The 137,917-nt window shown below is 62.6% G+C and overlaps 1 protein-coding gene and 3 long non-coding RNA genes across 5 annotated transcripts; 2 read left to right on the top strand and 2 right to left on the bottom strand.

Annotated features, from left to right (window-relative positions):
* Nucleotides 1–21,941: 21,941 nt before the first annotated feature.
* Nucleotides 21,942–31,170, bottom strand: LOC116571992. Its single transcript, XR_004278073.1, has 4 exons — nucleotides 31,136–31,170; nucleotides 26,769–26,959; nucleotides 23,217–25,916; nucleotides 21,942–23,090 (listed from the first exon to the last, which is right to left on the bottom strand). It is a non-coding gene; the product is annotated as an uncharacterized LOC116571992 (long non-coding RNA).
* A 20,134-nt stretch (nucleotides 31,171–51,304) lies between these two features.
* Nucleotides 51,305–58,012, bottom strand: LOC116571979. Its single transcript, XR_004278069.1, has 2 exons — nucleotides 56,777–58,012; nucleotides 51,305–52,096 (listed from the first exon to the last, which is right to left on the bottom strand). It is a non-coding gene; the product is annotated as an uncharacterized LOC116571979 (long non-coding RNA).
* A 6,029-nt stretch (nucleotides 58,013–64,041) lies between these two features.
* Nucleotides 64,042–116,833, top strand: CTDP1 (CTD phosphatase subunit 1). Of its 2 annotated transcripts, XM_032309414.1 has the most exons (13): nucleotides 64,057–64,361; nucleotides 75,426–75,509; nucleotides 76,077–76,170; nucleotides 77,728–77,856; nucleotides 79,980–80,130; nucleotides 82,368–82,458; nucleotides 84,269–84,435; nucleotides 85,274–86,245; nucleotides 87,798–87,939; nucleotides 88,493–88,696; nucleotides 97,692–97,851; nucleotides 108,111–108,268; nucleotides 116,265–116,418. In XM_032309414.1, the coding sequence occupies exons 1-13, from the start codon at nucleotides 64,057–64,059 to the stop codon at nucleotides 116,416–116,418; spliced, it is 2,811 nt and encodes a 936-aa protein (XP_032165305.1). The 2 variants fall into 2 exon arrangements, with proteins under 2 accessions (XP_032165304.1, XP_032165305.1); XM_032309413.1 differs by lacking the exon at nucleotides 97,692–97,851 and having other exon boundaries at nucleotides 64,042–64,361; nucleotides 116,265–116,833.
* Nucleotides 116,834–116,907: 74 nt separating this feature from the next.
* LOC116571454 lies at nucleotides 116,908–119,042 on the top strand. The gene is made up of 2 exons (XR_004277895.1): nucleotides 116,908–118,079; nucleotides 118,232–119,042. It is a non-coding gene; the product is annotated as an uncharacterized LOC116571454 (long non-coding RNA).
* Nucleotides 119,043–137,917: the final 18,875 nt, after the last annotated feature.

Below are 137,917 nucleotides of genomic sequence, written 5' to 3'. Positions count from 1 at the left end.
GGTTGTCTCTGGGGGCCGCCCTCTCTCCACGCCCTCCACCAGCCTGGCCCGCACCTGTCAGCTCCAGACCGGCCCGAGCCCCGCGACGTGCGTGGCGTGGAAAGGAGACGTTTTGACCCTAAACCGACGCGGTTTGAAAGGTGGGACCTGAGCTGCAGACTTGATCGCTGCCATTGGAAAGCGTCTGAGAGTGAACGTGATACTTTGTTTCCCTTGGAGGAGCCTTTGGCAGCAGAGCCCCCGTCTGATTCGTCACCACGGAGGACTCCTGCCTCCAGACCAACGGCAGAAACCTTGTGAAATGAAGTCCGTGGTGCCTGTTCCATTCAAGAAGTCGTTTGTAAGGAGCACATGGTCACGTTGGAGAACTGATCACCCCTATTTCTGCCTGCATCCCCGAAAGCAGCACCCCACTGGGGGGGCCAGAGCCTTTCTCCTGCTGTGGCCGGATGCTGCGTGGGCCGTGGAGGCCGGGCCCCTGCAGGACTCCCAGGCCTGACGCAGCCACGGCCCGGAGGCCAGGGTGCGAAGCTCTGGAAACCATGACTCAGAGGGGCCTCTAACCCACGGGCTCCGTTCCAGGTGCCGGCGTGAGGCAGCCGCTGCCAGGCCCGACACGTCTGCACAGGCCTGCGCCGGGCCGGGAGTGCGCCATGGGCCGCGCGGGGGCAGCGGGCACAGGGTGGGGGGCCCAGCAGCGTCCTGGAGCTGGGGGCGGAGACGGGCCCAGAGGTGGAGAAGGAGCAGCCTGTGGGAAGAGTGCAAATAGCCAGCAGGCCTCCGGAGGGGCCAGGGGCTGGCCTAAAAGGAGGCGGTGACCCCTCCCCTCCGCGCACACACTTCGCATTTCGGGGTTCGCCCCCAAACCCGTTTGCACTTAGAGTTGTCAGAACTGCTGTCTGCACGCGAGGGAGGGGCTCTGGGACCCGAACCCCTCCTGGCGCCCACCCACGGCGAGGCCAGCGGCCTCGGGGCGCCACTGGGGCCCAGGGAGCAGGGGGCTCGGCACCAGGGCTCCCCTCACCGTGCATAGGACAGCTTTCCCCATGCCCCAGTTCAGAGAAATTCGGGGGGGTTGTGGAACGCGGTCCCCAGTGTGGGCTCTGTTTCTACGGTGGTTTCGACCTCAGAATTTCAGTTTAGACAGTACATGTTTGGGCATCCCCCAGGGGTGACGGAGACGTGATGACGATGCAGAAAGTTCCCCCCAAAAGAGAGGAAAGTCCTTTTCAGGGCCCAGAGAACAAATCCTAGTGGAGGACAACTTGTCTCAAGGTCTTTGTCACACTTAAACGAAGTTCTGAGTCTGACTTCAGTCCATGGAATCAGTGCCTCCTGCCCCGGGGCAAGTGTGCAGGGAGCCCTCCACTGCGGCCCCACGCAGAGGGACTTGGGGAGTGGGTCCCGGGGCGTAGGAGTGAGACGCCCGGGGCTGGGAGCCTGCCGCTGGCCTGGCCGCCGGAGGAGCGGAGTGCTGCGGCCGCGCAGGGCTGTCCTGGACTCCGGCGGGGGACACTGGGGGAACACAAAGCTCATTGTTTGTGGGTTAGATTCCGCACAGACCCCGGGCCCAACACGGGAGGCTTTTTACGCTCGGCTGTGGTTTCCTTCCTGCCTCGCCATGAAAAGACTGTTTCTGCCGGGCCGTGTGAGTCGGCCTCAATAGGTGGGTTTTAATTCATTCCAGCTGTGCCGGCCAGCCCCTCCTCTCCCCGCCGTGAGGTGCCAAGAAAGGAGCGGGGTACGGCCCTTGGAAGCAGCTGTAAGCTGTTCAGTCACATAAACTGAAAGAGAAGACGGCGAAAAACTGAAACCTGCAATTCTGCCTCGTTCCAGAGCTGTGCTCACAGCCCAGCGAGACAGCCGCCCAAACACAGCCACCTCCCTGGGCCTTGGCCCGCCGACAGGGGCGAGGGAGGAGGTGACTACAGGCCCCAGGTATTTTGGTGAGCTGGAGGCCGGCCGGGGTGGGTGCGGGCCCCAGCGACACCTCCAGCCGGCAGGCGCTCCTGGCAGCTGCGACCCCAGAATGGAGTCCTGGAGGGTGAGGCACGTGTCAGGCCCTCTAGACTCCTGCTGCCCGTGGAGGCCAGTGTAGCCGGGGAAGGGGCTAGCCATGGGGGAGCCCAGCCGCTCGCACCAGGCAGGATGGGCCCCCCACCCTGCAGGCACTCCTGCGCATCCCACCCACCCAGAATGACCCCCAGGGCAAGGCCTGCTGACACCCAAGACATAGCCCGAGAGCAGCCGACAGAGAGACCCAGGCTCCAGCCAGGCCCAGAATGTCTAGGGGAAGACCGCCAGGAGCTCCCCAGAGTGGGCTGCTGAGGAGGACGTGGCTCCCTGCGGAGCACGGGGCATCCCCTGCCCACCGGGCCTCTGGGATGAGCCTCTGCCTGCCCCTCAGCTTCCGCATCCCCAAGTCCGATGGAACCCGCACTCCTGTGGGACCACCGGGGAGGGCTCGTGCTCAGCGAGCTGGTCCACGCATCTGACCACGTGCCCCTGGCCAACCGTCTGCCCCGTGACAGTAAAGATTTGGAAGCAGCGCAGCATCAGGAAATGATTTTTCTGTCCAGATTCGGAACTGAATGCCCAGCGGCCTTCCGAGTCAGCGGCACAGACGCGCGGCACACACACACGTGCACGCATGTGCGGCGGCTGCCGACGGTCCAGGAGCAGCGGCCAGCCGGCCTGTGGTGGCCACCATGTGGCAATGGCCCACCAGTCACATCCGTGCGCCCTGTGTCGGGGGTGCGCGCAGAGGAGGCTGTCACGTTGATGGGCAGGGGGCACCGGAAGCCTGCAGGGTCAGGACGAGAGAGGAAAGGCCCCGGGCGGTCAGGATGGAGACTGGTCTCCAGCCTCTGCTCCCGCTGGAGCCGTCTGCGAACAGCCCTGCCAGAGGCTACTCGCTCAGCAGCCTCCTGCACCACGGGGTCCAGGGTGGGCTCTGAGACGGGCCGCGGCCGCCATGGTGCAGAGATGAGCCGTGGGAGCCGGTCGCACCAGGACTGAGGCCTCTGCTGCTGCACCCCCTCACCCTGTGGGCCAGAGCCCAGCGTGGCCAAGCCAGCCATCTGGCAGACGCGGCTCAGCGGCACCTTGCTCCAGCCCAGTCACAAACCAGCAACCGGCCCCTGGCGCTCCCCAAACAGCGTCTCGGGCAAACCCACAGCCCCGTTCTGCTTCCTCAGTGGCAGAGGGGGAGGAGCCCCTGTGTGCCCTCACGTTCACACTGGGCTCTGCCGTGGGGAGGGTTTCCCGTGAGCCAGGGCCATGGTACCTGGGGCGGGAGGTCGGTGGGCAGAAGGCGGGGAAGGGCAGTCCTGGAAGAAGCCTGCTGGCCCCTCGGCCCTTCTGGGTCGTGGGAGGCAACAGTACGTCGGTCTCACCGTGACCGCGCGAGCAGGCCCACCTGCACCGCGTCTCCACAGCAAGGGCGTGGCCGCCCCAGAGGCGTGAGGGTCACAGGGCGGTGGCCCCCAGCTGGTGCCACGCTGTCAGACCAGCTGGGGGGCGGTGGGGAGCAGGAGGAGGCCCCTTCCCGCAGCTCCCTACTCTCCTCTGTCTTTCAGTCCCCGAGCAGACGCCAGGACCCGGGCTGCCTGGGTCTCGGGACCGCATTCTCACACGCGACACCCAGCTCACTCTCCCCCCGGCTGCCGCACACCGGAGGGGGCAGGGTCTCGGGAATCCAGACCCTGGCCCACCCCAGCTGTGCTGTTCCGCCCAAGGGGTGCGGGACGGGGCGTGTTTGCGTATCAGGCAGCCCACCCCTGGCAACACATCAGGCAACCCACCAGGCCCCTGGAGAGCGGCCCTGCCTCGGAGGCCATCAGAGAAACAGTTCTGGCCCCTCCTCCAGCTCCAAACCCAGGGGCCATAGACTACAAACACCGGGCCCAGCCTCAGGGGCAGCCTGGCCCCCCTGCTACCCAGCGGTTCCAGGCAGCCGACAGGAAGGGGAACAGAGCCCATCTCTCGGCGCCCCCAACCCTGCCCGTGTTGCCAGAGGAACCAGGCAGCCCAGGCTAGAGTCCCCAGTGTGACAGGACGTGAGGAGAGGAGGGGACAAAACGCCCACACCTGTAGGACACACCCCCTTCCAGCAGAGGAACTCCTGCCGGGAGTCCCAGGACCGGTGTTTGGAAGGAGGCTAGGGAGGAGCAGGCCCTGAGCCTTCCGGCCACGCTGGACTCTGCATCCCATGCCTTCCAGCCTTCGGAAGCCCTGCTGCACGTCCGCCACCTTCCGCAGTGCAGGGCGCCGCGTCTCCAGATGTGGGGGGCAGCTGGAGGATCCTGGGGACTGATGGAGGCTGACTCTGCCCCTCCCCTCCGGCGTCTGCTCCCGGAGGCTTCCACTCAAACCCCCAGGGAATGCAGCCAATCAGAGGTCTGTTGGGGTTAACAGGATCTTATCCTAAAAATGCAAGTATCTGTGCACCATTAAAAGGCCATCAGTCATTCACACATTAGTGTGAACAAGTGCAAGCCTTGTTCTGTCCCAGCTTCAGGAAGGTAGCCAACGTGCGGGTCTGAGCTCTTGGATGGAGCGGCACCAAGGAGACCCCTTTCCCCTCTTCCTGCCTCCAGCCTCGAGAGACACCCCTGCTGCTGTGGGCAAGACAAAGCCCCCCCACCCCCGTTGCAGGCCGAGCCCTGAGCAGGAGGAGGCTTGGAACCAAATCGCTTGTAGCTGGACAACTTCCTGTTCATTCTGGAAACACGTCTTTCAAAATCCAAGCCCGCCCACGAAAACAGCAGCCACAGCACGTGGCCTATTCCCGAATCAGAAAGCGGTTTCGCGGGACGCCTAGGGGGCGCCATCAGTGAAGCATCTGACCCTTGGTTTTGGCCCAGGTCATGCTCTTGGGGTCGTGGGATCGAACCCCGCGAGGGCTCTGTGCTCGGTGGGGAGCCTGCCTGGGAGTCTCTCCCTCTCCGCTGCCCCTCCCCCACTCGCACTCTCTCGCTCTAAATAAGTAAATCTTCAGAAACAAAGAAAGGGAGGCAGGGACGGAGGACAGGCCGGAGAAGGGGAGCGTCCCCCGTAAGGGCCTGCGGTGATTCCCGAGACTCTCTCCCAGGGGAACCGTGCGGCAGACACCAGTCACAGAGGACACGCGCCGTCACACGCATGGACACACCTGCTGCTTGCAGCAGGCTCTGTGCCCTTGGAACCAAACGTGCCCTCGGGGACCCCCTCGTTCCCCGGGGAGCTGGGATGCGGACGTGCGTCGGCTCGACTCCTCCGTAGTCCGGACTCGAGCCCCCGTCCTCGGCAGTGAACATTCTCTAGTAAAGACCAAGGGAGAGCCGTGAGCGGCCACGGACAGACTGTCATGAACCTGCCGCCTCCGCTTCACGCCCCACTGGTCCTGAGTCATTGACACTCACGAAGTGTCAGCGGCGAGTCCGGTCGGCCGCTGCTGCTGGCGGACCTGCGACGTCCCGCCAGGAGCCTGGAGCAGCCGAGTGCGCAGAGAAGCAAATAAAACCTTTCCCTTGAGAAGGAGCACTGAGGCTGTGTCCAGCCTTTCCTTCCGGGGACGATGGTCACGGGGCCATGGGGCTGCTGCCATGTGGGGCTCAGAAGTGTCCTGGAGCCGTAAGAGACACGTTTTCCTGTTGAACTGTTGTGTTTGTGTCCTGGGCAGCAATGACACATTTTTGCAAACTGGGTGTCTCAACCCAAAAGAAATTCGTTCTGTCACCGCTCAGGAGGCCAGAAGTCTGACATCTGGGGAACCCAGGGCCACACTCCCCGCTTCTGGGGGTCCCACTGCCCTGGGCTTGTGGCCGCGGCTTGCAGGTGGCCTCCCCATGTGTCTGTTCCACGAAGTTCCCTCTTCTTAGAAGGACACAGTCGTATGGAATCAGCGCCCACCCTAATAGGAGCTCATCTTAACCTGATCGTCTGCAGAAACCCTATTTCCAAACAAGGTCTCATTCACAGGGCCGGGTGGGGTGAGGGAGGGTGGTTAGGACCTGAACGTATCCCTCTGGATGTATGCAGCCCGTGATGCTCAGCTTCCCTGTCCATCAGCCTTCCCGGTCCATTAGCCTTGCAGCATTTCCCCCGAGATCGTGACCCCGTCCGCGTGACCCGGCCCGCTAATCGGAGCCCCTAGGGGTGCTAGAGGCCTGGTGCCCACGGGCAGCCAGCCCAGGCTCTCCCGGACCTGAGGGCTCAGTGGCAGGGCTGCTCCTATTGGGACCCGTGTCCCCACCCCCGCAGGTGCCACGGAGGCCCACGCCCACAGACGAGGAAGCAGGTGTGGAGGGCCACGCCGGACCGGGGCTCGGACGAGGCCTGCCCAGTCCGCCACTCCACACGCACCCCGGGTCTTCCTTGGGAGCGGGGGACGCGTGAAGACCCGCAGGACCGAGCCCAGACTGGGGCTCCCCGCAGACACGGTCCCTCCCAGCAAAGCCTCCCTCCCAGGCACCCACCTTGTCTGGCCATGGGAGTCCACCTCCCGACTCTTCGGATAGTTAGATTCTGCCCCCCAGTTCCCTACAGAGGGTGCCTTGCTGTCCTGGAAGCCTGCAGGGGACCCATCCAGTTCCGTCAGCGAAGGCACAGCTGGCACCGAAGGCCCGTGCACAAACCCCATGCGCAGTTGGGATGGCAGTGTGTGGCCCAGGGGCCTCTGAGCAGCCCGGCAGGAGCACCAGCCCCCCTCCCCGAGCGTGAGAAGGTGGCCACTGCCGGGGGCTCCAGCCATAACGGAATGGACGAGGGGAACATTACCCCCGCCGGGAGCAGGCTCCCCTTTCCCGTCTCCTTCCCTTCAGAACTGGAAGACAGCTCCAGTGAGCCCCACAGCAAACCTTCCAGACATTTCTGTGGATTTGCCCTTTGTTCTCTTGAGCTCAGTCTGGCGTGGACACTTCATATGGCACAGGACTGTGTCCTGGGCGTGTGGTCTCACAGCACTGCTATCACAAGGGCGTGAGACAGGCCACCTATGTGCTGACTGTGGGCCCATGGAGCTTGGACACACAGCTTATTGGGAGATGATTTCAGGTGGAAAGAAAGGAAGCCGAGAGCGTCACTGGGGGTCCCCTCTGTGGGTGGCTCGCTCCTATTGACGACAGTCACCTGCCTGTCCTCTGAGGGGCAGGAAAGCTGTCCCCCCGGGGGCCTGCCAGGCAATTACACTCTGACCTGTCCATCAGGCCAGAGAAGACACGTGTCCCCAGAGCTCAGGCCCCCAGGACATGTCCCCAGAGCTCACAGCCCCCAGGAGATGTCCCCAGGAATGGGTGAGACCTGATCCATGGACTAACCTTGCCACAGAGACCCTCTAGGTTGGTGAGGAACCTACAGGAGGGTCAGGACACACCTCCTCAAGAAGGGGTATTCTAGCTGAAGCTATAGGAATGGCACGGTTCAGCTCAAGGGGAGAGGTCTGCACAGTGGGCGATGGATGTGGAAGGCTCTGGAAAATCGGACCCTGTGCAGGGATGGGGCAGCCTGGGAGGGACGGATGGCCCGTCGCCCTTCGTCCTGGGGCATGGGGATGGGCAGGGAGGCTGGAGACCGGGCAGTGCCGGTGTGGGATCAACAGAAGTCAGCCTCTGGTTTGGGAGCTATAGGGGAGCTCAGACCCAGCGGAGGCGTGGCGGGGCTGTTGTGGGCCCATGGGCATAGCAGGTGTTCGAGTCCCGAGGAAGCAGAGCTGAAGCAGGGGTGAGCGAGGCCTGCAGAGCCCGGGGACACAGGGACTGGGTGGGGCGTGGACAGGACGTGGCTGGGCAAAGCCACGAGGGCCCAGCCACAGGAAGAGGGAAATCACAGCTCCCACGGAGGGAGGACGGCTGCTCCCACGGGGGGTGCGGCATGCAAAACATGGACCGTTAGGACTGAGAGGACCTCAGAAACCAGAGGTCCAGAGTCAGAGGTCACTGAGAACCAGGCGGGACCTGAGGCTTCTGGCCGGAAGCTCCTCTCTCATCTCCCAGCAAGGATGTCAGTGCGCAGGGTCACCAGGCACCATGTGGGGCCAGAAGGTCCAGCGTATGAGGGCATATTCGCCCAAGGTCACTGGCCTGAAGGGGGGGTCACGCTGGCACCATTGCCAGTGGGCCTGCCGGGGTCCGCAGGACTTCCCGCCTGGAGCTCCAGAAGGCCTAGGGGCTGCCATGTGCTCTGTGGGGGCAAAGGCGTCAGGGCTACAGTCGGAGGCACGTAGAAGGGGAGGGCCTGGGAGGCATGAAGGGGACTGGGTCCTGCCATCGGAAGGACAAGTCCATAACCTCCCATCTGCGGTGTCTGGAAGCCAGTCTGGGCCGTCCCCCGAGGCAGGTGATTGGAGGTGTCCCATCGGGCGGGTGGGAAGTTCCAGTGGGAGCACGTGGTCTGTGGCCCCCGGGAACCCCCTGGGCTGCCCATTTTGTCTTCCACCTGCTGTCTGTCCCTGTCACTGTCCTAGAGGGTCTGCTGGGGGGGGGGGGCCATTGCCCGGGCCTCCGGGAGTCGGGGTCTCTGACGGAGGGCCTCCCTTGCACATCACATTTGACCAAAGCCCCGTTTCTAAGCAGCATCCCCAGCTGTGATGTTGTCTGCTTCGAACCATCAGACATGGGGCCGAGTGACTGGGTTCAAACCCAGGGCACGTCCACAGTGGGAGTGCCCGTCACATCCCAGGGCATGCTGTGCCTCAGAGCCAGGGGTCCCTCACTCGGAGATGGGGTTTCCTAACTTGGAGCCAGGGGTCTCTTATTTGGAGCTAGGGTCCCTCACTTGGAGCCAAGGTCCCTCACTCCGAGCCGGGGGTCCCTTACTCGGAGCCAGGGGGTCCCTTACTTGGAGCCGGTTGCTCTACTCCCAAGCAGGCTCCACGGGTGTCCCCCTGGGGGGATCCACTTGTACCCGGCAGCCCCAGCCCTGCCCCCCAGACCTCCCCCAATGCTCGCCCGGACCTCCCTGTCCAGGCGGCCAGAGGTGTCAGAGCAGGGACGAAAGACCTCACAAAAGATGAGCCTTTGCAGTCCGAGATCCTTTCTCAAATTTTTGCAGAAGAACTTCTACATTTTGGATAATGTCCGTTTCTTCCAAATGACGGAGCTCATCCACAGCACAGTTATATTAGGAGAAGGCACCCGGGGTCACAAAATGTTGAAGTTGCGGTGAGCACATCTGTGTCTTCCCAGGGCAGCAGGTGCGGCGACACGGAGTGCAGGTGACCAGCTGCTTCTTTGCACATGTCCTTTTTCTGCCACTTAAAAAACTGTCAGATACACAGACTATAAATTTCACCACCCCAAGCACTGAGATCAGGGGCGCTACATGCATTCACGTTGACCGGCTTGTATTCCTCGGCACAGTGTCCTCGGGGGCCGTCTGTGCTGCCGCACTTGTCGTGGGTCACTAAGACTCCATCAGATGCGTAGGCCACCGCTGCCCTCCTGTCATCCGTCCGTGGACACTGGGTCACCTCCATGCGGTGGCTGTGGGGAATCATTCTGCTGCAAACACGGATGTGCAGATATCTGTTCGAGACCCCTTTCCGTTTTGGGGGTCTGTACCCAGAAGTGGAATTTATGGATCAAATTGTAATTCCGTTTTCAATATCTTGAGGACCCGCCCTACCGTCTTCCACAGCGGCTGCACCATTTTACGTTCCCACCGGCAACGCGCAAGGGCCCCATTTCTCCGCATGCTCCGTGTCCCGTGTTCCTGACCGTTGCCGCCGTCCTGAGTGCGGTGGGTCCTCGTGGTTCTGGCTGGCAGCTCCCCGATGACGAGTGATACTGAGTATCTTTTCATGTCTTTTTTGGCATTTGTATGTCTTCGGAGAAATGTCTGTTCAAGTCTTTTTCCCACTTTTGAACATTTTTTGTGGTGGTGGTGACTTTCAGGAGTTCTCTTCATGTTCTGAATGTTAATCCTTGTCAGTTCTAATGCCCTCAGCTCAGCTCACAGGGGAGCCAGGGGCCAGGGCCCTCGCAGAGTGAGGTCGGGAACAGCGGCAGCCGCCCCAGCACCATCAGCACTCAGGACACAGGGGCGTAGATCTCCCGGGGGGGGTCTGTGCCCTGCAGGTGCTCAACACACCCGCCCCCCCCGGATGCCAGCCCTGCGCCCCCCAGTTGTGACACCCACAAGCGCTTCTGGATGGTGTCCAGAACAAGCTCTACACCCGAGCCCACAGCCTGGGGGCCTCATGGAGACAGCCAGGGCAGGAGGCTGGGTCGGTGGCCCCCTTACGGGATGGCCTGGGCCTTCCCTTAGCTCCCACAGGAGTTTCAGCAGCTGGCCCTGGATGCTTACGAGGGATGGGGTCCACCTTCCCGCAGCACAGCCACGGGGCACCAGCCCTGCCCAGAAGTTGGACATTCAAAGCCTTAAGTTTGGGGGAACAATCAGTCTCTCATTCTGTAAAGCTGAATGTTTGCACTCTGAGTTCTCTCAGAACAACGGGACCCGTGGACACCAAGCTGCTTCCCTGGGGCTCAGACTCGGCTCGGCAGGGACCCCGAGCCCAGCGTGACTGCATGCGTGAGGCTGGCTGTGCCTGGGCCCCTGCGGCCCTCCCTCGGTGCCAGCCGCCAAGGCTCCTCCCAGCCGGGGAGACCCAGTCCTGTCACGCTTTCCTCTCCGTGTTTTATGGAAACTCTGGGGGTCCTGCGGCTGAAAGTGAGTTCTGTGTTTCAGCAGCCTGGGGGCTTTTGGGCTTAGCACACTTGAAGTCAGTCCTGACGATGCAGACACACGTCGCAGCTCAGAAACCACACGGGAGCCCCGTAGGGAAAGCAGCCGCGCGTCGCCGGGGCGGCCAGTCTGAAATTTACAGCAGTGACCTGGGCCTCGTCAGGCCCGGTGACAGGGTGCCGAGTGAACCGCCGCTTACTCACCCGTCTGCTTGGCCAGATCGGGTGGATCACGAAATGCAGAAAAGGTCAGGCGGTGGGAGTCTGTCTAGACGTTCTATTTTGGATTCTACCCTTGGAGTGTCTCTGCAGCAGCCGTGCAAACGCTGGTGCCGCAGCAGCGCTATCGGAGGTGTCATTCTTTTCTCCACTCGGTGGGCGCACCCACTCCGACACGCCCACGGGCTGTGTTCAGAGCCGCAGGGAGACCCCTCGGGAGGCCCCTGGCCTCTGCGGGCCTCTTCCGGCCGCACCCAGCTCCTGGGAGGAGGCCAGGCCTGGGAGCGGTTGTCCAGGCTCCGAGGCAAACACTCCAAGACGGGGCCACACAGGCAGGCCGGATGCACGCTGCCCCGTCCTGGCCGTTCTCATGGGCTTGCAGCAGCACCCCGCAGGCTGAGGAGGGGACGTCGCCCAGCGCCTGCCCCGTCAGGAGCTGAAGGAGACGTGGGGCGGAGGGAACTGGGGGCGAGAGCAGAGAGCGCGGAGCCTCAGCAGCCGCTCCGCCCGCCGAGGCCCGGACCAGCCGCACGGAGCCCCAGGGAGCACCACAGCTTCTGCAGACGGTTCTGCGTGCCCAGACCGGGGGGCTACTGACATTGAGGGGGCAGAGGCCGGGGTATCCCACACCCCTCAGGGGCTCCCCGCGGCAGTCACCCGGGCCACAGGCCAATGGTGCCACGGCGGGAGGCCGAGCTCAAGAACCAGGCCCGGTGATAAAGGAGAAAAGCCACAAGCCCACACCACGGTCCTGGAGCTGACCTCGTTTCTGACGTGTTCGCGGCGGCTCTCGGGCCCGCACTCCCTTCCCTCGACCGCTGGCCTCACGATGGCCCTGGGCTGGCAGCCGGTGTTGCAGCCCGAGGAGCTGAGCTGGCACATGCTTCCGCACCGCTCCGACTCCAACGTCCGGGCCCCGGGAGCCTGGAACTCGAGCTCACGTGGTTTCTGAGCACCTGCTGAAGGAGAGATCCCCCAAGTCAGTGTGCCGTTAGGGGCACAGAGCTTCCCAGGGCTGCCGGGCCTGAGCACACGGCGCAGGCTCGGCGCCAGCGGAAGGAACACCCACGGTCTGGGGGGTGGGTGAGAGAGCGAGACGTGGGCCGGAGGAGGAAAGGCAGCGCCCCCCGTGGGGTCCCGGTGTGGGGAGTGGGTGGAGCCAGAGCGGAGCCCTGGGAGGCAACGCGAGCACAGTCCCCAGGGCAGAGCTAGGGCAGGGGCCGCGGGGCGCCCCCCACCCCTGTCCCCGGTGGTGCTGTTCGGCCTGCGGTGGGTGGCCTGCGGGCGTATCTGTTCCTTTGTCCCCGGAGCCCATGACGGCCCCTCGTGCGCCCCGGGGGCCCTGCTTCCTGCACATCAGGCCGCGGCCTGCACTGTTTGTGGGTCCACACTGGCAGGAAGCACTCCCAGGCCTGCAGCAAGAGCATGGAGGAAGGGCCAGGGCATGCGCCGCAGGAGCCCGGGCGACGAGGGCCGAGGACCCTGCAGCTCAGGGACGGCCCTGTCTCGGCGGGGTTCTGGCGCGCCCGTCCCTCCTCAGCGGCACCTGTGGCCACCGGCACCACGGCGGTGCGCGACGGCAGCCCCGGCCCCGAGCCCCTGCGGGTGTATCCCTTCCCCCGGCTGGCTTCCCAAAGCCCTGGACGCCAAAACCTCTTCAGGAAGAGGAGGACACGGGCCTGTTCCCGCAAGTTTCCGGCCCCACCTGCGGACGGGGTCCTCACCCTGGACCCTCCTGCTGTGCACAAGGGCGTCGGAGGGGTGAGGGCTCAGGGCGTGCGGAGCTCCCGAGATGCACCCGTGCCGGGGTTCCCGTGCCCCAGCGTCACCGGGCCTCTGCCGCAGCCGGGCGGGTCTTTGTCCCAAATGTTTCATTTCATCAGGACCTCGAGTGGCCCACGGAAGGGGTGCCCGCCCCACTGCACGAGTGCTCACCTGCCCCCACCCCGGCACCTCACCCTACCAGCAGCGGGCTTCCTGCCCCGGGCAAGCCGCCAGCAGCCCAGGAGCCTGCGTCCGCCTGCGGGTGGCTGTGTGCGCCCGGCTGGCTCTGGAAGGGCTGGCCCCACTTGGCTGGCAGCCAGGTCCCAGCGGCTGCCCCCTCCCTGGCAAGAGCCCTCGGAAGGGTCTGGAACAAAGCAGGCCTCTGGGAGGGGCTGGCCCAGCAACATGGAGGCCCCAGCAGGCCCAGCACCTGGCGGGAGGGGCACGGACAGGCGGACGTTCAGAGGCGCGGCAAGGCCCCAGTGGCGGCTCCGTCAAGGTGGGTGGGACCCCTGAGGGGCTGCCAGCGGGCCTCTGCGGTGACACACACCCTCCCCAGGGAGCCCCAAGGCCCTCAACTGTCCCCCAGGGGCTCCTCTGCTGGTACCCCGGGTGCTGCCCCTCCCCTCACATCCGAAGGGCAGAGGGTCCGCAGCGGGGGTGCTGGGGGAGGCCAGCCCCGTGAACACAGGCCCACTTGCTTCCTACAGGCCCACACGGCGCCAGGATCGCACCCGTCCTGGGTCTGTCGGGGACGGGCGCAAGCGACCGAGATGCAGTGGGTCTGTGAGGAGAGGAGGCCTGTGTGTGCCCCCTACCCCTGGGGGGATCGTGTCGTCACCGAACCACAGCCATCAGCAAGCAGCGACCTCGGGCCTCGGTTTCCCTCCCTGAAGGGAGGAGGCAGGTGACGCGACATCTTGCTTGGGGAGAGGCCGCTGCGCTGGGTGGACTGAGGGCTCGAGAGAGACAGCGACATGCTTGCCGGACACACGCAGCCTCCAGAGGGGCCTTAGGACCGCAGCGCGCAGCCCAGGCTGGACACCGGACTCGCTGAGACACCGGCCTCTCCTCGTCAGGGTGGGAGCCTGGTCTAGATGCACCCCGCCCGGCCCCAGCAGGCCGCCCGCCGCGGACCCCATGCACCTCTGCAGGCAGAGGGTCAGGCCCACAGCTGCCCCCAGCCGTGACCTCTAGGACACGGTCCTTCTGCCCACTCATTGCCCTGCACCGCAGGCTTGGGATGGGCCCCGGGACTCATTGTGGGTCCCTCACACGTGGGGGTCACCTCCAGACTCTCGACCCACACCCCCGCCACGTCCCCTCACGGGAGCTGAGCGTGTGCTCCTGGACGCACCCCTCCTCCTGTCTCGACACAGAAACCTCTCCAGAAGCGCGTTCCTGAAGTTGAGGGAAATTCGTGAGCTGTGTATCCGGCCGCCCAGGGCCGCTCGTGCCTCCCCAGCTTGACGGGTGTGGGCTTCGCCTGACTGTGCCCGGGGCTCAGGGAGGGTCCGCAAGCCCCCGCCTGCAGAGACCGAGGTTGCTCCGCAGACACGGGACAGCTCGCCAGCCGGACCCTGCGGAACACGGCTTTGCTGGACGGCACGAGACCACCGTCAAGCAGTATCATAACCCGGCACGCGCCATGTCACCGGCGGGAGTGCTGCCGGCCGGGCCCTGCCCCAGCACCGCGGCTCACCGACGGCCCCTCCTGTCCCTGCCTCCTGGTGAGACCCTGGAAGGTCAGCAGCCTGGAGCCACCCAGTGATTATCCAGATGTTCCCAGAACTGCCACCGTCCCTTGTCACAGACGGGGACACTGTGGTGCTGTGCTGCCTGTGGGAGAGTGGGGACGGTGGGAGGCCCTCTGTGGCCTTCAGCCCACGCTCTGCCCTGGTCTGTGGGGGCCGGCCAGGAGCGATGGGGGTGGACCACAGAGGGGTGCACGGGGGGCACAGACGGCTCTGGGGATGGAGGCCCGCGGCAGGCACCAGCGGCCCCCCGTCCGCCGTCCGCAGGAAAACCGTCAGGAAACCAGAGTGCCTTCCCAAGACCACACAGAAGCTCATGTCCCAACAGCACTCGGGCCCGGTCACGTCTGCTCCAAAACCCAACGGACGGGACGGGCCAGGACGGGAAGGTCCTCCCACCTCTCCGGGCAGGAGCCCCGCGTCCGCATCTCCCCTCAGGGCAGGTGGTTCAGAGTCTCCCTGCATCAGGGCCACGGCACAGGCCACGGCACAGGCCACGGCCCCCATCGCTGCTGTCTGGACGGCGGGAGTGGGGTGGCTAACCTGCCTGCGGGCTCCGGCCACGCCTGCCCCTCTCCTCCCCTCCCCTCCTCTTCCCGGCAGAAGGCAGCTGCCGGGGAGCTGAGCTCACCTGCTCTCACCCTGAGGCCACGGTCCCCTGAGGGTCTGGGCAGGGGTGGAGTTTCACAGGGGCTGGCGCAGGCCAGGGCTGAGGGAAGGTCCCCTGTGAAGCCTGAGGGCCGCGGCGGGACGAACACCCAGCGGCCACGCCCTCCACCACGGTGACTTCTCAGAGGCCTCCTAGCATGCTGGTCCCGGGGGGCCGGGAGCCCAGGGGGACTGAGCGGCCTGGGCTGGTGACCTCGCGAGGAGGGGCTCCAGCTGCACGGCCTCGCCCCAGCCCTGCTCAGGGCGCTCACCAGACTGCATCCCTGGGCCCCAGCGCCAGCCTCTCCCCCAGAGGGGGCTCTGGCCCTCAGAACCACGGGCCCGGCAGCCAGCTTCCCCTCCGAAAACAGGGCCTGGTGCTGACCCTTGCCGCGGTCGGACCACTGGCCTCAGAGGCGGCTCTGAGGAGCTGCCGTGACCACCACGGTCTAGCTTCTCACTAGTGGGGTGTGGGAGGGCAAAGGAAAATGTGTCGCGCCCTTGGTGCACTCCCTCTCCCGAGAGCCCACTCTGGCCTGTGCCCGGGCGAGAGCGGGGACGGCCCACGATCCACAGACGGGGCACGTGTCTGCAGTTCGGGCAACACAGCGATGGCCTGGGAGCCTGGTGCACCGCAGACACCGTCTGCCCTCGACAGACAGGGAAACTGAGTCCTACTGCAGCCGAGTGTCCGGCTTGAGGCGGAGAGGAAAAGGCCTTTCCCTGTTTAACAGCTTCCTGCCGTCCACCCACTTCTCATTTGTTGGTTGAGAAGCCTCCGGCGGCGAGAGGAGGCAGCAGCGTTCCGGGCTCCGGGCTCAAGGCGAACTCCAGGGCCGCGATGGCAGGGGTGGGGCGGGCGGGATCGTGGCTGGGAGATGGGGGCAGCCTCACCCTGCGGGGGACCCTCCGCAGCAGCCCTGAGGCCCCCTCCCGCCTCCAGGGGAGGCCAGAGGCCTGGGAGGCTTTGGGTCCTTGCGTTTCCAACGGCTGCGGAGTCGCAGAGGGGAGGCCCAGACAGCCGTGGGGAGCCGGGCCCCCCTGGAGGTTCCCGACACACCGGCCCGGAGAAGCCCATCGTGTGTCAGGCCGGAGAGTCGCAGTCATTTCTGTAACTGGCCAGGAAAGTCGATCCCCATGAAGGCAACGTTCTGTTTGAAATAGGCTTTACTCCATAGGTTTCCTGAACGCGATTCTACTTCATAAATGCGGCTGAGGTCATGGGTGACTGCATTCCGTCCCCCGACCCGTCTCCCCCAGAGATCAGCAGCACGTGTAATGTTTTCATTATCAGAGTTACAAATAATCTATTAATCTTGCCCTGAACACCCAGCAACACCTCAAAGTCGGGTCTGTGCAATTGCTTTAAGAAAGTCAGATGCCAGAAGGTAGGATTCGTGGGGTGAGCTGAATGTCTCTGTGTGATTCAACATGTAATTACCCCCAGGAGCAGCGTCACAACGTCAAACAGCTCCCCTCAAGACGGGCCCTTCAGAGCCCCCCGACATGCCTGTCCAGGACAGTCTGCGTGTCCAGGGACAGTCTGCGTGTCCAGGGGAAGGTCTCCGTGTTTGGGGATGGTCTGCGTGTCCGGGCATGATCTGTGTGTCCGGGACCCTCTTCCTTGGGGAGCTTTAGTCCTGGGCTTGCCCTGACCCTGAGGGAAGCCCCCTGGGCCAGCCCAGGGCCACCTCAGAGAATGGGAAGGGGTCCCCTGGGGCACACCCAGGAATAACTCCCAGTGCCTTTGCTTAAAACAAAAGCATTAAATGAGTTGATGTTTTTTAAATGCAGATAAGACAATAATTCAAATGACCTCTCACATGATGTGGTCGTTGTCTTCTCCAGCCGAAGGTAGAGACGGTCAGAAAGTGAATTCTGTGCACGCGGCAGCTGAGGGCCGCTGGCGGGGCCAGAGGTGCTGCCCCGGGGGAGCGGTTTCCCCAAAGACCCCCTGGAGACTCCTTCCCGTGGCGAGGCCCCTTTCAGGAGTCGGGCAGCTGCTGGGACCGGGCATCCAGCCTGGTGGACGGGTGCCCCCCTAGGTTTTGGAGGGCCCTGGGTCCGAGGGAAGATGGGGCCTCCCGAGGATGCACCTGCCGAAGCCGACTGCCCCCTGCTCCTTCCCCGGGTGAGGCTCAGACGAGTCGTGTCTGCTGGGAAGCGCAGGGACCCAGACGCAGTGGCTTCCCCCACACACCCCTCAGTTACCAGACACTCACTCTTTGCCAGTATTTTCTTTATTGTAAACAACCTGGCGTTTCTGTTGGAAGCAGGCGGGCAGCAACCGGATTCCCGGAGGGAGAAGCCGGCCTGGCTGACCCTGCGGCTCCCTGCCCCGCACACGTCCTCGCCCTGCCCCTGCAGAGAGCTGCTGGGCCCCGGTGCCCGTGGGGCCTTCTCAGAGCTGGGTTCTCAGTGCATCAAGGAGAACACTGGGGCCTGTGGCGGGGGGACCCCGAGATGCTCGTGCAAACATCTCTTCACAAACGTGCGGACAGGACGGTCGGTGTCTGTACATGTGGACACACCGAATACCCAGACCCGAGTCGAACCGGTTCCTCCGCGCTGAGGCTGTGATGCTGGCCACGTGTTCCAGGACGCAGCGTGCCAAGCCTGGACCCCCGGTCAGACAGCCTGGCTTCTCTCGTCTCTGAACCCGCTGCTTGGGGCTCACCCTGCCAGGCCTCCCGTAGGGCCCTGCTCCGGGCAGCACGGGGTGCTCGGGGAGCGACACTGCCTCCCGCCCAGGCCCAGCATCCTGACCACCGTCACGCCCGGCCAGCACCCCAGAGGAAGCCTGCAGGAGCCCTGTCTCCACCAGAAGACCCTGCCAGGGTGACGGGCCTCCCTGGGGCACCCAGGGCTGGGTGTGTGGGCTCGGGGACCCCACCCTGACGCTGCTCTTCAAGCAGAGTCTCAGCCAAAGGCAGCAGCACAAGGTGGGCTAGACCTCGTTCCCTGGAACACCCAGGATGGCGACGGACCAGCCAGGGTGCCCAGGACTCAGAGCCCCATGTCCCAGGCAGCCCCGGTGGTGGACACCCCAGAGAGCTGGCCACCTGCTTGTCAGACTCCTGAGTGCCCCAGCCTTGGAGGTGCTGTCCCGGCCTCCTGGCACCCCAGAGAGCCGAGGGCAGGAAGGGGAGCGAGCCCCCCAGGACAGGGACGCGGGCGATGTCCTGAGGTCCTCCTTCCTGCCGCCTGGCGTGGGAGCGTCCCCGACTGTCCTAAGCAAGCCCCACAGTGGAAATTCCTTCTCTGGATTCCAGCCCTCAGAGGTCAAGGTGTCTCCGTGCTGGGCTGCCCAGGGGACCCTCCCAGTCTCTGGTGGTGCCGGCAGCCCCGGCTTTGACCACGGGGCCCCATTTCTGTCTCCATCGCCTTGTGGCCTCTCCGTGTGGGGTCTGTGGCATCCGTCCTCCAGGAGGGTCCCAGTCCTGTCCTCTGGGCCCACTCTAACCCAGGAGGACGTCCTCTGAGCTCATACACCTGCAGAGACCTGAGGTTCCCGGTGGACATGAGTTGGGGCCACTGCTCCGCGCAGCGCACCATGTGTCTGCAGCGTGTGTCGGCCGGTCTCTCTCCAGGGGCTGAGGACCACCTGATCAACTATGGGGTTCGTCCAGGCACTGTCTGCAGAAAGGCCGCTCTGAACCCCAAACCCTGAGCAGCAAATGTCCCGAGATGTCCCGTCCGTGGCCTCCGGGAGTGTGGGCTGACCACAGGCCGCAGGTGGGGCTGCCGCTCCCCCGGTGCCCCGGGTACCAGGCAGGGTCTGTTCCCTGCTCGGCGCACTGAGGGCTCCACGGCCCCTCACACAGATCTTGCCCGGGATAGCCGGTAGCCGGCGCCGAGCAGCATGCCAGAGCTTGTAGCCTCTGTGTCCAGGGAGCCCCGACCCGACCCGCCGCCCCAGAGATCAGAAAGCTGCGCGCGGGCCGTCTGGCAGACGGTGTGGAGGACGCAGCGGCCAGTGCTCTGTCATCCAGCCATGAGTGCCCTTCGGTGAGGAGTGTCACCGCCTCTGAGGTAGTGACCAGAAGAGCCCTGTTTGGACCCGGGCCGGCCACCCCCACTGTTTCTGATGGCGCGGGCTCCTCTTCTGCAGGCTCCTGCCGATGCCAGACCCACGGCAGGCAGCAGGTGGGCTCTTGGGCTCTGGTGGGGACAGCAGGACGAGGTGACAACAAGACGGCGGTGAGGCCCCGCCCCCCAGCCAGTCGCAGCCCTAACCTGCTGGTCGACGTCAGCTAACCCCCCTCCCGAGGTCTAGGGCAGGGTCCTTCCGTCCTCAGTCTCCAATACCCACCTTACCCCCTGCACGGCTGGACCCCAAGGGCTTGGACACCACGTCCTGCAAGGTCCCAGCCATCCAGGGCGCTCAGAGAGGGCCACGCAGCCCCTTCCCCCTGCTCAGGGCCAGCCCACTCCCCACAGCCCTGCTCCAGGCCCTCTGCCTCCCGGAGAACCAGCCTCGGGGGTGCCAGGAAGGCTGCAGGCCGTCTGCGGGCAGGACAGAGCTGACCCCTGAGGCTCTGCAGACGTCCCTCTCTGTCCCCACCCCTGGTGCCCAGGGATGGCTGTTGCCCGGCAGAGATGCGAGGCGAGAGCCGGTGCGTCCCCCGCGGGGGCTGCTGGTCAGTGCATCCCGTTTGCCGCAGGTCCGCAGGGGACCTCTCAGCACCCCACGCTGTATCCCCTCCGGCCCCGCGGGAATCGCCCCCGTCACCCAGGTCAGGGCCTGAGGTAGGAAAGCTGGGACTTAGACCAAGCATCCCTCCTTGAAAGGCAGACCCTCCCCATGACCCCGCCTCGTCTGCACCGTTAGGGTCGGGGGTCAGGGCCGCGCCCGGAGCCTGCTGCCCGAAGTCACAGGACACAAGGGTGGGAACAATTCTCTTTCCTGCTCTAACTGAAGGAAGAGACTTTATTCTCTCTGGTTTACCTCTGTAATTTAAGTTCAGTTCTAAAACTGTTGGACGTACTTTTTATTTTACATAAAGCTCGCGGGAATAGTACAGAGAGTTCGCACAGTCCCCCACCCGGGACGACGCCTCGCGCCGCCATGGGAACAGCCCCCCAGACGCCAAGCCACAGGACGCAGGACGAAACGGGACCCGCACGCCGCCACCAGCGACGCCCGACACGTGACTCATGTTTCCTCAGCAGCCCTGAGGTCTTCCTTCTGTCCAGGGCCCCGTCCGGGCAGCGTGGCACCTCACGGGGCTGCGAGCGTGGGGCTGGGGTCCTGAGGGGTCTCTGCACAGAGCCGCCCTGAGAGCGGGGGTGCGTGCTCCCTCCTGGGGGCGGAGAGCCCCCTGAACGATTTCCAGGTCTTCTGCAGATGGTTCTCTCCCGACTCACTTCTCCCGCAACCACTGGGCCGCGCAGAAAGTCATTTCTGGACTTTGTTAGAGACCTTCTGACGTCTTCCCCCAGGAAACATAGGGCAGCCCCCCGCCCCCACGCTGGCCTTGTGCTGACTGGAGCCCCTTCCCTCCCCAGCGGCACTTTCTCCCCCCACCTGCTCCCCATACGCCCTGGGGTGCTGTGCCCCCTGACCCCACCCTCCTGGGCGCCCGTCCCACCCACCTCCCTCCCCTAACTCCAGTCCGCGCAGGCGCGTGAGAACATAGAGCCCTCGGCGGGTGCCTGATGACGGTCAGGGGAGTTTGCACCCGCCAGGTCGGACCACGCCGGCCGCCTCCAGCTCCCCACACTGTATCAAGACCCGTGAGGGGCCAAGGGCACCCACTGACCAGCCAAGGTGGTCCTCGCGGTGCGGCGGGCGGCAGCCAAGGCAGGGCCTGCAGATCACAGACGAAGGACGTCGTTCCCGGGCCGGTGGCACCCAGACACCCTTAGCCGGGGCTCAGCATGGGGTGCGCCGTCTGCCCTCGGCCACAGCGGTCACTGCGCTGCCCTCGGTGCGCCCACTGAGAAATGCGCGTCCTGAGCTCTCCGCTGCCCCGAGCTCTGCGTGAGACCGACGTCGCTCAGCACGTGTGTGCAGAGTGTCCCTGGGTAGCCGTCTGTGCTGGGGGCTGTGCCTTTCTCAGATCCCAGGGAGTAGGGCCATGGACGGGTTGGCGGTGGAGCCCCCGAGGTGGCAAGACAGACTGTGAGGAGGCCTCAGGCCTCCAGCAGATGCAAGTCAGATCTCAGCCGATCGGAGGCCCCATGGGACAGGTGGGCAGGAAGAGGCCATGTGCACGCCTCGGGGGGGGGGGCCCTCTGCTCCGTCCCCTCCTGGGCCCCAGCTCTCCCCAGCAGCCCCATGAGGACCAGCCTCTGCCTGGGGCAGGTCGCAGAGACGCCCACGTGCCCAGGGCCAGCCTCCAGCATCCTCTGTGCCCAGGAGCATCCCAGGTGCAGCAAAGGCTCTCCTCTTGGGGATGGCCTGCAGGGTCAGCCCCACTGCAGACAGGCAGAGCCTCGGACGCCTGGGCTCCAGCTCCAGCTCTCACAGTGGTGCTGAGAGGAACCTCAGGCCCCCGGGGTCTCATGACCGAGGTCCCTTCTCGGGGGTCTCCACACGCGTGTGTGTCCCCGCAGGGCTCATCCTGAAGGGAGACGCCCACCAAGGGGTGCCTGCGGACTTGTGCTTCAGGACCTCAGGCTCGGGGGAGCGTGAGAAGTTCACGTGGGCTGGGCTTGGTGTCCAGGAGCGGCGGTGTGGGAGGGAGTGAGAACCCTAATCTAATATTCCCTCTGCCCGCGAGGGCCGCACGCTAAGGGCCGCTTTCTCTTAATCAACTCAGGCCCTGAGTCTTTTCAGCCACGCAACTTTAAAAGAAACATGTGTCTTTCCAAATTAGCTTTGTATCTAAGAATAATAAGGCCATGAGAGTCGTATTAATTAACTTACAGTGAGCTCTAAGAATGCATTTGCGGGTTGTTTTATTTGCTGCAAAGGGAATCAACATTTATTAAGTAGACAGGATGCTCCAGGCCCCCCAGGCAAGTCTGGACGCCCCCGCTACTTTGCACAGAGCCGGTCCGCAGGGGAGCTCGGCACGCAGGTGGGAGCAGGGCACGCGGCCTGCAGCCCAGGGGCAGCCAAAGCTCTGGGATCTAGAACCGCCTGGTTTTTGTCCCCCGTGTCTGCCCCCACGTCCATGACAGAGACCAGGTGCAGAATCTGTCTGAGGTCCGTGCCATGCCTGGAAACGTCCCAGAGAAAACCTCCCCTAAAGGGCCAGATTCTTAGAACGGGGATTGCCCTGAAAGCGAGACGCCTGTGAGACTCAGGCCCAGGGCTGGGGCTCGTCCTGCCCGCACAGGTCCGCTGAGGCAGGCGGCGGTGGGGCATCCCGGGCCACCTGGGGCGCAATCTGCCCAGAAGAGTTGGGGGTGGCAGCCCCGTCGGCAGCGTCCCGCCTCGCCCCTCCCGCACCGCAGCCCCGGGCCTGGCTGCCACGCGGTGAGGAGCCTCCGGGGCTGTCTGCAGAGTGGGGAACACGAACCACCTGCAGAGTCGAAGCTGGGGGCTCCACCTCCCGCTAGCGGGCGCGGAGAGCAAGCCCTGAACCCGGCTGACAGCCCGACATCGCAGCGTGAGGACAGCGTTTTCCTAAGCCCGTGAGCCTGCCCGAGGGGTCAGGAAGGCTGGGCTGGAGACAGGGGAGACCATCACGGGCAGTGAAGCAGGAGGGTCGAGCAACCCACGTCCCTCTTGGACAGCGGGCGGCTCCGGATCCAGGCCCCCGAGCCCGGGAGCTCAGCCCAGCGCAGGCAGGAGCGCCTCCCCTGCCCTGAGGCTCGCGAGCCCCCAGGGGTGCCGACAAAGGCAGGTGACCCGGGAGACGAGCCAGGAAATGGGGCTCGGGAAGACGAGCCCAGCTGTCGGCTCAGGGGGACGGGACAGGCGGGCAGCGCAGCCCAGACTCCCGGCCAAGGAAGGCAACGAGCTCCATGTTCAAGGACTCACACCCAGCGCTGGGGAATCACCCCGTTCCTGAAACTTGAACCTCCTGCGATTACGTGACCCCTGTGGGGCTGTGTCCACCGTTGTGAGATGTCCCCTGCTTTTTACCACCTGGTGCCCAGAGGAAGCAGGAGCTGAGCAAAACGTAGGAGTGGGGCAGCAGGGACCCCCCCCACTCACCTGGGGCAGCAGGGACCCCCCCACACTGACCTGGGGCAGCAGGGACCCCATGCTGACCAAGATCCTCGAGTGGCTTCGACTCCTCCAACAAGGTGGTCTCCTTGGCTCCTCTCCTGCGGGGTGAGGGCTCTGCACCCGGGGGCAGACATGGGCCCCGCTTCCTGTGCGCTGGCAGAGCCAGTCCCGCTCCTGCGGCCGTCAGGGCCGGGCCGGCCGGCGGTCAGTCTCTCCCCCTCGACACGCTGCAGCCTCACTGGGTTGAGGTTCACCCCCCAGAGCTGTCTCCACTTCCCAGGTGCCGGCAGGGTCCAGGGCCCAGGGGCGGGTCATTCACCCCCGGGTGTCCGGCTTTGCAAGGCGGGGCCGACCCTGCAGCTCCCCGAGACTCTGAGGGGATCACAGGCCTGCAGCCCCTCCCTGCCCTGGGCCGGGGTCTCGGGCCGGCGGGGGCCACGGCGGCAGCAGGACGCCGGGTTGTCCAGACCTGGGATCTCTCCCCATCTGGCTGAGCCGTGGCTTCTGTGGCCCCATGTTCTCCCGCCTGCGGCCTTGGCCCCGATACAGTTCTGTCTTCCTCTCTCCTTCTGCCACAGGGACAGGGCCTCACCCGCGGCGCACGGAGGGAGCATTTGCTCCCGGAGAGCAGCTAGAAACCCGTCAAGGAAGCGGAATCCAGAGAGCGGCGGGCTCCCGACCCTCTGTTTGGGTCCTGGGCCCGTGGGCAGCGATCGCTCGTCTGTTTCTGAACTGTCTGGATCATCGGCCCCTTGTCTGGGCCCCAGCCCCGCCTGCACCGCGCGGTGGACCCAGACTCCCCGCCGGCAGGAGAGCTGATGGCGGGAGGGCCCGGCAAGCCCCGGCGGGAAGGAGGGTCCCGGGAAGCCGGGGTCAGGGAGAGCACATCCACGCGCTTGGAAGGAAGACGACGCGGGATGCGCCACCGCAGCGCCCGGCCTCGCGCGGCCCTGTTTTCTTCCCTGCGGCGAGGTGTCTGTCCCTCACAGCCTGCGCAGTGTGCAGATGGCTGGCGCGGACCCCCAGCCCGCGAGACCCCGACGCGGGCCTCCCGTTTGTTACACAAGGGGCCGGGTGCCGCGGAGGGACGGGGCTCCCGGCAGCCTTTGCCAGAGTGCGACCGCGCAAGCTTGGGGCGGTGCAAAGTGCGGGGCGCTGGCCGCCAATGGCATGAACATAACATGTCGCCCCGCTCCCCACGAGCGGAGGAAGACGCCCCCGACCCCGGGGAGGGGATCCCAGCCATGGGCTTTGCGAAGGCCTGGAGCCCCGAGACAAGGTCACGCGTGCCTGATGGCGGGAACGGGCGGTGGGTCCCGAGATCCTCACGGCCGCAGGCATGGTCATGCAGCAGCCCCGCCCATGGGCTCTCCGCAGCCGTGGGCTCTCCGCAGCCGTGGGCTCTCCGCGGAGCAGTCCTTGGGCCAAACGGCTCCTCCCACCCGCTGTTGGCCTAACCAGAGCCTCAGGTGAATTTCTTGTCGGGTCGTCTGCTGGGGAGGCAGCCTCCAGCCATTACACAAACAGGAAACCAGCCCTGAGCCTCCCCAGCTGCGTTCACGAGACGCAGGAGACCTTTCCAGCGGACGGATGTGCAGAACAGGAGATCGCATGAGCTGCTCCGTGCCTCAGACCGGGCCCAGCCGTGGGTGAGGTCTCTGCACCTGTTGGGCTGGCGTCCAGCCCCGGGGGGCGTGGGGCGACTGAGGGCCCTCGTGCGGGGACCCAGGCTGGGCTGCCGGAGGAGGCCAGGCCGTCACAGGCCAGAGGACACCGGGGCTCCTCTCCCCACACAGCCATGGCCATGCCAAGTGTGTGCTCACGGTCATTCCGGTCGGCCACCGGAGCAGACCGAGAAAGCTAGTGCCCCCGGCGGGGAGCCGGCCTCGTGCAGACCAGACGCGGGCTTCTCCAGCACGGAGCCGTGCCAGACTTCCAGTGTGAGCCCCGAGCCCCTGCGACTCTGCGGCTGAAGCCCCTGGCCCGTGGATGCCTGTGGAGCAGGAGGGCATCCGTGAGGCCCGCCCCAGACACAGAGGCCCGTGTCTGCTGTCACCACGGCCCCTGCTTCTAACAGGACCTCCCCCGACCTTGCCCCTGAGCCTGACTCAGATGCACCCTGCGGCTGCCTGCGGGCTGGGACCGTTGCAGGGGTGACGCGCTCCCCCCTGCTGGCCGCGGGGTGTTTTATGGATCGTGGGGTTCTTTCCCAATGTCCCTCCACCGCGTGTCCATGGGGGTCTCTAACTGCTCCCAAAGTGTGAAAGTGGATCGGGGGAGCAAGGCGTCTGCTGCCTCGCGCTGGGCGCAGAGCTAGGAGGGCGGGGGCGGGGGGTGAGCCCTCACCTGTCTGTCTCTGCGCTCATTCGGTGTTTTCGGAGATGGGGAGCACAGGGCCGGAGCAACAGAGGAGGGAGGGCGAGTGCGGACACCCTTCCTGGGCCTCTCAAACGTCTGTCCACCTGCTTTGCCTGGACCAAGGGCGGTTTCCAAGGAGGCGGCCGTCCCTGCCGCTCCAGGCGCAGAGGTCACCGCTAACCCCACTCAGCAGGTGGCGTGAGGCCCTGACAAGGACACGGAGCTGTCCACACGGAGCGTCTGTCAGTGGTGTTTCCGGGGAGCTTCACCTACGCCGCGGAGCTCCGCAGCCACGCAGAATGGCCACGCTGTACATCCACGCACGTCCTGGGCAGATGGACGCGTGGCTCCTTCCAGGCCGGGCCGCCAGACCCTGTCTCCAAGCTGCACACGCAGAGAGTAAGGAGAAGTGTGTTGACGGAGATTCAAGATCCGGACGCAAGTGGAACACCCAAGTCCCCCAGGCTTGCGGGTCTCCTGCTCCTCCTCCTCACCTGCCTGAGGGTGGGGAGGAAGGTTCGTCTACAGTGCCCAGGGTGGCACTGGAGGTCAGGTGTGCCGCCCACGGGTTCATAACCAGGGAGGGGCCCAGTGGAGCTCAGCGACACCCCACGTCGCCGTGGTGGTGGCTGTCAGACCAAGTCCAGACCCTAGAGCTCCGGCACGGTGCACAGACCTCCCCTGTATCACCCGCTCATTCCAGCCAGTCCACGGGCCAGCCGGTCCACAGGCAACCGTTCCAAGGGCAAACAAGTTCACAGGCAACCGGTCCACGGGCCAACAAGTCCACGGACCAGCCAGTCCAGCCAGCCAGAACCAGTCCACGGGCCAGCATGTCCACGGACCAGCCAAGCCACAGACCAGAACCAGTTGCAGCGATGCCAAGCTGCCCTCGGCCACCGGGAGCAAGCTGGTCCACGGTCACCACTTTCCTTTAAACCACGTAATGCCAGGTCACCTAATAGGACCCTTAATAAAGAAAAAAAACACTGACTTTCTTGTAGCTCAATCCTCACATACTGGTCTCATTAACACTCTGTGTAGCTGCAGGGGCCACGCGAGCTGAGTGCGCCGCCCCTGCCCGGAGTGGGGAGGGCACTCGAGACGTCCAGAGCCAGTGACGGCCCCTCGGACGTGGGTGTCAGGCTGACGTTTTCTCAGAAATGAACAAGGTGAGAGCACTTGGCTCTAAGGCAGACTGTGGACAGCATTTCAACTCTCAAAACAGACTTGTACCAGACACAGGCTCTTCTACCACTTTCCGTTTCCTGGGGTCAGCGGTGATTCGACGAGTGTGACTTTTTAGTCCGTGTAAAGACCTCACAGCCCAGCAGCAAGCGACCGGCACACGGTGTTCCGAAGGGCGTCCTTCAAGGCGCAGCACGGTTTGCTGGCCCACGTGCCGACAGGCCCCCGTGGCAGCTGGCCTGTAAGAAACCAGCGTTTATCATGCTTCACGTGGCATCAAAGGACGCACACAATTATCTGAAGAGACTGACAAAATGCCCCTTTACCAGCTAAATATCCGCCAGAGATGAGAGTCTAACCACGGAGCGAGACACGAAAGAGATTGGCAGAAACGAGAAGCGAAACTGTTCTTCTCACTAAAACGTTCTGTGATGTTTCCTGAGGTCGTTACTTCTGCTAATACTTAAGGGGTTTATTGCTACTTTTAAGTGGATCGATCAATCAATATTTTTTGCTTTAATTTCCCAACTTTAATGGCCAATGTGATACGTGTCGGTAGGTGCACACGCATGAACTTGGGGTCTCGGGGTCTTCCATCATTTTTAAAGATGTTCTGAGACCAAAAAAACAATTACTGCCGGATATCTAACATCAGTCGGTGACGTTCCACAAGGCCCTCTCATTAGCAGAGCTACTGTTCGGTCCACGTCCTCCACATAATGGCTGTAAGTGCCTTCCAGAAAGTGCAGGGGGCTCTCTGTGGGGTGGAAGTGCATCCCCTGAGGCCTGCCTGGAGGAGGCACCACGCTGCCCTGAAGGCCACGCCCCTCTCTGCCCTGGAGTCGGGCCCCTCTGGCTTCAGGTCACACCCACCGCTGGCTCTGGGGCTACTCCCTGTCTCCTAAGGTCGTTGGGCTCCCCCACCCAGACCGCGGTCTCCCTGCATCCAGGCCGGTTTCATTTAACAGAAGATAATCTGATTCAGCAACTCGCTGCTGGGCCTCTGTTCTGCAGTGCGGTCCCAGGGGGCTGCAAATGCGCCATAACCCGCTTTCCTGATCAGAGAGCGGGTCTGGAGTGGCATGGTTGCGGGTCTGGGCCGTCAGGGGCCCCTGAGAGACTCTGCCTTCCACACCGGCACGGCGAGCGCGCAGCCGGGCTTCTGGGCTGGCCGAGCTTCGGGAGAGGAACGAAGGTGCCCGGTGGGTCGAAAGCACTGACACGTCCCCTGCAGCCGGGACGCCAGGCTCTGAGCCATCGTAGGATGGAACGGAATCCCTTCACGTAGGAGATCAGCTCTGATTCAAGACAGTAGCCGACGGGACCCGGTGCCCGCACCCAGCACAGCCCAGCGGGTGCCAGGGGAGCGCACGCCCGGGGCTCCCGGACCAGGCTCGCCCTTGCGGCCAGCATGGAGTGCAGGCTGGCCCTGGGCCCCCCGCCGATCCTCCGTGGCATCACACGTGCGTCCTTGAGGTGCACACTCAGATCCCACTCAAGCAGACCCAGCGTGGCCTCGGCGCCTGTGGGAATCCACGGGACGGCCCACGAGAGACACAGGCACGGACAGCGTGACGCTGCGGTCTGATGGCCTGTCGCCTGAGTCTGAAGGGGCTTCGTCGCAGGGCCTGATGAGCAGGGCCCCTCGGGGGCCGTTTCCAAGGACAGGACAGGCGCGTTGGGAGGAGCGAAGGGGAGCCCAGGGTGGTTGACACACCCAGGCTCAGAGGCATCAGAGAGGGCTGGAAAGCAGGACGGCCTTCGGCTCCTCTGCAGAGTGGCGGGAAGGCCTGGTGCCCTCTCTCCCGCACAGCTGAGTCCCTGCTGGAGGAGGCGAGAGACTCTCGGGTGCCGCACGGGCTCCCCAACGGCCCTCTGGCTGCACAGGCCGGCCGCTGTCACCCCGTCCTCCAGGACAGCTGGGCTCGGAGCAGGCCAGGCGGTGGTGGGTCGGGCCTGGGAGTTAAGGCCGTGCACAGACCCCGAGGAGCGGAGCAGAGCGGGGTGGGTGTGACAGGCTGAGTAGACCTTCATGGCCCACAGTCCCAGTCCTTGGGGACAGGGTGTGCGTCTTCTGGGACTTTTCAATAATGGCCTGACCTGGAGTGGGCAGTGGCCCTGACCCGGGTCAGGGTCGCCAGTGCAATCACACGCACGGGCTTGAGAAGGGCCGAGCTGCCTGAAGATGCCCTCGGTTTCCGGCATGGTCATGACTGGCCCCCATGGACGTGACGCTTGGGGCCCTGGGGCAGAGAAGAGCCCTCTGGGGTCGGGAGGAGGGGCTGGGTCCCACTCCTGGGGCAGGCGAGACCCACTTCAGGAAGTGAGGTCATGTGTGGTCCCAGGGAGGCTGAGCTACAAGCACTGGGTCTCCAGAAATAGCCAAGACCCAGTGCCCCGACTGGGCAAGAGGACAGCAGAGCCCCCTGCCCTTCGGGGGGGTACAGGCAAGGGGACAGGAGGATGCCCACAGTGTGTAAGGTGGGAGTCTCTGGGCACTGCCAAGGCCTCCTAGAGTCAGGGGGGCTGCCGGAGAAGGAGAGAGTCCCCGGGAACGCTGGACACTGACCCCCTCAGAGCAGGGGTGAGATTCCTGTGCACCCAGGCTTGTAGAGTCAGAAGCCCGGGAAGAAGATGAAAACTGGGCCCTACTGAACCTGGTGCTGACCTTCCCACGTGAGCCTGCATTTTCCACAAGAAGCCAGTGGCTCATCCTGACCCTCCTTTCTCTGGTCCATCCCTGAGCAACACTCGTAAGACTTCACCTAACCCTCAGCGGTCCGCAGCACCTGCTGTCCTAAAACCCGGACTCTCCTATCCGAGACTCCAGGATCTCTGCGGTCGCCCCCACCGCCGCACCCGACACCAAGAGCGTTCCTGCACAGGCCGATCCTTACATGACTGAATCTGGCGGCCCCGTAGTGGTTTTTTCTCCGAATCTGGGGGCATCACCCGCACTCGTGCGACTCCCTGGGCTAGAACTGCCCGACGGCCCCTCCCGTCCCTCTGACTAGCCGGGGCTTCCCTCCCGAGGGAGGAGGTCACCGACTCCTTCCTGGCCTCCAGCTTGCACTGAGGCTGGTCTGCGTGTCCTCCACAGCCTGACCCCCATTAATTAACAAGGTCACGATTCCGAAGTCCACACTGCTCGAGGCTCATGCGCTCTGGGCGGTGCAGGCTGATCTGGCCCCCAGGAGCACCAACAGACCCCCCAGGCCTTTGCTATCTCAGGCCACGTCTCCACTGATACATGCAGCCATTGGCCACCAGGCCGGCCCCAGGGGCTCCAACCTGCGTCCCTAGGGTCACTGACCTGCATCCCAGGGGCTTGTGGGCTCCGTGCCCCCAGCAACAGGGACCCCGTGTGCTCACCACACTGCAGAGGGGATGTCTTGGGTGCCCTCTGCCCCTCAGCTCTCTGCTGTCCACCCTGTGCTCGGACACCTCCGTGGAGACAGTGTGGGTCACTTCCCTCTCTCTGTCCTGTGCAGGAGGCAAGGTCATTGTGCAGATAAGCCAGGCGCATGGTCCTGCAGGAGATTGAGCTCTGAGTGCCCAGAGCCAGACTGTGGCGTACAAGCCTCCGTGCATCGCAGGGTACCCGGCTCCAAACGAGCCAGACGGTCTCCCCTGCCGTAGCCAAGGGTCCCAGCCCGGCTTCGGGCAGGGAAGATGCGGAGAAAAATGTGGCTTAGAAGTGACAAAGTTGGAGATGTCGTCAGGAGAGTAAAGCGCTGGGTTCCCGCGGCCTCTGCTCGACGCGCTCCGCCGCCGGGGCACACCGCCTGCCGCACCGGCTTTCCGCGGGGGCGCCGGGGAGAGCTCCCGAACGCTGGGCCCCGGCCGAGCCGGCAGCCCGGCCTGAAGGAAGCGCCGCCGACACGTGTGTCTTCTCCGCGAGGCGCGTCACGCCTTCCTGCGCTCACGGCCCGACGGCTCCCTGGCGCCTTGCTCGGGGCCATTTCACACGGTGGCATCGCCAACAAAGACACACACATGAAAACGGGCACTAAATCGACCCCGAGGGCGCGTGGGTGCCGCGTCCTGTGTGCGCGGGGGTGGGGTCCGCCCTCGGGATGGCACCGGCTTTGCTTGGGTGACTTTTCCTGGGATCCTGGTGACGTCAGGTGCTCCGTTTGCCTGTGTTCAAGGCTGATAACTCGCGGACTCGTCACTCAGAATTTACTCCCCTAGAATCCAGATTTGGGGCACATTCTCTGTATTTCCCAAATGTTCTGCATTGAAAGGCACTGCTGTGGACATTTGGGCCAACGAGCGTTTATTTGTTTGTTTGTTTATTTACCTGAGTTTTGGTAAGTTTATTTTTGTTAAGATTCTTTTTTTTATGTACTAAATCGAGAGCGAGCGAGCCCGCGCAGGCACGAGACCTGAGCCGGAGCCGACGACCGACTTACCCCACTCAGCCCCCCAGGCGCCCGGAGAGCGCCTCACCCGGGGTCAGGACCGCAGGGCTGGCGCGGACGCGGCGGCACACACCGCTGAGGGAGCAAGAGGAAAACGTTCTCCTGGGCCCCCCGCGGGGCGAGGCCCCAGTCAAAGGTGGGGGCAGGGGTGGGAGGAACAGGCAGTCCCTCATGCTGGTCAGGGAGAAAGACCTCCCTGGCGTCCGAGTCCACACGGCCTTACGCCCCCCGGTGCACACTGGTACCAGCCCCCTCACCTGTCAGGCAAGGCCCCGGGGCAGAGAGGCGAGGACAGTGACAGTCCCTGAAACCCAGCTACAGTCCCTGTGCTGGGCCTGGTGTCCGGGCGCGTCCCCTGGGGGAAGGGCCATCGTGGCGCCCACTGCCGTGGGGCTCCAGACGTGGAGAAGGGGGCTCCCGCTACTAGCTTGTCTGGCTTCTGCCTTCCACAGCAGGTGTGTCGTCCGGCCTCACCTGTTTCCTCCGAGGGGACCCACGCAGACAGCCGAGCGAGGTGAGACCGAGCGTCGGGGCTTGTAGGGTCTGTGCCCTGGGGACCAGGGTGCTCACTCCACATCCGCCAGCCCCCGGTCTCCGAGAGGCCCTGCCACCATGACCCTGGCAGCCTGGACCCCAGGACCTAAAAGCAGACAGGCCGACAGGGCAGCAGCCTCAGACCAGCAAGTGGCCTGGAGGGACCTTGCCACAGGGCCAGGGAGGCTCCCTGGCTGGCAGCGACACTGGCCACCGTGGGTCCCCGGGCATGAAGCCCCCATGTCCCTCCCAAGGGTCTTGGTCTTACCCTCCATGCCTTCCTTGGTGATAAGAAAATGTCCGCATGGGGGAGGGAAGGGGGCGGGGGTCAGAGGCCGCCATCACGGGGACACGAACAAGGCGTGTGGACTGCGGCTTGCTCAGCAGCCCATGCCCTCCTCTGAAGTCTGCCCGTCTGACACCAGTGACTCCGGAGAAGGAGCAAGCAGAGCCCCTGGTGGACGGTCAGGGCAAGCAACTGGCCGCTGCCAAGAGCATCCCGCCTTCCGTCCCAGGTCTTGGGGTGAAAGACGCTCCAGCAGGAGGGGCGGTGAGCTCGGAGCCGCCGGGACTCGCGGGGCCCCGCCGACCCAGCCGGGATTTCCCACCCTGCCCCTGTCAGTCTGCCGGATAATGGACCAGATGCTGAGCTAGGTCTGAAGTTCAGAACAGCAGCTCATATCTTAGTATAAAATTTGTCCCAAATTACTTAGCACTCGGCGCAAGGGGGCCGGGGGGGAGAAGCGGGGAGGGGCCTGTCAGTCTCGAGCGGGCCCTCGGCAGCATCCTGGGGGCTCACGCAGCCTCCACAGTGCACTCCCCATGGCACCAGGCGGCCGCCAGCCAGAGAAGACACAGACCAAGGCAACGAGGTGAGGGGCTGGCCATGGGCAACCAGAAACCTCTCAGTCTGGGTGGGTGCGGGGTTGTCTGCATCCAGGCTTCCTCGGTGCCCTCCAGGCTGTGGGCCACCTCGAGGGCAGTCGGAGGACCAGTGACCAGGACACTGAGAGTGAGGAGCCAGGCTGCGTGGAGACCTGAGGGACGGTGGGGCCGAGCCAGGCAGGGACCCGGTGACCAGTGCCCCGCGAGCAGCACACCTGACTGGCCCCAACTTCGTGGCTACGTGGTTACCAAGTGAGTTCCGGAACACAGGAGCCGGGTGACCCAGCGGCGTGGGCAGTCCTACACCACTTCCCTTCCCCGTGGCCCTCACATCCCCAGTGCCCTCAGCTCTCTGGAGCTCTCTGCAGTGGACTCATGTTGGAGGCAGCCTTGGAGGTGGCTTTAGGGGACACCTGACGGGTGACAATCTGAGTTCTGTGCTCTCCTGGCTCCCTGGTGATGAAAGCGCACTGGACTCTGGGCCCAGGGCAGGGAAGGGGGCCAGAGTAAGCACAGCCCCACTGCCCCTGCAGCCTCAGCAGTGGAAGGCTTCAAGAAGAGCCCCAGAGCTACAACAATGTCTGAGTCAGGGACCCCAAAGCACGGTTTGATTTCCCCTGAGACGGCCTCTTCCTCACTCCTCTGTCTTTGTGCTCCCTCTTCAAACAGTGCCCTCCCCTCTGAGTCATGTACCGGCTGCTAAGCCCTGGGGCAGCACCAAACCACTGGGTGGGCCACACTGGTCCAGGAGTGGCCATCACCTTCGCTGGCACCCCTTTTGGTGGACAAGGCAGGGTTGGCCTCCACAGTCAAAGCAACTTACTATGAAGTTTTAGGTCACAAGGGATACAAAGACCCTGAAACCCTTTAGTGAGAAGAGTCGGTGGCACTGGAGTGGGGGTGGCACAGGCTGCAAAGTCCCACAGAGAGTGGCTCCCTGAGGGCTCTGTGGCTGCGCCAAAGAAAAGGCAGACATGTGAATCAGTAGATGAATTCTCCGGGCAGGTTGCAGGGGTCCCGTGCTGACCCCTAGGGCCAAGGCAGCCACCACCCAACCTAGAGCAGGTGGATTACCTAGTCCCTGCAACCATGTAGAACCATGTAGAAAGCTTCTTCAGTGAGACTTTGCAGAGCTGCTGGGGAGTTTGGGAAGACTTAGTGACGGGAACTTAGAAACATCAAGAAAACAAAAGAAACAACTAACTCCAGAAAACCAGAAAGCTGCACAAGAGAGCATGTTGCTAGAGTGCAGCACGGCCACCATCTGAAAATGCAGATGAATTCAGAAATTAATTAACTAGATGGTTTAGTGATGTTGTAAAACAGTTCATGTTAAAAAAAATAACTCTGATTCTGGATTTTATGGCCGTCCTATAGATCACTGACTATTGAGCAAAACTTACAAAATATCACAAATGTCAAATACTGGCATGAACAACCAGAGTGCGGTGGCTACGGGGGAGTCTGGGGGGCAGGCAGGTTAGACAACTAAGCCCTCGTCTAGCCCAGCAGCGTGACGACCGTGCGGTGGGGAAACGCCCGCGGGGACGGCAGAGCAGGTGTTCACACTGCCTAGAAATACAGATGGAAACACTGGATGAAATCACTAAAATTGAGAAGCTGTTCCTCTAGGGGGGTTGTGGGAGGTGGGCTGGGGACTTCTAACTTTCTTAATAAACACTATGGTTCTATTTCACTTCTTGTATTATTTTGATTAAAATGTAAAATAATTGTTAAAAAACAAATCCTACAGAGGTGCCTTGCTGGCTCAGTCGGTAGAGCATGAAACCCTCGATCTCAGGGCTATGACTTCAAGCCCCATGTTGGGTATAAAGCTTATTTAAAAAAAAAAAAAGTAAAAACAGATAAGTAAATGAATAACAAAACCTGCAGATCTGATCACGTCAGTCTCCCGAGAAAACATGCCAGTTCTCCATCGAGAGGGACCCTCCCGAGCACCCAGGGCCACCTCCCCCAACACTCCATTACCTTTGCTGAGTCCTACGGCTGGATTGGCGCGTCTCCTCGGCGGGCCAAGAAAGGCACCCCGCGCCTGCGGCTGTCATGGCACTGCGGTGATACTTGTTACAAGCCCACGTACGAGAAGGAGTGAATGCTTGGACTAAGTGGGGACCACTTGCAAAGTAACAAGGCCAAGGCTAAAATGATGGTTTTAGAGATGAGTTCGAGAAGTACACGGATACGTTTGCATCAAATGTTGGTGGAGAAGTGGGCGTGGGAGTTCGGTAGGTCTTATGGAGGGAGGGACACCTTCCCAGACGGACCAGAGCAAGCGATCTGCTGTTGACTCCTGCCAACAAAAGCAAGTCTTACGCACCACGCTCCTCTTCCTCCCTTTGGGACGAAGTCTCGGCGGGGACATTACGACGGGGTTCTCAGGGACCAGGGGGACCTCAGTATTGTAGGTGTAGATTCTGTCTGGGAGCAAAGGTCACCAGCTGGCCTCCGGAGCCCCTGGTGGAGTTCAGGGCCCTGGTCCTGTGCCCCGTCCTGCTGCCACACACAGGGGTCAGGTGTGCTCTTTAAACGGTGGCCTGGCTTGGGAGAGTGGTTAGAAGGGCTCCATGTCCCCGAGGTTGGGGGCATAGAGGGCAAAATCCGCGACGCACTCTGTGCCCCTGTGGCCTGCGTACTGGAGACATGACGGTGGCATCGAAGACGGTCGGTACTGGGTCTGCGTAATGGAGAAAATCCTATTTGGATCGATGCGGTCAGCAGGACAGAGACCGGTGCTCTCCGCTGCAGCCGCCAGCAAGGTTTCCTGGTGACATTGCAGCTGACAAGACTGGCCTGGAGACTGGTCTGGTGACACGCAGGACATTTTCCCACAACCCTGGAAAATAATTTAAGTTGAATTCTGTAGATGTAATTTCATCTAGCGGTAGAATATAGTGCGAATGAGGAGTCCCAAACCAACGCACCATTTGTACTGAAAGGCCAGGCGAGAGTCACAAAGGCCATAAGGTAGCCCGCTAGCGGTCTGACAGCCGCCGTGGTGGGTCCTGATCTGAGCACAGCTTTCAGGAGACAAAGGCTCAGGTAGTGACGGGGTTCGTTGAACTTGGTTCTCATCGGCTGGCGAGACTTAACTGGAGGAAGTCTCATACCCCGAAAGCTTAAGTGAATAGTACAAAAGAGAGAGAGTTTCATTACGGGAGGGTTTTTACTCCAACACGCACCCCTCCTCCCGAGAGATTCTCTAGGAACAAGATTCTGTAGGAACAAGACTTAATCTACAAAATTCTCTCGGTGATCTGCTTTTCAAAGACACCTCTACCATATAAACCAAGGAACGCTGTCATTTATTTTAAGCAAAAGTTGATAACCAGACGACACGCTGCGATATGAAAGCACCAGAGAGAAGACGACGGGTCCCGAGCAGTCTTCCTGGGGCCCCAGCGGCTGCACGAGGCAGGCGGCTTCCTCGGTGACGCTGTGCGGGCTGTGCTTGTGCCGGCCGCCCCCGAGCTGGGCGGCCGAGAGCGGCGTCGGTGCCTCCTTCCGTTCAAGGCCCTTCGGCTCACAGAAACGCGGTCACGGCGATTGCAGGAAGTGCTCGCTCCAGACCGCACAGCTGGCGGCCGGCCAAGGGGACAGCCCGTCTGACCCGGGTCTGGGCGAGGAGGGGCGTGACCAGGAGGGAGGGCCCAGCGGGAGCGCAGGGGGGCTCCTCGGAGGGTCGGGGTCCTGGCGGGGCAGCCACAGGCCAGCGCTACACAGAGCAGCGTGGGAACCGCCTGCAGCCCCAGCGGCCAGTGGACACGGAGCCCCCATGCGCCTTGTCAGCAAAGGGAGAGGACGTGAGGTGGTTCCGTCCCCAGGGGTCCCCCTGACAGACTGCACACGGTCCCAGCTCAGGGCTCGTGGCCCGGCTGTCCACGGGACATGGCACGGGCCTGCTCTTAAGGACTCCGGAGAGCCCGCCGGGTGCCCCAAGAAGGGGCGGCGGTGGGAGAGCCGTAGGGAGCACCCGCCCCTCCAGCGGGGCTTGAACGACAGGTTCAGAGCTGGCGGGTGCCCCCGGCCGAGGAAAGGGTGGGAGCCCCAAGCGGTGTGCCGTGGAGGAACCCCCGGGACTCAGTTTACTCATCTGTAAAAAAACGCTCCCTGCGTGAATACACGCCAAATGTTTACAGTGACGCCTGGCGCACAGCACGTGCTGACCTCGCCATCATCCCAGGGCCGCGCGACGTCATCGTGACGTCATCGTGACGTCTGCGCTGTCGTCGTGGTGGCATCGTGGCACCGTCGCCATCATTCACGTGACATCACTGCCGGCGCTGTGACGTCACCTCCACCGCGACACGGCGTCACGGCCATCCCCACCACCGTCATCTCCACTGGCGAGGCCCGGCGGAAGGATGGGCAGGGAGGAAGGCCACAGGGGCCAGGTGCATGGAGACCAGCAGTGTGACGGCTGCGCTGCAGACCCGAGGCCACTCCACGGCTCCCTGAAGGTGACCTCCCTGGCGTGTGCACATAGGGGCATGGCGGGGGTGAGGTGTAGAAGCCCAGGGGCAGCTGGGGGCAGAGGCAGGCTGGGAGCAGCCAGGGGAGGTGGGGGGTGGCCTGAGGGGAGGGGGAGCAGGACGCACAGGTGTAGCCGCTACCGGCCGCAGGGGGAGGGGGCGCCGGCCTGCGGGCCCGTCTGCCCTTCGGGGAGCAGCCGGCCAAGGGGACAGGCGTGCGTGGCCAGGGTCCCCTGCACCACCCCGCCCCTCCCCCTCTCACCCACAGCCTGGGGAACAGCCTGGAAGCTTCCACCCGCTGTTTGCTCCCACCAGACCAGCCAGGGTCAACTCTCAACCTCTGATTCCCCTCGTCAGCCAGCCTGATGGGGGCTCGTGTCCCTGGATGTGGTGTGTCCGCTGCCCTGTCCTACTTCACCGAGACGCACTGGTGCCGCTGGTGTGGCCGCCGGCGTGTTCGGAGCAGGAAGGTGTCCTGACGTATTCGGCTCCACAGTGAAGACCTTGGAACCAGGATGACTTAAGGAATTCGAGAGCATTTCAGGAAGGTTTTTTAAGACACCCTCTGAGAAATAGCAAATGACGTCGTCAGTGCCAGAGGGAGAGCTTCTCAGTTGGAAACCAGGGGCCGGGTTGCTGAGTGGGGAAAGCTGGTCCCCAGGGGCCCTGTGCTGTGGGTCCTGTTCACACGGAAGTCCGGACGGGGTGGATGGTGCCCAGGAAGGAGCTCGGTGCTCGCGGGGCCGGTGAGCGGAGGGGAGGGGGCAGCTGACAGGAAGGCCCTACTGTGACCCGGTGATCTCTGCACAGCCCCTTGAATGTACTGAAAAGCTCTGATGTTTTTTAAGCTTGGACAAAACAAACAACAAATGAATGAAATAGTAGCTTTTGTGAAGAAAGTGTGGAAACACCACTGGATGCCAGACCCCTGTGATGACTTTATTTTGCAGATGAAGAAGCTGGGGTTCAGGGTTCAGAGGCTGAGGGCTTGCCCACAGCCCCTGCTGGGCCAGCCACCTCATTCCCCAGGTCCTCATCTGTGGCCGCCTCCTGTGCTCGGCCCTCCCGAGGAGAGCCAGCAATGTCCACACACGCTAAGGAAAACACCACCAGTGCTCCCACTTTGCGTTCTATCCCTCGGCTGGCCAGGGGAGCTGGGTCAGGGAAGGCCCCCCGCCTTGGAGGCGCAAGTCCCGCCCCTGCAGCATCTGGAACCGGTCAGCGTGGGAGGCAGGAAGGAGCTGGGAAGATGACCCTTCGGGCTGCGTGGGCCCGGCATCTCCATGCTCCTGGGAGCCCTTGAAGACGAACGTTCTGCTCCCTGTGCAGGCCTGGGTTGGGGGATGGGTGCAGCCAGAGGTTGGTCTGACCCTGAACCCGCCCCTCCACCTGCTGCTTTTCTCCACAGGGTGTTGCAGCATCCTGTGGGGGGAGGTCCCCCAAAATGACACAAATGTTCCCACGACTGGAGAGAGCTTCAGCTTGCCGCTCTGGGTCTGGAGGCCCTGATGAGACCCGACCAGCAGGGACCCCATCTCCTCCTGCCCTCGGTCCACAGCAGGGACTGTGCCCCGGGCTCCGGCTGGGTCCCCCTCCTGGACACCACGCAGCGAGGTCCCTCCTGACCGGCCTCTGGGACCCAGCGCGGCTGCTGGTCCAGGAAGGCCTGGGTGGTGGGCGGCGAGGTCTGCCAAGCTTCCCGGCGCTCCCGACAACAGCAGAGGCCCCTCGGCGTGTGTGTGTGCGTGTGCCTGTGCACGGCCGGGGCTCTCCTTAAGTCTGGCGCCCTGACGATCTGGGGCATTGCTGGCTGCCCCAAGAGCAGAGAAACGTGGAATCATTTCTCAGCCAAGCCTTGTAGATAATGTGCCGCACAGGGACACATCCCCGCTGAACCAGGCCAGGCAGATGCGGGTGGAAAACCGTGTTTCAAACTCTCTGGACGAAATCCCTAACCTGACACGCACCTAAGTCCTTGCGTCACGAAATAGCGACGTCCTTCAAAGTGCTCAAACAGTTTGTATCTCGTCACAGATGTTTTTACAATAAAAACTACGTATAGGCCAAACCTATGGTGACTTTCCAATACATAGACCCATCGTTACCTTCCACACACGCTGGGTCGTTTCTCACAACGTGTGGGTATCTGGTTCTGATGATGACCCCCCCAGGACGACACCCTGCTAAGAATTTCAGTCCTTCTGCCCAAAGCTGCTCTCCTGATTGGACCCACATTCGGTTCCGCTGTGGGGGACACCCACGTCTCTGCCGCCCTTCACACGGTCTGCCCACGGGAAAGGGCCGTGGGGCTGCCCCTTGCAGCAAAGCTAGGTCACAGCCTGTGTCCCGCTCCTCCTGGTTTGAGAGGCGGCGCCGCGGGGTCTGGAGAGGTCGGGCAAAGCACCGCGCTCAGGGCCCCTTGTAGGACTTGAACATGGGCTCCCGAGTGGGGTGCGTCCTGCGGTGTCTTTAAATCTCCGTGTATCCAGAGCGCAGGAGCACACAGAGGACCCGTCTCAGCGGAGGATTGCCAGGTGACCTTGCCAATGGTCTTGCCTTAATACCGGAAGTGTTTCTACGTTGTGTTAAAGGATTTTCAAGGCGCGGTGACCTCATCCGTCCACTGCGGCTCCACGGAGTCCGTGGGCAGGAACTGTGCAACGCTGATGGGTGTGCCTACCCTGCAGGGGGACAGGGTCTCCGGGTGCTGAAGAGCAGGGAGACCCTGACAAAAGCCAGCGTCCTCACCGTTGGGGGCAGTAGAGACACAGCCCAGGATTCTTTAACGGCAGGAATAGAAGCCAGGGTCACCAGCTATGTGGATCCTGGCCTGTGGCCAGGGTGTGCGTGAGTGGCAGGGCAGGAGCCTGGGGGGACCAGGTGGCCCCACTCCCTGAGCCGACGGCCAGGCTGCCCCAGGCCCCGTCATAGTCACGCGCTCCCCGGAGAAGCACGGGTAACCACAGAGAGGGTGTGTCCAAGCAAACATGTGCCCCAGAGTCAGAACGCTCACAGCCAGCGCCGAAGGGGATGTCGAGCTTGTGGGGACGGGCTGGGGGGACCTCCAGGACCGCGAGTGGAAGAGCACGGATGTCCCTCTCCCTGCAGAGTCTGTGTGCAGCGGGTGGGGTTGGAGCGGGTCCCGGCGGGTCCCGGCCTGGATGTGGGGCCCGGGGGCCTCCTGCCTCCAGCAGACATGTCGGTCCCCCCCAGATGCCCCCCTCCCCTGGCCCCTTCCTCCGCCCTGCACCCCGCAGTTGGGCGGGGCCCCCACGTAAGTTAACGCTGGTTTCACCACCCCCACCACATCCACCTCCTGCCCCCACCCCTGTCCACCTGGGCAGTAGCCCAAGGTGGGGGGGGCGTCAGGGCCAGGAGTGGAAGGTGGCGCTGCTGTCCCGTCAAATCCTGTGGGTAAGGGAACTGTAGGAAATCCTCCTTTTATTATTGAAGAAGTCCAAATATACCCCCCATTCACATGGGTGCACCTCTTGGGACCACTGAGTGATGCCCTAGTGGGGCTCTGGGGAGAGATCCACCTTGCCAAAGCAGGAGGCAAAATCCATCTAAATCCAAGTGCTAATTCACCAAGCACTGGGAATGAGAAGGCTTTGGTTTCTGTAATTCTCCGGAATGTTCTACAATTACCTATATTCAGAAGAGAAAGGGTTTCTTATGCCCTTACCCTGTGTGTTTGTCAGATTTTATTGGCTCTGAGGGTGAGCCCCCTGCCCAAGCCTGAGAACATCAGAAGGTATAAAGAAAGCACCATCATGTCATACACTAAAAAGCAAGGGAATCTCCCCAGATCCTGTGTTCACAGAAGAGGCTGATCACCCATCTGATACCTAGCATTTGGGAAGGTCACACCCCCCTGGCCTCATGGGTGCTGTCTAGCACAGAACTCTCCCCTGCCATTTTCACTAGTTCCAGCTGGAGATGTGGCCTAAAGTAGGTCTGCTGGAGCGCCCCTCCAGATCTGACCTCTATCCGATATGGGGACAGGGAGAATCTCAGTCTCATGGGACAGTCGCTGTTAGAAACCCCCTTGTGATGAGATACAACAGGAGAGATAGAACAGAAAGACTTAAAATAATTTGATGTTATCATTGAGCTGCTGGATCAGACCATCCCTGAAGCCTGATCCTCTGGACCTTCAACTACAGGAGCCAACAAGTCTCCTGATTATATTATTATATAAGGGAGTATGAATTGACAGCTAAGGATACAGCTGGGTTTAAGTCAAAAGTTAGCATTAACTTCATATGGCCTTGAAAATCCTACAAAATGGCACTACATGAGGGATTTCCGCCGTGGTGTCTTATAAAGATTTGCCCGTTCACAGTCTTAGGTGGACGGCTTGCAGCTGGTGCCACTGCTTGCTGTGCTTTCAGGACTGTACCCCCACCGAGCAACCGCCACGATACAGACCTCTGTCTACACCCTGAGCTTCTGTATCAAAGAGAATATTTAAAATCACAGCAACATTCTGCTTTTGAGAGCAAACCCGTGTCCCAGCTGTTTCAGGAGACCAACAAGCAGTTCCGTAAACGTTTAATTCATTGACTCGTGAAGGAGGCTTTGAGTCAACATGTGGGGTCCTCGGGGCAGAGAGGGGCTTCCCTGTGTGAGTGTCCTGTCTGTGACGTCAGCCTGGCTCACCGGCCGGGAGCTATTTCTGGAGAAAGCAGGAACAGTAATCGGGCTGAAAACACTCACGATGGATCCAAGCTTCCCCTTTCAGTGAAAAACTGGAAGTTTCCTCTTCCCTATTCTTATGGAAACCTCGCAGGTGCAGGGACACGTGGCCGGCGTCTGGGCAGCCCAGGCCCCTCGCGAGACCCTCCTGCCCATGGCCTGGGGGGCTGGGCCTGCTGACGAGCAGTTTCCAGGCCACGTGGCCAGAAGGCAGTGACCGTGAGGGGAGCGGGCGCCCGCCTTGACATGGGCACCCTTCTTCTTGGAAAATACAAGAACGGCAAAATAAAACACACCGAAAACCTTCCATCTGCGGGCAGAATCCGAGCTACCCATTCAGCTCAAGGTCTATGATGTTGCATCAGTGCGGGACACACTCAGGGCAGGCGGGAGGAAGGGCCGGGTCAGCCCTGCATGGGGCCTGAAGACCAGCAGACCCCACACAGGGGGCTGGTTCAGATCCTTGGCAGACAGAAGGCCCCTCCAGAGAGGGTGTGGAGACCACCTCGGACGGTTAATGTAGAAGACGACCTGTGTGGGAGTCGGTGCCAAACAGACCCACGTTCCAGCCCTGGGCTTCCCCGCCCCGCAGGGCGCCGGGTCCTGACTCAGCTAGCAGGCTCCATGGGCTCCGTCTTCTCTGGCGCCAACATGAGGCAGACCGGTTCTGGCCCCATCTGTGGACACTCTGCACAGCCTCCCACCCCCAACCGCAGAGAAAATGTGCACAGATTCCTGGGGAGGCTCCGCGGCCTCCTGGGAAGGAGCGTCAGGGGCCCACTGTCCCCACCATCCCAGGGGGCAGACACGCACCGGGTCTTTCTCCCTGCGAGAGCCCTTTGCAGGAGCCTCTGGTGCCCCCAGCCTGCTGCTGGGCTGGAGTGAAGCCGGGGGCCGAGGTCGGGCTCCCCTTGCAGGCACAGTGATGGGCTGCGTCCTGGTGGGTCTTCGGACCTGAAATCTCGGCCCACACGTGCACCCCGGCGGCCACGAATCCGGGCTCCCTGTGTCCCCTCCGGCCTCCGTTGTGCCCCCAATTCTCTGTAGGACGCTTGTTTGGCCTTTGTTATGTGTTCACTTCACAGGCCCATCTCGGACGCCTCGAGCGGCGGACGGACGAAGTCGCCTCTTTCAAGTCTGCTCTCGCCGCCCCCGACATCACGCTCAGGGGGACGAAGCCTCATGCAGAGGCTGCGGGGGGTTTGCCGAGCCCCCCAGAAGCGAAGGGTGTTTGTGCCTGTGTTTCGTTACTCCTGGGAGGACGGGCTCCGGCACGAGCCGACAGCACAGAGGTTCGGAGCAACAGCTGTGGACCTATCAGCGCCCACGGCTGTCTTCCCGGCGCGGGAGCTGTCACCCGGGCGCTAAGTATACCCACATCACTTCCACAGCCAGCGCCATCAGGAAGTCACTGGCGCTTTCCACCCACTTTTGGAATCTGCGTTTGGGAGAAGCCTGTGTTTAAAGGCTCCTAACAGGCAGATGGCAGCTGGCTGTCCACTCGGCCCGGAGCTCGCCTGACGTGAAGCCAGCCTGACGGGCTCAGCGGGGCGAGCACCGGCCATCTGGACCTGCAGAGGCGACTCCGGGAACCAGGAGACCATCGATTTCCAAGGCACAAGTGCAGTGACCGTCCAGTGGAGACACTCATCTCTAACGCCCAGATTAGCGGGTGTCAGCTTGCCGCCGGACTTCTAAACAAAGACGTCTCCCTCTCTCTTCTGCTTGAAATGTGCCGTCCGGGGCAGAGGCTGTGCTGGGTTCAGGTGAGGCCATGCTGGCTGGAACCTCGGGCCACGAGGGCTCCGCTGGCCAGAGAGGATCGTGAGGGCGGGGTGGGGGGAACCCGCAGAGCCGGAGGGGGGACCCACAGACCTGGAGGGACCAGCAGAGCCGGTGTGGGGAGGGGCAGACGTGGCCACAAGGCCTGCGGGTCACCGAGGGAAGCGGGACTTGCAGTGCCACCCGCAGAGACCCTCCCCAGAGGTGTCAGCCATCTCAGTCCACGCCTGGACCTCAGTGTCTCGGGACCTGGAGCCTCGACACCCCAGGAAGACCCCCAGGCCAGGCCGCAAGGCCGTAGCCACTCCCACGCCTGTGTGGCCGCAGGGAGTCGGCTTGGCATGATGTCTGGGAGTGAAATCTCGGTGGACCTCGGTCTCCCACGCGCTGTGCCCAGATTTCAGGGCTGGCCGCCCGCTTCTGCAGAGCAGGCACCGGAGTGGATCGGTGCCGCGTTCTTCCCGCCACAGCTTGCGGTCGGGGACCAGCCGTGTCGGAGACAGAGGTCAGGGTGTGAAGGACAGGTGCGTGCAGCGGGAGGTGTCGAGGCCCGGCGGGGGCCGGAGGTGCCGCATGTGGTGCCTTCTCCCCTGGAGCCGGGTGCACGTGTTTCCCCGACATCCCCGAGGCCCTGAGAGGCGGCTGCTTTCCTGGCCCTGGGGTGGCAGGCGCTGAGGAGGGGAGCCACGTCCCTGTGCGGCAGACGAGGCTCAGGACCCCAGGCCCTGGCTCCCCGCGGGGACCGCGTCCATGCCTGAGAGCCTGCGGACAGAGACGGGGCCTGCGGGGCGGAGGAGAACGTCCGGAAGCCACACAGACTGCGGCATGCCGCCGCTTTGCCGGGTGTGGGGTGCCCTACAGGGTTGCAAATGACCCAGGACTGCCCAGCCGCGAGACGCCGTGCAGACACACCTGCTCCCGTTTTCCGGGAATTCCCTGCACACCTTCCGTGGACCCAAACAGCAGACGGCAGAGCCACGAGGGACAGACCCCAGAGTGGGTGGGTTGGTGGCCAGCGACACCGCAGAGAGGAAGGCCGAGAGCGGGCCTGACCCACAGCTCTGGCCCCGGGGCTACCAGCCTGGTTCTAGAACCTTCTCTCCACCCCCGCGCCTGGCGCCTCCCCTTCCCAGGTCAGGGCAGGTCAGGAGCCGGGCGCTTCCCTGGACACTGAGGCCCAGTCTCAGAGCAGCCGGGCCCCGGGGTCCGTGCACCCTGGACAGGAGACCGCGTCTTCCGCCCTCCGCGAGGCGCCGCGCCGGTGTCTTGCGCTGACCCTGACCCAGAGCTCAAACCCACACAAGAGGTCCCGGGACGGAGCACGGGGCCGCGGCCGCGGAAACGCCTGGGACAGAAGCTCCTCGCGCGGAGCCGAGACGCGGGAGAGGACGCGTGGAAGGGCGGCCGCTTGGGCAGCAGGAGCGCGGCACGGGGGACAGACGGGGTCTCGGCCAGCGACCCCAGGGCGACCCCAGCACCCGCGGGGAGTCTCTGGGCGGGAAGGCCTCCCGCTGTGGCTTCCGCGGCTCTCAGCGTCGGCCCCGCGGTGCCCCCGAGCGTCCCGGAGCGGACGGTGCGGGGACCGAGGAGACGCGCGTCGGGAGCCGGTGCGCGCACCCCGCGGGCGCAGCCGGACGTGCGGCTCGACGGCGCGGGCTCGTGGGTCCCGGACGCCCCGCCCCCCGCAGGTCTCCCGGGACGACGGGACGCGGGATGCGCGAAGTGCCGCGGGGCCGGGGTCCCGGCTCGGACACGCCGCGGGGCGTCCCGCACGGTCGCGGCGGGGGGCCGTCCAAGGGCGCGGCCGGGAACCCGGGGCCGAGCGAGGCGCGCTCGCGGTGCCCAGTCTGCGGTCACACGGCGCTCCCTGACCCCGTGCCTCAGTTTCCCTCGTACGCGCGAGGGCCCGCGCGAGCCACGGGCACGGAGTCGGCTTGTCCCCGCAGCTCGTGGCTCCCGCGCGTCCGAGCGTCCGGTCCCCCGACCTGTGGCTTCCGGGCGGCCGCACGGCGCGTTCGGACTCCGTGTGCGACGTTTCTCCGGAGCTTAGTGTCCGGGACGGCGACCGAGAACAAGGTCGTCGGTCACGGAGAGCGGCGCGCGCGCGCGCGTGCCCGTGCCAGCGCGCGTCTGTGTCCGCGTGCGCGTGCCCGTGCCAGCGCGCGTGTCCGTGTCCGCGTGCGCGCGCCGGCGTCAGCGTGCGTGTCCGTGTCGGCGTGCGTGCGCCCGCGTCAGCGTGCGCGCGCGTGTCCATGTCCAAGTGCGAGCGCATGCGCGCGGCGACCCTCGGACACGCGGCTCCCGTGAAATTCGAGCGCCGTGGGCGGCGTGGACGCGTGGGCCTGCGCGCTGTCACCCTCCACTTGGCGGGAGCTGGCAGGGGCCGCGTCCGGTCACCCGGACCCTGCGTGGGCACAGGTGGCGATGCCGACCGCACAGGGTCGCCGGGAAGCCGGGTCCGCGCTCTGCCCCGTGCACGCTGCGCGCACCCGCCCCGCCGCGCGCCGCCCCTGCCCCTGCCCCCCTGCTCTTCCCCTCCCCCCCAGCCCCGCTGACCCCAGCACCGGGCCAGGCTGCTCCAAACGCAGCGGCTGGGCCGGCCGGTCCCTCCGTCTCAGAGGGCCACGCGCTTCCCCTCCAGTGCCGCCCGCTGGACTCCGCGCCCCATCCCGCTCCTGGCTCCGCGGGCCAGGGCCCCTCTGCGTCCGCCCCGGAGGGCAGCGATCCCCGCAGAGCCCGGTGCGCCGCCGGCCTCCGGCAGAGACTCACAGAGAAGGGCCCATGGGGTCCAGCTAGAAACGCTGCGGGGCTCTGGCCGCTCACAGGCGATGCTCCGCGGGTCCGCTCGGGGGTTTCCTGACAAAGTCAGCAGCTGCTCCCACGGCCCACGCGCACCCTCGGGGTCTGCGGGAGCACCCCTAGCCGCTCCCTCCCGCGAGCGGGGCCAGACACCACTCCCTGCAGGACCGGACCGGATCGGATCGAGGGCCCAGGTCCCGGGAACAGGTCCCCGGCTGCAGGTGCAGACCCCGCCCCGCCCCCATCACTGCGTTTTGGGGAGCAGAGGGCGCGGCTGGCTCCCACCCGCAGTCAGACAGACGGGGCGGGGCTGGGCTGCGGGAACGTCTCCGTGGTGTGCGCCTGGACCCTTGGGTCCTCGAGATAAGCCCTCTCCAGACGCAGGCAGCATGTTTCTGCTTCTCAGCCTGAGGGGCCGCGTGACGAAGTCGGTCTTCATGTCCCCGCGGGGCCGGGAGCGGTCCCCACGCCCCTCAGTCTTGCTGCCTCCCACCAATTCCTGTTGGCGGTGAGCCCTGACCTGGTCTGGCCCTCGTGGCGCGCATCTGGGCGTCCTGAGCTTTCGTCCCATTTGGGTTCAGGAACGTTTAAACCTTCAGAGCAAGGTGAGAAGTGGTGGCCGTGCGGACGGATGACCCGTGACCCTGGCGGGTCGCCCCAGAGCCAGCTGACTGCCAAGGCCACGGCGCAGGGGAAGCTGGGGCGGCCCTGGGCCGAGAGACGCATGTGCTCATCCCACGTGTGTGCAGCGGGTTTGCCTGTTTCTAAAGTCTGAGTGCAAGTGAAAGAAAGGAGAGTTCTGCCACGAAAGATCGCACACAGACTCCAGTGCCGAGTGGGATGGACATAAACGTGGGGTTTGTGGAGGGGGTGACAGCGTCCTGCCCTGGGTGGCCGGCCTGCTCCCCACCGTGCCTGGGATGGGGCCAGCCGTATTCTGGACATGGAACCAGGCCCACGGGGGCCACGGCTCCTGCACAGACCTCCACTGAGGGCCAGCGATGGGGGTGCCCCACGTCAAGTGTCTGTGAAGTGCCAACAGTCACGGGGGATGCTGCTGGACTTGTCACCATCCACAGGTCTGTCCCCCCACCAGAGCCCTGGCAGATACAGGCTTCACGCCACACCTGTCACCGCTGCCTCTCTCCAGTGCCGTTCTGAGCATCCGCCGCACGCCAGGCATCACCTAATTCAGCCTCTGAGGCCAGGAAACAGGGGTCAGCCCTCGCTCACCTGTGGGGAGTCCGGTAGGTGGACCCGGGAGGCAGACAGAGGCATCAACACAGTCATCACTGCCGAGGAAACCAGAGCAGAAGGGCTGGAAACCCGAAAGAGCTCGGCCTGGGGAGGCAGGGGTCACAGCGGAGTGGGGGTCACACCAGGCCTGCGGTCACCCCGGCTCACTCTCTGACTGCCGTCCAGGATGCCTCTGGGCCAGCTGTGAAGGGACGGCCTCAGACGGGTGTCTTCAAACCAGGGAAAGCATGTGGAGTTTTCTGTGAAACGGCCTCAGTCACTTGCTCGGGCCCGGGACCCCGGTCAGAACAGCACCATGGACGGCCACCTTGCGGGCCAAGGAGGGGAACCGACCTGGAGTGTCTACGTGCAAGAATTATCTTCTGGGAAAGCCAGGGAAGGGGTCCTGAAGACCACCAGATGGGAGGGCCTACCGCTCAGGCTACATGATGGGCCGAGGGCCAGACACAGGCCCACGGCTTCTGGAACCTTCTGTGCCCACACCAAGCCCGTGGGGTCCAGGGAATGGCCCTGCGCCCTGTGGTGAGCAGGCTTGGGCTGCACACACCCTCTGGTGGGAGCAACGTCGGCCAACGAGGGGCTCAGGGCGGGGTATTCCCCAAGGCAGCAGCGGACCCCAGGCGGCCCTGCCCCCTCAGAACAGCACGGGCGTCACGGCCCAGGGTCTGAGAGCCGTCGGGGTGAACTGCCCACCAGCCTCTCCAGGCTCAGACAGGCGGTGGTTTCCAGGCTTTCCCTGGGAGGTTGCCATGGGGCCTCCTGGCGCTGGCGGGCGGCCACCTCCTCTCGGCAGGAATCGGAGGTGAGCCTGCACAGGGGGCGTGGACTGGACATGTGTCCCCTCTGGGGGTTGTCACCAAACTTCCGGAAGTGTTTGTCTCTGCTCAAACCCAGAACGCTTGGTGGGGCTCTGCTCTCCTTGGCCGCCCGTCAGGGCCAAGGCAAACTTGGCCCACGCCGGAACTCCATCAGCGAGGAACTCTGACCTAAAATTGTGCAGAAGGCAAACGTTTTGGTGGAAATACTTGGGTAGTAACGTTTCTTGAGAAATCTGGTGCCAGAGGCGAGCGTGTCTTGAACAGAGGGGGCCACTGTCCCCGTCCTCCAGGCCCTTCCACCCCGTTGTTCCGACTCACTCCTGCAACGTGGCTGCCAGCGACGGCCCCTCGCAGCAGAAGGGGTCTGAGGCTCCCTGGCCACCTCCGCTGGGGCAGGCACGCGGTGTGGACCACCGTCCGAGCCTCTTGCCCCGCAGGAGCCTGAGTCAGCCCAGAGGACAGGTGCCCCCACGAAGGCTCCTGGTGGCCCCGACACGTGTCCCCGCGGAGTCTGGGTGGGAGGGAAGGGGCCTTACCTGCTCGCACAGGTTTTACCGGCCTTGAAAACCAGTGAGATCCACCTGTGACAGGCTGGCGGCTGAGGAACCGGTGAGTGCCGGCACCGCTGCAAAGGACAGGAAAGCAGCCCCCACAAAGCGTGTCCATGGCGAGGTGCAGAACGGGCAGATGTCATTCAGGGGACCCTGTGGGTGTCCCCACGCCCAGGCCCGCCCAGCTGCACCACAAGGGCCTTCATCTCCGCTGTTCCCAGAGCCTGGGCTCAGGCTGCCCTCAGCCCTCCACACTGTGATTCTGGAATTCCTCCTTTCTGTTTAAAAAAGCGGTCAAGGGGTGGCTGGCCGGCTCTGCCAGTGAAGCGTCTGCCTTCGGCTGCGGTCATGATCCTGGGGTCCAGGGATCGAGTCCTCCGTCCGGGCTCCCTGCTCTGCGGGGAGCCTGCTTGCCCCTCCACCCCCTCCCCTGCTCACACTCACTCTCTCTCTGACAAATAAAATCTTTTAAAAAAATTAAGAAGTATTTTTATTGTTAAAAAATAAAAATTGAACTAAATTTAAAAGGAATAAAAAAACCCCACCAATTTTGTGTTTTGACTTGGACATCATGGTCCTTCTGGGGACACTGGGGCCTCAGTGTCCCATGGGACCCACAACCCCCCAAAGGGGCATCAGGGAGGGTGAGGACCTTCCTACACTTTGGAACTCATTGCAAAACACACGTGACACAAATCTAGGATCGCGATGATTTTTAAGTACAGAGTCCGCGACACGAACAGGTCAGCACGTTCACCCCCTGGTACTCCGGTCCCCGTACTCGGCTCCCCTGGGAGACTGAGCCTTGGTCCTCACCCGACCCACTAAACACTAAAGCCCTTGCTCCCCCGGCCCCCGCACCCAACTCCTGCTTTCTGTCTCCGGATCTGGGCTCCAGGGACCTCATCACACAGCCCCAAGTCCTCCAGGCTCATCCGTGCAGTATCGGGGCCAGAACAGTCCTCCTGTGGGAGACTCCGTCATATTCTGTTCCGTGGAGAGGGAGGGGACGGTGGGGGGGGGGGACAGGGGAGTGCAGTATGGGGGGCAGAACAGTCCTCCTGACTGAGGCTCAGTAACATTCCATGGTGTGGGGAGGGAGGGAGGGGTGGAAGTTCTACCCTCTCCCCATTCCCAGCCTCCATCCTGGTCTCAGTGTCCCCAGTGTCCCCCGGCTGGGGACACAGGCCGTGGTCCTGCGTGTCCCCGCTGCCACGGGCTCTGAGCTCCAGGGTTCTGCTCGGCGCAGGTCCCCACGGAGGAGAACGGCAGGCCCTGCGGGCTTAGTGCAAGGAGCTCCCCGGCCCCCAGCGCCACAGCAGCCCAGTCCTCCCTTTGGTTTGGATGGTTTGTCCACTCCTAGTCCATGTGCCAGGGATCAGACCCCCAGGGTTTTCGCCCACAGCCCTCCACACCCCCCCCCACCCCCCGTCTACCCCTTAGAACCAGGAAGCTCACAAGTCCTCTGTCAACTAGGACACGGGGAGGTGCTAGGGACCCAGGATAACCACACTGGGCGGCGGGTATGGACCGAGACGGCAGCCAGGAGTGAGCCCACAGAAGGTCCCTGCGGGTGGGCCTGGCGGCTCCCCTGCCCCGCGCGCTGAGGCCATCAGGCTGCTCCCTCCTGGGGTGGGGAGCCCAGGCGATCAGGCTGCTGTAGGTGCCCCAAACCTCCCAGCTGCACCAGGCCCTTCCTAACCCTCGTCCCCTCTGGGCGCCGTGACAGCCTCTCCCGTGGAAGCCCGTCCCTCCCTTCCCCTGCTGAGTGCATGGAGCTCGTGCTCCCTGTCGGAGAATGCTGGACTCCCAGAGACAGAGAAGGCACCTCCAGCCGCACTCGGACCGTTCAAGGGCCAACTGCGGCCCCGTGTGGGGACAGAAGAGACTGCAGACGGGCGGCCCTGCTCTCCTGGGGGCGGGGCGCACTTGGGCGCAGCCGCAGCAGGTGCTTAGGGCCGACCTGTAGCGTCTTGGGTTTCTTTATCCACGTGTTTTCCCATTAAAGAGCCGGCAGCTGCGTGGCAGAAGGTCCGGGGAATTACCATACAGGCAGGTGCCCTGTGTTTCTGAGTGCAGACGGCTCAGAGAAAGCACAATGCATCGAGGGAATCCAGAGTCAGCTGACCGAACCCCAATAACCCTGGCCCGTTAAGCAGTTTAGCGGCACCGGCTCTGAGCCTTGGCTTCCTCACTGAGAAATGGGGGGGGACCTCAGTCCACAGGACCAGCACTACAATGCCATCAGGTACCGCGCCGAGGACCCCGTAAGGACAGGCAGTGGGAGGCAAGGGCTCGCCACAGGGAAGACAGGACCAGAAAGAAGTTTGGAGAACGCCAGAGAACTCATCTATTCCAATTTATTTTCCAAAACCTGATTTCCAGGTTTCACAATGACTGGCTAAATCCCACCAACTGCTACCTGCCCCTCCTTCCCAGTGCACGCAGGGGGAGAGGCTAGTCCCCCCAGGCCCGCACCCTGGGCCTCTAATTCTATCAAGGGCCGGCTTCCTGATTGCATTAGCAGCGGGAGGAAGTTCCCCCGCACGACCCCACCGCAGGGCGTCCATCACAGGCCTCTTGCTTCAGAGGCCTGGGAGAAGGGCTCTGGCGCTGGAACGACCCCGTGGACGAGCAGGTGGGAGACTCCCAAACCGCAGGAGAGAAGACGCACGTTCCCGTCCTCACGGTGGTCGAGGGACCGGGACGCAGCCCTCCTGCCATCCGGCGCCGCCCCGACCTCGGGTGTCGAGGCCCCACGCTGCGGGCCGCCTGTGCCGCTTGTGCGCTCCGTTACCTAAAGCATTTACTGACGTTACTGTTGGGCACTCGGGAGAGCCCGCTGGGGGAGCGCCGTCCCCGACGGTACACGGGGAAGCCAGTGAGGTGAGGCCCCCCCGCCTCCCCACCCCCACACCGCTCCTTTCTCGGGACGGAGAGTTCTGGCATTCGTGGTGACGATACAAACCCCCACTTCGCTGTGCCCCCCGAGGGCAGGAAGGACGCGCAGGAAGCCGCGGCAGCAGGAGGCGGGGAGCGGCGGTCTGCACGACGGAGACTGAAGCTGTCCCTGTGTCTCGAACCACATCCATGGCTCCTGTTCAACACGCTTTCCCCAGGATTCTTTGATCTGACATTCTGAAAAGTTGTTTCTTTTTAAGGCTGTTTCTCCCCAAAACGTGCCTGCAAGCCGCCGGTCCGCGGCTCTCGGGTGCGCAGCCACAAATCCGCTCCTGCTGCGGGGAGTTGGGGGTGTGGCCGGACTACGATTTTCTTCTAAGGGGAGGCCAGGAGACATCTGCTGCTTGACGGGAGCCATGTGCCGTCCAAGGCGCTACGTCAGGCGCTTGAGCCGACGCGCTCCTCCGTGACACGTGCTCGCACAACGGCGTGACCGAGCCCCCACCAATGTTCTCACCACACACCAACTCAACCGCCTTCCCCTGGAACTTGCAGGGGATTGATCAGTGCAATTATTTTGTAAAGGTCTTTGTCAGTGGATTCAACATAACCAGAAACAGTAATTATTATTATTTAGGATTCAAGTGCTAATTCCCCAGCTGCGGTGCGGCCCCAGCCTTGCCAGCTACAGGTGTGGACAAAGGAAAACAGAGCCACGCGTGCCCAGCACGTCCTCCGGGAGGGAGAACACGGGGGGGGGGGGTGTCCCTGGTCCTGCCAGGAGGCTGGGTGCTCCCAGGGAAACGCGCTGCACCAGGGGCCGCGACCTCCAGAGAATCTGCCCCGCCCCCGCACGGCTTGCGTCTTCATGGCCCTGCTCCGCTTCCTCGTCCGTACGCTTGAGACGGAAGCACCAGGCGCCCCATCTGCCCCCAGGAAGCAGCCAGAGGCGCACCCGAGACGCCCAGACCCACATCCAAGGTCTGATCAGGGCAGACAGACAGACCGGAGCAGCCAGTGGGGACAGCGGTGACGGCCACACACCGTCCAGAGCGCCACGAGGGGGCGAGGCTGGTGAAGCTCACGCTGCACGTCGGCCCCCCATCTCCCATGCCGGCCCCCCAGCTCCGGGATGTGCTCTCACGGCAGTCGTTCCCGGGCACACCTCACGCCGGCAAGCCCCCCTGCGTGTCGCCCCCCCCAGCATCGGGGCGCATGTCACCCCGCCCCCGAGCTGGACCCACCAGGAGAAACGCGAGGCCCAACGAGCAGCTGACAGAGACGTGGGCATCACCCCCAAGCCCGGCAAAGGAAGGGCCACACAGGAACGTCACGGACAACGTCAGGCCAGCGAGAAGGAAACGCCGAAGTCCCAGAAAGACAAACAGCAAAACAACGCCCACCTGCTCGGCGTCTCCGTGGGGCTCTGAGTCCTTCCGCAGGAACGGGGCCCCCAGCAGTCCCGCAGGAGTCACCCTGACACCGAAGCCCACAAAACATCACAGGAAAACCTCGCACCAGTGTCTCACGAACACCGACACCAAACCCTTAACGAGATATGGGCTGAACCTGAGAGCATGTGGAAGGGTTACAGGGGCACCCACTGGTCAGCCGGCTGAGCGTCCACTCTCGGTTTCGGCTCAGGTCACGATCTCAGGGTCCTGAGACGGAGCCCCGCGTCAGGCTCTGTGCTCAGCGGGGGGCTCCGCGCTCCCTCTCCCTCTCCCCCTTTGTGCGCGCTCTCCCTCTCAAATAAATCCCTAAAAATATCCGCAAAAAGATGGTCCGCCAATCTTTTTTTAGAATTTATCCCAGGAGTGTCGATGCACGAACTCCTGGAAACAGATCAATCAGCAGCTGTGGGAAAATATTATTGACAAAATCTAATTTCTATTAAAAAATTCTTTAAGAAAAAACTCTCAAATAAGGGAAAGAACGGAACGTCCTCAACCTGACAAAGGACACGTGAAGAAAACAAAGCCACAGTTAAAACCCCAACAGGTGTTTTTAGAGGGTTTGTGTGCGGGACGGGCAAGCGCGCGCCCAGGAGCAGCAGGGCCGGAGGGAGAGGGAGAGACCGAACCCCGAGCAGGGTCCGCGCGGAGCTCGGAGCCTGCCCTGGCCCCCACGGCTCCGTTTCACAACCTGAGCCGAAAGCAAGAGTCAGACGCTTAACAGACTGAGCCACCAGGCGCCCCTCATCACAGCCGCGTTTGATGAAACCCCTTCCCTCCTACAGCTGTGACCGGGCAAGGGTATCCGCTCTCACCGCTTCTGCTCAGCACAAGAACCATCTCCCCCGAAGCAAAAAGGGAATGAAAGGGGAAGCCATTCGCGTCATAAAGACTGAAACGAAGAAATGAGACATTTACAGATGCCCTGATCCTGTGCACGAAAAATTCTAAGAATTCTACAAAACAAAAACACCCGAACAAAAAGGCGTGACCGGAACGAATGCGCAAGATGACCTCACGAGGACCACAGGACACAAGATCATGACGCAAACAACCCAACCCTATGTTCACATGGTATCAATAACCTGGAAATTAAGAAAACAATTCCACTTGCAACAGCATCAAAAATAACAAGTACTCAGCAGTAAGTGTGACAAAAGAGCAAGATTTCACACAAAACCACAAAGTTTTTCACATAAAACTACAAAGCGTCACTGAAAGAAATTACGGAAGATTTAAACGAATCAAGAGATGTTCGTGTGCAACGATGGAAAGTTCAAGATGGTTAATGTTTCAGCCCCAGGCAGCCAGTCCCCAAGTGCTGGCGTGTTTCCGTGGACACTGACAACACGAGCCCGTTATTTTTATGGTCATGGAAAGGACGTAGAAGAGCACGAAGGCTTTTTACTACAAAAGTTTTCAGAACACGCGAAGATGCCGATGTTGTTCGACCTCCAACACTCTCGTCCGGAGCCTCCCTCGCTCGGCCACGCCGCCGTCCCTCGCGGCAGACGCGCACACCAGCCCAGGGACCCTACCGCTGCATCTCGAAGCGCGCCAGCGTACGTCTCTGCGGGATAAGGGCTCTTTTTAACCCAGTCGCCACATGAATCAGCAGTAAGCTCCCACAGGAATTCTTTTAAACAGAAAGAAAACCCGCACAGTCGCTGCAGTGAGGACCTTTCAGTCTGCGGGGCCTAGAGTTCTCTTTAGTCTTTCCGACACCGTCTCACAATACAAAGTCAGATGAGCCCTACGCTTACTTCCCCGCATATACTGCTCCCTCACGCAACGGTCAGTCGCCTGCTGCCACTGCTGCGCGGCGCGAACGTGCCGGGAGCGGGAGGGTGCGGGGGTCGGGGTCCCTCCCTGCCAGCGCCTGGGGATGCTGGATGGGGCGGGGGTGGGGGGCACCAGAGTGCTGGAAAAGCGGAGAGCCGCCTGCAGGCCCTCGACTAGGAGAAAAGCTTACCACCCAGCTCTGCACTCAGAAAGCGGGGTTTCAAAGGAAAATTGGGGGTTGGAGAATCAGATTCACTTTAAAATGTGTTTTCTTCACACCTGACTTGAGACAATTATTGAAAAAGTTACACAAACCTGAGTCACCGGGGAAGACGCAATAGTCCCAGACCTCCGGGCCCCACATCTCTACTGTCACGCACACACGTGCCGGGAATCCGAGACAAACCAGACCCTCGAACCCTGTGGGCTGTCCCCAGAATCACACTCAGATGGCCCAGGAGAAGGAGCCCCAGACCTGAGGGCGAGGAAGTGGACAGCACAGAGAAAGTGCAGGAGACATCCTGGCCCGTTGGCTACCGCAGGGTTACCCGGCTGCCTCCAGCTGCAGGAGCTGCGCCTGGAAAAGTCCCTGCTCCTCTCAAGGGCACCCTAGAAGGTGTCCCTAGGCCATGCACGGGGGTTCTGCCTAGACCTCTCCATCCGTGAAGGACAGTCCAGGAGCCACCGTCCACCCTCTACCCAGACCCGCTGCTCTCACCAGCAACGCACCACGGATGGAACCTCGCCCCCGACTCAGCCTCCTCCCGGAGACCACCGGAGCCACCGCCCTCCCTGTGGCCGTCCATTCCCCTCCCCCAGCTGCCCATCCCTGTCCGCAGCTCACACAATGTGTACGACTGGCTCCCTTAAAAAAAAATGGTGGCATGTTCCTTTGAGCCAAAATGCACTTGTTTTCATTATTCCTCTGTTCTCGAAGAGCCGGTTTCGAGACGGCACAGCCGTCTGCAGCCAAGCCCGCGGGAGTGGGGGAGTCGGGCGCCCGCCTGCCCGGGGGGACAGGCTGGTCTTGGCGCTTGCCCGGCTGAGAGAGCACATGCCACGGGCGTGTGCAGCGCGTGTAAGGAACACACGTTCTGAAGTCAGTCCATCCTGCAGGAGCGCCATCTGACGGCAGACTCTACCTCGTGGGGCCCCGTCTGCCCCGTGACACATCAGTCCCCACTCAAAGAGAGGGGACCGTGAGGCTACCGCACCTCCACGGTCAGGGCTGCATCTGGGCCAAACAGGCCGAAAACCAGGGGTGGGGGCTCCCTTCCGTCTAAGAAGAAAAAGGGAAGAGTTCTGCTTTAGGCCGGAGGGCAGTCGAGACACTGAAGGGCCCTCGTCACGTGTACATTCTAACCCTTGATTTTCATGCCAGGACTGGGTTTATAAGCAGCAAGGGGCACCCTGAAGACCCCCAAATGGGGAACCCCTCCGGAGCTGGGTCCAGGGAGGGGATGTAGAATGGGGTGTCCTCGGAGAGTCGCCAGGATCAGGACGACGCGGGACTGGGGGCGGGGGCGGGGGACAGCAGCAGACGGAGCTCAGACCCCGGCAGCGAGGGCTGGGAAGAGCGTCACCCAGCTCTGGTTCTCGCCGGAGCAAGGTCACCACAGTCCTGAATTGCCACCCACCCGGTCCGGGCCCACGAACGGCACCAGCCTCGACGGGAACCCACCTGTGAGAGCAAGAGTCCGCAACAGCGACGGCCACACAGACGGAGCCCACAGTGACCCCGAGGGCTTACATGTCGGATGCCAAATCTTAAAAATGAGCTGTGAACTGTTAAGGAGAAAAGAATAAAGGAGCAAGTAAAAACAGGCTATCAACGAACAGGCAAATTTGAAAAGTATCCAAATAGAACTAGGATTTTTGAAGCCTTGAAAGACGCGTTGGACGGCAGACTGCACACGGCCGCAGGGTGGTCCGCGAACGGGAGGCCCCGCAGCGGGGAGAGGGCGAGAGGGAAAACGCAGTGAGCGCCGCGAGCGAACGACGCCCCGGAACTCACGCGCACGGAAGACAACGCAGTGTCGCCTGGACTGAGACGGAACTGCAGAACACCAAAGACAGAGAGGAGACGGGTCAGCCCCAGTCAGACCGACGGACTTTCCGCAACAGAACACAGAAACGAGAATCCAACGGGAAATGTCTCCTCAGGAAAGAGCACGTCCTCCTCTGGCTGCACAGCACCGGCGCCGGCTGCCCACGGTAAGCGCCAAATAAAGCACTCTCGGGTGAACAGAAGCCGAGGGTTTCCCTCCAGCAGAACCCGAGAAGGCCGGCACCAATCCCGTAAGCAGACGGGGAGGTGCGCACACGCACGGCGCGGAGAAGTCACGGGGCACGTGGGGGCGACCCGCTGGAGTGCGCCAGACGTGTGTGCGAGATCCCTCACCTCAACAGGACGTTTCTTCTCCATTTGAATCTTTCTTTTTTCTAGCAAGCTATTTATCACTCAAAAAAAGGAAGACATGAAATGTGAGGAAAATGCTGACCAGATAAAGTGGTCAATATACATCACATGAAAACAAACATTGTCTACAGAGTCACAAGAGGACGTAATTTGGGGACCTAAGATGCAGAACTAAAATTCTGCACAATTTCCGCACGGAAGTCCAGAGAAGAGCAGAGGTGGGTACGGTACTTTAAGATCTAAGTATTGTTCGCAAAGGAACTGGAATATTAACTTTACATTTACTAAGTTAGGAATATAATACAAAGTAAAATTTCAGTGGCGATCACCAAAAGGATAAAAACAGAGAGAAAAGTGAATAAATAGAAAAGCAGCTGTCACGCATCACCAAAAGGGAAGAAGAGATGAGAACCCGCAGCAACAGGAGACTCTTATTTGACAGAGCGAGCAAGAGAGGGATCACCAGCAGGGGGGCGGGAGAGGGAGCGCGGGAGGCAGGGAGCCCGACGCGGGGCTCGGTCCCAGGACCCTGAGATCATGACCTGAGCCGAAGGCAGAGGCTGGATGACTGAGCCCCTAGGCACCCTGGGACCTGAGGTTCGACAGGAACACACTGGACTCCGCAGCTGAAAGACGGACCAGCTTTGTGGGTTCCAGCACGACTGTCTACACTTAAGGTGAACAAACGTTACCAGTAAAAATGCAGAGTGCACTGGCAAACGTGCTTGAACATAAAGTCACGGCGGGTGCCTGGGTGGCTCAGTCGGTGGAGCGTCTGCCTTCGGCTCAGGTCATGGTCCCGGGGTCCTGGCACCGAACCCCGTATCGTATCGGGCTCGCTGCTCAGCAGGGGCCTGCTTCTCCCTCTGCCCCTGCCCCTGCGCGTGCGCTCACTCTCTCTCTGACAAAGAAAGAACCAAAATCTCAGGAACAAAGGAAGTTATGCTGGTCGTGCTACTTCAAAGCAGAGACACTAGAAGAGCCAAGCATGTCCACGGTACAGAGGGCTCCACGCAACGAAGAAGGCTCAGTTACCCAAGGACATAAGAGTACTACGTGTGTGCTCCTTTAACAGCAGCCTCTCCCCCCAAACGCAGACACGCGCACATGCACATGCACACACGTTACACAAGCGCGCACACACAGTAAAACGACAGGGAGAGTGGGCGAATTCGCGACCACAGACGAGATCTCAACGTGGCTCTCGCAGACACTGCTGCTGCTCCAACAGAAAACTGTGTAAACCTGCAGAGCTAACGACGCATTCAGGAGGGCTGACGTACCGGGTAGACGTAGAACCTGAATCAAATAAGGAAAAAATACTCATTCTTCTGAAGCGCACAATTATTCTGACCGCATTAAATTTCAAGAAAGTAGCATCATTCAGATTATGCCGTCTGACGATGACGCAATTCATCTGGAAATCCACCCCAGAAGGACGGAGAAAGACTCCCACGTGTGGACATTTTACCATCGACTCTACCTGATTCGCCAAGTGAGACCAGAACACAGAAGCGCAACTGCGTGATCGGCCACAAGAAGATCACATCTCAAAACACCGGAAAGGAGGCAAAAATGATGCTCGGTGAGACTTGTCTGTTACTGACGTTTTCCTTGAAAAGAAAATAAGCCAAAATTAATGAATTAAATAGAAAAGAATTTGGAAAGATTACCAGGTATAACGTCAGATCACAACAATCTACGGCGCTTTTCTATGCCAGCAACAATCAACTAGAAGAAGTCGGGTTTGTTGGTTTTTTTAAGTATCATGTATCAACCAAAGTACCAGCAAGAAAATAAACTAGGAATAGATCTAACAAAAAATGCGCACGTCCTATATGGAGAAAACCACGAAATTCCGTTGGAAGACCTCAGAGCGAGCCTACGTAACTAGGCCGACACAGGCTTACGGATGGCACAATCCAAGTCACAGCGATGTCCCTCCCCAAGCTGATCTCTAGTCTCCGTACAGTTCGGATCAAAACTCTAACAGGTTTTATCAATAAAACTGACTCACTAATTATAGAATTTACGAGAAAGCAAAGGCCAAGAATAGCCACAACCCATGCAAAGGAACTTCCCAGAGGTCATGACTTCCTGTGAAGCTACGGCAGTTCAGAGTCCAAGAACAAAGCAGGACAAAGTCCACAAGAGGCTCCTGCCTTTACAGGCACTTGCCGCACCCCAGGGATGCGCCGCAGGTCGGCGGAAACGGGACACGCTTTTCCACACTGGGGCCGGGACAACTGCCTATCCCCACGGGAAGGAAATCCGATCACCGCCTCACACCCCGTATGAAACCTCCATCTCTTACTACGATCACTTGGCCGTGAAAGGCAAAGTTTTACCGACTTCCGCAAGTAAAAAGGAAGCGGTCGTTATCATCCCGGGTTAGGCAAGGCTTTCCTAAAACGAAGAACTCTGTTCGCCTACGGTTTCGTAAAGATGACAAGAACACGGCCAAACGTAGGCGAGGACGTGGGTAACACACCAGCACGGGCACTCCGAGGCCGAGGCGGTAGCACCCATCGGAAGGTCACGGCCCAGTGGGGAAGGACGGGCGCCACGCGGGCGCTTCTGAGAGCAGCAGGCACGCCGGCAGGGCAACAGGGAAACGGCGTGACCCGAGGGGCTCCGGGAAGGATGCAGGTTGAGACCACAGCCGGGGCCGCCGCACACACCTTCACGCAGACCCCCAGAGACCAGGACACGAGGCTCGGGGCCGCCAGAGCGCGGTGGGGACGCGAGCTGACCGCTGCGTGGGAACGAGGCTGCCCCCAGCTCTGCGTCCTGGGATCCTGCGGCGCTACCCTCGGGCTCCAGCGCAGGGCACCAGGGAACCAGCCCTTTTCGTAAGAACCCAAACCACCTCGCTGTCCCCGTACAAGACGATGGTAACGACGCCGTCTCGCACTCCCGCGCAAGCTACTGCGGACAGGTCACGCGCAGGGACCACAAGGAGCTCCGCGGGGCAGCTCTGCACACAGTGACGAGAACCACTCCCAGACCAGAAGCCCGCGTGTGTGACGCATTACGACAACCTCCAGAGCAAGCGTTACATGGCACGCTTGTGGCTTCGTACACGCGCGTAAGCAAACTCCGCAGGAAGGAGCGTGACGAACCTGCGCAGAACCGCGGGAACGGAGGGGGTGGGACGGGTCGCCCTGACAATACGGCTAAGGCTGCCGGCTCCAGGTCCACTGCTGGGTTCGATTCAGGACCACACGCAGATTCGGTGAATTTAGTTTTTAACCAGGCGCGGGGAAGGGGAGAGAACAGAGAAGAGTCAACGGACGGGATCACGAGCTACCACTGGGTGAACAAGCCCTGCGTGCGCCCCTCCAGCCTCTTCTGCAGAAACACGGCTTCGCTCCTTGGCAAGCCTCGCTCCTGCCTGTGCTCCCGGTCCCAGCCTGGACCCTCCAGCACAAACCATTCCCCCGCCCCCCGGGGCACCACCAGCCCTGGCCTCACGTTTCCCTGCCAGCCTCAGACACCACCGGCCGCTGGCTGCTGGACGCCTGGGTTCCCTGCCTACAACACTGTGGCCACCCTGCCCACAGGAGAGACGCCCCCCTCACTTGGTGGCTTCTGTGCTGCCCTGGCGTCCCCAAGAACCCAGCACACCAGCCCTGCTCTCCCCCGCACTGGCCGGCTCTCCCACGTGCCCAGGCAGCTCAGACCGGACAGGCCCCCAGGGACTCCGTGTCTCTTCCCCATGTGCCCCCATCCCCCCTTCCTGGTTCGTGGGTCTTCTTCCAGGGGCCAGTTTGGAGCCCTCCTTCTCACTAACTGCCCAGCTAGTGACAAGACCTGGGGGTGGTCAGGCTCAGAAACTCCCCTGCAACCACTCCCGTCTGTTGGGATCCCCGGGAATCCAGGACCCCAGCTCCAGTTCACTCTGCCCTCGGCTGCCGGTGTAGTCTTAAGCACAGATCAGATCGGCTCAGACGTCTGCTCAAAACCGTGGAGGAACTACCCACTGCCTACAGACCTCGTTACACATTAGAATAACCCAGAGAGCAAACCTTGATGCTTGGGTCCCCTCCAAAGCCAGTTAAGTCAACTCTTACTGGCGGTGTCCACAACTTTTCACACATCTGGCCATGCTCCCGTTTTTGCCATAACGGACTCCAACAAGGTCCCCCGGAACCCCACCCATGATGGTCCTTCTGTCTAGGACGCCTGTCTCGCTCCTGTCAGGATCCCATCCGAGGTCTCCTCCAGGAAGGGAGAAGTAGGTAGAAACCAGCCACTGCTCCTGCCTCAAGAACGCGGGGAAAACGGGTGATTGCAAACACCGTGTTTTAACAGACACCACAGAGCTCGGGAAACCAAGAGGGCTGAAAGAGCTGGCTCGCCGCACGGGACGTCTGCCCAGTGTCAGGGAAGCGTGGGCATCTCAGGTGTGGCCGGCCTGCAGGACCGGGGGGACCTCCCAGACCACACAGACTCCCACCAGCGAGAGGGGCCTGCAGGGCACCCCGGGAGGACGTGTGAAACTAGACGGGGACTGAGCCACGCCTGAGGCTGCGTCACAGCCGCAGCTGCCCAACGGAGGTCGCCAGCCACAGCCCGCCGCGCACCCGCAGAAGGCTGAGCCGTGGAGGCTCTAGGCTTCTCCCCTGCATGCTGGGGCGCGGCTGGGGACACTGGGGACAGCTGCACGGTGCGTCCACCGAGGGCCCCAGGCCCGGCAGACCTACACAGACGGGAGCAAGGGGGACCGAGAAGTGAGCCCCGAGGGTCTCCTTGGGACGCCCCTTGGCAGGAGTCCAGAAGGCTCTCTGGATCATCTCCGATTGACCTGGAAGGCTTCCAGGGCTGTTCCGGGGAAGGTCGGGGCAGGCAAGGGCCGGGCAACTTGCAAAGCCAGAGCCTGAGAAAGCTTGTGTCCGTGACAGCGGGGGCGGCCTGGGGACGGGAAGGGGTGACGGTCGCGGGCTGCCGGCCCGGGGGGTTCGGGAATCAGAGACCCAGAAGAGCACACGAGTGTCACAGGCAGGTAACCGGGCGTGGACACGGCGGCTGGGCCCGGGAGAGCCGGCAGCCCCTCCCGGCACCCGCGCTCTTCTCCGAGGGTCGGGATCCAGGTCGTGTTCGCCTCGAACCCGCTCCCAGCGCAAGGTCTGCTGTCCGCGTCGCAGGCAAGTCCCCGGCGTCCCAGGCGGACGGCGCTGCCCGTCGGCCGACCGGGGCCAGCAGGACGCACTCCCCAAGGGGCTGCAGGGGCTTCGGGGCCGCCGGGCCGCGCTCAGGGCTCGGGGCTGCGGAGCTCCGCGGCGCGCGTCGGCGAGGGCGGTCGCGTCTGTCTCCGCGTCTCCGGGGACCGTCTCCCGGGTCCAGCGCGGCGCTGCCCGTCGCGCCCTCCGCGGCTTCTCCCGGCTCCGCCCCCGGCCGGGTCCGGTCGTCGCGGGTCTTTCCCAGAAACCGCCTGCGGCTGCCGCGGACGCCGGCTCGGGCCCGGCGCTCCCACCCGCTCCGCGTCCCGGCGGCGAGGCTCGTCCACACCCGCGCGCCCCGCCCGCCCGTCTCCGACTCCCCTCGTCCGGCTGCGGGCGCCGCGGGTCGGGACTCCGGGGGCGACGGGACCCGGGGGCGGCGTGGAGGGACCCGCCCGCGGAGCGAGGCCGCCGCCCCCGCACACCGCGGAGCCCCGCGCCGGACGCCCGCAGCCGCGGACGAGGAGGACCGCCCCGGCCGGACTCGCCGCTCCTGCTCCCGGGCGTCCCCGCGCCGCCTTCCGGGACTGCGGGCGGCCGCGCGCCCCGCTCCGGGACTCAGGAGCCCGGCCGCGCCCCTCGCCGGCCCCCCCCCCCGCGGTGCGCCCCCGCCCCGGGCTCCGGGGCCAGAGGTCATCACCGGCCCGTCGCTCCCCCCCGCACGCGCGGGCACCGGCCCGACGCCCCCGGGACGGGCGCGCGGAAACGCGAGCGGGGCGGGGCGGGGCGGGGCGGGGCCGCCCTCTGACCCGGACGGCGCGCGGCATGCCGGGACTCGCAGTCTTTCCACAACGGGCCCCCGCACGTGGCGGGGGCGCAGCCGGCGGCCGCGTTGCATGCCGGGACCCGTGGTTTAACGACCCTGGGAGCGGTGGGCCCGGAGGACGCGCGGCATGCCGGGACGCCGCGGTGCATGCCGGGATTCTGGGCCGCGCCGCGCTGCACGCCGGGACCCGCAGCCCACGCCGCCGGCGCTCCCGGGGCACATGGGGCGCGGCCCCGCCGCTCCCGCCGGGCCGGCCCCCACGCTCGCTTCCGCGACGCCCCGGGCACCCGCGGCCGACTCGGCGCCGGCCCGGCCCCGCGGCGGCGGGAGTGGGCGCGCGGGCCCCGCGGCGGACGCACGCGGCGTCACGCGACGTCAGACGCCGTCCCGGAAGTCGGCGCGGCCGGCGGCGGGTGGAAGCCGGTGCTGGAGCGCGAAGTGCAGCGCCGTCGCCTTCGCCGCCCGGGCCGGGGTCGCGGTCCGCCCCCGCGATGGGCGCCGGGCCCTGAGCGCCCCGCCCGCCCGCCTTCCCCCAGCGCCCCGGGCCGGCCGCGATGGAGGCGCCGCCCGCGGGCCGCGTTCCCGCCGAGGGCGCCCCGCCGCCGGCCGTGGCCGAGGTGCGCTGCCCGGGCCCCGGGCCGCTGCGGCTGCTCGAGTGGAGGGTGGCGGCGGGCGCGGCCGTGCGCATCGGCTCGGTGCTGGCCGTGTGTGAGGCCGCCGCCTCCGCGCAGCCCGCCGGTCCCGCCCCCGCCCGCGCCGGGTCCGGGGGCTGCGTGCGCGCCGAGCGCAGGCTGAGGTCGGAGCGCGCCGGCGTGGTGCGGGAGCTGTGCGCGCAGCCGGGCCAGGTGGTGGCCCCCGGGTGAGTGGGGCCCGGGGTTGGGGTCTGGGGGGCCCTGGGCCGGGCACGGGGGACGGAACCGCGCCGTGGCGTTGACTTCGGCGGCTGTCGGGCGCCGGGGGGCGGCCCTGGGAGCGGGGCTGGGCCGCCTTCGCCGGTGCCGCCTCCCCGGGCTGCCGGTTGGGGCGGCGTGAGCGGCTGGGGCGGGGCGCGGCGCTCCGGCTGCTCGTAAAGCTCGGGAAACGCGCCGTGAAGGCGTCCGTGTGCGGGTCTCGGGCCGGGACGTCGCGCGGAGCTGTGGGCGCCGGTGACGGGGACGTGACTCAGGAGGTTGTTTACGCTGTCGGGAGGAGAAGCCGGGGCGGGCGCCCTGCTTCCTGCTGGGGTGACCGGCGCCGGCTTCCCTCTGCGGGGCCACTGCTCAGCCCGGCCGGCTGCTGGTGCCCTTTTCTCTGCTCCCGCCCATGCTCAGCCCGGCCGGCTGCTGGTGCCCTTTTCTCTGCTCCCGCCGCTCCCCACCAACACCCCTTCCCCAGCGGGTCGGAGAGGGCTGGCCTCCCTCCGAACCCCACGAGCCTTCTGCTGTGTCCAGTTCCTCCAGCTCCCTGTGTGGACACCGCGCCCTGGTCCTTGGCCCACGCCTGGCCCGTGACTGCAGGCAGGGTGAGGTGCGAGCTGCCTGGGGGCTGCACCCTCCATGGGACGGTCCGGCTGGCCTCCTTTGGACGGGAGAGGCTCGCTGGGCTGTGCAGCCGCCCGCTGTGGCTCGCCGCCGTCATTACTTCGAGGTCGGAGCCGACCTGACCGTACTGGGCCTGTAAGCCCGTGAGCGCGTCCTTGTGCAGATGAAACCCAGTGCTGGTGTGCCCCCGTGTAGAAGATTCCTGAGGGGCAGGCGGCTTCTTGGCGTCCTTTTTCTCTCCCAGTTATCCAGAAAAGGCCAGGGCAGCTCAGGGCCCGGCTGCAGCCAGCTGGTGAGGAACTGCACGCGCGACGCTCCGATCGCATCAGCCAGACCAGCGACGCAGAGTGACCCCATCCAGCCGTCTCCCGGTCACGCAGGCAGCTGACCGGATGATGAGCTCTCAGTGCTGACGAGTTCTTTCCTTTGGAGTGTTTGGTGTTTGCGATTCAGGGTCGCTCGCTGCTGTGGTTCATGGCGAGGCTCTCCAGAGTCCGATGCTAGCACTCCCGGGTGTAGGGCTGCGTGTGTGCGGCTGGAGCCCGGCACAGCCCGGCCCGGCTGGCCCAGGTCCCGGAGCTGCCCGTGCCATCTTGGTCACCGCTGGCCTCCGCGGGCTTTCTCCCCCGCGTCCGCGTTTGTGCTCAGACGGTGAACAGGTCCTTGTAGGAACTGCTTCTGGGTGTCGTTAAACTGGTCGCGGGACGGTCGTTGTGAGCTGACTAGGCCTGCATGTTTTGTACCTGCTCTCAGGTGGAGGTAGGAATGTGTCCCTGCTGCTCTGATAGGGAGGGAAGGAAGGAGGGGCAGCCCTGGGGTCCGGGGGTTTGACGTACCCGCACCTCCCCTCGCTGAGGCTTCCGGTCGGCGTCCAGGGAGCCCCAGTGTGGGGGATGGGTGGAATGAGAGTGCTTACCTGTCTTCGCGATTTCTACGCGCCTGAAAGTATTTTGACTTGAAAATGATCTGACAAGGCACGGTGTGTCAGAGACTTGATGACGTCTGCCGTTACGTCCGCTGTCGTGCACTGGGAGGCAGCAGAGTTCTTCTTTTGGACGTCATCGCCTCCCAGGGCAGGACGACAGACGTAAAAGCATTATGTGAAATAACCTGGGGACCCGTCTGGTGGTGGGTAAGGACCCAAGTGGTGGGCGGTGGTTGTGTCTAGTTGATGTCCGCCTGTTCCTTCCGTGCTGTAGTCTGTCTACCGAAGACCGCCTGCGTCAGCCAGGGTCCGGGGTGAGGGCCGCTGACTGGCCGAGCACTGCTGGCTCGTGCTTGCTTCGTAAGTGTTAGAAGGAGAGAGGCCAGAGGATCTCATAAAGAAAACAGTACGGGCTGAGCTGCTGAAGTTCGCTTGCGCGGGTTGAAAATTCCGAGCGCAGCCGCGTGACGCGCCGCGGTCCTGGTCCGCGGGGGTCTTGCCGTGGAAGGAAGGAAGCTACTTGTCCGTTCTGATAGCGGACCGTCTTGACGAACTAGAACGTCCTCTTACTCAGACGGTCTCGTCCTCCTCTGTTGACGTCTGCACCATTTCACAGACGACTCCACGGACCCCTGGGTGGCTCAGTCTGTTAAGCATCGGTCTTGGGCTCAGGTCACGATCCCAGGATCGTGGGACCGAGTCCCGCATCAGGCTCCCTGCTCAGCGAGGAGCCTGCTTCCCCCCATCTGCTGCTCCCCTGCTTGCGCTTTCTTTTTCTCTCTGACAAATAAGTAAATAAAATCTTCTAAAAAAAATGTTAAATGAAAGTTTACTCCGTTAAAAAGATACTTCTGTCTAAAATTGGGAAAATTGTCACTTCATTTAATTGAACCCACTTCAGATGAGTTTTTGTTTTGTTTTTTTCCAGTTTTCACTTAGCCAGAAAACCATTGGCCTTTTCATCTACTTAATTTTACATGCATGCATGATTTATTTTTATTTTTTATTTATTTATTTTTTTTTAAGCATCTTGTCTAATCCTTTAAATAAAGACCTTTGGACCAAATGGGTTTTGAAGCTTGGTGTGCCTAGAAACTGATAGGTAGTTTTGAATAGATTGGAACATGCATTACCATATTTATTTCCATTTTCATATTAATTTCAGAGTATATTATATGAAATTAAAAAGCTACAGAGGAACAGGCAAGTCTTTAATTTCATCTGTTTTTTTGAATGACATAAATACAGATGGTAAACCCAAAAGTTATTGCAAAGGAAGCAATGTATCAGTTATCTCAGAAAGAGTGTTTTTTTTAATTTAGGGGAGTGAGAACCTAAACAAGGTAGAACAAGTCAATTTCAAAGTATTTGTGTAATATCTTGAAAGATAAATATAATTTCTAAAGATTGTAACTAGATCTTAAGTATTTCTTATTTAGCACTTGATGTCGATGAAATTCCTTAGAACGTCAAGAACTTGAGCTAAATGTTGACCTGGGTAGTTGTCGTATTTTGAAGAAACTTGAGAAGACGTCCTGGCTTTATGGTTGTGGGTGGTGCTACTTCCTCCCGTCCGGTCGGCCTCGTGCCGGCTGCGAGCCGGTGGGATGATGGAGGTCAGGAGGTCAGTCTGCCTTACCCGTGAGCTGAGTCTCCAGATGCCCTGGGGTGCTTTTCATCTGCGGGATGGTGGCTATTGCTTGTTAAAGCTGGAAGCCGTTTTGTTTTTTGTTTTTAATTTGGCAGAGAGTATGAGAGGGAGAGCACGCCGTTGGGGGGGAGCAGCAGACTCCCCGCTGAGCAGGGGGCCTGACACATGGCTCGATCCCAGGACCCCGGGGTCATGACCCAGGCTGAAGTCAGACGCTTAGCTGACGGAGCCACCCCACACCCCGAACTGGAAGCATTGACAGTTGCCGGCGTGCTGTTTTGAACTTGGCAGCCCTGCAGGTGCATCCTGGAGACGATGTTGAAATTCAGAGGCCGTTGTCCTGCCCAGGGCTGGGAGTCCTCCCCTGCCCGTGTAACCCAGCTGTGCCCGGGGGTCTGCGTGCGGTGGTGCCACTTGCTTTGGAAACATGTTAGGGAAATGGAGTTTTGTCCGGTAAGTCCTAGGAGGCCACGCTGGCAGTGCACACAGTTTGGAGAGAATTCTGTCAAGACTGGCTTTGTGGAGTCTCAGTAGCTAAGTGTGTAGGTTTTATGTGGCACTGGGACTGGGTCGTCTGTTTTTATTTTGGTGGCTTCAAATGCTTTGGGTGCTGTCCCTTACGAGCACACCTGCCGTCAGCAGGTGTTGTCCCTTATAGCCCTGGAGGTGGCCGGGGCGCTCCGAAGTGGCCCTGTCCTGGCTCTCACGTCTGCGGGGGCCCAGCTTGAGTGAGGGACCGTGGGGGGCTGCTTCAGCCGCCACCGCCGCTCTGCGCCCTGTCGTGCTCTGCGCCCTGTCGCTGGCCCCTCGCCCACCCCTGCCGCATTCACAAAGCAAGTCTGCCTTTTTGCTTCTTTGCGGACATAATCCAGACCTAGGGAAGCGCTGCGAGAGAAGTACCAGGAATCCTCAGGGACGCGTCACACGGGTTTTCCAGAGGTCAGCGAGCTGCTCTCTCTGCTTTACCCTTCTCCCCCTCACATGGGCTATTTTCTTTCCTGAGGGTTAGGAGTGAGTTGCAGATTTGATGCACTTTATCCCTGATGTTCAATTTCCTAAAGACAGTTCTCTTCCCTACCCGTGGTACAACGATCAGAATCAGAAAGAACGCCCATGCGGGGCTGTTTTCTGCTCACTAGAGCTCCCTGAGGGGCCAGCATTGTCCTTGGGAGCAAAAGAAACCCCAGATCCCACGTTAGGCTCCGCTGTCAGAGCTCCCGGGTCTCTAACCTTGGTGGTTCCTCAGTCCGTTCCTTTTCATCTCCTCATCAGCTGGTGGTTTTGCAGACTGGCTGTCAGTTGCCATGTGTGCCTTTGGGCAGGACTTGCTGGGGCGCCTGTGTGTGTCCTGAGCGGGCCCATAGGGCAGCAGGTGGCCTCCGTGTGGCCCCCTGTGGTTTGTTACGGTGGTGGCTCTGGTGAAAACGGACTCATTTTCCTGTTGTAGTTGCTCAGTGTCTTGTGAGGGATACTTTCTTCCTCAGGAAATATCTTAAATTCTCTCATCAGATGGTCAGCCGTTGTTTTTGGCATCTTGATGACTCTTGTCTGAATCTCCTGTTTTGGGGGAGTTTTATTTATTTATTAATTTATTTACTTTACTCAGGATTGTCCAGTTGTGACATCCTTCAGCCTGTTGTTTCTTCTCCGTCTCTGCATTGGCTGTCTGCTGTGGGAGCAGCTCGTTCACAGTGCGGACTCGTGGGTTCTTACTGTCCACCGCTGTTACTTGTCCTGACGCTCCCCTTGTCGCGGGCTTGGCAGCGGGAGCCCCTGAAGCTGACCGCTGTGGTGAGGCCCTGAGGTCTGAGAGCATGGCCACGTTTTCCGACACAAGTGTTATTGAGGCCTCTGGTCCCCAACTCTGGAATCACCCATTGCTCCGAGAAGTCCTGTTTCCTTGTAATGGAGAGTGACATTAGGGAAGCAGGATCTGGGCGCACAAAATGCGTTTTCCGCATGCACTCGTGCTACGGTCTGCATGTAGTGCTTGGAGGAGGTCTTTGAGCTCTCGTAACCTGCAGGGAGAAGGGACGGGTCGCACCCAACCTTGACAGTGACGGTCTGCGAGCATGAGCTCAGGGTGTGCGTCCTCCCCTCTGCCTTCTGCAACGGTGCGTGCGCCCTGGTGGCCCGTCAGAGCAGACAGGAAAGCCAGTGAGTACAAAAGATTCCAGGGAGTTTGGTGTTTGTATTTGGGGGAAAATAACTTCTTCAGAAATTGCATTTCATGATTTTCCTATAGATTTTTTTTCAAGGACAAACGAGGAAAGTTAACATTTATTGGTGACTGACTTGACATTCTGGGGCTGCTCTCCTTGGCTGAACTGTTTCCTCAAGAGGTCGCAGTGTGCCACTCCCCCTAGGGTATGGCGCGGGGGCTGTGCGTTGGTGCGAGGGCAGAAACACTAGGGTCGCTCCCTGCCGCCCGTCCTTCCTGCGTCGGCATCCGCAAGGATGAGATCGGCTCGTGCTGTAAAGGGACGTTACTGTTACTTTTTACAAATACTCTTTTCCTCTGTCTTGATCCTTCCTTCGGCTGATTTTGAGAATTCTTTTGGCCCATGCAGAGATGCAGAAGCAGTAGTCCAGAGGCTAATGTCGGACGCTCTGAGCCTGCAAGACCCACCTGAATGATCTTTTAATTCAAAGAAGGAAGTCTCTTACCCTCCTTTTCACGGGGACTGGAGGTTTTTGAGATGCTGTCCTTGGGTCACGTGTGCGTCTCCGTGCGGCAGGGTGGGACCAGCGGCTCACTCGGAGTCTTCTGGGCTAGTCCCCAGCTGCCGTGCGCTGCCCGTCCTGGCCCCCAGCCTCTCCTGCTCTCCTCCCGGGGCTGCAGAAGTTCCTGAAACCGCACAGGCTGGGGTGGTTCCCAGCCGCTCGCAGTATCTTCACTTTCTCTTTGGCCAGCCTTCGTCAGAAACGACTCTGCAGACCTAGGGCTCCTCTCCCGTGAGTGGAGACGGTCTTGTGCTTTCAGACACTTTCCCCCCAGCCTGGCCAGCGGGGCCTCAACGTCCTGCATGGTTAGGGGTTGCAGGATAGGGGTAGGACGTGGGGGGTTTCTGGTGGGATGCTGCTTGGTGTGGGGCCCACTTTGTTACATTGTAGCACGTGGTGTCTGCGGACAGGTGGGCTGAGAAAACCTCATGACATTTTGTTCTGCGTTTGGTGACCTGTGTACCACCAGCTCTCCCACGCCTTCCTGCGTGGGCTCCCTCTCCGGGGCTGAGCCCCCCGCCACGTTAGCTGAAACGTGATGCACTGCCAGGGTGAATTCAGGTGGAGACCACGTGTTTACATTTAGCCGATCCTCTGTTAATGCTCAGCAGTGTGGACTTCTGAACTCTGGATGCCCTCGGGTGACTCCCATGTCAGGGAGAGTAGACATCACGGTTTGAAACAAAGGCAGTTGAGGAGGGATGACGTTGATCTGCGAGCGATCTGTGTATCTCTTACACGTGTCGGTGACAACGAGACCCGTGTCCTGTCACCACAGAGGGAGTCCTTGTGGAAGCTTTGTGTGGCGCTCGTCTCCTGCGGTCGTCCCTGTCAACCTAAATCCTCGCTTCAGGCCTTGGGGTGGTTGGATTTGTCCCAGGTACGTTGTGCAGCAGGGGCCTCCCTGTGCCTGCCCCCGGCGGTCGCTGGCTGCGCTCCTCTCGGGGACAGAGGCCGCCGGCGCACAGAGCTCTGGGTCGTCCGCCAGGACAGCCGTAGAGGCTGACACCCGTCTGTCCGTGATGTGCACTGGGGCTTGCACGGGGCACGCCTTCAGGGCACCCCGGTCCCACCCTGGAGGTGCCAGGAGCTGCCCCCGCATTGTGACAGCCAGAGGTGCCTCCTGACCTGCTCTGGAATATGACGGGCAAAACGCTTTGACCCCAGCACTGAAGGTTATGTGACCTTGAATGCGACCCGTAGGTGAACTACTTTCCAGAGGAAGGTGCACGTGCAGGCCGTGTAGCCAAGGCCGTGTGGCACGGTTATGCTGCGTGCCCCACCTCGGCGCCCTTTCATCCCCGCCGGCCGCCTCCTTGCCTGCTGGCGCCTCCCTGCTCCGGCGAGGATGCTGTGTCTGCTGGCCCTTGGTGTTGCAGCCTCTTGGGGAGGGGGGTGCGTGTCACCCAGAGCATGGGAGCTGAGAGGGCTTCTGGGAGGAAGTGCGGCTCTGAGCTTGGGTTCAGACAAAAGGATGAGGTCGAGGTGGATAGTGAACAGCAGGCTGGTCTGAGCAGAGGGACCCTATTATGTTGGGGGGACTCCAGCAGCATTGGGAGCATGTCCCAGGCCAACCACGTGGGTCCCAGTGGCCATGGAGTGGCACGGTGAGGTCCCAGGGGCCTGCATGGGTGACCCCAGAAGCCCCCGGGGACTGGACGGCGCTGGGCGAGCAGGACTGAGCTGCGTCCCCGGGGTCCAGGGGTCGTCCCCATCCCTGTGCTCCTCTGGGCCTCGCTAGGGGGCTCCACCACATGGCCCTTCGGAAAGGTCACTGGCGCCCCTTCCTCACTGAGTCGGGCACGTCGGGCCCTCAGTGGTTGGTCGACCAGCGTAGGGTGTGCACTGTAATGGCAGAGTTCGGTGAGTTTACACAAGCGTGTGCCTTGGCAGCCCCCCCAGTCACAGTGTGGATATCTTGGTCTGGGTGGGATTTTCACCCTGTCTGGTCTGTCCCGGGGGCGCTTACCTCTGACACCCCTTTCTCAAGACGTTTGCTCCTTGGCATATGCTTCTCAGCCTTCGTGGGCAGTGCTCTGGTTTGGTGTTTTAAAATTGACATTCTTTTTTTCTGCCTGTGCCTTAATTGTTGGGGGTCCCCAAAGGCCTGCTGTCTGTATGCTGTGAGATGGTGGCACCTTGGGCCGGGATACACAGCTCATCAGACCCATGCGCCAGCCGTGCTTTCAGCCGGCCGGCGGCTGGTGGGACCTGCACTCGCCTTGCTCTGTGCTCCATGCGGACTTAACGGTCCCTTCTGCACTCGGTCCCTGGCAGGTGCGTTTGGGGACGCCCGGGAGGGTCCACACACCCCTGTGTCTCGCGGTTCACACTTCTGCTGGCATCTCTGTCCTGCGGGTACACTGCAAGCCCGTCTGCTCCGCCCACCCCGGGCTCCGTTCCCAGCACCACCTGTGGGCTCCAGAGCTGTTGGTCCCCAAGCTGCCACTTTGAGCACGCTCTTCGCTGGGGGATGTGAAGCCTGGTGCCCCTCACCGGTGTGGCTTGGCCTTGCCTCCCGCCCACCCCGCCTGCATCCTGTCATCTTGGGGGGGGGGTCATCCTAGAAGTGTCCTGCCGAAGGACAGTTAATGCTCTAGAATTAGTGGGGTCCCCCTTGAATCTTGGTGACCTGGGTAAGAAAGATTTCTGAAGGACACAGAACATCTGATAAGTTGAACTTGATCAAAATACAAAACCAAACCTTCAGGAAGCACCGTTAGGGAAAATGAGAAAGCTGACTACAGGGCGGAAACGCACCACATGGAGTGTGTCGACCTGTTTGTCGCTTGACCTCGAGGCACCGAGTGTGTCTTCAGGTTAACATTTTAGGAAAGATGGGCGAAATCCTTCTAGCCAGTTTCTGATATTCCTGAAGAGAGTTCTCCGCGGGCCATGTTTTAGAGCAGAAATGAGTGAAGTGAGTAAACGCAGACCGCCTTGTACGTTTTGCATCCATGTGCTGCGGGCACAGAGGAGGCAGCGTCTGCGGGCCTGGCCGCCGGGCCGTGAACCTTCCGTCTCCGTGGCCTGCGCAGCCTTACACGCTCTTACACAGTAGTGGGTCCACAGAGCCTGTCATTGGAGTGCAGGTGACATCAGCATTTGTAAACCCTAAAGAATGGTGAATGGCCCAGTTTACTCGCTTTCTTATAAAACCTACCCCCAGGGGCGCCTGGGTGGCTCAGTGGGTTAAGCCTCTGCCTTCGGCTCAGGTCATGATCTCAGGGTGCTGGGATCGAGCCCCACATCGGGTTCTCTGCTCAGCGGGGAGCCTGCTTCTTCCCCTCTCTCTCTATCTCTCTGCCTACCTGTGATCTCTCTCTGTCAAATAAATAAAATCTTTAAAACAAACAAATGAACAAACCTACCCCGAGCATTCCAGGGGGCAAACAGCAGATTTTTGCCAGGTTCCAGAAGGCCTGACAAACCTTCAGAAACCCGCTAGCCAACAGACAGATGGTAGACACCTTTGACTTTTGGGCAAGTGCAGTCAGTCCCCTTGCCGGCTCTGCTGTCTTCCCAGACGGTCACCTTCCTGGGCCTGCTGCTACTCTCCTGCGTGCAGGCGACCAGGACGGGCAGGGGCGCCGGCAGGACGGAGTCGCAGTTGTAGGCTGTTTGCAAAGTGGGCTGCTCTCTGGGAGGGCGTGTCTCGTGTCCGAGGGAGGGCTGATTTGGCAGTGCCCGCCACAAGGGCCGTGATATGAGAGGCCTGGACCCCGGCAGCCGCTCGGAGTGGGTCGTGTGGGGTCAGAAAGGAGCGAAGAGGCTGTCGTGCTTCTGAGCGGGGGCTGGGCTTGGTGGGGCCAAGTGCTGCAGAGCCAGGCCTGCAGAGAAAGTCAGCTGGACCGTGGTCCCAAGCCAGGCTCGACAGCCAGCTCTGACGCCCGCGGCCCGGAAGCTGCTGTCACGAGGCAGGAGAAGTGCAGGCTGCCCAGTGGAGGTGGACGGCAGTCGGCGGGCACGGGGCCACGTCGGGGTTTCTCCTGGAACGCAGATCCCCAGCGCTAGTCCGGCAGGAGCCTGGAGCCAGAAGACATCTTTGAGCGGCGCCATGCAGATGGGAAGGTTTCTGGGGAGGGGTGCCGTCTGCTGCAGGGGCGGCTTCTTTGAACACCGGGGAGACGGGCAGAGTCTGGGCGGTGGCGTGCGTGTTGGGTGAGCACCTCCCTGAAGGACGCCAGCACCTGCCACCTGAGTGGCGCCGTGGTTTGGGGGCAAGCATGCTGCTGGGCTGCGGACACACAGGGTGGCAAGCCCTGGGCCCAGTCATCGGGCACTTAGTGCGTGGTCGTAGAAGACGGGGCTGCCGGCCCTGACCCCTCTGTGAGCCCATGGAAGGCCTTTGTGGTCCAGAAGCTCTGGGGCAGTGTGGGGGAGGCAGGAGAAGTGCGTGGCACTTGCTGGTGGGCTCAGACCTCACAGTGTCTGGTTTGTGGCCTTGGCGGGGAAGCACCCAGAAAGGCCCCCCTTCGTAGACGCTGGCCTGCCAGGTGCCTGGGTGCCCCAGGTCTGGCGAGGAGGCTCCGCGGGAGCAGGAGGCTCCGCGGGAGCAGCAGGCTCCCGTGGCGCCGTTGCCAGCCCCCAGAGCTCCAGCTTGGCGCTGGTGCTCTGACCACACAGCCTGGCAGTCTGTGCCGCTCACGCATGAAGGAAATGGCCATTTTTGTATTGGTAAAAGCCAGCAGCACAATAGTCGTTCCAGAAAAATCCCAGTGACTCGTAGCTTCTCTGTAGACTGGGCACGATACACGGGAGACGACGTCCATTCTTGTCGGTCGCGTAGGGCGTGCTGCTTGCTCCTGTGCGCCGTTACCAGAAGCGCGAGACGCCGCTCCCGCACGCGTCCGAAGTCGAGCGTTCTCCCGGTCCCGTCTCCTGGCAGCGCCCCCGGTTCTTCCGGCTTGGCCTCCAGGGCTGTGTTGTTTGCGTGCGAAGCCCCGTCCGCATCACAGCCGGGGAGGCGGAGCCGCAGCGTGGGGGGTGCCACCTGCCAGGAGCTAGGTGGAGGGAGGTCCCTGGGAGAGCTGGTCCCAGACCCTGGGCTCTGCGGGCGTGCGGGCTCCGTTCCTCACCGGGGACCGTTCTCTCTGTCTCCAGGTCGGTCCTGGTGCGGCTGGAAGGATGTAGCCACCCGGTTGTCATGAAAGGCTTGTGTGCCGAGTGTGGCCAAGACCTGACCCAGTAAGTACTGGCCGCTCGCGGTGGGGGCGGGGCCTCTGGGCCTGAGACACGGTGACCCACAGCTTCGAAGGGGCGGCCCCCCTGGCGGCAGATGACAGGCGCCTCCTTACCTGCGAGTCAGGTCCGACTCCCCGGGAGGCGTCCTTTCTGGTTTTAGTTCCGGAAGCCCGGGCGTGGCGGGTGTGCTTTCCCTGTGCAGCCAGGCCCCCTGCAGCCAGGCCCGCTGCACGTCCGCGGTCGGCCTGCCCCTCACAGCCCCCTGGGCTCCCCCGCCCCGCTGCCGGGCTCCCTCGCCCGCGTTTGCTATGCAGAGTGGCATGGCCAGTCCCTTGTCACGTTTCTGTGTGGCCGTCACTGCTCATTTCCGGTGACCTCGGGGAGAACTCTCCCGCCTGCTCTCAGCCCGCAGGCTGCACTTGGGCAGCTGGCAGCGGGAGGAGACTCTGCCCCGGCCAGCCCTGGCTCCGGAGTGGGGGTGGGCCTCTTCGGCCTGGCGCCCCGCGTGCGTTGTGCGGCGAGTGGGTGGGTTCCGGGGGTCCGACACGGTGTGCCTTCTCATGTCTGCAGGCTGCGGAGCAAGAACGGGGGGCAGCAGGTGCCTCTGTCCACGGCCACGGTGTCGATGGTGCACAGCGTCCCCGAGCTCATGGTGAGCTCCGAGGTAAGGCCCGCCTCTGGCGGAGGCGAAGCCCGAGAACGTTTCCTGAGCACAGTGGGGCGCCTCGGAGGGGACCTCTCGCCCCGTGCGGAGAGCGGTGCGGGGCGGCACCAGGCCTGTCGTGAGGATGGTTTCCGGGATAGCCGCTGGGGAGACGGGCGACTGGGGTCACCTGCCGTCTGCCTGCCGTACAGAAGGCTGCGCTCATTTCTTTCCCAAAGGGATCTGCCTCCTGGGGAGGCCCAGCCCCGCCAGCCCGAGTCCGAGCTCCCTGGGGTGCTATGGCTCCCGCGGTCCCATGGCCAGAGCCGGAGGCTGAGAGGGGCTGAGGGGAAGGTGTGCGCCCTGCCGTGTGCAGAGCAGCCAGGCTGGGCACAGGCAGGAGCAGACGGCCGCCTGTGACGGGAGAAGTGTCAGGTCCCCACCGGCAGGGCTGGGGGAGGGGACGGCGGGGACACACACACACACATGCCGTGCGGTCCTCAGGGGCAAGCGTACGAGGCAGCATCCGGGAGCCCGCAGGTGGGTGTGCTTGTGAGTGTCGTTGCTTCGCACGCGTTTTGAGGGCCTCATGGGCAGTGCGGGTCGAGGCGTCCTGAGCGCGCTGTCACGGGCCAGGGCTGCAGTGCGGGGGTGGGGGCCGGCAGGACGACCTCCCACAAGTGCTGGGGACGCCGGGCCCTTCCTGTGAGACCGTTGCAGAGCCGGTGACACGTTTCTCAGTGTTGCAGTTGTCGGGTTTGGGCTTTGGAATGGTACGTACCAGCTTTATTTTTGTGTGGGCAAGACAGGATTTTGACCTCCGTGAATTACTGAGCTTTAAACAAATGTACATACGGAAAAGCATGTGATGAGTGAGCGCGCCGGACACAGACCTGAGAAGCTGGGCCATGAGAGGAGAAAGGGTCCCCGCTGCTGCTGCCGGGGCGGAACTCTGGCTGGCCGTGTCCGCGGCCCCTCTCAGCGGCAGACGCGGCCTTGCCCTGGCTGACGGGAGCGGGACCAGGAGCTCGTCTGTGGCAACGGAGACCGAACTGAGGAGGCAGAAGTGATGTGCACCCCGAAACACGGCTTGCCGGCCGGGGCCCCTCCCCGGCCGCGAGTCCCACGCTGGCCCCATAGGCCACGGTGGGCCGCGCCATCTGCAGGTCTCTCCCGAGGCGAAGCGGTGTCCGCAGCGCGGCAGGAGGCCGAGGCGGCGCCGCCGCAGCCCCGCGCCCGCCTGGTGCCCCACAGTTGGCCGCTCTCCTGCCTCGCCGCCGGCCTCGTCCCGCAGCGCGTGGCGCTCAGCCAGTCCTCACCGACCAGCTGCTGCGGTCCGCCGCTTTCTCGTTGGTTAACACTGAGTTACGGGATGATGGTCGGAAATTGCCGTGTCACAGAGGTGGCTCGCCGGGGCGGGGGCAGGCCGTGTGCCCCGGGGGGCCGTGTTAGCGTGCTATGGGGCGGGGAGTGGCACAGCCACCGCCCTGCTTCCTTCTGGTTTTGCTGACAGAATCGGACCTGGTTCTGGACGCAGACGTCCACACCTCACGATGCTCCTTCTCATTCTGCCTGCAGCAAGCTGCGAAGCTGGCACGGGAGGACCAGGAGCGGCTGCACCGCGACCGGAAGCTGGTGCTCATGGTGGACCTGGACCAGACGCTGATCCACACGACAGAACAGCACTGCCAGCAGATGTCCAACAAAGTGAGTGCCTCCTGGGGCTGGAGCCAAGGCCTGTGCTGCCGGGCTCGCGTCCCCAAGCGGGTCCCCACCGGCAGCGCCGGCGCCCACTCCCCGTGTCCCCGCCATCGCCAGATCCACGCGTGGCGGGGTCGTTGGGAGGGTCGAGGGTTTGGAACCTGGAAGACCCGAGGCCCCGGGGTAGGTGGACAGCAAAGGAGGGACCGTCTTGGTGGGGGCCGAGAGGTGGTGTTGGGCCTACAAGGACAGCGGAGACACCGGGACTAGGGGCCCAGGTGGGCGCTGGGTCTGTACTCAAGAGCCTGGAGGGAAAGCCTGCAGGGCCCCGCGGAAGCGGATTTCTCAGAAGTAAAGGGTCGGGGAGTGTCTTCCTCAAAACTTCCCACATCCCACCTCTTCTGCTCGGTCCAGACGCTGAGAAGTTGACGTTCTTCTGGCCCTTTGGAAGGCGCTCAATAGCGTGTGTTCAGGTGGCTTTCCGAGGCCTGGGACCAGCTTATGCCGTCCTTAACAAAGGAGCCTCACCCACACGGAAACCATCGTTTTCAGAATCCTTTGCTGTCGGGCAGTCGATACACAGACTCGGGGTCAGACATTAGGCCGTCAGCAGGTCGGCACCTGTGGCCGAGCCCCGTGGGAAGGCCTCTGACGGGAGTGGCGAGGCCAGGCCAGCAGCGGGAGTGGAGGCATGGAGGAGGTTGGGTCACGCGCTCGGCGACCGCTGCGTGTCACCCGGGAGTCGTTGCAAACGTGGCCGGAAAGCAGTTTGGCTTCGTGAGCACGTGCGGTGACGCTGGCGTCCCTGGGCCATCCCCACGGTCCCGCATGCAGCAGGGTCCTGCCGCCACGCTGCTGCCCGTGGCAGTGAGCAGGGACGCTCTCCGCTCAGGCCCGGTCCCCTCTCCCGAGGCAGCCTGTGCCGTTCGGCGGCCTACGGTGCGGTCCGAGTCTGTGATACGAACGTGTGACAGGAGGGGTTCGGAAGTCCTTTGGGCTTTGTCATTCCTGAGAACTCTGCTTTGCGAGTGTGGCAGCAAGTTGGAGGACCTTGCGCAGAGAGAGGGTTGCCGTGCGGACGTGCCGGTGTGTGTGCTGGCCCGCCAGCCGTGGGTTTCCTGCACCTTTGAAGTTGGCGCTTCTCATTCACTCCATAGAAGTTGGGACTCGCCGTGGCATGCCTGTTGCTCAGCTTGTGTGATCTACACGCTGAAGGCGTCCTCCCGCCCGCGCAGACAGGCCGAGGCTGCAGCTGGCCCTGGGGGGTTCCGACCTTGCCTCTGCCCCTTCCCGGCCCTCCGGTGCCACCCTGGCCCGCGGCAGCTAGAAAGGCGTGTTCAGCTCTGAGCTTTGGAGATCCCAGCTTGTGTTTTCAGGGACGTTTCTGCTGCACCTGTGCCGTAGGGGACCGTGGCTCTGATCCCACGTGTGCACGTTTTCAGAGAACAGCCACGTCCTGGGCAGGTTGACTAGTTCACAGCTAGTAGAAAGCCACTTAGCATCTGGGTCGCTTGCTTTTGTTTCCAGTTCAGCATGTTTTTACTGAGAAAATTAATGATAAGCAGAATGAAAAGGATCAAAGTTTAGCTTCTTTAGGAAAGTGAACTTAACTGGTGTATTCATCACACGTAAGCAGATTGGTATCACTGATTCTGTGCGTCTGCTGAAGGGGGCTTAGGATACCGTGTCAGCTTTTGCGCTGTGTTTGTGGGTTCATAAACTAGCACGTTACGACAGCCGAGGAGCGGGACTGAGTTTTGTCGTTTGCCTCCGTCACGGCCTCAGGAGGACGCTGCCGGCGGGTCACTGGAGACCTGCTCCGGGTGACCTGCTGTGGCTCAGCTCTGCCGAGGCTCCTGATTGAGCAGGACGTGCACATCCTCACCCCGGGACGCTTGCTTTATCCCTTGCCAGGAGAAGACCATAGATGAAACAGCCGAAGGGTCTGGCGATGTCGCTGAGGCCGTGGCAACGGGGTGCTGTCCTCAGGGGTCCTTCAGCCACCAAGGCCACTCAGTCCCCTCCGTGGTGACCTTCGGTGTCCGTCGTGGGTGGGCGCCCTGCGGGGTGCGTCCTGGGGGTGTCGTCCGGCAGCTTCTGGCTTCTCACCAGCATGTGTGTTCCTCCAGGGCATCTTCCACTTCCAGCTGGGCCGGGGCGAGCCGATGCTGCACACCCGCGTGCGCCCTCACTGCAGGGAGTTCCTGGAGAAGATCGCCCGGCTGTACGAGCTGCACGTCTTCACGTTCGGGAGCCGGCTGTACGCCCACACCATCGCAGGTGAGCGGCTCCGCCCGCGGTCCCCTGTGCGGCCTTGAGCTTTGCGTGAACATCGTCCCTGGTGGGTTTGGTGGGCTTCTTGGAGGTGGAGAGAAGAAACCCAGCTCTCGCAAGCTCAGTTCGCTCTCAGAGCTGGCCGTTGCTTCCCCAGACGTGTGGCTGCTCGCACTCTGGTCGGACGCACGCTGTGGGCCGGTCCGAAAGTTGCTCAGGACTGCGAGTAGGTGGAAGAGTAGAAACTTCTTACGTGAGCAACGTCAGGTCGTTTTGCTCATTGGTTTGGAAATCCCCAGGAATCAGGTTGCTGGTGTCTGTCCATACCGGACAGTCGGAGCACAGGCGTCCTGGCTGTCTCTTGGGCGTGATGGACGCGCTGGTTTGGCGCTGGAGCTGTGCTGGGCAGCGTGTGCGCGGAGCCCTTCTTGGGCCGGGAGTGGTGCGTGCTGGTGGCAGTGCTGCCTGGGGACAGCAGGGCTCCAGCCCACTCTGACTGTCCACGAATGTAGTCATTCCACAGTGGCCACAGTAAGTCCTTCGTGGGAGTGTTTTTACTGGGGTCTTGGTCTTTTCTGACGGAGAAGTGGCTTTTGAATCCTCCTTGAACACAGCACCTTTGTCATCTTCTCCATGAGCACAGCAGCCGCGTGTTGGAATCCGTCATCTTGTGTTTGCCTTTGTTGAGTGGCAGCCTGGTGTCCCCACTCCATGCCAGTGACCAGTAGCACCCCAAGCCAAAGGAGTGGTTGGGTCCTCGGGTGCCCCCTTTGGGCTTTGCCTCCTGGCTGCAGGATGATCTGGAGCCGTGGTGTCTCTCCAGATCTCCGGCAGTGGGGCCCACGGAGAGGTAGTGAAGATGATACTGATTTAGGGAGAAGGGCCTGGGGTGCCGGGGACCTGGAGGCCGAGAGGACGTTCCCAGCGGCCCTGGGGCAGTCTGCCTCTTCCTTGTGTCCGGCTTCGAACTCCCGCGTCCCAACACCTGTGGACACGTCACAGGTAGTACCCTCGCCACAGGCCAGGGGACCCATCACTGCCAGGTGGCTGCCTTTTAGCATTGGCGACCGCGTTGCGCCCACCCGAGGACTTGGGAGGAAGCTGGGGCCCATGGGATGTGTGCCTGGCGTGGCTCTGAGGGGGGTCGGCCCTCAGAGAGGGTCGCTGGCATGGAAAGGCCTCGGAGCTGGGGGAGTTGAGTTTGGAATCGGTGGGTTTGACCGTGGTGTGTAACCCCCACGGCTTCTGTAGCTTCCTCCTCCTGTCAGGTTTCAGTTGGGAAAGTTACCATTTTCGCAGGGTGTATGTTTTCAGTGTGATTAGGATAGATCCATTTTTGTTACAGCGAGTAAGAGGTGGGGTGCTTTTCATGGATTGGATCGTAGAGACCAGCCCCCGAGTGGCATCCGTGTCCACACAGAATGTGTGTGTTCTTTAATTAGTAAGATTGCGTGTTTGTAACATTTCATGTGGGCGCGAGCGGTCTCTGTGAGTAAGTGCTGCTGGCTTGGGGACCCCACAGATGTTAGCAGCCGGAGGTGGCCGCCCTCCCCTGCTGTGTGGCCGGCCTCGCGGGTGCAGACACCAGAGCATGGGGCTCCTTCTCTCCGACAAGGCATGAGTCAGATGTGTGGTCTCGGGGTCCTGCTGGGAGGCGGACGGGAGGCCAGCCTGCTCAGCATGCTGGCGGTCAGCAGCGGGCTGCGTACGTGGGCTGCCGCGTCTGCCGTCACGGCGCTGACAGGGTCTGCCGGTGTGCAGGGAATACGGTCGGCTTGTTGGGGTGAGCAGGACAGGCTGCCGGGCGCCTCGTTCCCTGCCTTGTTTTGCAAACAGCCCAAGGCACAGGGAAGCTGCCCACAGTGGCAGAACCAGAATTTTGGGGCCCAGCCCCTCGTATACGTGCAGCGTGGTGGGTAGAAATGATGTACTCACGCGTTTATTGTCCCCACAGACACCACGCCTCCGGGGGGTGATGTGAAGCTTTGTTTAGTCCTTAGGTCCTGAGCTCAGCCAAATTCCAGGTCATGTTAAATTCAGCAAATGGTTAGCGAACAGAAGCCCTTAAAGATGTTAAGAGGAACCGTAAGTGAATCATGGTCCTACCAAGAGAGACTAGAGCGTTTGGTGCCAGTATGGGATGCTTAGTGTCCCAGTGTCGTGAGCAGAAGGGGCTTCACTGCGCACAGAGGGGGACATCAGCCTGTCACATGTCTGACCTTGATTTTGTCTTCTTTTCAAAGGCTTTTTAGACCCCGAGAAGAAGCTTTTTTCTCATCGAATATTATCGAGGGACGAATGTATTGACCCATTTTCTAAAACGGGGAACCTCAGGTACGTACCTCGTTGTGTTCGCGAGGCGGCTTCCTGCCCGGTGTCCAGCGGACAGCGCGTGTGGCCGCAGCTCTGTGCTTCTCCCTGTTCCCGCTTCGCACGGCACCCAGAACCCTGCTGTCTTCTAGCCGGGCTCCTTCCTCCCCAGCTCCCCCAGTGTCCAGGCTGTGCTGGGCTCCCTGGCGGGCTCCCAGGGCATGTAGCCAGAGCCCCACAGGTTGAGGGTCTGGGGAGGGGGAGTGAGAGCAGGGCTGGAGCAGCGGGGAACGGGAGGGGACAAGCAGAGGGGCCGAGAGCTCCCGCAGGTGCAGGACAGCGGGAAAGGAGGGGCTGTTGGTGTCTCACAGTTGTGTTTCCCGAGGAGCTGCTGCTGCTCCTCTTAGTTTGTTCCCAGATCCAAAGTCACAGTGCTGTCTGCTCCTGGTTCCGTTCCCTTAGTCACCAAGTGCCTTGTGAGTCCTGCCCTCTGTGCTTTCACAGTGGGCACGCCTACCCCCGTCCAGAGGCTGGGGGTAGGTGTGCCCACTGTCCAAGGAATTTCCCCATTTCTACCCAGAACGGTAGTAACCACCCCCCGAATGCCCACACTCTCTCTCCCTCCATACAGCACAGTATCCACTGTAACGCGTTCCCGCGCGTGTGTGTCCCGGGGATGTTTGGGCACTGACACTGGCCTCTGGCCTTCCGCCGGAGTGGACCATTCTCCTGCACGTTGCGTGTTTCAGATTTAGGGTGTCCACACGCGCAGGGACCTATTCAAAGCCGCAGGAACCAGGAGGAGAATCTGAAAGTCTCTGCTTCAGAAACCGACCTAGTTAGCATCCGAGCACGTGGGCGAAGACAAAGGAACGCGAGGGGTGTTGTCAGTCATGGAGTCAGGGAAGCTCCCCACGGGGACAGCGCTGGAGGGGAGCAGCGTGCTCCCCAGCGGGCGTGGGTGGCCAGCCTGTGGCGCGTGTAGGTACAGCGCCAGCTCTTCTCTCTCTCAGCCGGAGTTCAGTGTGCCAGAGAGCGTGGGCTGTGTAAATTATTGTAGCTGCTTTCTGTTTTACTTGAGGGGAGCAGGCTCGGGAGATACTGTTACTCCTGGACACGTGAACGTGTTTTCTCGCGTAGTCCCCGCCATTGGCAGCTACAGGACGGAGCAGTGGCAGGCGGGCCTTGGGGTTTGCTCCCAGCTCCGAGACGAAGTCCGCGTTGAGTTCTGAATGCTGCGAGGCTGTCTGAATCCCGGAATCACGGACAGAGAGTTTCATGAGACCATGTGAGGGTAGCAGTGTGTGCCTACATCTGTCAGACGGCTGACCCTTGCTAGCATGCCTGCCGACCCCGTACGTTCTAGTAGCTTTTCTGGACTTGAGCAGAGACCACGCGGGTCCTGTGCTGCAGGAACCCACTGTTTCTTACAGAGGGCTGCCCTCCTGCCTTCACCAGGAAAGCCCCTCGCCGTAGAGCGGGCGCCTGCAGGCCGCCCACAGGCTCGTCTCCTGCGTCTGTAAACGTACTGGGATGGGGCGTTTGTGTGTCTGCTTCAGAAACCGACCTAGGACGGGACATGGTCCCCAGACGCTAGGCTCTGGCTGCAGCCCCATCAGGGGCAGCGCCGTGGAGAAAGCGCGATTGTGTTAACGCTCCTTTGTCTGGAAACTTGGAGAGTTTCAACACAAGCTGAGCAAAAGGCCTTCAGCATAGTTTCCATCCGTTTCCGATAAATCTGCGATCTGCTCGCTACCTGTCGAAGACCATCGTGACTTTTAATGGATTCGTCACTGTTGTCATGAAGTGTGCTAGTTCTGGTTTTTACTTCTAGAAATCTCTTTCCCTGTGGAGACTCCATGGTTTGCATTATTGACGACCGAGAAGATGTTTGGAAGTTTGCCCCCAATCTGATCACCGTGAAGAAGTACGTCTACTTCCAGGGCACAGGGGACATCAACGCCCCCTCTGGGTCTCGGGAGTCCCAGGCGAGAAGGAAAGGTGAGGACCTTCCGGGCGGCGGAGGAGCGGTTGGCACAGGCTTCCCGCCTCTGCTGTGGCTGCGTTGTTTCTGTTTCCTCGTATTTCCGTCCTTACAGGCTGGTGCGTAGTTAGAAGAGTGAAAACCAGGATGTTTGGTTTCCACTTTGGTTTTTGGTTTTCTTTTTTTGGTTTGTTTTTGAATAGCATTAACCGAAACGTTTTTCCAGCTGGACAAAGACTGAAGCGTTAGTGTAGCTTGTTGTGTCTGAATCCGCCTGTCATCCCAGGTTCTCTTAAAAGGCGGGACGGCGGGAGTTGGGCTGTTGCGATCCTTGGAAAGAGCGAGCTGTGGGGCGAAGCAGCTCCAGCTGCTGGTGGTGGGCGCTGGGCCCGGGCCCGGAGCCTGCAGGGAGCCCCCCGGCTCAACCTGTCTGGCAAGCGTGAAGCCAGAGTCTGTCTGAGGGGACTGGAAGTGGCCGTGTGAAGTGTGTCTGTTGGTCTTCAGGCTCTTGGAGGCTTGCGGGGACTGCGGCAATGACTTAAGAGCTGGAGGCCCAGGCCGGGTGCTGTAGGGCCTGAGGGAGATATGCTGCGGCGTGCAGCCACAGCAGGGCTGGGAAGCTTCCCGCGGGCCGTCCATCCACAGCGGGGAAGCCTAGCGTGTCCTCTCCATTTCTGACCGTTGTAAAACCAAGGCAGAGTGACCATCTGTGGACAGAAACCTGACAGCTGGAGTTTGCTGAGCCCAGGTCTAGAGCATGGTCAGAGCCAACACGGGGACAGGGGTTGGGGGGTGCCATTACTTTCACACTGGATGCTGACTAACAGTCACCTTTTCTTTTGTGCACACCTGTAGTAAATCCATCTCCGAGAGGGGCCGATGTTCCAGAACAAGCTCTGTCTGTCAGGGAGACCGAGGGCCGGCCAGGCTCTGGGGTCGAGCAGAGTAATGGTCTTGGGAAGCCCACGAGGGAACTCAACGGGAGTGCTTCTGCTCGAGGGGACTGGCCCCTGCCTGGGCAGGAGGAGGAGAGAGGCAGCCGACCCATCGCCCGTGGGCCCTTGACTGATGGCAAGGGGCCCCCAGTGTGTGCTCCGCAACCTGATCGGACATTGCTGGAAAAGCGGGCTGCTCAGGGCACAGCAGGCGGTGACCTGGACTTTGACCTTTCCAGTGACAGCGAGTCAGACGCCCCGTCATTGTCTGACGGTGAAAGTGGGGAGAAGAGGAGCCTGGAGAGGCCTCAGGGAGCGCACGGTGCGGGCAAGGTGGTGCAGCGGGGCGGCCCGCCCGGCCCAGGAGGGGAGAGGCCATGCGGAGAGCCGGCCCCGGGCCTGCACCCCGACGTGCAGGAGGAGGGTGAGCGGGACGGCCTCTGCGGGCTGGGCGGCGGCTCTGCCGACCGGAAGGAGGCCGAGACGGAGTCACAGAACAGCGAGCAGTCTGGGGTCACCGCGGGCGAGTCCCTGGACCAGAGCGTGGAGGAGGAGGACGAGGACGACGACGACGGGGACGGGGACGACCACCTGGTCCACCTGGAGGACATCCTCGCCCGAGTGCACTCCGACTACTACGCCAGGTACGACCGGCACCTCCTCGGGGACAGCCCGGAGGCCCCCGACATACGGAAGATCGTGCCGGAGCTCAAGAGCCGGGTGCTGGCGGACGTCGTCATCACATTCAGCGGGCTGCACCCGACCAACTTCCCGGTGGAGAAGACGCGGGAGCACTACCACGCCACGGCCCTCGGAGCCAAGGTCCTCACGCAGCTGGCGCTGGACCCCGGCAGCCCCAACAGGGCCACCCACTTGATTGCGGCGAGGGCAGGTAGGTGCGCCAGGCCGGCCCCCTCCCGCCATCCTGCGGGGGCGGGGCGGACATGGAAGACCCCCGTGGTGCTCCCGGGCGGGGGGTCTGTCCGCACTGGCCACTCCAGAAGGGCACGGTCGTGTGTCTGTGCGGAGCTGTCAGAAGCCTCGTCCTGAATCCTTGCCTCTTACGTGCCTGCTGCTGGCTGCGTGTTGGTGGCATGGGCTGTTGGTGTCCCTGCCTGGGTGGGGAGCGGGTGTGTGCACTCCAGGTACGGGCGCGGCACTCCGTGTTTCCCAGCCGCCTGCAGTGGGGGGGCACACGTGGGTCGGGCAGAGGAGGGGGATGGGGAGTTCATGACGGAGCCCAAGTACGTTGGCGTCAGCACACACGGTTCGGTGGGGAGTGGGCAGCGAAGCCCTGAGAAGAGCCGGCACGGAGGTTCCGGCTGGAACCACTTCGTTCTAAGGGATGAGGTTGGGAAAGTCACTGTAGCAACGTCCGCCTTACACTCCCGGGATTTCAGTCCGGGAAACAGCCCTTCGGCGACGGGCAAATCAAGAAGAAACACACGGGGCTGCTAAAATAACCAGTCCTCACCCGTGATGGTGCAGTGTTTTCTGAACCAAGACCGCCCCCGGCTGCTCAGGCACTGCTCCTCTCACGCCTGCACCTGCCCAGCCGGGCCTCCGAGGTCACAGCCTCCTCGTGGGGCCCACTCGCCCGCCAGGACTGAGCTACAGGCTCTTGGGTGGCCCGTCCTGGTGCGAGACGTGGGAAGATCTTAACCGGGAGGTGGGGGCAGGCTTGTTGCCTCCCTCAGGCATCGCACATGGGCAGTGAGCCCAGGGGCGCGGGGGAGGAGGCTTGGGACTCATTCTCTGCCTCTGGCTCACCCTTGCCTGCGTGCCCAGCCCCTCATCCTCCCCGATCTCAGTGTCCCGGCTTGTTCGCTCGGGGACGCTTGATGGCTGACAGTGCTGGTAACCGGCCTGGCCTCTGCGCCCTGGGTACAGCACAGTGCGGTCTGCCTGCGGCGGGCGGGACAGGTGTCCTCACCAACTGTTGAAGAGCCTTTCCAAGGACACAGACGCACCCACACCGCATCGCCGTCCTCCGCTTGGCCTGCTTTCACCCTGGCCACCGGCCGCTGTCCTTCAGCAGGCGGCACTGGGCGCGGTAACGAGGTGACCTTGGCAGAGGGGCTGGGTGGGGCTTGGAGCCCACAGCAGGGAGGCTCAGCCTCTGCTGAGGCCCCGCCCGCGGTCTGGGGGAAGAGATCTCTGGCAGTCGGCGGCAGGCCTCGGACCAGTGGGACACTCCCCACCGAAATGGATGGGTGCCTGTTGGCTGCTCTGCTGGGGTCCGTGGGTCCGTCACATCCCTCCCCTGCCCGTGGGTCCTGTGAGACCCCACAGTGGGTCCCTGTTCTGGGGGACAGGCGGCGGTGGTTGGAGTGAAGTCCCAGGTTTCAGACACAGAGATGGTGCCTGGCAGGGTTCAGAGTCCGAGTGATTGGAGGCCACCAGGCGCCTGCAGTCCAGGCTGGACAGAGCTGGTTTCCCCGCAGGCACGGAGAAGGTGCGCCAGGCCCAGGAGTGCGGGCAGCTGCACGTGGTCAACCCCGACTGGCTGTGGAGCTGCTTGGAGCGCTGGGACAGGGTGGAGGAGCAGCTCTTTCCGCTCAGGGAGGACTACGGCCGAGTGCAGAGGTGAGCGCCAGCCCGCACCTGCTGCCCACTCTCCCCCGAGCGCGGGGTGCTGCCAGCGGACGCGTGCTGCGTCTCCGACCCTGTAGAGCTCAGACTCCCACACCGCCACCTCCCGAAAGCCGGGTTGTCCCCTGCCCGCGGGGCGACGCTGGCAGGGAGGACCAACATGCCTGCGCTTCCTTCCTGGCCCGGGGGCAGCGTCGTGAATGACGGAGGCCCCACGGAGGACCGGTGGCCAGGGTGACAGTGACCAGAGCGCGGGGCAGGTGGGAGCCTGATGGGTCTAGTGGTTCTGTGGGCTTGTGGGGCGACGGTCTGTGTATCGAAGATGGCTTGAGAACACGCGTCCTGTTCTCTGTCCGACTTCGGCTGTTGTGGTCAGGGGTGAAGCCCTGAACCTGGCATCAGAGGGGCGGTGATTGCAGTTTGTGTGAGGCTCCGGGCAAGGCACGGGGCACGCACTCCGCCCGTCCTCATCTGGACAGGCCTGCAGCTGCGGCCAGGCCGGCGGCCGTGCCGGTGCGTGTTCACAGCCCTCCCTCTGTCCCCACAGGGAGGATGGCCCAGCAGCCTTTCCGGACCGGCAGGGCGCACCACCGGCTGCCTTGTTCCACCCGACGCCTGTCCATCCCCGGGCCCAGGCTGGGCCGGACGTTCGCATCTATGACGCCAACACGGGCAAGCTCATCCGGAAAGGTGCTGCGGGCCCCGGGCCCCCTGGCTCCCTGGCAGTGCACGCGGAGCACTCCTCCTTCAGGTACATGAGTCTGCGCGGCCGCGCCGCGGCGGGGTGCCCAGGTGTCCGGCCTGCCACGCTCGCTGAGCGCTGACCCGCCCGTGCTGGCGGAACATGGACTTGGGGCTCTGCTGTACCCTGAGCTGGGGTGGGCTTCCCTACGGAGGCACTGGGCCTCGTGCAGGTTCTGTTCCGTCCTGGTCCCCGACCCTGGAACGTTTCAGGCCGGGGTCTAGCCCCACACTCGCGCGTTCGCTCTGTGGTTTGCCTGAGAAGCTCTTTCAGCTGCAGACCTGACCTGCACCCTGTTGTCGGCCCTCATTCCCCCGCAGGAGACCCTCCGCGCCAGTGGCCCCTGGTCCGTCCCTTCTGGAGGTGGGAGGCGGCAGGCAGGGGTGGCAGGGCCAGAGGGGGAGCCAGCTCTGGGGTCCCCTGGTGCCCGTCGCACTTTCTGGCCCAGATGAGACTGAGGGGGCGGTTGTGGCAGCTGCTTGTGAGCAGAGACATGAGGGAGAGAGCCCTGGCTCGGCCGGTTCTGCCTTCTCCCCTCGGAGCTCTGACACCGCGCAGATGCTCCGGACACGCTCTGTGTGCGCTGCCTTGTCCCATACGCTGCGAATGGTCACTTTTACTGCTGACGTGTTTCCTGAGATGCCGCGCTCAGCCTGGTTTTGAGCTTCCTGGGTTTGGAGGGAACGTGTGGGGGGCAGGGTGCTGCCCCAGGGACCTTGAGGGACAGGCCGATCTGCTCGCTGTCACGAGCGAGGTGTTGGAGCAGGCTGTGTGGGCACAGGTCTGGGCTGGGGGAAAGGCCACGGTTAATGCAGATTCAGGAGGCGCCGCTGACTCAGTGCCTGTCGGAGGCCGTCAGAGGGGCTCTGGCCCCAGTGGGAGGCCAGCCTGGCAGCGGGAGGACCACGTGGCTCCGTAGCTCTCGGGGCTTTCTGTGGCGGGGTCAGTCCCTGAGATGTGGTCCAGGTAGAGGCAGGTGTGAGTAGATGCTCCCAGCAGGGGAGAGCCGGGTGGGGCAGTAGGCGGCGATCCGCTCACGGGTGCTGGGCTCAGTGCCGACTGCCGGGGCCTGAGCATGTGGATGGTTCCGCGCCCCCTCGACTAGCCCTCCTCTGGGAAATGTGCTGCTGGAGCGTGGCTGTGGCGCGTGGCGGGCCTTTTATCGGTCTGTTGTGCTGCCAAGTAAGAATCGCCGGAGAAGCTGTGGTTGGGAGGCACACGGCTCAGTCTGTGTGGAGCGAAGCCAGGCCTCTGGGCTCTGGGGACCAAGCTCGGGGTTGAAGCGGTCGGCACGCTGGGACTTGGGATAGAGTCCCATAGAAGGGGACAGATCTTTTCAAGTAACAGTGTTGTGCTTGATGAAGTCGGACGGGCAGAACAGGTGGACGGTGCAGAAGGTCAGCAGAGACTTGTAGCTGATGCGGAAAACAGAAGCCTGTTCCGGAACTGTGAAGTCGCGACCTACAGTTAACCGGAGGACAGTCCTCAGAATCCGCACATGCTGGATGCCGCCGAGAAGAACCGGAAGGAGCCGGGGCGGGTCAGCATAGGGCCTTAACGTCTGCAGGCGGCCCCGCACCAGGGAGAAACAAATCCTCAGATCCCGTAACTTGTGACCCAAGCTGGGTAACAGGAAACAGAATCGGCCGTCGTGGTCAGGGCTCTCGCTTGCAGGGTTGTGAAAGTGCAGCTTTTGTACGTGCAGTGAGAGTGTATGTATCCTGTGCCGTTAACCACGGGTACCGATACCGATGTTCAGGGTGTATGGTTAAGGTCCTCCAAAGTGTCCAGCAGCCTGGGCTGACACACATGTTCAGGTGACGGGTCCGTCGTGCGCCTTGAATGCGAGTGTTCACACACGGCAGCAGCAGGAGAGCAGCTTGCCTTGTTTGCCGCACGTACAGCGGGCTCAGTGAGCTCATGGGTCACAGGATCGTGTGAGTAAGAAAGACGAGGCGTCCGATGCCACACGGGTCGCGGCAGCGGCTGACACCAGGAGGCGGCACCGTGTGCTGGGTGGACACTGGGCGCATACTGGGGCCGTGGGCAGGGTCCGGCTCTCCTGGCCCGGTGTGAGCTTGGGGGAGAAAGGCAGAGCAGGGAGACACGAGGGAAGACGGTCCCAGCGGGCTGGGCGCTGGCAGGTGCGTGAGGACAGCTGCTTCCCCGTGGCCATAGCCGCAGCCACCAGAACTTGAGAAAGCCCTCGAGGCCGCAGTCAGCACGGGGCAGGGGGATGGAGGCCAGGTGCCGAGCCGGGCAGAAGCTGGTGCTCACGCGTCTCCCCTCTGGAGGAGCTGGTTGTCTCGTGAGCACAGGCACGCTCGGCTCCCTCAGTGGTTTCCTGGGCGTAGGCTCTGCGACCCTGATGCCAGGGGCCCGCGTGCAAAGCCCTCGTGCATGTGGGCACGCTGCCGGGACGCTTGCAGGAAGCTGGTGCTGACGCCGTTGGTTCGCTTGTGCGGGACACTGGGGGGTGCCGGGAAGAGGGTCAGTCGTGGGCAGGCAGGTGGCCATCTGCACCCTGTGCTGCCGTCTCTGGGGGCGTGGGAGGCTGCAGTGCCTTTCTCCCCCACTTCACGGCCTTTGTTCACAGGTGTTCATGCGGTGGAGGGGGAGCGTCCCTGGGGGTCGTCCCATTTCTTGTCCTTCCACGTGGCAGTGCCACGGCCTGGGTGTGGCTCCCGAGCGCTGGGCTCGGCCGGGTGGCGGCGCGGTGAAGAGGAGCGAGGGTACCCTGGGCAGATGATGGCAGTCCCAGGTCAGACTGAGGAGGAGCACAGGCTGTGGGACGGGGGAGGGGCCGCAGGGGACTCCGCTGGCACCGGGACCCGTGGCTCAGCCGCAGAGGTGAGAGCGTCTCCCGCTGTGACAGCCTTCCCTTCGTGTCTCCTCATCCAGCCGAGCGGACGCCCAGCCGTGCGCCTCGCCCACATGGACCCAGACACCAGCGCTGAGCGCGAAGCCGTGTCGCAGTTTACGACAGTCGCACGGGGCAGGGCGCGCAGGGGGGCTTCTGTCACAAGCATCCAGAGCTCCCTCGTGGAGGAGGTGCTGCGCCGCCGTGGGGACGCCGTGTCGGGCTTCTCTCCGCGGGTGGTCTTGTGTGGGGCGTACGCTCCGCGTCCGGGAAGGTGTGCCGGACCGGACAGGGTGTGCGTCTGCAGCACGGACCCCACGCTTGGCACCAGCATGAGCCCTCAGTGCCCTGGTGTCACCGGAGCCGTCACGGCGTCAGGGCTGTACCGATGCTCATGTGAGCGGTTTCTGGGTTTTAGACTCTGCCTTTCACGCTGCCGGGAATTAGATCATGAACTTCTGAGTTAATCCTTGGGCGCAGAACAGCGTCTGGAGCGGTTAGAGCTGGAGTTCAGACACGGCTGGGGCTGCGGGCTGAGAGTAAGCTGCGGTCGGCCAGGACGGCCGCTGCGGGAGGAGACGTGATCAGGTATCGGCCAGAAACGCGTACGGACGGCCAGCTGGACCCCGCTGCGGCCGAGCGCCGCCTCCTTCCGCAGGGCCGCAGTGTTCCCACAGCCGCCAGCGCCCCGTGCGAGCTGTGCGGGACCTGCGGCCCGCGAGTGGGACGGCACAGGAGGACAAACCCGCAGGCTCGTGTTCCCGGAGGAAAGCGCACACCGTGTTAGGTGCTGCAGGCCGCCCGACGCAATTCTCCTCTCTGGACCTCGGGAGGGTGATTGCGCCACACGAGTCGCGGGTCACCGCCGCCCCGCGTCTGCCCGTGGGGGAGGGCATGCGAGTCGTGTGCGCGTGCGGGGGGCGGCCCGCGTCTCTCTCCTTCCTAGCGTACAGAGCACTCTGCGTTGTAAAACTGGCGAACGCAGTGCCCCGCTGCCGCGGGAGGGGTGGCAGCCGTCCAGGCCCAGAGGCCGGAGGGCCAGGTAGGGCTCGGGTCGCACTCTCGCAGGTGCTCTGTACCGGGAGCCTGCCCACGCGGCTCAGGGCTGCGGCAGAGAGGAAGGGCGGCCTTTCCGCATGGAGCTAGAGCTCCCTGTCCGTTTGATTTCACACCGTGCCCACACACGCCTGTGTCCTTAGTCCCCCTGTCCATGCACAGCGACCTAGGGCACCTCTGTTTGCTCTGTCTGCCCTCACAGGTGCCAATGTACACAGGCAGCTCCCTGGAATCATGGGCTACGAGCCTGCACCAGCCCCCCATCGAGGCTCTGGTGCCCCTCCTGCCCGAGGCCGCCCTGTCCCTGTGTGTCGAGGGCTGTGGGAAGGAGAGCTCCAGGAGGGGTGGCTGAGCCCCACCCTGTGCAGACCCCACTGTGACATGGCGCCTGGGCCTGTGGGCAGGGACGCTGCTCTGTGCGCTTGTCTGACCGAGGCCTGGGGAACTGAGTGTCTGCCTTGCCTTGCTGGTTTGGGCTCTAGGCTGCTGGCTCACCTGGAGCCTCGAGGTCAGAGCTCCTTGGGGCGCCCCTGCTGTGGCTGCCATGATGCCAGGCTCCGTCCTCCCCTCCCGAGGCTGGGTCGAGGGGCCTCCCCTGGCAGGGACCCCAGGATGTGCCTGCAGGGGAAGGTGAGCGCCCTGGACTGGGGGTGGGCCGGGGTCTGAGCAGCCGGGGCTCACCACGTGGTCCGTCTGGACTTACTCCTCTGCAAGGATGGCGTCCAGAATTCTGAATTTCTCTTTTTTTAACCCATCGTGATGCTGTGCTCTTAGTTATGAACGTTTGTGGGGTTTTTTGTTGTTGCTTTTGTTAAAAAGTTTTGTTTTGAGGGGCGCCTGGGTGGCTCAGTGGGTTAAAGCCTCTGCCTTCAGCTCAGGTCGTGATCCCAGGGTCCTGGGATCGAGTCCCGCATCGGGCTCTCTGCTTAGCAGGGAGCCTGCTTCCCCCTCTCTCTCTGCCTACTTGTGATCTTTGTCTGTCAAATAAATAAGTAGAATCTTGTAAAAGAAAGGAAAGTTTTGTTTTGAGGTCACTGTGGACCCACAGGCAGGGGTACAAAGAGAGCGAGCCCGGGTGCCCTTCCCCTGCTTCCGCCCGTGCCCACCTGCAGCCCAGTCTCGCCGCCGCCACGCCCAGGCCCCCGCCGCCGGCCCCCCTCCCGCGCCTCCATAACCCCGAGACCGCTAACCCGCCCCCCAGTCCTCCGGTCGACCTAGCAGTGCCACACACACAGGCTCTCGCACGTCTGTGGCCCCCCTCGGCCCCGGGCCAGTCACCGTTGCCGCACTACTCATGTGTAGTCCCTCATTTTCTCCCCCACAGCCAAGGGGTCCCGCGGGAGGTGGGCCTCCATGGAGGGCTGCTCCTAGCCTTTGTGTCTGCGTCCGGTTCCGCGGGACCGAAGCCCGGGGCCGTGCCTGCCACACTGTGTGCCAAGCGTGCGCACGGTTCCCCTCCGGAGGGGCAGCACCTTCTCTCCCTCCCTCCAGAAGCAGCGCAGTCCCCTCCCCACACCCCACCGTGTTTGGGGTCGACCCTGTTCTTGTCGGTCCCACTGACGGGCACGTGGGCCCCCACGTCCTGCTCCGTGAGGCGTCTGTCTTCGCCTGTTTGCCCACGGGGCGGTCACGGGACTGCAGAGGGTGCGTCCTGCTGTGCACCAGGTACCGCTCGTCCGCGGACGGTGTGGCTGGAAGGGGTTTCTTCTCTGTAGCTTTTCCTCATCTTCACCGAGCCGGGCGAAGCAGAAGTGGTTCATTTCGGTGAATCAGGTTCCGTGGATTCGTTCTTTCCATGAAGGACACATTTGCTCTCAAGTCTGTGAACTCTCTCTGCGGTCCTAGATCCTAAAGGTTTCCTCCTACGTCTTATTCTGGAAGTTTCTTAGCTCTCACGTCTTCTCTTTAAGACCGTGACCCATTCTGGGTTTTTGCACGGGGAATGAGACTTGGGGCGGCGGGTTGGTTTGCTCTTGCACGTCCTTTCCTGGCTTCGGTGCCGGTGCCGGGGTCGGGGTGCGCCTGCGGGTCACGGCTGCGTTCCCACTGACCCTTCATCTGCACACGTTCTCGTCTTTTCTTGGTCTTCAGGTGAAAACGTTCCATTTCTGGCTCTAGGTTTTCTGCAGCTGCTGTTTACCAAGCGGGGGGAGTTCGCCCCTCTTCCCAGGTTTCCGTGAGTTTTTATCCTGAACGGGCGTGGAATTTTCAGGTGCTTTATCTGCAGCGGTACGGTCACGGGGTTTCCTTTGGCCTGTCATTTGAATTGTTTCTTTTGCTGTTTTCGAGATTTGTTTTGTTCTGTTTTGAGTAATAAGTTTGATGAGGATGTGTCCTAATGTCGATTCAGGGCTTTATCCTCTTTGGATTCGCTCAGCATTTTAATCGGAAAGTTGAATGTCTCTCACCAAATTCAGGACGTTTCCAGCCCCAGTTCTTTGAGGCCGTTTCCACCTCTGCCGTGCTGCTCCCCCTCCCGGCTCCGGGACACGAGGACTGGATCTCGTCGTGGTCTGGCCTGTTCTGATCAGTCTCTCCTCTGCGTTCTGCGATTCCTCGGCTTTACTGCGTTTGTGGTTTCTGTCTCCTTCCTTACAAAGTTGATCCCATTCCTGCATTTTTAAGAAACTGCGGCTGCTGCCGCGTCTTCCGCTCCCAAGCCCCTGCTCACTTTTCCTCACGCTCCTTGCGTGCGCCTGTCATTCTCGTGGAAGCGTTTTTACTGCGATGCCCTCGCGTCTGCCTCGGGTAGTTCTAGCATCTCCGCTGTCCCCGAGTGGACGTTCGTTCCGCTGGAGACCTTCCTGGTTCTTGGTAGGACGAGTGATTTTCGATGGCAGCCGGGACGGCTTCACGTCACGCCGTGAGCGTCGGGACCTTATTTGGACCCAGAGCTTGGCCGCCTCTGCCTGGCGCCGCGCCCGCAGCACAGGTGGACGGGCCGCCTCCCCTGTGCCCGGCGGGGAGCAGTCCTGGTCTGCGCCGTGGCACCCGCTGGGGGTGGTTGCTGCCGCCAGGCCATGGGGGCTCCGGCTGCCCCCCGCGGCCCCCGCGTTCACCACTGGGTGGAGGTGAACATCTTGAGTCCAACACCTCCCAGCCCAGACGAGGGCCTTGTCAGCTGCAGGGAGAGGTGCTTGTCCAGGCTCTGCCTGCCGTGGTCCCCACGGACGCTGCACGGTTGTGGGGCGCTCATCCCGGGCTGGACAGGAGGAAAGGTCCTGGCTCCCCACTCTGCCTTCCCGGAGACTCCTGGTGGGGCCCGCAACTGTCGGTGGTGGCCCGCAGTGGAGAGGGCCTGTCCCAGGCATTCCTGTCCTACGCGGTGGCCTCTCTCTGAGCCTCCCTTGCAGGGAGCAGCCTGCTCTCGGGGCATCGTGTCTGCCCATTGGGACTTCACGTTGCCGGCTCCTAGTCCTCCTCCACTGCCTGTCCTGTGTCCCCTGGGGGCCCGGGTCTCAGGTTGAGCTCCCAGGAGGGTGACAGAGGCCCTGCCTGCCTGCCTGGGACTGGAGGTCAGCTTGCGATTCAGAACAGATGCAGAATCCCTCTGTTTCATTTCCTCTGGAGTCTGTGGTGCCGTCTGGGGCAGCTGTGCCAGCAGCCTGGTGTCGGGAACACGGAGCTCTTCGTCCTCCAGAGCTGACCTTGTCAGGCACAGGACCTGTGCCGCCTGGGAGACACTCACACCTTTCAGGGGAGCCGTGGGCCACCTCGTGTGAACACTGGATCGCGCTAGTAGTGAAACAGCGGTTCCCAGCAGACTAGACACGTAAGAAGAGTGGCCTGTTTGCGTGTTTGGGGCTCTCTGGCCGAGGACAGCGCTTCCTGGCTGCCTGTGCCCCCCGGCTGGGAGCTGCCCTTCGGTGGAGACCCCACCACCCGTGTGGCCTGTCGTTGGTAAAGGGAGACTCGGGGGCCAGGGCCTGGGAGGTGGGCCCACCCGGGAGTGCCGGAGCCTGCAGAAGCGGCCTGGCCGGCCCACGTGCCCTGACCTGTTGGCATGTCTCAGGTCTTGGTTTAACTGAAATCGTTGTTCTGAAGGGGAGCCCTCAACAACATACTTGTTTTTCGGACACTCTGCTGTTTTCCTGTGTTGGGTCCGCCAGCCAGTGCATGTGGCAGTGTTGAGCCGTGCCGGCGGAGAGCTGTGTAGACGCTGTCGCGTGGGCAGTGCTGGCGAGGCAGCGTGTGTCCCCACGCCTGGGGGCGCGGAGGGGGGCGCTCCATGTTCACGGGGAGAAGTCCCGCGTCCGCTAGAGGACGCCAGCTGCCTCCCCAGCTGCTTCTCTTCGCTTGCGGGTGTGGGTGGAGCTCGCAGTCCTGAGGTTTTCCCGCATCAGCATCTCGGGGAGGGAGCGTGTGGGTGGCAGTGGCCGTGGGGCCCGAGGCACCGCGTGCAGGCTCTGCGCCCCGCGAGCAGCCACTCAAAACAGCCACTCGTGCTGGACCCGCCGGGCACACACGAGCCACTCCGCATCGAGGCAGTGACGGGCCAGAGCGTGCTTCCGGTCTGACATGGAGACGTGCGCGCCTGCGGGAGGCGCTGGGAGAAGTTCCCCGTGCGCAGCCTGGACGGCCCCGGGGAAGAGCATCCCCCGGGGCTGCTGGGTTTTGTGTTCGTATCCGACCCTTCAGCAGAGCCGTGCCCTCCCGCGGACGGCTGACCTCAGCCCCGTCACCTGCTTCTGCGCGCCGCATGTCCTCCTGTTCCGGAGACCACGGGGAGACGGTCTGTCGGCTTTGTCGTTTTAGAAGCCCCGCAGCTTGCTTGACGGTGCTTGAGGATGAGGAACGCTTCCTGCTGCTTTCCAGGCCGTGGTGGTTGGTTAGATCTTCCTGCTCCGTCCTCTGCGCGTGGACGGGGGAGGCGGGTCCAGCGGGGTCATGCTGGCAGAAGGAGGCGGGCGTTCGCTTCCAGCAGGAGGCGGCGCTCAGAGAACGCCCGAGCAGGTGCTGTGCAGAGACACGGCGCTTTGTCGTAGCCAGAATGCTGTGTGTGTGTGCGTGTGCGTGTGCACCTGCTCCGAGAGTCAGGAGTCCTTCCAAGTGACCTTCCTCACGTGGGACCTGTGACATTCATTTCAGAGTGGTTCAGCCGCCGCGGCAGACGCTTGCTCAAGAGCTGCCGGACAGCCGACCCGGAGAGCAGCCCGGCCCCAGTGGACGGAAGCGACAGCCCAGCATGTCAGAGACAATGCCGCTGTACACCCTGTGTAAGGAGGACTTAGAGAGTATGGACAAAGAGGTGAGGCCCGCGGGCGCCAGCGCGCCGGGGGCAGGGCGCACCGTGCTCACCACCACCCTTGGTTTCCCAGGGACGCTTCCACCGAGACGCGCGCAGCAGCCTTGAGTGACGCGTCAGGGCATCGGCAACGCTGGCGAGGGCCCGGCCTTGGGCTGGTGGGGCCGGGGCCACTGGCGGCCTGCACTGCCCCGCGAGACACCCTCGATGACCTCCTGCCCGGGGCACAGCCAGCAGTCCCTTGTAGGATCTCAGCCTTACACCCCGAAGATAGGCCACATCGGTGGGGTTTCTCTTTTGTCAAAGGGTTAATTGTGGGAGTAAGGGCCACAGGGCCTTGACGACGTTTTGAGTTGGAGACTATTTAGTGGGGGTTTTCTTCAGAACCAAACGGCACTAAGCTGCAGGTAATTTTGTAGGCCAGACTGTTGTCTGTCTCCTGGGTCATCTTCAGAGAGGCCCGAAACACTCACGTCAGCCGGTCCTGAGTCCCACCGGCCCCCTGGGCCAGTGCCCTCGAGAGGAGGGTCCTGCCTGCCTGTGGGGGTCTCCGTTTGTAGGCGGTCGTGCAGCCTTTGCAGAAAACCATATCGTGCATCCGAGGGAACATGGCCCCTTGTTGGCACCCCTGCTGGGCTCTGCTGGGGACGGAAGCCGCGTGCCGGCCGGTGCTCGGTGGCCTTTCCGCCCCAGCACCACGCCACACTCCAGGAAGACCCGAACATAGCAGGACGTATTTTAGTTTATTTTGAGCAGCAGCAGGAAAATGTCCATGGTTCTTGTCAGCACAAAGTCTCCCCAGCAGCTCAGAGTATCGTGTGCAGAGGATGGCTTACCTGGCGACAGCTGGACCCTACTTGCAGACGTGCTAGGCTCCGTGCTCCCGTTTTTTGAACGTTAGCTGGTGGACGTGCTGTTCTTTGTTTCATAAAAATGTTTTCTCCAAACAAATTTCCTCCATGCTCCTGTATCTCTAAGGGAGTTGCTGACCCCACAGGGAGCTGGGGGAGGGGCCCGCTGGCCTCCGCCTCCCCGGCCCCACAGCCGCCCCACAGACACACACTGGCATTGAATGGGGTCGGCAGTGGTGGCGCTGGTTTCGTATCAGGGAGGTCTGGAATCTGGCCGTGGAATAAGTGTTCAGGGCAACCTGTCATTCTGAGGAAGAACAGTCTGGCCCCTCGGCAACTGGGTGTGTGGGAGGCGCAGGCCGTCTCGGGCTTCGGACCTGGCGGGCTCCGGGCTGTGCTGCAAACGCGAGGAGACCAGAGATCCAGGTCCCCCGCGCCCTGCCGGGGAGACCGCAACTGTGTTTGGGCACGGACGGTGGGTGCCCGGGCGGGTGGTGGGCAGAGTTGACCCTCCACCCCTGTTCCCCTTCCCGGATCCCCAGTTCTTGGGAAGCACGGCGGGCCACAGACTGCAGGGTCTGGAAACCAGTAGTGGAGAAGCGGGGAAGCAAATGTGCACGGGCAGGCCCAGGTCCAACAGGGTCCCTGGGAGACACAGCAAGCAGCAGAGACTGGAGACGCAGGCCCTGTACCCCGGCTGCTGGGTGCGGTCAGCTGGTGGCGCGGTGGCCACGGGTGGCCTCCCAGCGGCTTCGTGCAGGTCACGTGGGGACATCCTGGACAGAGTGTGCCGCTGATGGGAGGGACAGCCAGGTGTCAGAAGAAGCCGTCCCCACCTGGGTCCCTTCTGAAATGTCTGCACGCCCAGAGAGGGTCTTAAAGCGGCGGGAGACACCCCTGCTCTGGGGGCCTCGCGGAGCGCTGCTGGAAGGCAAGCGCGCTGTCTCAGCGGACGCTGTCTGGGTCGCTGCTCTGTGAGCTTGAAGACGTGGGGCTCACAGTCCTGCATCGTGTGGCCGAGTCCCGTGCGTTTGGCCACTCGCCGTCGGGGCTGACAGGAGGGAACAGACATCGTAAGATGAGGGTTTCAGAGCGCACCCCAGTCTGCGAGGCAGTGACCCCCAGGTCTTCCACTAGAGTAGAGGAAGGTTGGCAGGGAGGGTGAGGCGTGTAGGAAATTCCAAAACCTCGAGAGAGTCCCGGGAAGCTTCTTGAAAACGAGTGGGTTGCCAGAGGAAGGGGTCACTAGTGGTTTTGTTTTCTAAAAGAACACGTGGCCTTGTTCTTTTGAGATGACCCAGGGTGGATTGCTTTTTTAGAGTTGTCCTTGTGTGTGTCTAGATTTGTACACACTGGGGACCTTATGTAGGTGGTTTGGTGTTCGTGCAGTTGTTCTTGGTTTATCAAGAACATTCGATCGAATAACAAATTGTCTTTTGTATGAGTTCCTTCCGCGGTCTGTTTGCCAAAAACCTCTGTTTTTCAGTACACTTGGGTTCTGGGAACTGTGAGATCTACCGCAGGACCCTGGCATAATTCACACGTGCCAGGTAGTTGTCTCACTCCGCTCAGTGACTGGGGGGGTCCTCGGACTTAGGGCTGAGAACTGTGAGCTTACTCACTTGACTCCTGTCGGGAGATCCCCACACCCACCTGTGCCCTGTCCTGATGCCCCGGGGCTCTCCTGTGCCCTGTCTTCATGCCCACTGAGCTCACCTGTGCCCGCCTGTGCCCTGGCTCAGGCTTGCTGTGCCCATCTGTGCCTGTGCCCATCTGTGTCCTGTTTCTGTCTCCTCATCCTCATTGTTGCTCACCTGTGCCCTGTCCTGGTGCCCCCGTGCTCACCTGTGCTGTGACCCGTGCCTGTCGTGTTTGTCCAACCCTTTGGAGAGGGCTGTTCCAATGGGCTGTAGCTCACACTGATGGGCGTTCCCCAGCGTGTCTGTCAGAGGCCCTGTGTCTGGGACCTGTCGCCTCTCCTGGCCCCAGCAGCCACAGTCCCCTTCGATTCTGTCCCTCCTTTGTCCTGCCAGAGATCGCTGGAAACACAGCTCAGGACAGGGACTTGAGGCGTGTCCCGGGTACTGTGGCCAGCTGCGCTCAGGAGGCTGGGGGCCATCCTCTGGACATGTGGTCAGACAGCCAGTAGTGCCCTGACAGCACATCACGGGCCCACGGCCTTCGCCCCCTCATGTCTCCATCGGAGGAGGAAGGGCAGGGGCGGTGAGAGATGGCGCGATGCTCCCCGAGAGCCTGCGCTTATACACGTCTTCCCAGCCGTGTGTTGCTGTGACGTTCTGTTTTACCGCGGGGCACTGGGAAGTCTCCGTGTCAGTCCAGCGCCGTCCTCGCTGTGTTCATACAGGCTTCAGGCATCCGCAGGGCTTCTGCAGCCTGCCCTGTGGGCGAGGGACCGACTACGGTCCGCGTGTGTCTAGTGTGAGGATTTCTGTGGGGAGTTGTGCTGGGTTAGGGTTGCACTTCGTGTGTGTTGGGGCTCACACAAAGAGCCTTCTGCCAAGACCCTGGGGCTGTGATCACCATGTGCTGGGGCCTGGACACCAGTGTCCCCCGTGGGCAGCAGCTTCCTTCCGGCACGGTGGCGGGTTCTGTCACGCGTGAGACGGTGAGCCTTCCTGTGTGGCCTGGGCGCTCTGGTTTTACCGAGCTTGTAGGTTTGCTGCTGCTGAGTAAGCGGCGGCGGTGAGCGGCGTGAGCTCAGGCCTCCCGTCGCCGCTCGTGCGCAGGGACGCCTTCCCGAGAGGATGTGGGGCCACCGGCATGGGCGTGCCCTGTCGGGGGACTGAAAGATGGTCCCCTGAGAGCTGACCCGAGTGTCCACAAAATGCATGTGCACTGGTGTCTGTCCCCGCACACGGTTTCGCTCACTGGGCTGGCTCTCGGAGGGTTCGCACGACGCTGGGGAGTTGCCCGGCTGGGGTTTCGGCCTCGTGCTGCGCGTACCGCCTTCTCCCTTTTGCTTTGAAGCGGCACTCGGTGTGGGACGCGTGCGTCGGGGAAACCTTCAGGGCCGCTGTCCCGTCCCTGCGGCAGGTGCTGTTTGCACCCGGGGCAAGTGCTGTTTTGCAAGTATATTCGGAGTAAAACGGGCTCATTGTCTCTTGGCTTCAGAATGTTGAGATGAAGCAAGTTTATCTCAGAAGCTACCACGGACCCCAGCTTTGGGCGGGTGGGGGTGCCTGCGGGTGTGGGTGTGGCCGTGGTCTTGTCTGAGCCTTCCCCGCTCAGGGCTGTTCTAATGACACGTTCACAACGTTTTGCCCAAGTGACGATGCTTGGGGTTAGTGGGGCATCGGACGCTGTGTGAGTTTTCACCGGTGTCCTCTCCCGGAGGCTGTGTGTCCCGCTGTCCCACAGTGCTCTCACAGACCAGGTTTGCACACCTGTGTTCCCGCGTGAGCCAAACACACGAGGTGTGTGGAGCTCTCGCTGTTGTGTGGCCACAGGCTGGTGAGCAGGTGTTGTGCCGGGATGTGTGGGTCGTGTCTCCAGAATAAAAGAAAGGTCCACCCTTCAAGTTAAAATGCACAAGTCCGTTCCGACAGGGGAACGTTTGCAGTCCCATCAGGACAGAAGACGTGCTTTGAGTCAGATCGGTAGGGAAGCGCCGGCCGCGAGAGATGAGAAGGGCCGGCGCACGATGCCGCCGGCACCCCAAGCACAGGGAAGCGTCACGGCGGGAGGATGACCGGCCTGTCGCTGACCCCCGTGTCGGCCCCGGTGGGGCGCCCCCAGCACGGCCTCCCAGCCTCGCGCTCCCTGCAGCTGAAGTACACGGAACAGAGAAGGGAGCGCCCGCTCAGTCCGTCGGGCGGGCGGTTCTCCATCAGGGTCAGGGGTCTGAGCCCGTGTTGGACCAAGAGCTTTCTTTAAGGAAGAAAAAACGTTACAGCTTCGGAAGAAAGAGCAGACGGTTCCTGGAAGCGTGGGTGCGGCGGGACGAGCGGGTCCCCAGCTCTTGCCCTTACTTGCAGGCGGGGCCCCTCTCCCAGCTCTGCTCTGGGACAGGCACCCAAAACAGAGGGTCGAGGGACAGGAGTCTGTGGCCCAGAGAGTATGGAGGCTCCTTCCTCTGCCTCTGTGTCCCCTGGGGGGCCCCAGGCACACCACAGTGTGGAAAGGAGCGCCCCAGTTTTGGGGAGGAACAGACCCAGGCTTGCCTCCGAGAGCAGATGTGGGACATTACTGAGGCATAAAATCCACGTCGCTGTCCGCAGAAGGCAAGGCCCTCGCCAGGCTGGTCACCTGCAAACACAGACCCGTGTTCCCCAGAGGCTTGGAGAAGCTGTCCTGTCGGAGCCGTCCGGGCACAGCCTGAGTGGCAGCAGATGCCCACCCCCGGCCAGCCCAGTCGTCGGGGTTAGGAGACCAGCACGTTCAGAGCCGCTTGGTGGCTGGGCTCCCCGGGCAGAGGCGCAGAGCCTCCAGAGAACACACACGCACTGACGAGTGAGCAGCGGGGATTTCAGAACCGAGAGAGACGCGCTCCGCGGGGTCCCTGGCAGCCGCCCCACACACCCGACCCAGTGGAGGCAGAGAAGGGAGAGCCCACGAACAGGGTCACGGAGACCCTGGATACGAGCCGGAAGACAGATGGGGGTCTGTGGTCAGAGCCACAGGTGCGTCCGGTCAGCAGCAGAGCCTTCTGTGTGCGCCACTGCACTCCACAGCTGGGGAGGACGGGGGCATGGGGCGGATTCTTGGAGGAATGATGGCTGAAGACCCCAGGAACTTGGTCAAAGCCATCAATTTACGGGTTTCTGATGCTACAGACCCGTCTGGCCAGTCATAGATTGTCATAAAGCAGAGTGTCGTCCACGCTCCCCAGGACCACAGCAGGCCGCGCGCAGAAGGCTTGCGTTCGACGAGGGCCCTGCGGAGCGCCGGGAGTCCTCGTGCGTGTTCAGAGAGCGTGTCTCCCCGGCAGGGGCGCAGGGACCGGCCGCGTGGCAGGACTCGGTGTTCATGGGCAGACACGTGCACAGAAGAGGCGGCTGGAGACGGTGCGGAGAGTGGTTTGAGGCTAGGTCACGCAAGTCTCTCTCGGTGTCGTGGGCACACTTTAGGAACAGTACGTCCTGCAGAGCTTTCACTGCTAGTTTGTCTGACGGCTGGAACGTCTCCTTTGCGTCCTCAGCCCTCGTGGCAGTCGGACTTCCCGGGCCGTCTCATTTACGTGTGTGCGGCCTCGCGGTCATGCCCACTGGGCTTTCTTCCTCAGGCTGGAGTCCGGCACGGACATCAGGCGGGACACCGCCGTGACTTTGCCAAGTGACCCTTCTTCTGTTCACACGCCTCTGTTGGGAGCAGGAGCTTGCGGACCAGCAGATTCACTTGTGCCGTTCAGGGCTTTATGTGGGTCAGCAAGCTCCCCAAGGTAGTTCAGCAGACCGCTGCCGTGAGGGCTCTTGTGTCTCTGCTCGGTGCTGGGCCGCACGTTGGGAAGCTGTGCGAGCCACGTCATGAACGTTCTGGACAGCTTGAGATAGTTAGCAGACGTTAGCTTTTAGAGAAAACACTTGAGATTGAAGATAATACGTGAAAACGGCGTCTTTATAGTCGGAAAGTGAAACAGGAACACGGGTCCTAATTTATTTCTCGTGATCTGGAGGGCCTGTCCTGCAGACTCTCCCGGGCCAGTCCGTCCAGGAGGCTGTGGCCAAAGGAGCTGTGACGAGCGTTGCTGGCCTAAAGCTGGAGGGAACACCAGGCGTCACCTCGGGCTTGTCTGCTTCAAGCGTGCAGGCTGAGGCAGACTGGGACGGAACCGCCTCTGTCCCCTTTTCTGTGTCCTCCTTGGGTAAAGGAGTCATTAACACATCTGAGCACATTTCCGTTCTGTCAAGAGAGAAGGTCGCCTGGCGCAGGGAGTGACCGGGAAGGTGCATTTCCAGCCTGGGGCGCGTTTCTGTTCCTCTCTTTACCGTGGCCCCTTGCCGGCCTTAGGTCTGCGCCGGCAGAGGCCGTGAGGAGTCCGGGATCGCCACGGTCCTGCGTCTTCCCAACAAGACGATGGGAACGCTTTCCAGGGCCTGCGCCGGGAGCCGTGGGGGCCTCTGACAGACCTCCGTCGTTCAGTCCGTAGAAAGCAAGTTCTTTCTCTTCACATACTTGGCTTTTAGGTTTTTCCTTAAGATTCTAAAGTTTTTACCCGGCATCTTTCAAGTAGTGTTTATAAAATAGCTCATTACACCTTGCTGTTTTTCAAAGAGCCCAGTTACCCTTGTGTAAAGGACAGGCCTGGAGCCCTGTCTTGGCTCTGAGACAGACCCTTGTGCCCGAGTCAGGCAGGAGCCTGAGCAGGTTGAAGCATGACTTAGGTACAGCTCCTCCCTACGCACGATTCTCGCTGGTGCAGAACGTTTGTCTGAATCTTGCCAACAGTCGGCAGGTCGGACGCGCACGCGGGTTTGCCATCCTTAGACGCGACGGTCGACGGGCTCCTGCCTGGGGACGGTGCTGATGCTCCCGGGCCGCCTCGCGGTCTCCAGGAGGCCGTGATTGTCTTTCGAAGACCTGGTTTATTTCCTCCTTTTCCTCTTGAAAAGGTAACGATGCAGAGTTACAGGCCTGAGGTGTCTCCAGAGGAAGTTTAATATCCCAACAGGAGGCTGGCTCATCAGCCTAGAGCGGGCGCAGCGGTGAAGGGCGCGTGCGTCCGCTCTCAGTTAACCCCGTGCTTGCTGGCACCTGCCCTCCGCGTAGGAGCGAAGCCCGCGTGTCGCCTGCAGACAGCACAGTGACGGAGCGACGGTTGCCGCGTTGCTGTAGCTGCCGCTGGGCCGTTTCCACGCTCTCACCGAGGTCAGCGTGGCGGTGACGGAACTGGGCTTGGGTTGAAGCTGCCCTGTGCTGGGACCTCACCTCTCCTGTCCGAGCCCTCGTAGTCCGTGCACAGAAGCCCAGGGGTGCTTTGGGGTGCGTGAGGCCCGGGGAGGCGAGGAGCGGGCAGCCCAGTCCCTGACTGTGCAGGGGTGGGGGGGGCGTGCCCTTCGCCTTTGTAGGGAGGGGCTGCTGCTGGCCAGCCCTGCCGGGAGCCGCCTCAGGGGGTACCGCCCAGTGGGTTTTTGTGAGTTAAATACATCTGACGACCTTCCTCCCCTTGGCAACGCCTGGAAGCCGCTGTGCGGAGCTCAGGCCTCCCACAGACAGCTCTGTCCTCGGCTGCGGCGTGTGGCCTGGGGAGACGGGGCCCCAAACCCGTGGCTCTCGTCTTGAGACGTGGATCGACAGGAGGCCGTTCGGACTCGTCTGCTCACCCACGTGGGCGGGGGTCACAGCAAGCAGCTCTGACGCCACCTGCCCCCACACACTCCCCCTTGTCTGATGCCAGTCACCGTGCGGTCCTGGCTTGTCGCCCCCACGGGTGACCGACCAGCTGTGAATCGGGGTTCCCACCACCGCTCCTGGGGTCCCACGCTTCGCTAGGGCTGCTCCGCACACACTTACCTTTACTGGCTTATTACGTAAAAAAGAACATGACAGACAGATGAACAGCCAGACGGAGAGCCACCTGGGGTCCCTGCTGCCCCCGTGGAGTTGGGGTGGGCTGCCCTGCCAGGATGTGGAAGCGCCCCAGGCCCAGCCTCCGTCGCCATCTCCGGGCCCCTCCCCTCCCTGGAGGACAGGGCTGGGGCCGAGGGCTCCAGGCTTCTGCTCCCCGCACCGTCCTGAGCCCACCAAGAGTCTGTCTGCCGTGTCGCCGGGAGCGCTGTGTCAGGTCAGAGGGACAGAGGCCAGTGAATCTCTCTCACTGCTTCATACAGCAGATAACCTTGTTACGCAGGATCCACTTGGCAGTCTTAAAGACGTAATCCTGTTGACTTACATGGTGTTCGACATCCTTGCTGGCTTTTTCTGGGGAGAGAGAGGTCTTCCGCCCTGAAGCCGGCGCGCAGGACTCGCGGCGCCGGTTAGTGCGGTCATCTCTGTGCTGCACTGGCGCCTTCTGTAGTAAGTTGATGTTTGTAGTGATGCAGCCACACGTTTGCCGTTAGCGTCCTGAAACGCTGCGGCACTTCTCAGGCGTGCGTACGGTTGGGGGCGTTCCGGAGCCGTCGAAGAAGAGCTTCTAGCCTGGGAATTGGCTCTGCGAGCATCCGCCTTGGCCTTGGCTGCCCTGAGCACTCAGGCCGCTGCGGAAGGCAGGCCTGCTGCCGGGTACTGTGGGGCAGAGAAGCCCCTGGCTTCTCCGTCACACACTAGGTTAGAGCAAAGAACGATCGCGGTTTCCCTTGTGCCAGCAGAGCGCCACTCCTTGAGAAAACAGCAGCGTCCCAGAAACGCCCTTAGAGGTGCTCCGGAGCACAGTGCAGTGAGCAGGACGTTTCTGTCCCATTGCCGTGGGTAACCTCCGTTCCGTATTTTCTCCTTTTCACCCGATCTCTGTCATTATCTGGTGTCTGTGTTAGAAGACCAGGGCGAGCGGCGCCTTCGGCTCTGGTCGTGATCCTGGGGTCCTGGGATCGAGCCCCACATCGGGCTCTCTGCCCAGCAGGGAGCCTGCTTCCTCCTCTCTCTCTGCCTGCCTCTCTGCCTGCTGGTGGTCTCTGTCAAATAAATAAACAAAATCTTAAAACAAAACAAAACAAAACAAGACCAGAGTGAATTTGAGAGAAAGGCAGAGAGACCAAGGTCAGACCAAGGTGGAAGGCCGACCCTCCCCCGTCTTCTGTCCGTAGGCTCACCCCAGCCTGATGTGACAGCTCCGTCTGACTGAGTGGGTGTTGGGAGGCTGCCCAGCCGAGCTGTTCCGGTGGGCGAGCCGCGGGAGCCCCCCTCGGTGGCTCTCCCTGGGGACCCGGCGTCCCTGAGGGCCGGGCGCTTGGCCTCTGGAAGCAGACCTGCCCCTGGCTATAGAGGAGCAGTAAGGGCCGTGCTAGGACCCATGACGACTAGTCCCCATCGCCCTTGCTTGGCATGTCCGTGAATGGTTCAGTTTGCAGAGAGCGAGGCCCCAGACACAGCTGGGACCCCGCCGGCAGCAGCCCCCCCGACACCCCAGAGCACCTCCTGGGAAGCAGTCGTTCTGTGCGGCTCATCGGTCACGAGCATTTTAACAGGGTCCTTTTCACCGTGCAGCTCATGCGCGCACCAGCTAGAAACCCGTCAGAATCATGCCGCCAAGAAGTGACTGCCCAGGCCCGCGTGACCTGCAGCAGGGTCCCATGGGGGGTGCCGGGAGCCCAGGACAGGCAGCCTGGCCCTGTCGGCTCTCCCTCGGCCTCCGGAACCTGCTGTGCGCCACCCAGAGCCCCGCGGCGGAGGGCCCGGCACTGCAGACCCAGGAACCCGACGTGCCGCCCACGCGCCGGGAGTGACTGGGTGGGGGCCGTGGGCCGCGGGACGGGCGGAGGCTGTGTTCCGGCACTGACTGTCCCCCTCCACCAGGTGGATGACATCCTGGGAGAGGGGAGTGACGACAGTGACACTGAGAAGAAGCGGCCGGAGGAGGAGCAGCAGGAGCAGCCCCCGCCCCGGGAGCCCCAGGCCATGCTGGAGGCCACGCCGAGCGGGGAGAGGACCAGCGCAGGCAGCCGGGGGCCCAGGTGAGGGGCCGGAGGGGGAGGGACCCGGCCTGGAGACGTCTGTGGGTGCGACGGAGTCTGAACAGAGTCCCCAGACCTGGGCGTGTCAGAAGGCGACAGGAATTTCTCTCCACATCTCGTGCTTCAGGTTACTCTTCGTGGACCCCAGTTTCTTCCCCTTGGGGGAGCCCGTCCTCGGTGCTGTTAGTGGGGACACCCCGCGGGGCCAGCGGTCGCCAGCCTGGGGCAGAGGGCAAGGTGGCGCTGGGGCTGGCACGTTGGGGCACAGCGCCCACTTTCCGGCGTGCCCTGCCCTGTTCGCGGCCCCGTCCGTGGGCAGCATGCTCAGGCCGCAGCCGCCTCTCCACCAGCACGGACACTGACCCCGCCCCTCCTGGACCGAGGGCGGCCTGCCAGTTCTCCTCCTCCGAAGCCTCTTTTTGTCCCCCTTGGATCTGGTCACCTCATTCGTTCTTTGCTCAGTTTCTTTCCCTTTTGCCTCTTTCTGGGTCTTCCCGCTCCGTTGGCCCGGCTCAATCCCACCAGAGCCAGAGCCACTGTGCCCACGTGCCTGAGCTGCCTCGGGGCCTGCTGCCTGCTGGGACTGGCCTCGCCGCCTCCAGACTACAGTCCCCACTTCCTGGCATCAACACGTCGTTGCTTTGCTCCCTCGTGTTGGTGGAGTCCGTGCGTCTTCCAGAAGCTTCCTGGGCCAGTGCGTGTTGGACACACTGCGTGGCCACACAGGCTGCCTTGGCTTCGCCCCCGCCGGCTTGACAGTGGGGTGGGGGCTGCAGGCGGCGCGGCTCCAGCTCTCTCCAGCACAGCGTCCGCGGTGGGCACCGCCATCTGCCGCGGGGAGTACTGCGCCCCTGCCCCGTGCGCTGGGCAGTCTGCACGCCCCCCATGCGGCCACAGCCGCGGTCGACCCCCACGATGAGAAGCTGGCAGACGCATGTCCCAAGAGCCTCCTCCCAGCCACACACCGGTGGGCCTGCCTTCAAAGCTTCTGTGCCTCAGTTTCCTCTTCTGAAATGGGGGCGTCGGTGGTGCCATCTCGGGTCACTGGGGCCGACACAGAACACAGACGCGTGTGCTCGCCCCGTGCCTGGGATCTCCCTCTGTGCCGGGGCTCTTCTCTTTCCCCACTGAGTCCGCACACCCATCGGGTCTGACCTCAAGACGTTCTGTGGGTAAAGAAACAGCCCAAAAGAGTTGTTTACGTGAGCAGTCCAGTTCCAGAGCAGGACTGGGCCAGACCTGCCAACAGCAGACAGGGAGAAGGCGCAGAGATTCGTGGCCCCGTGTGTGGGAATGTCCCTCCGAGAAGGGCCGTGCACGTGCCGGCTGCGGAGCAGGAGGACGTCGGCCTCTCAGGCGCGCTTGCTGTCCTGCCTGTCACACGGCGGAGCTCTCCAGAGCCGGCGTGAAGCCTGTCGCCTTGTCTCGGGAGCGAGTTGTTTAAAATGCTGCGTGAGGTGCTGTAAGCCTTGCTCGGTCGTCGTGCTGGCCGTGTCTTCCTCCCGGCAGGGGCACCCTGGGGTCTGTGGAGCCGGGGGTGCAGGTGCCGGCTGGTGCCGGTGACACGGGACGCCGACGCCGCCTTTCCCTGTCGAGTGGAAAAGAAAGTATTTTTCACTGAGATTCAGAAAGGCCTGGGGGGAGCCGACCAGGAGTGTCCTCTTCTCTTGGGCCTGTGGGTGCGCCACTGAGCCCCCGAGTGCACATGCTCTACCGTTTCTGTGTTCATGGGGCCGGGCCCACCCACAACAGACTCCAGGCTGGTCGGAAAGAGCCTTTGACGTGGATCGGGTGCTGGCCTTCTGCCCTACAGGCGCGTGGAGCAATGTGGATTTGGGCCCGGGGGCTGGGTCTCCTGCGTCTCGGTGGCCAGCCCGCTCAGGGAGAGGCAGTCCAGCTTCCAGCTGGAAGTTTCTCCTGTGCTGTGGAGAACATCAGAACCAAAGGTGCCAGCAAGGCGATAAGAAGCTTGAAATCCTCCAACGTGACGGGGTGGGGGGCAGCCAGACGTAAGTGGGGCCAGACGTGGGGCTGAGCCCCCAGCAGGCGCCCGGTGTCCACACCTGTCCCGAGGCCAGGAGAGCAGGGCACCCCCGGACTGTGCTCGGGCTCTGCTTGCTGTGTGGGACGTCCGAGCTGGCTCCTGTGGTCACCAAGCCTGGAGACACTCACGGTGTTCCTTCCCTCCTGCCTTCCCCTGCTTCTGCTGAGCTTGGTATGTGTGGCCGTGGTGGGAGCTCGGGGTATCTGGGGGTGCCCCACGGCTCTGACCCCCGACTGCAGCAGAGTCAGATGGCAGCGGCTCCCCATCAGCCATCGCGGGTGACTCGCGTTTGCGGACCTTGTTTCTTCCTGTAACAGAAGTTGGCCGGTGTGCGCGTCCGGTTGTGTTTTTCTCTCGCTCGCGGGGACTGGATGCGGAAGTGAGGGCCGTCAGGAGGCAGGGCCGGCTTTGCGCCCAGGTGTCTGGTTGGCAGCCCCTCTCGCCAAGTCTGCGTGGCCGAGCTGCTCGGCAGGTCTTCACGCCCAGACAGCCCAGCTGGTCCCTTGGCGTACAGCGGCCACCCCGGCGGGCGAGAGGCCAAACCAGCCTCCACAGCGTGGGAACCGCACCGCCGGCTTCCACTCCCAGAGAAGCTGCCGGGAGCGCGGCCCGGGGAGCCGCGCGGAGAGCGAGCGAGTAGCGGCCAGCGGAGCGCGGCAGGGGAGCCGGCGTTCTCAGAAGAGCGCACAGCGGCCTGGCCTGTGCGCCGGCGGGGCGCAGCGGGGCAGGGGCAGAAGAGCTCCCGGGGCGGAGGGACGGCGTTCTCACACACACACCCCAAAAGCTCCTCCAGCTCCGGGGAGGGTGGTGGTCGGCGCAGACACCCCCACCGGCATGCGCCATAGTAGCCGGGCCGACGCCAGGGACTGGGCACGCGTGGCCGCTGCTGCGGAGACCGGGCCCGCACGGGTGTGGGAGAGAAGGCCGGCAGCAGGCGGACCCCATCAGACAGACGGCAAGAGGAGGGCGTCCCCGGCCCGCGGCGGAGAGCGTTCGCCCGGAGCCAGCTTGCCTCCCAGAACATCCTGAAGGACGCGCTTGGCCGCGAGCCGGGGAGCCACGCGGAGACGGGGGACGCAGCAGGAGCAGGTGTGTAAGACGACGTGTGCGGTGCTGTCTGCGGGGCGGGCGGGGCGGGGAGCCGGCCGTCGGCTGGCAGAGGCAGGAGGAATGACGCATCTCGGAAGAAACGGTGACCGGGAAGGTTCGTGTGTCGCGCCGTGAGTGTGTGCTCTCCGCCCGCCCGCTCACGTGTGAGATGTGAAGTCACGCGCGGTGTGCGGCTCGTGGGGACGCGGGGCACACGTAGGTACCGCGAATGACAGGGCCCGAGCGGAGGGAAGAGTCCATCCCCGTGTCTGACCGGGGCAGACTCAGGCTGGCCACCATCCATCCTGACCGTGTGCTGCGGCGTCCGTAGCCCCCGTCGGGAGGGAAGGCCAGGAGCCCGTGCCTGTGCCCGTCCCATGGCGTCCCGGCGGGCAGGGGAGACAACGGGGTCCGAGCCGCACCACCCTCGAGCCTGCAGCGTGAGCAGGTCAGGAGGTCCGAGAGCAGATCGACTGTCGGGCCCGCGTGTGCGCTGCTGCGGGGGGAGCAGCGGGCAGTGCTCAGAGGCTGGCTGCCACCGTCCATCCTGGCGAGGGCCGAGAGGTGGGAGGTAGACCGGCGGCTGCTCCGTCACCCACACACGCACACACATGACGGTTGGGCCCCACGGCAGCCCACGCCGCCGGGAGAAGGAGCCAGAGGACCCACCTTCTTGGTCCCAGGTGGTGAGGCTGCGGCACGGGGGCGGTGGTCACCGGGTCGGGGTGAGCGTCTGTAAGCGCACACTTGTGCCACCCACGGTGCCCACCAGGCCGGACGCTCAGGAGACCGGGCTGTGGAGCGAGGGGGGGTGCTGGTGCCCTCCTGCTCCTTCTGTGAGGGCACTCCAATGTCGTCGTGGCCGTCGGCAGGCTTCTCAAAAACAGTTGCTGCAGATGTGGCCCAGATAACTTTCCCTCTGCAAACACGCCCGCCGGACGCCTGCACGCGGACTGCAGACCGGGCCGGGCCGCTCGCTGCCCCTGCTGGGACTTTCCTGAAGGCCGTCTTGGGGATGCGGCAGTTTCCGTGGTTTCTGCTGGTGAAAACTCCCTCCGTGGTTCCTGGGACGTGACCTGGCGTTTGTCCTGAGGAAGCGGCAGAGCCTCTCGGAGACCATCCGGCCGGACCGTCGGGCCGCGGGTATCCTTGCTCTCCACGTCGTGACCTGAGGCGGCGCATGGCCCACCCGGCCACACAGGCTGCCACGTCCCTGAGCGCACGTCGGGACAGCTGGTGGGCTCGGTGCAGGAGTGTAGGAAACTGCCAGGTCGGGTCCCACATGTGCTGCTCTGGTGCCTGCCCGTGTCTCCGAGCGGGAGCCGTGGATGTCGTCTTGGTCTTTCTGTTAAAGGGGCCGCACGGGCTGGCGGCTGTCACCTTGGTCAGTGTCACTGTGGCACTGAGCTTCGCACTGGAGCAGGCCCCATGACAGGTTCTCCATGGACGTAGTCGCTGGGGACATGGCTGGGGACATGCCCTCCACTCCACCACGGGTCCCCTTCCCCGGAGACCCCCGTACCATGTGCGGGACAAGCCTGGCCTCACAGCAGGGTGTGCTCTTCAGCTTGAGCACGAGTGTGGCCCAGCTCCTGCGCACGGCTGAGGAGTCCTGCGGACACGGACAGGGGACCCGGGACCCAGCCTCCAGCCTGAGCCCTGGCTGTCTGCACACTCCGGGCCCAGCTGCCTTCCACAGCCGCCGTGACACCCGACGTGGGCCGACCACACAGCGGGGAGTTGACGGCCACCCTGTAGGCTTAGCGAGTCTAACCCCGCATGTCAGGTGACCGGATGGCTGGGTGCCTGCTCACAGCGAGAGGCAGGCTCCCTGCAGCCCGCGCTCAGGTGAGGAGACCCCAGCACGCCCGCCCTTGCTCTGTGCCGCACACACGTCTGAGAAGGATGCAGCCCGGTCGGCCTCGTGCGTGCTGTCCCCGCAGGAGGCCGGCCTGGCCCCCCCCTTGCACGCACGGGCACACGCATACACGGAACAGGTGTGTTCATCCGGGCAGTGGCCTCGCCGAGGGCAGCACGGCGGATCCTTTCTTTCTGCTAAAAAACCAAGCTGCTTTAACCGGCAAGTTGAAAGCACACGGTTTGTGGACACTGGGCGCTGGTCGTCATTAGACACCCACGTGTGCGCGGCTGTCACAGTCGCGGGACCGTTGTACACGCCAGGGACAGCGAGCTCGAGGTGCCGGAGGGCGGCCGCCAGCAGCGCGTTCGGAGGCGGGAGCGTCGAGGAGGAAGCGTGTGCCGATGCTGCCGTCCTGTTCCCGCTGGATTCCACGGAGTCGGGTTTTCCAGGCTCTCCGCTTTCTGCAGGGTCCGTCCGTGAGCGCGTGCGAGTGCCGCGCGTTGTGAGGGGCGTATCGACTGTCGCCTGCAGCCCCGTTTCCAATTCTGGAGATGAGTTTTGGGGGGAGGGAGCGCCTCCAGCAGACCCCCTGCTGAGCATGGAGCCCCACTTGGGGCTCGATCCCATGACTCCGAGATCACGACTTGCACCAAAATCAGGAGTCAGATGCGCAGCGGAGCCACCCAGGTGTCCCGAGGTCGTTCTTAATTAGTGAAAGTTCAGTCCTGCTGTACGTTACTTAACCAAGCGCGACCGGGCGCCGCTGCCCCAGACGTTCTAGAGCCGGCGGAAGGTTCACAGGGGCACCTGGGGCTCAGCCGGTGAGGGGCTGCCTTTGGTCCTGGGTTCCAGCCCGGCCTCTGGCTCCCTGCTCTGCCGAGAGCCTGCTTCCCCCTCTTCCTCTGCCCCTTCCCCTACTCTTACTCTCAAATAAATGAGTAAAATCTTCCTTTGAAAGAAGAAAGGTTTTCACAAAAGATTTTTCCCTAAATTACCATCGTTGTAAGGTGGCTGTCTCGAGAGAACTTTCCAAGCCGGCTGCGGCTTCTCCGCCTGTCCTGGTCCTGACCCCGGGGGTCCCTGCTTTTCCCCAAGCTCTCCCTCTGCTGTCCCGCTGCCGCCGGCACGCCTCTGCCTGGGGGGTCGTCTGAGCTGCTTCCTGGGGTTCCTGATCCGCGTCCGCACAGCAGTGGGTCCAGCTTTTTCCTGGACTCGGCCTTCCTCCGCAGCAGCAGGAACTCTCTGTCCTTGCTTTTTTGTCTCAAGCTCTCAAAGGGATGAAAGGGACCCTGGGTGCGGACGGGGCTCTCCACGGGGAACAGACTGTTCGTAGGAGGCGGCGAGGGAAGTCGGTCGCGTTTGTCCCTTCCTGAGGCCGGCTCTGCGCAAACCAGAGGGCCCCCCAGATGGTGTGACGGAGTGTGTCCACGCAGCGTGAGCTGGGCCCCCAGTCCGGCCAGGACCCCGGGGGCGGGTGGAAGCCCAGGACCAGGAGCACATCCTGACGGTAGATCGTGGGGCGACAGGAGACGAGCCTTCACGTTCCCCCGGCGTGCTCTCCGGCTGCAGGGTGGGGTCCAGCCGGTGTTTTCCCAGGTTTTCTCAAAATCACTGGCGTTTTTGGTGAATCTCTACCGCATGCCAGCAGCCAAGACGTGTTCCTGCACTACCGTTCTGGGCACCGGGCCCACGCACGCTGTCCTGGGCAGTGCCCGGTGGGACACTGTTTTTATTGGGATCGTCAGTCGTGTGAACAATAAAAACACCCCCTTGTAGTGACTTGACGGCCGCTTGCCGCTCGCACGCGAAGCGGGTCAGCTGTTGGCCTGCCTGGTGTTGCGGATACGGCCTCTTCGCCGCTCAGCAAGCGGACAGTCCTCCAGGTGGGCACAGAAGCAGCTTGTTTGGGCGCTTGGGCGACTGACTCCTGATTCCGGCTCAGGTTGTGATCTTAGGGCCGTGGCGTGTCCTCAGGCTGCGCCTGGGCCTGGTCTGGGCCCGACGGCGGGTTCAAGTCCTACGGATGCACGCAGGGCTCCCCCCGCACGCCTCCCCCCAGATGCGAAGCCCCCACGCTCCCCGTCGCCAGCCTGAGCCCTCGCACGGACGCCGTAGTTCTGCTTCCCGAGTCCTTCTCAGGGTTTCTGTCCTTTTTGAGCTCTGACCGTTGCCGTTTTCAGATTCGGGAGTGTTTCTCACAGGTGGTTTATTGTCTCACCGTTTTGGAAGAGTTTCTTCGCGGTCTCAGGTCCCATGAGTCCTAGTGATGCAGACAGTCTCCCCGACCTCGTGTTTGTGACTTTGCCAAACAGACCTTCCGTGCCCTTCGGTTTGTGATCAGGGTGGCTCGTGTGGACGCGGACTCGGGAGCGGGGAGTCTGGGGGCAGTGGAGCATGTGCTGGCCCCGTGTGGTCACCTGGGGTGCGCCTGGGCTTCCAGGTGTGCGGGCGGCGGGCTGGTTCCTCGGACTGACCGGCCTCTCTGCTGGTCTTTGCGTCCTGGTTCACGTGGGGTGGTCCTTGGAGTGCTGCCAAGGAGGCAGGTCACGGCTTCGCAGGTGGAGGGCTGGGCCTCGGGCCTCGGCCACACCTGCTGCACTCACGGTGTCCCGGCCTTGTTCTTTGACCTGCTTGGGACTCCCTCATGCGTACCAGACTCTTGCTGTGGGGCTGCCTCTGCGGGGCCCAGTGGCACGGGGAACAGAGCGAGTGCCTCGCTCCGGGGTCAGCTGGCTTTGGCCATCAGCGCCAGCCGCCTCTTGCCGTGAAACTAGGACTTTGCAGACAGCACTTTGCAGTGCCCTTCCCCAGAGGACAGTGCAGCGTGTGTGCAAGCGTGTGGGGGTGTGCGTGCCAGGGTGTTCTTGTGGGGTGGATGTGCGTGTGTGTGCCGGGACGTGGACACTGGTGCCGGGGCGTGCCTGCGGGGTACATGCGCGCGTGTGTGCCGGGTCGGGCCTGCCCCTGCGGCAAGCCGTTCATGGTCTGCGTCTGTCTTGCAGGGGCCACAAGCGTAAACTGCCCGAGGAGGACGCCGGCGGCGCGTCCAGCGGCGCATCCAGCGGGGAGTCCAGCGGGGCGGACGAGGAGGGCAGCAGCTCAGAGGCGGACGAGATGGCGGCGGCACTGGAGGCCGAGCTCAGCGACCTCATGTGACCTGTGGGGCACAGGGCGGGCGTGCACTCCGTCCCCGGAGGGCTCCAGCAGCGTGGGCCCTCGGATGTTCTCTCTTCTCCAGAAAGACGTGCATATTGGCGGAGCTCCACATACAGAGACGCATTATTTTGCAGAAATAGGTGTTTTTAGAGGTTTTACTACGGAAAGTCTACTTTTTTAAGGGATGGTGTCCCGGGAGGCGGTGTGCCAAAGATGTCGCCGCCCCCTGCGCAGCCCGGCACGGATCGGGAGGTGGGACATGGGTGGTGGCCAGAGTGCGCAGTGGGGGCCGGGCAGCGGGGCCGCGGGGGTGCGGGGTCCTCCCCCGGGACTCAGATGTAAAGTTTTGTATATCGATCTCGCATTGACCCACCAAGCAAATTTCTCTCTCATTGAATAAAACTCCTTTTTGTAAGCTCGTGCTGGTGCGCTGCGGCAGGAGCGGCTGGCGCCCGGCCTTCCCCACGGCCTGTGGGGCCGAGAGCTGCGCGTCCGGCCGCTGCGGGCCGTCCCTGGGAGAACAGACGGGCCTCACTCCTGCAGGCCGTCCCGTGGGCCCGACGTCACGGTACTCGTAGCGAAGCGTTGAGAACACGGAGGGTCTCCGTCAGTGCTCGCTCTCAGGTGACGAGCCTGGATCGGATACCCCAGGACCCCAGGCAGCTCCGAGCCATCCGAGAACGGTTCATCACACGGCGTGTCCCCCAGACAGCCTGATGGTACCTGGTCCCTGGCGCTCGGTCCGGGTCTGACCCATGAGCCCTCGCGTTCATGCGGCTCCGGGAGGAGCTGGTACAGCGCCCAGAGACCTCTGGGTGCGAGCCTTGGTCAAGCTGCCCGTGGGGGTGGTCTCCCCACCTCCTCTGAGACGGCCCGGACGGCACCTCCTGTCGGCGGACTCTGGGTGGCAGGTGACCCGGCATGTGTTCCTGAACCTCGACAACAGTCTGAGGTGGAAGACGCTGTTGGTGGGGCGCACCTTCTCCAGCGCAGGTCAGCTGCGCGGCCTCTCCTCCCCGTTTTCCGGACCGCTCACGGAGTCCGAGGTAACAGGCTGGGCTCCGGCTGTGTGCCGTGCACGCTGCCTTCGAGCGCAGGTAACACAATCACGGCTTCGCTGGGGTAACCTTGCTATGATACTCACCTGTCAGAGAAGCGATGGATGAGCTTCAGGTACAGCTGGTTCTAGGTGTTCACTGGCCACTCAGGCATCATTAAGAACCCAAATCGCCTCCAGGAGTTTGGGCTATCCCTCTGCTACTTGCACTCGGTAGGTCTTTGCACAACAGGGTGTGACGCTCAGATCCCGTCTGTACTTCCGGTGCCGGGCAGGGGGAGTGTGGGGGTGTTACCCTGCGCACAGGACGGGCGGGCAGGCAGGCACGCGGCCAGCAGTCCTGGCACCGCCTTGGCCTTGTTCTTCTCCAGGAGGTGAGCGTAGCCGTTGATTCCCTCTCTCCGCAACGGCAGTAAGGGAAGCATGCAGGGGCTGGCTGGGGAGGGGAGGAGCCTCTGTAACACGCACAGCGGCTGCAGACAGGAGCCCGGGCCGGGCTTGTGAAGCGGAAGAAGCTGGAGATTTCCACCTTACACGCCAGACAGCCTCAGGCCACGGTTTCTGAAAGGGCTTGGGCGCTGATCGGTAGCTGTGGCTGAAAAGGGTGTGAGCGGAGGCCGTGGGCCTGGGCCCGGGCTGCTGCCGGCGGGCACGTGTGGGGACCTTGTGGGCTCACGAGGGGCAGGTGGGGCCCTGTGCACCCAGGAGGGGGACGGAAGTGGTGTCCTTCTCAGCTGGTTGGGCCCCTTCTGGCAGGTCCTGGAGGGAGACAAGACCGCTCCTCTGTGCTCAGATACCCCGGTGTCCCACCACCCCAGTCAGCAATGGGAAAATGACCAAATTGGAGGGAAAGACCCAGACCTGGTGTTACCGGGAAGGAAAAACCGCAGCCCTGGGACCCCGAGAAGCTGGAGGTCTGGGAGGGAAGCTGAGGCCCAGCCGTGAGCAGGAGAACACGCAGGTCGACCTGCTGTTGCCACGAAGGACACCCCTGCCGTGAGTTCAGCTGCTAGGCCCAGCGTGTCGGGGCCGTGACGCTGCTCGGGCTTCTGCAGCCTCAAGGTGCTCGACTCTGCCAGGTGGTGGTTTCCTCTGGACGCCGGGAATTGACTTGGCCGGGAGCACACGTCCACGTGGGGACGTGCCCTGTGGGACAGCTGGGCAGGAACACGGCTCGGGGTGCCCTCGATGGCCTGCCCTGACCATCTGGCCTTCGGTGTTCTGGTTTCATAACGTGTCTGTGCCCTAAATGAACCAAACTACTTTTTAAACAGACTCTAGTCCTCCTGCCCCCGGGAGCCTGGGTGGGGGAGCTGTGGGGCTCAGGGCCTCCCCCACTGCGTCAGAGGGGCGGTGGGTGCGACGGCCGACTGCCGTCTGCTCACGGGACAGAGTTGCCTGTGCGTCGCCTTCCGAAGCCGCAGGAGACTCGGCACGTCCGGTCAGAGCTCTGCGGTCCGGAGAAGGGCCGCAGGGAGCTGTGTGCCGGCGAATGGGAATCGAGCTCTCGGTCCACAAGAAACCTTTGCACAAGGAGGTAATAAATGTTTGGCCGTTTATTTACAAACATTGAAAAATCAAACTGGAAATTCAATGAAATTTTTCTTCCGTGGGAAATAGAATGTTGAAATTTTGTGTGACTATGAGTGGATCTCCCGTCCTCAGTTTTCATGTTTCCAAACAACCCTGCCCCTACCCGGTCTGCAGGCCATGTCCGGCAGGGGGCACGGAGTCGGGGCCAAGCGGGGGCCCCTGCTCGCCACCAGCCGAGGCTCTGGCCTGGAGGGTTTGCCACTCCCAGCGCCCTGGGACTTGCGCAGCTGTACACGGGAAGCTTCGCGGCGCGGAGTCGTGTCCGAGAAGCCCGGCGCCTGATGCCGCGTGGGGCCCGTGTTTGCACACGGGTGTGCTTTCGGGCAAGGCCACAGTCTGGTTTGTAAGCGAAGTTTCTGTTTGGAAAGTGCCTCGCAGGTGGAAAACCAGTGCAGAAGAGGAAGCGACACACCCCTCACAGCCCCCGGGTCTCACGGTCACACGGCAGCGTTTTCTGTACTTGGCTTTCCCTTGTTTTTTAAAATTAATCTCATTGTGACCTTTTAACGTACGCACATCTAAGAGGAAGAAAAATTGCTAGAATCCTGGCACTAAATGTAACCACGTTAACATTTCAATGAGCTGTTTTAGTCCATTTATGCATATGGTTGTAATAGACTATTTTTTAGAGCAGATTTGAGGGGAAGGTATGGAGATTGCCCGTAGTCTTCCGGCCCCGAAACATGCACGGCCTCCCCATGGTCCGTGTCCCCCAGCAGGGTTGTGCGTCCGTGTCGATGAGCCCACGCTGACGCGTCCTTGTCAACCCACGTCGTGGTTTGCGGTGGGGTAACGTGGTGGGTGTTCTGTGAGTCCAGACGCGTGGATGAGGTCGTGAACCCACCATCACAGCACCGAACGGTGGTTTTGCTGCCCTGAAAGTCCTCTGCGCGCTCCCTCCCTCCGGAGCCATCCCTCGGCGACCTCCGAGGCCCCTCTGTGCCTGTGGTGGTGCCTTTTCCAGGACTCGGAGCGCGCAGCTCCGCAGACCGGCCTCCCCTACGGGGGGACACGCACTCGGTGCCCCCGTGTTTCCGTCAAACCCAGCACCCAAATCCAGACTCAGAAATTTCTTGAGACAGACAAGCTGGTTTCTTTAAAACATAATTTCTAAGGGGAAAAAGGAAGAAATGCAGGACCCTAATGGTTCATGAGCCCAGGAGTGCGCCAGCCGCTCCCTTGTGGGGCTCGTTTGGGTCGCGATACCAGCGAACGGCAAGGGGCAGGCACGCGGCCTGACAACACAGCCTGGGTCGGCGATTCGACCGTCGCGCGTGTGAGAGGACGCGCTTTCTTGAGAGTCCGTAGTTGTCAGGAACACCCTGAAGGACACGCCTGGGACTCGCACCAGACGGAGCCACGCGGTGCGGGAGACGGGGTCGGATGCGAGCGCGGTCCCCATGCGTCCGAGCTGACGCTGAGCCTTCCGCACGTCTGCGGTGTCCCCTGACCAAGGGCGAGCTGCGGGGACGTCAGACACGCACCGAGAGACCCCCCAGCCCCCACCCAGGCGGCCGGCACGCAGCCACGGCCCTGCCGTCTTTCCAAGCAGGTTTGGGAGCCTTTGCAGTGAAGAGCGGGGTGGGGGTGCGTTCTCGGTGGTCGTTTGCAGAGAACGTCTCCACGGGAACTTGTGTGAGGACCCCTTCTGCCCCGCGCCGCAAAATTTGCCCCTATTTGGCTCCAAAGGGAAACCCTCTTGTCTTTTTTAACCACAGTTTCATGATCCTTGTGATTTGAGTTCTGGTGTGTTGCGCGCGGCCTGAGAAGGTAAGTTGGGCTGCCGGAGGCCTCGCGGACCCGAAAGCCGGCTTCGCCACGCCGCACCGGGTCCTCCTGGCTTTAGTCATCGCCCGCCCGCTGGCCCCGTCGCAACCGGCTCAGGGCGCGCGGACCCCAAGGCCCGCCCTTCCCTCCGGATGCTTTCAGGATTTTTATCTGTATCGCGTTGATTTATCTCAGGGTTCCTTCGGGAGGCCCGTCTCCTGGGGGTTCTGGGTTGGGACCAGTCCCCGCGCGAGTGTCCGTTTGTCTGAAGTGGCTTTGTTGAGCTCTTCCTCGTCGTTCTGGGGTTCCTTGTTCTCTCTTCCTGTCACTTCTCACCCCGTATTCCTTTGTCCTCCGTCCTGAATTCTGGGGGAGCGTCTGGTGTCGTGTCCGACGGTCTCCAGTCCAGCTCTCAAGAGGGTCGGGTCCTCTGACCTCCTGCCACGGCCGTCAGGGCGCACAGGGGCCGCCCAGCAGCATCTCCTCAGCGCCCCGTCTCCTTGTCGGCGTCCGCCTGGTGCCTGCACCGGGCCCCGGAACCTTCTACCTCCTGTTCGGTTGCATCCTGGGAAATAAAACCTTCTGAAGTTTCCTTCAGGTTCTTGCGTTTTATAACTTTGTAAAAGAGGGTTTCTCCTACTCCGCATTTTTCCAAGCCCTCCCCCGCAGTCAGATTTCTGGAAGTGCTTTCATTCTCAGAGGAAGAGCGGTCTGTTTGGACTCAGCACAGGGTTCAGGTTGGTGTGACCACCCCGTTTGCAGCAAGAACAGTCCCTGACCTGAGAGCCCGGGGCGCCGACGTCCACCCCTCAGCCCTCAGAGCAAAGTGTGTCTTCCCCACAACAGGGTTCATTTTGCCTGGTTTGGGATTTTAAGAGGGAAACCCCTTTCCCTCATGTGGCGTTGTTTTGGGAATCTGTCCACGTAGGACGTGTAGCTCTAGTTCGTTCCTGTCCTGTTCTCCAGCACCCACTAGAGGAACGTTCCAGATTATGTCGTGTGTTCTGCTTGTGCTGGTGGCTCCTCTGGCTCTCCATGAACAAGTGGGCCACTGGGAACGTTCTGTGTGCCCCCAGGTTTCCTAGACAAAGCTGTCACCACCCTGGCTATGGGGGCTCACACTCCACCCAGCCCTGCCCGACCTCCACGCCCGCAGGAGCAGAGGCCCAAGGCCCTCCCAGGTTGGCAGGGCCATGTCCGGGGACGGGACCTCCCACGAGCCCTGCTGGGCCACCAGCCTTCTCTGACGGTCTCTGGGGACCGGTTCCCACACCGGATGGATGGACTTTCACATCCTGCCCTTCCGTGGATGGGACTGTTCTCGTGCATGTGGATGGCACGTCCTGGTCACCAGAGAGCTGGGCTGGCACCGGCCACTCAGCATGGGCCAGCTGTGCCCGCCTCCCCGGGGACGCAGCCCAGGCAGGGTCACCAGCACTCGAGAGCGCATGTTACCAGAAACACTGGGGTTTAGAAAACAGACCCCAAGGCCTCTCTCAGAAGCTCCTTTGCCTGGGGATACGTCTGCCCATTCGCAAAGACAAGCCCTTGCTGGCCATGTGGATGGTCACCATGTAACCAGGGCACCAGCACATGGAGGTGCCGCCGTCCCCAGAGGGACACACTGGCGATCTAGTCCCTGACGTCCGCCTTAGTTGAGGGTGAGGTGCTGATCCTGGGCCCCAGATGCCCGTCCCCAAGCACCTGTGGGAGGGCTGCAGCTGCCTCTTGGGGCAGGAGCCGACAAGGGCCACGAGGCCGCCGAGGGAGCCGCGGACAGGCCCCTCTTCACTCACAGCATCCGGAGTGCAGCCGCCACCCCTAGCCGGCCTCCGAGGGCCTTGGCCAAGAGGAGCCCCGGCAGTGGTTCTGTTACTGCTATTGGAACTGGTTTCTAAAAATGGATTTTTTGGCAGTGAAGAAAGCAACCCAGGACATCCACGCTCCGTGAAAAGCCACCTGGTGACCTCGGTGGCCTGAGCACGACCGGAAAGTTCTGCATGAAACGCCGGAGGCTGGAAGGCGCCGTCGGCCAGTCGGGGGCCCGTGAAGTCCCGGCACCTGGAGCACGGGTCCGCCAACGGCACTAACGGGCACATTCTTTAAAAAGCTCGATTCTCTGGAGAATCAGAACCTTTGAAAGAGGGAAGAAGAGAGAGACAGAAGTCCTGTCCAGAGACCGGAAGACAGAAGTCAGGTCCTGTCCAGAGACCGGAAGAAGCCGTTCGAAACCCCCCTTCCTCCCTGGGAAGACGCGTTCTGATCGCGCAGGAGCTCCCGGCCCCCGTGGGCCCTGCGTCCCACACGGCCACTCCCCATCACTCCTCGGGGGGGTGCCCAGTTAGGCTGAAAGGCCCGGCCGGCGCATCCTGCGTTTTCTGGACCTAGAGCAGTTGGTGCCTACGGCAGGGGCTCAACAGAGGCTGAAGAAGTAAGTGAAGGCGTGAGCCACTGTCCTTGCCTGGTACGGTTTTTGCGTGTGGGAGTCTGGATTCCTGGGCGCCCTCCTGGGGCCACGGGGTCACAAACCACAGAGCTCACTCTCCGGGGAGGAACTCCACGCGCGCAGCCTGATGACCCGCGGTCCGTGTCAGCCAGGGGGAAGCCAGCGGGACACACCCAGTCACCGGCCCTCCGGCTGCTGCTGACCCCGAGACCGGGCAGACTCCCTGCTCCCCGTGTCTCTCTCCTGCTCTACTGCCTGGAAAACTCAGACTTCATTTCCTCCGCGCACCTCCCACCACAGAGCCCCTCTCTAGCCAAGGTGCTGTGCCTGTGGGTGGCCTGGAGCTGCACCCCCAGCCCTGGGGGCTCCCACGCAGGCCCCACGGGTGTCCCGAGGTCAGCAACCCCCAGCACCGGGGACCCTCCCCGCAGCACGGAGGTCCTGCGGAGGGAGGTCTCCAGGCGGCCGTTTCCAGACTCCTTCCTGGGTCCCAGGCGGAGCTGCCCTTCCTCACGGGGCCTGGACAGTCTGAGTCAACACTGCTGTTGCTTTCAGATGCTTTTAGGAGATGTTGTTCAATTAAACCACCTCCCTGTAGAAAGAGGCCCTGTCCAGAGCCGTTTCTAGGGCGCCCAGCTTGTTGATGAAGTCGGTTTCGTCTTCACCTCGTCTCTGGGAAGTTAAGCCCCGAGGTCTCCCTGCAGGTGAGACAGAGCTCTGTCCTCAGCACGTGGCTGCCTGGGGAGCCGGGTCCCTGTCCTCCCCCAGATCTCTGCGCCAGAGCGAGCAGGAACGGACCAGACGTCTCCTCCCCATCCCGCGAGTCTGCCCCTCATGCCTGTGAAGACCTTTCCTTGGGGCAGGGGAGGGGGACAAGACCCCACATCCTGGGCTGAGCAACCCACTTCTGGTCACCTATCTGGGGGTGTGGGTGCCCTGCCCCAGAGTGCACTGGCCTGCGTGAGTGGTCAGAGCTGCCTGGATGAGAAGAGGGTCCGCTCCCAGCTCGCCCGCTGTGGCTGCGTGACGGGGAGAGTATGGCTTGCACCGATGGTGCCTGAATGTGCGTGTCCGGGAAGTGGACGAAGTAGCGGTGCTAGTGGTGTTGGGTCAGGGACTCAGTAAGGTCATGACATAAGGCCGCACGGGATGACAGCGAGAAGGCGTCCGCGAACCAGAAGCTCCGAGCTCCATCTGGTTCCGCGCGCCTGGAGTCCTGACACACCGAGGCGGGTTTTGCCCGGCGAGCTGTGTCCTGGGAACTCCCGCCCGTGGCTGTGCTCAGGGACAGACAGGAAGTGGGACCAGAGCCGCTCTGTTCCCTGTAACCGATGGCATTTCTCGGACGTGTCCCTTTAGCGGGCGCGCTCAGCCCCGAGTAAAGTGCATGCTCGGGGGTGGGGGGCGGCAGCACACGGGGACACCGTGACACCATCTGTGTGCGGTTCCGTTTGGGAACGGGATCATTTGACCCGGTGACGCTCTCGGGAAGGCGAGCCGTCAGGAGACACACGGCTCCAGGCCCCTCAGAGGGGCGTCCCACCCTGCACCCCAGCCCTGGAGCCAGGGCCCCCCGTGAGCCCCACGGGACCACGAGCTAAGGCTCAGAGAAACTGGGCTCTTACCCACAGGCATCTTCCCACAGTGGCTCAGCCTGGGACAGAGCAGGGTTTGGGTGCTCCCCACCACCCTCGGCCACTGGCCATCCCTGCCGCGCCCACGCCGGACACAGCGGGGCCCAAGGCTGGAGTAGTTGAGCCTCGTCTGGGCTCCTCCTCCAGGACTTGGTAACAATCATTCTGACCTCGGGGGGCACCTCTCGCCCCACAAGGTCAGCATCACCAGTGACAGACCTCGGGCATAACTCAGACCCTTCGTGCTCAAAGGGACCCCGCTCTGTGCTCCCTGGATGCGGCAGTGACCCGGGCCGGCTCGTCCGAGGCTGGAGCGTGTGCCCCTGGGCACCGGCCCTCACGCCCGCTGGAAGGGCTCCACGACCTGCTCTTGCGCCAGACCCAGTGGGTTTACGAGAAGCCGTGGAGCCGATGCTGTCCCAGAACAGTGCTAGGGATTCACGACGTCCCCACGGCCCTTGTCCCCAGCCCCTCGACGACCCTTGGCAGCCCCTGAAGGTCCGGCCCTGCTTCCCTCCACCGCGTCCCGCATCAGCACCCCTGCCAGGTGCTCCACGTCTGTCACACGCGCGAGGACGGAGCTTCTGCTTCAGGCGAGACGGGGTCAAGTGTTCAGGAAAGGAGATCGGCTGCCTAATGGCCCTGGGCTCCTGGAGGGCCTGGTGGGGACCCAGGGCAGGAAGGTGGGGGCAGGAGAGGGGCAGTGGCCACCCGGGCCCCTTCCTCCTCCGTCTGTCCACCGGCTGCACGGCCGCCAGGACGCGGCCCGAAGACGAGCTTCCTGCTCAGTGAGCCAGTAAGAACGACTCCCTCAAACCAGCCTCTGGCTGCAGGGAGGGAGCCCGGAGGCAGCCCAGAGGGGCGCGGGGACGCGGTCGTCCTGAGGGGCAGGGTGACCGACGCAGGGCCGGCCCACGAGGTTCGCTGCCCTGTTCGACAGCCGCATCGGGGGTGAGGATCCACGTTTGTATCAGGACAGACAACAGCCGCGGTGGCAGCGGGGACACGGAGCGCCGCCAGCCTGCGTGTCCCCCGGGCACTTTCCGTGCGCACAACAGGACAGGAGCAGCGACTTGCCTCTGTTGGAATAGTCATTTGGTTCGAACACGCAGACCCTGACCAGAGCCCAGGACAGGCGCTCGTGCCGACGAGACGGAAGGAAGCGGCACCGGAGGCACAGAGCTGGAGGCCCCGCTGGCCCCGCGCTCCGGGCCCTCGGCTCCCGCCGTCCCGCGGCCGGGGAAGGAAGCCGAAGCTGCCACCTGGGGCCAAACGGGAGCCTGTCCCGGCCAGACCAGTCTAGAATGGGGAGCCAGGGAGGGCGGGGGCACCGAGGAAGCCGGCTCTCCACATGGGGCCTCGGCGGGGCTGGGGTCCTCCCTGCTGGGGTCCCGTGCTGACCTCGGTATGTCTGTCATGGGAAGCCACGCGGGAGAGGACAGGACACAGCGCCCCACTCCCCTCCTCAGGGAAGCCTGGAGACACAGGTCTGGACGGACCGGGCTTGCAGGCACAGTGGGCTCCGGGGGCGGCTGACCCCCAGACCTCACGTGGCCAGAGGAGGGAGCCCGACTGACAGCAGAGATGCCCGCCAGCTCCGTGGTCCAGGTGAGCCCTGTACGGAGGGGGACCCCCAACACGGCTGCCCTGTAGGGGAGGGGCGGGCGTGGAATTCAAGCACAGGGGGAGCCAGCGGGCAGGAGAACCGGCAGGCTTGGCCCTCCTGTTCTTCAAGCGGGGCAGACACCGAGTGCCCCACAGTGACCACAGCCACCTGCTCCCTCGCGGGGGACGTGGATCTGTCGTCTGTGCAGGGACACGCGTGTCCGCACACAGATGTCCCGGCTCCGGCTCTGAGGCAGCCTCTCACAGGCCCTGCTCGACAGGCCAGTCTCTGCCGTTAGGGAGACGCCGTCCACGCAAGCCCTCCGAGGGCCGGCGCCGACCCTCCAGGTGTGTGCGGCCCCTGCGGGCCCAGAGCAAAGGACAGAAGCGAGTCGCCGCAAGCCGACGGGGCGGCAGCTCGGGGGGTGGGGTGAGTGCGGCTCCTCGTCCTGCGGCCCCGGCCGGGCTCCCGAGTCTCTGACTCCAGACGCCGCCACGCTCCCAGCCCCGGGGGAGACGTCAAGCGCCTGCTTTCCCGGCTTTCAGCTGAAGCCTATGCACCCAGGACCCCGCAGAGACCCCCGGTGGGGAGTCAGAGCAGCAGCCCCCCAAAGTACCGTGGTCGGCTGCGGAGGCCGTCCTCAAGGGCGAGTGCTGGCCTGCAAGGAAGGGGTGTTAGGGCCAGAGGGAGGGTCAGCCTCCACGGCAGCCGACAGGGGGCCCAGACGCGGGGTCGAGGTACCCCAGGAACGGGGAGCCCGAGCTGCGTCTTCACCCCAGAACAGCCGTCCGCCTGCGGATGCAGGTCCCACTCCTCCAGCCTAGGCTCCGGAATCCCCGCGCCCCGATGGTCCAGACGCCGCCGGGATGGGGAGCGGGTCTGCGGACACAAAGCCCCTGGAGGGCAGGGCGGGGGGCTGCGAGCAGCCTCGGCTGAGGACAGGCAGTGACGCTGCGAGCTACGCTCTTACCAAAGCTTCTGGCTGTGACCCTCCGGGAACGGCTGAATTGGGGTTCCCGCGACTACGGTGGGCCCGCCTGCCAGCCATGTCCCCTCGGAAGCAACGGACGGCTTCCTGCCAGAGCCTGCCTCCTGGGTCAGGACCCTCGCGAGCCACAAGAGCGTCTGAGCCTCTGAACTGCTCCATCTGGCGCTTCCTGCCATTGTCACGTGCTCACACGTGGGACAGGGTGACCGGCTGCGGGAGGCTGCTCTGTGGGAGGAGGAAGCCAGCTCCGGCTCCTCCCAGCGCGGACAGGCCTGGGGCAGGAGAGGTGTCTGTGTGCTTGGCCCCGGGGCGACCCCGCCTCCCGTCTCTGGACCCTGGTGGCAGGTGTGTGGCCACGGCTGGGGCTAATCTGCGGCCCCTGGTGGGAAATGTGTCCTCCAGATGGCGTCTGAGGGAAAGGACGCCCCAAACACACACGTGCAGCCGCTGGGCTTCTCTGCGTGACTCTGACACGGACCCTCTCTGGCTGTGGCCCCAGCCAGAGGACAGCACAGGGGACACCAGGGGCTGGACACTCGAGCAGCAGGAACTTCAAGGTGGAATTGATACGGAGTCTGGTTTTTCAGGCTAACATTGTGCGCCAGGGCAGGAGCTCCGCGGAACCCACAGGAGGGGTGCACTGTGTCGGCTCAGCGGGGCGGGCGGGGCGGACCACTCTGCAGAGAGCCCTGGACTGCAGCTCTCACAGGGGGTCCTTCGGGAGGAAGGTCCGGCCAGCCGATCGGCTTGGGGCTCTGCAGCCTGGGAGCTGCCCAGCCACCTGCCCGGTGAACCTGTCAGCTCCTGACATTTTTCTGGAAAGTTCTGTTTCATTTAACGTGGTCGCTTGTGAACACTTCACCCAGAAACTGGGCAGTGCCTGGGGGTCGGGGGGCTGTGCTGCTAACGGCTGACCATCTGCCCACAGGGCACCCAGCCACACTGCTCCTTCCAGAAACACAGCTCTGGGGTCAGTGTGTCGTCATGGTCACTGCTGCAGCCCGTCCCTGGGCGGGACCACGCTCCCAGGAGCAGTCTGTGCAGGAAAACGCACGGCCACGGGCTGGGAGCTGGTGAGCAAGTGTTCTGGGCTCTGTGCTGTGCATGCCCCGACCTGGGGCCAGTTCCCGGGCTGACGACCTCGAGAGCAGAGATGATGAAAGTCGGAACAGTGGTGAGGGACGCCTCGCGGGCCTGAGTCACTGCTGAGGTCACAAGCATCCGAAAGTCAGTTTCTAACCAGATGGGTAACGACCGCCTTGCTCGGGCACAGGCCGCGGCCCTAGGACCCTGCTGCGTGGACGCGCCCGCCCTGCAGAGACGGTGGGTGAGCCCAGCTTCCCGGTGCACACAGCCCTGCTGCCTGCTCTGGCCACGGCCAACACACACCGCAGGCTCCCTGCGGCCCTGAGGTCCCGCCTGCTCTTACAGAACCAGGTCGCTGTCCAGAGGGCAGACTTTAGGGGCCGCAGCGCAGGCTGCTCTCGGATGGGTCACCCGGGGTCCTGTGATGCGGTGTGGTCCCCGCAGCCCCGCAGGCCTGGCACTCCCCACAGGCGGGGGCCCTGGGAGCCGTAGAACCCTTGGGTGCCGGAGGCCCGTGGACCCGAGCTGCCGCCTCCTGCTGGTCCGTCTCACGGGCCCCCCCCACACCTGGTTCGCCTCACTGGCCCTCCCCTGCCCCCCGGCACCCGTCCTGCGTCTCCTCTTACACGGGTTCTCAGCTGTCTCCGAACACTCACCAGCACACACACGAAGTGCCGCCAGGATGAGGCGACCCCGTGCAAACAGGGGCTTTGGCTGCGCCCCCCACATTGGCCCCCCAGCCCCACTGACAGGACACCCCTGGTGCTTCAGCCCCAAACCCCGCTGTTGCCTCGGGGAGGCGGGGGGTGAAGGGGGGCATGGGCCCGCTGCCACAACCTGGGGCCAGCTGTAACAGGGTCTGAATCCTGCTGCCCTCCTGGAACCAGTTTGCACAGCACACGGTCCCGCGGGTGCCTGCCCTGCGTTCGTGCAGTGGCCAGCATCCCGGGTCTCAGAACCGAGCCAGCCGACCCCTCTGAACACGGCGCAGCACGTGCTGTAAACCAGAGCTGCTCCCAGCCTCCGTCCACCAAGGAAGCGCCCATCTCCGGCGCGCTCCTCCGGCTGGGCCCCGTGGTGGCCACTGCCTCTTCAGCCGCAGCCCTAGGGCCCACAAACCCTTGTCTGGTCGCACACCGACCTTTCCTGGGCACGGCCACAGCTCGCAGCGGCCGCCTTCTGGCCAGGCTGAGATGGGCCTGGTCCACCGGGGGAGGTGAGGACCCGCGTCCAGCCGTCCCAGGGACAGACTGAGCAGCACGGCCACCGCGTCCCTGGCTCAGGTACTTCTGTTACTGATGAATGGATGTCCCATCCCTGAGAGGGGAGGGCCCTTGAGGGGTCCCCAGGGGCACAAAGGATGCGCCCCCCCGCACCCCTGCCACTAGGCTCTGGGTCTCGTCAGGGCGTGTGGCCTCCCCTGGCACAGCCGCTGTGGTCACGAAGGCCGCGACTCTGGGAGTTCTGGAACACACAGCGCTCTATCGGGAAGACGTGTCGAGCTCCCACAAGGGACCTCCTCCCTCTGCTCACGCTCTGCGACGACACTCATTCTCCCCAAGACCTGGGATCAGTCTCCAACCAGTGGGCTGCCGCTTTTCCTTCTAAAATCCAAATTTCCAGTTTTATAACTTGGCCAGAGTTCAAAACGAGAAAAAGAAAACAGGTTTTTGGGGTTTGGATTTTTGTTTGTTTGTTGTTTTGAGAAACAAGGAAAACTTAAAGCTAGCGGCACGTGGCGTTCCTTCCACCTGCTCTGGCGTCTGAGGCGTTCGGGGAGTGTGTCTAGGGGACGTCTCAGGGGACGCCTTCCAGCACGCGCTGCACCTGCCTGGGAACGGTGCGGCGTCTTTCAATGTTTGGTTTTGGTCATCTCTGGCCCGTAGGTGTTGAGAGATGGAGACTTTCCAGTCCTTCCTCAGCAAACACAGGAACTAAGTGAGCCTGGAAACTGTTCGAATTCCGGGCCTCTGCCCTTCAAGTCTCCTCAATGCCATGACGGTTTCCTAAGTAATGTTTCCAGACCTGCGTGTCGACTGAGGGACGGAATCAGCTAGGGCCTGTACCCTGTACGCCATGGGGGGCCCCGTGGGTGCTGCAGACCCCGAATGTGGGGCAGGCCCTCCGGCAGCTGCCGAACCTGCTGGTGATGCCCGGCACGGGGCAGGGGGGGTGTCCCCCGAGGCCTCCCCGCCGGGGGGGAAAGGAGCAGACAGACGAGATGTTCGGGGCCGTCTGAACGGAACAACACTCTCCCCGAAGTCTCCTTTCAAAACACAGTCCTGTTTCCCCTGATGTGGCCCCAAGACAGCCAGGTGGTGCAGCTGCTGGCAACGGACGGGGGCAGGCCCCCCGCTCCCCGCACCCCTACTTCCAGCCCGGGTCTCCACCTGTCTCAACGGCCTGAGTCCCCCCACCCGGAGCGGGGGTGTTGCCGTGGGAACAAGTGCCCCGCACAGCATGCCGGATGCCGGGCCATCTTGACCCAAGGCTCAGGGCCTGTCCAGCACCACCGGGGAGCTGTGGCCAAGTGCAGAGCTGGACTCCTGACCCAGCAGGGGTCCCCTGGTGCCACCCGTGCCAGACAGGTCCTTGTGCGGCGACCCCAGTTCCTATGTGCTCAGCAAGGCTCCCCGGCTGCCCGCAGGGCCAGCTCCCAGTTCAGAACGTTCTAGCAACTCTGCATTCTAGAGCTGCCCCAAGGAATCAGCAGTTTTTGGTTTGCTTTGTTTTCTGTGCTCCGTGTTTTTCAGCCACATGGGTCCAAATTCAGCATCCAACAAGGACTTAAAGCCAGGGAAGCCCCACACCCTCAGTCTCCCTCAAGCTGCTGGGACGCCGGAGGGACAGGCGCAGAAAGGACGCCCTGCTTGAAGACCTCCGCTCCTTGGCCCACGTCACCCGGCAAATGAGTGCAGAGTGGGAGAAGGGAGAAGGGAGTCTGTACGTGCTAGAGACTCAGTGACACCCCCGTAGGAAGTCACCAGGGGTCGTCAGAAAGACGTGCTGCGGAGCACCAGGTCCATCTAGAAAACGGGTCAGAGCAGAGTCAGCAAGCCGGGCGGAGGACGGGCCAGGGAGAAGAGGCAAGTCCTGCGTCAGGTGAGAGCGCTCAGCGCTCAGCGGAGAGCAGAACGCACTCCCTCCCCGCCCTTGCCCGGCCCAAACGAACAAACGTGTTTGGGGGCGCAGGCGCTGCCCGCTTCTTAGGGAGCTCAAGGCCATTCCTTCCTCCCTGCAGAGACCTCTGTGCTGCTGCCAAGCACCGTCTCCGCAGGACTGGGGGTGACAGGCGCCGGCCACTGGGAGGAAAGAGGCCCCGAACCAGTGAGAGTACGTAGCGAAGGGGGCATGTCACGGCCACAGCGCCGGCACGGCCACAGCGCCGCCTGTCCCATCACCTCCGCTGCCTGTCTGCGGTGCGTCTCCCCCCTGAGAGCAGAAGCTCCTCCCTGATGAGACGCTGCGTCACGGGGCCCAGCCCGTACCTGGCAGGACGCGTCTTGTAAGTGCAGGAAGTGGGTGATTCAACAGCGTTCGGGGTGTGTGGGAAGGAAACTCTGCCTAAAACGGGAGTGTCTGTGGAGGACCCAACTGGCCGACCCCGCACGAAACGTGGACGCCCCCGGTGAGCTGGCCGGCCACCGTCCGCGCCAAACAGACCCGCACGGGCCGCGCCAGATTCCTGCAGTCGCTGTCCACACTGCTGGGTGAGCGGGTGTTCCCTGGGACAGCTCAGCTGGCATCTGCTCTGACGGGCGCCTTCTCTGACCGGAGCCTCGGCGAAGGCTGCACCGACTTCAGATGCCGGCTCGGCTCCGGCCGCACAAGAGCGAGGACTCGGCCGGGTCCAGCACCAGCCCAAGGCGGGTGACTCACGGGCAGGCAGAGCTTGTGCGGAATCACTGATGGAGCTTGAATTCTTCGGGACCCGGGGAAGACGGGCCGGGTTCGTTGCCGTCCACGTTTACCCCTGCAATTCCCATCCCGGGGCTTTAGGGGACGATGGGGGGTCACCGGCCAGGACTGGGGGCTGCCTTGTCGGTGGGGAGGGGCCGTTCCTGACTCAGCAGCACACTGGTGCACGGTTCTGTCCCGTGCGTGTTGCCAGGGTCACGCCGTCCCCCGCTGCGACGAACAGTCGGCCTCGAGCAAGCACAACAAGCTGGGGTCTGGCGCTCGGTTCCGCCAAACTGTACTCGCCGCGTTACTAAACACCCCTCCCCCCATGGCAACAGCACCAGAGGACGTCTGAGATTAAGTCTAAGTGGGAGAACCTCATTTCAACTCTAAAATACATGATTTTCTTTATTCTACGAGGATCTGGGGTGTGGATGTCAGGTAACACCATGACGCTCACGTGGTGTCTCTACCACCTCCATGGGTGTCGCTCTCGACCCGCAAGAACGACCCGTAGGCGAGGTGAGTGGCAAACTTCTTTATTCACAATCTTCTGCCGGGGACCCCCCCCAGTCTAAGACCCCCAAGTATATCTCCACCAAGTGCGAACTATATCCAATCAGAGTATACCACGACTAACAAAACTACCAATCAGAAGGACTATCTATGTGCACGCATCGTGCTCGTGAGCACGTACGTGACTCCATAGGTTTTCTTTGTTCTACAGATCATGCGCCTTTCCCTTGACTCCTGGTATCTATCAAACGTCACCCGCGAATGCACTCACAGTCCTTGGGTTAATCTCTCACTCCCCCCACTCCTCAGGCCTCGCTTAGTACGTGACTCCCTGCTCCTGCTGCATGGCTCTCCACAGCTCCCCCTTTTTGTATTTTTATATGGCAGGGATCGTGCCTGTCTTAGGTCGCCAATCCTCTGCACACATGCTTACCCGTCATCGGGTACTCCCCCTAGCCGAGGAGCCCCTGTCTTAGGTTGCTATGGTGAGGGATCAGTCTTACCCGTCTTTGGCTACCGATCCAGCATTGCCAGCTATAATTTTGAGGGGGAATGGCTAGTCTCTGGAGCCACCATGGCCATGTCTGCCATGTGTTTTTAGCAGCAACAGCTTTAAAAACATCAGAGTCACTCTCATTAGGCTTGTTTGTTTTTCTAGCCTGAGGAGGAATAATGTCAAACACTTTCTTATAATACCAGGGTCAGAGGGCACCTATGTGGCGATTAAGGTCGCTCTTTGAGCTTCCCACGATGGACCTGCTGTTGTTTACGCACGATGGCTCTCAACTTGTAAACTTCTACAAGTATAATTTTAGCCGCACACGGTAAAAGGCACATAAAAATAACAACCACTACTAGCACACCTATAATAGATCCTATAACATACCATGCATGTGTCAGAGAGGGGAAATGAGACAGGAAGAGGGCTCATAAAGCTATTAGCAAGCTTGCATTAAAATAAGCGTCAGTAACAAACATGAGTTAGGGTGAGAAGATTGCACTCTATGCTGAGCCATTTGAAGAAGGGCTTGAAGCTGGGCAGTCTCTTGTCTCGACCACAGTTGAACTGGCTCCGTCGCTATCATCACCATCACCAGCACCCTCCACAGGTTCCACTCCGGCACCCAGAGTGGAGCAGGCGCATCCTGTGGGAAAACACAAAGGGAACCTCGGTGCCATCTAAGCACCGGGTCGGGTTTGGATAATTGGCCTTGCAAGTCTCCTGCCCCTCTCAGAGTCTTCCAAGCCCTGAGGGCCGCCGTGGCTATCTGTTGATACACCGCAGGGGGGTATGTACTCTGCACTTGGGCCCCGAGGTATGGCCCCGTGCCTGTCAGCATTTCCAAATTCCATTGCGGGTTACCTGCGGCTGCATTTCTCCGTGCCGTGTCCAGACAATTGTCCTGATTTTGGATTTTCCATTCTAGATATTGTCCTCCACTTAATACCGCCCTGGTCAAGTTGGCCCAATCCTCGGGAGCGAGGTAGAGTGCTCCCAGCGACTCCACAAGGGAGACCGTAAAGGCTGCCTGGGGCCCATAGCTGCTAACTGCCTCCTTCAGTTGCTTCACCAACTTAAAATCTAGTGGCTGGTGGTACCTCTGATGATTCTGATCTTCTAACACTGGAAAAAAACCTTTCCCCGGGCCAAGGACCTCTCTCCAATTCTCCGCGGCGCAGCCCGAACAATAGCACGTCTTGGTGCAGCTGGGCTTATAAGGCGGGGGCCACTCATGGGGTGGCGCTGTGGAGCTAGAATGCGGAAGCGGCGTAACTTTTGTTTTTAATTTTGATTGTGCCATAACTGCGGCTTCCGCCCCTGCTCTCAGCTGCGCCATTACTTCTCCCTGCACCCTTAACTCTCCTAATACCTTTTTGCAATTCCGCCTCTTTATCCTCAAATCGTTGCCTCATGGCTTCCAAGTCTGTCTGGAGACCAGGAGATTCCTCCTTCTTGTTGTTTGCCTCTATCTTTCCTAGCTCCTGCAACTCGCTTTCTGACATCCCTTCTGAGCTTTCGCTTTCGGAGTCAGAGTCTCGGGAGGAGCCCTTACGGGATTCTTCTTTCACTTGCAAAAAAACTTCCCCTCCCTGTAGTACTGCTCGCTGCAGGGGCTCTCGGGGGGAATGCAAACATACTTTCACCAGGGACCACACAGCGAGAGTCCCCGGGGATGTAGAGGGGCAGAGTTTTAAGTCCTCGCCCAGGTGTTCCCATTGTGGCACATTTAGGAGCCCTTCTTCTATAAACCAGGGGGCAATCTCTGCTACTTCTTTTAAAAAGGCATGAGCCGTCTTAGATTTTAAAGGAGTGCCATTTGCTTTGAGAATGTCCTTTAGAGGACCTTCCATCCTATATCTAGCAAGTTCGTTTCCCATTCCGGAAATCTTTCGTTACTATAGTCCCTGAGGAGCCTAAATAGCTTTGTCTATGATCGTCCCCAGAGAACCTTCCCTGTCCAAAGACAGAAATGGGTGCACACTTTCCTTATCGTTGCTCTTACCCCAATCCTCGCTCCACGTCCGGCGTCTCGGTTCCCGGGTTTCGGCACCAGTTGTCGCTCTCGACCCGCAAGAACGACCCGTAGGCGAGGTGAGTGGCAAACTTCTTTATTCACAATCTTCTGCCGGGGACCCCCCCCAGTCTAAGACCCCCAAGTATATCTCCACCAAGTGCGAACTATATCCAATCAGAGTATACCACGACTAACAAAACTACCAATCAGAAGGACTATCTATGTGCACGCATCGTGCTCGTGAGCACGTACGTGACTCCATAGGTTTTCTTTGTTCTACAGATCATGCGCCTTTCCTTTGACTCCTGGTATCTATCAAACGTCACCCGTGAATGCACTCACAGTCCTTGGGTTAATCTCTCACTCCTCCCACTCTTCAGGCCTCGCTTAGTACGTGACTCCCTGCTCCTGCTGCATGGCTCTCCACAATGGGGACGTCCGGCCATGTCTGGACGGTCTTGGTTACGTATGGGGGCAGCACTGGTCTCTTATGGGGGCAGCTGGGGTGCTCCTGAGCATCCCGTGGGGCCCAGGACAGCCCCCCACCCCGAGAAATGACCCGCCCGAACGCTGAGGGAGCCGCAGCTGAGAGGTCACGGTGCGGGCTGTCCTGAGCTCTGTCCGTCCTGCACGGGCCCCACCATCCCAGCCCGACCCGCCAGGGAGTTGAGCCTCTGGACACAGCGGTATTATTCTGGGACAGAAGGGAGACGGCGGATCCTTAGAACGACTCCGGCGTCAGGGCCTCTGCCCACGAGCGCCGCCGGCTGAGAACGACCCGAGAGGACAGCGGAGCCGAGATGCAGAAGGACAGAAGCGGACCCAGGACTTCGCTGAAACCCTCACTCAGGCCCGCGGGGGCCGAGGCGGCGCCTGAGCAAGTGCATTACGGGGCTGAGCCTTCCGAAGGTGAAGCCAGCTGGAGAACGTTTCTCAGGCCGAGCCCGAGTCCTGGCGGCTCTACGGCCACGGCGCCTGCGGGTCTCCGAGAAGGAGGGGAAGTGCGTCCCCGCAGCCGAACGGCCCCGTGGCTGGCCCTGGAGGAGCGCGGAGTGTCTTCGCAGACCCCACAGCCCTCCCTCTGACCGGGGATGGGACGTGTCCAAATGACTCTCCTTCCTTTCGAAACAAATTAGGGGTTTCTCCTGCTGAACTTTACTGTCCAGCCGTCCTCTGGTTGGGAACAGCACTTCACAGCCTCCGCGTCTGACCGCACGGCCTGAAAAACTCCAAGTCTCTCCGGGGCGAAACCTGCCTGGGCAGAGGAGCAGGTCGCGCAGGTCGGAGGGGAGGGCAGCGCGACGCTCCCCCGCGGCTGAGAGCAGAGCGGGGGTGGGGGGCCTCGCATCCCACCTGCTGCTGTGGTGAAAGTCGCACCAGTTCTTTCCAGGGAGTACGGAGAAGCCCCCGGGCGGGGGCCCAGCGGGAGCGCGCGTGAGGGACTTTAACACGAGGCACCGGGTCACCTCACCCTTTACTGTCCCCGTGTCCCAGGGATGCCTCGCGGACGCGGACGCAGGCTACTCTCCGCGCGTCCGGGCAGTCTGGGGGTTCCCTGTCGGCGACACGCTTCCGTCTGCAGTCCAGCGCCTGAGCTCACCCATCGTGATCCGCGGCCCGTGGGGACGTCCCGACGAGGACGGCGGGGACCCTGAGAAGGCGCGCCCCTTGCAAGGAGAGGTGACGTGGGGTCCCAGTGAGCCCTCCCCCTGCGAGTGAGCCTGCAGAGTTGTCAGGCGCCTGCTGGTTCTGTTCCGTCTGGTCCCTCGGGACGGAGCCGCCTCACATGTTCTCACAGGACGAGGGAAGGACAGCGTCCACGGCCCATGGGGCGCTCCCTCCGGGCAGGGGGCTGGACGCCATTCTTCCCGAGCGACGCTGCACTCGCGGTCGCCGTCAGCCTTGCGCAGACCAGCGGGGCCGGGACCTGCCGCGGAGGGACCCTGGGGGAAACGAGCAGACACCTGCACGGAAGGCCCATCTGCCCTGAGAGGTAAATAACTCGGCTTCTCTGGTGAGCAGAGACGGTCCTGATCTCTAGCCCGAAACAAAGGCAAAGCCCCCACCGCAGGCGTTAGAGCATGGGGTCCCTCCTTGGCCGCAGGAGCCCCGGCCGGCAGACAGAGAAGACGTCTGCGGCCCCGGACGCGCCATCAAAGGACACTCATCATTCGGCCGCGCTCCGGGCACGCAGCGACCCGCCTCACTGGGACACACCCGCCCGCGGCTGGAGTCCACCGAGGGCCGTGCCCGCCAACCCCAGACCCCAGGCCGCGCACGCCGGCTCCTAGCCCCCGGCACCACAAGGACCCTGGATGCAGACCGTCTCCATTCACCTCTGCCGCCGTGCTTGCCGTGTTTCTGCCGAAGCCTTTATGGACACGTGAGTC

The sequence above is a fragment of the Mustela erminea genome, chromosome 13 (assembly GCF_009829155.1).
Source record: "Mustela erminea isolate mMusErm1 chromosome 13, mMusErm1.Pri, whole genome shotgun sequence".
Lineage (NCBI taxonomy): Eukaryota > Metazoa > Chordata > Mammalia > Carnivora > Mustelidae > Mustela > Mustela erminea.
Note: the sequence above shows the minus strand (reverse complement) of the source record. Positions and strands in the feature narration are given on the sequence as shown.

Excerpts from the sequence above, each read along its gene's own strand:
- CTDP1 (XM_032309413.1), top strand. The coding sequence starts at position 64,057 with ATGGAGGCGCCGCCCGCGGGCCGCGTTCCCGCCGAGGGCGCCCCGCCG. Across the intron at positions 82,459-84,268 it reads TCTAAAACGGGGAACCTCAG|AAATCTCTTTCCCTGTGGAG; the intron begins GTACGTACCTCG and ends TTTTACTTCTAG. Across the intron at positions 86,246-87,797 it reads CTTGATTGCGGCGAGGGCAG|GCACGGAGAAGGTGCGCCAG; the intron begins GTAGGTGCGCCA and ends GTTTCCCCGCAG.